Source organism: Bos indicus x Bos taurus, chromosome 11 (genome assembly GCF_003369695.1).
Source record: "Bos indicus x Bos taurus breed Angus x Brahman F1 hybrid chromosome 11, Bos_hybrid_MaternalHap_v2.0, whole genome shotgun sequence".
Taxonomy (NCBI): Eukaryota; Metazoa; Chordata; class Mammalia; order Artiodactyla; family Bovidae; genus Bos; species Bos indicus x Bos taurus.
In genome coordinates, this window is record NC_040086.1 from 13,332,878 (window position 1) to 13,474,407 (window position 141,530).

The 141,530-nt window shown below is 49.1% G+C and overlaps 5 protein-coding genes across 6 annotated transcripts in view; 1 reads left to right on the plus strand and 4 right to left on the minus strand.

Annotated features, from left to right (window-relative positions):
* The window catches only part of NAGK (N-acetylglucosamine kinase), a 10,278-nt gene extending 9,283 nt beyond the window's left edge, over nucleotides 1–995 (minus strand). For both annotated transcript variants that reach the window (XM_027554940.1, XM_027554939.1), the window contains exon 1: nucleotides 1–995. This exon is cut by the window's left edge and continues 180 nt beyond it. The gene's annotated coding sequence lies outside the window, so the exon portion shown is untranslated.
* Nucleotides 996–23,010: 22,015 nt separating this feature from the next.
* On the plus strand, nucleotides 23,011–30,965 carry TEX261 (testis expressed 261). Its single transcript, XM_027554941.1, has 6 exons — nucleotides 23,011–23,193; nucleotides 24,098–24,177; nucleotides 25,305–25,458; nucleotides 27,224–27,291; nucleotides 27,989–28,091; nucleotides 28,265–30,965. Exons 1-6 carry the CDS (start codon nucleotides 23,124–23,126, stop codon nucleotides 28,378–28,380), a joined length of 591 nt encoding a protein of 196 aa, XP_027410742.1. The 5' UTR covers nucleotides 23,011–23,123; the 3' UTR covers nucleotides 28,381–30,965.
* Nucleotides 29,704–37,163, minus strand: ANKRD53 (ankyrin repeat domain 53). Its single transcript, XM_027554942.1, has 5 exons — nucleotides 36,209–37,163; nucleotides 35,728–35,927; nucleotides 34,335–34,499; nucleotides 33,869–33,989; nucleotides 29,704–32,322 (listed from the first exon to the last, which is right to left on the minus strand). The coding sequence occupies exons 1-5, from the start codon at nucleotides 36,344–36,346 to the stop codon at nucleotides 31,603–31,605; spliced, it is 1,344 nt and encodes a 447-aa protein (XP_027410743.1). The 5' UTR covers nucleotides 36,347–37,163; the 3' UTR covers nucleotides 29,704–31,602.
* Nucleotides 37,164–49,026: 11,863 nt separating this feature from the next.
* Nucleotides 49,027–74,532, minus strand: ATP6V1B1 (ATPase H+ transporting V1 subunit B1). Its single transcript, XM_027554944.1, has 14 exons — nucleotides 74,245–74,532; nucleotides 67,469–67,524; nucleotides 55,997–56,095; nucleotides 55,697–55,790; nucleotides 55,043–55,120; nucleotides 54,364–54,503; nucleotides 53,335–53,436; nucleotides 52,769–52,866; nucleotides 51,608–51,731; nucleotides 51,297–51,447; nucleotides 50,971–51,053; nucleotides 49,924–50,028; nucleotides 49,585–49,714; nucleotides 49,027–49,490 (listed from the first exon to the last, which is right to left on the minus strand). Exons 1-14 carry the CDS (start codon nucleotides 74,360–74,362, stop codon nucleotides 49,327–49,329), a joined length of 1,542 nt encoding a protein of 513 aa, XP_027410745.1. The 5' UTR covers nucleotides 74,363–74,532; the 3' UTR covers nucleotides 49,027–49,326.
* A 1,784-nt stretch (nucleotides 74,533–76,316) lies between these two features.
* VAX2 (ventral anterior homeobox 2) lies at nucleotides 76,317–102,923 on the minus strand. Its single transcript, XM_027554945.1, has 3 exons — nucleotides 102,686–102,923; nucleotides 83,385–83,572; nucleotides 76,317–77,037 (listed from the first exon to the last, which is right to left on the minus strand). Exons 1-3 carry the CDS (start codon nucleotides 102,921–102,923, stop codon nucleotides 76,603–76,605), a joined length of 861 nt encoding a protein of 286 aa, XP_027410746.1. The 3' UTR covers nucleotides 76,317–76,602.
* Between the last annotated feature and the right edge of the window lie 38,607 nt (nucleotides 102,924–141,530).

Sequence of the window (141,530 nt, forward strand, 5' to 3'; positions counted from 1 at the left end):
GCCCGCCCCCAGCCCCGGAGCGGAAGGTCGGGCTGGTGCAGCCGGCGGGATAGTGGAGTCAGCGGCGGCTCCTGCAGGTTCCCTTCCCACCTCCTGGGCCCTGCTTCTGGAGACGGATACGGGATCCCAAGTGCAGGAGCCCGAAAGGAGTGTTCAGGCTAGATCTCCCCGCCCCAGACCCGTCACCGCCTTGCTTGCCCCTCACTGCCCGGAAGTTGGTGGCAGCTCCGCCTCGCGCATGCACAAAGCTTGGGAGCCACGTAGACTATAGTTGAAACGGATCTTGACGCAGGTCGGTGGCAGAGCCCCTTCGCGGTGTGGGATCGGGGCTCCTTGGAAGTCTTAAAGAATTATCGCACTGGTCAACCCAACACATGCCCGACGATGGCAGAGTCACACCATGCGCCCATGAGTACCCACGCAGACTTTACACTTCGCTTCTGTGAATATTCGTAACCAAGAGTAACTAGAAGCGGCCTGGAGAAGGGAGCGTTCAGCTTTTGCTGTCTTACAGAGAAAGTTGGGTTCTTTGTGGAGGCTATTTGGAGGCTGTAGTCTGCCAGGCAAACTAGCAGATTTGGTTTGTAAAATAAAACTCGTATTTTTTTGGCAAGAAAAATATAAACTTCCAAAGTTTTATCTGCCCTTTGGCCTCTCCCCCACCTGTGGTGCGTTGTGTATCTGCGTTAGGCATGGACCTAGCCTCCGTGAACCTCCCCTTCGGCAGAAAAACCTGCTTAACCAAGAAAAGCAAAATTCTGGCATCAGTAAGACGACTCCTTAAAGATAACACTTATTCTTGATGGGGGTCACATGGCACTTAGATCTGGATTCCGTAAACTGTCAATAATATGTCATTTAATGTACAGCTGTTTTTCAAAAAATTTGTATTACTGTGCTTCGACTTCTAACAGGTGAAACAATTCTTAGAGCTTTCTGAGATTCTCGAGTTATAATCGTCAAATTTGGCTCGAATAAAATTTTCCATTTCTTTCTTAGATCGACTGATTGTTTTTTGTTGTTGACAGGTTTTAGAAGCCTTATGTTACCTTCCAGCCACCACTGAGTTCTCATTCTTTATAGGGGTGGGGACAGGGAAAGGGAGATCGGAAGAGGACAATACTAGTCAGGTCTGGGAGTCAAGCCAGGGCACCTGCGCACCTCTGTGGGCATCTCCAGGCGGTTCTGGGCAGCAGCTTGGGCTAGGAGGGCAGTCAGCTGCCATTGGCATCTCTTCAGGAACATCAGTCTAGGGAGAGGGGCTTCGCATGGCAATTCTCAAGCTAGCCTGTCCCAATTCACCCTTATCTCCCGGACATGCCTGCCTATCTTATAAAAGAAGCCCAGCACTAGGCGCCTCTTCCCTGACAGCCAACTGGATCTGTTTGTGCTTTGAACATTTGGGGCATGTGTGCTTTTTAAACTAGAAAAGAGGATCCTGTCTTTTCATTTCTTACCTATTTGGGACTCTGAAATACTTCAGTTTCACCCCTAAGAGTACTTAAAAGTAGAGCCCTACATCATAGAGCGTATCTGAGAGACGGGTAGGATTTTTTTAAGCCCCCTGTATCATTTACATCCATAGTACTTCAGACCTGGAATGTGTTTATCCAAGGCACATTTTTAGAATAATGGAAGTAAAATATTCTGGTGAGATTAAACTGGCAGGATTTTTGACGAGGAAATTGTAGATAGATTTTCAAAGAACTGTTCCTTTTCATGCCAGGGCTGATCTCCTTTAGAATGGACTGGTTGGATCTGCTTGCAGTCCAAGGGACTCTCAAGAGTCTTCTCCAATGAGCCTTCGGATCTATGTATATGATAATATTAAAGTTTCCCTTTGTATTTCTTGTTAGAAAAGGAAGTACAAGAAATGTTTGAAGATAAGAATTGAGTTCACCATTTGCTAGTGGATGACCTTGAGCAAAGTACACAGAATTGCTGATGCTTTTCTTCTGTGAAATGGAGATGTTAAACAGCCACCTACTCCGACTTACACGGGATTTATATATCAAAAGGGTTGTGGAAATCATAAAGTATTACATAGATCTTAACTAATTTTTATTGGCATTGCTAATTAGTGTCTGCTGCCCAACAAAGTAGCCACAGGTGACTATTAAGCACTTGAAATATGGCTAGTCCAAATGAGATGCACTGTGAGTGTAAAATACAGGACGGCCAAGATTTAGTACCAAGACAGAATATAAAAGTATCTCCTGTAATTTTTACACAAGTGACATGTTGATATTATTTGGAGATAGTGAATTAAAATGATGTTATTAAATTTTGCCAGTCTGTTTTATCTTTTTTTAATATAGTTACTAGAAATTTTAAAAATTACACATGTGACTCACATTTCTACTGCATGTGCATGAATGTTAAGTTGCTTCAATCAATTCAATCATGAATGTTAAGTTGCTTCTTTGCAACCTGATGAACTGTAGCCCACCAGACTCCTCTGTCCATGGGATTCTCCAGGCAAGAATACTGGAGTGGGTTACCATGCCTTCCTCTAGGGGATCTTCCTGACCCAGGGATCGAACCCACATCTCTTACATCTCCTGCTTTGGCAGAAAGATTCTTTACCACTCAGTTCAGTTCAGTCGCTCAGTCGTGTCTGACTCTTTGCGATCCCATGAATTGCTCAGCATGCCAGGCCTCCCTATCCATCACCAACTCGGGAGTTTACTCAAACTCATGTCCACTGAATCGGTGGCCATCCAGCCATCTCATCCTCTGTCGTCCCCTTCTCCTCCTACCACCAATCCCTCGCAGCATCAGAGTCTTTACCAATGAGTCAACTTTTCACATGAGGTGGCCAAAGTATTGGAGTTTCAGCTTTAGCATCAGTCCTTCCAATGAGCACCCAGGGCTGATCTCCTTTAGAATGGACTAGTTGGATCTCCTTGCAGTCCAAGGGACTCTCAAGAGTCTTCTCCAACACCACAGTTCAAAAGCATCAATTCTTCAGTGCTCAGCTTTCTTCACAGGCCAACTCTCACATCCATACATGACCACTGGAAAAACCATAGCCTTGACTAGATGGACCTTTGTTGGCAAAGTAATGTCTCTGCCTTTCAATATGCTATCTAGGTTGGTCATAACTTTGCTTCCAAGGAGTAACCATCTTAATTTCATGGCTGCAATCACCATCTACAGTGATTTTGGAGCCCCAAAAAATAAAGTCAGCCACTGTTTCCAGTTTCCCCATCTATTTCCCATGAAGTGATGGGACTGGATGCCATGATCTTCATTTTCTGAATGTTGAGCTTTAAGCCAACTTTTTCACTCTCCACTTTCACTTTCATCAAGAGGCTTTTTAGTTCCTCTTCACTTTCTGCTATAAGGGTGGTGTCATCTGCATATCTGAGGTTATTGATATTTCTCTGGCAATCTTGATGCCAGCTTGTGCTTCTTCCAGCCCAGCGTTTCTCATGATGTACTCTGCATATAAGTTAAATAAGCAGGGTGACAATATACAGCCTTGACGTACTCCTTTTTCTATTTGGAACCGTCTGTTGTTCCATGTCCAGTTCTAACTGTTGCTTCCTGACCTGCATATAGGTTTCTCAAGAGACAGGTCAGGTGGTCTGGTATTCCCATCTCTTTCAGAATTTTCCACAGTTTATTGTGATCCACACAGTCAAAGGCTTTGGTATAGTCAAAGGCTTTAGCATAGTCTTTACCACTAGCATTGTGCTAGTCTATATCCTGTCTCCTAGCCATCTGGGCCAGAATATTTCAAAGTTTTTAAGTACCTATTTATGAAATAGGATTGATTAAAAGAAGAAAACTGTGTTGAATAAGTGACTATACATTTGTGTTGTACATTAAAGTTCTATAAAGTTATTTTATGTATCTTTATCTCATTTGATCATTCCAACAACCCCATGAAAATAGCAGATTTCTAACCACATATTACAAATGAGGAAACTGTGAAATCAAAGTAATTAGCTTAGGCTCACACAAATAAAAGATGTTGCTTAAAATGGGTGTGGGTTACTGTAATGGGAAGGAAATGAAGATGTTGCAATGCAGACAAGTGTTAACGGCTATATAGCTTTGCAAAGGTTTAGCGCCCCTTTGTACTGGCCTTGCAATGCCCCAGCAGCTGCTCCTGTGGTGCTCACAAGATTGGTAAAGTCCTCCAAGAATCTGCAAGCCAGTTTCATTCTCTGTCTTCTCTACTTAGTCCCCATGACTCCAGGGAGGCCATATTTCCTGAGGAGTGGGGGAGGGGTCGGGTAAAATAGATAGTGGAAAAATATCTTCCCTCCCAAATCCGCTTATGATTTTGGAGCAGGGGGGTCTGAGGATCCAAGATATTCAAAGGGTATGTTGGCTTGGTTCATGAAAGCACAACCACATCTGTTTTCACTCAGCACTGTATTTCCTGGGCTAACCTCAGTAAGCAGGCATATAATAGGAGGTCCATGAATGGTTTTAAGAGTACTTATAAACTATAAAGCACTGTACCACAAATATGAGAAGCAGTAAATATTACTGTGAACTAAAGACGGAAGCCAGCAGATTCTGCAGCAGAAATGTTTTGCAGAACAAACTGGGGAGAGGAAGATGTTTGGAGAAAATAGAAGTGAAATTGTGAACTGGGGAAGTTGGCACTGGACAAGTGGTCAGGGGGCCTCAGAGGGATCGAGCCCTAATGTGTCCTGCATTGGGAAGTTACCAGGGCACGTGTGACCTCAGCACTGTGCTCTAGGATAGTTAATCTGGCAGGTTCCTTATAGCAGGACAAATGGGAGGGAAGAGCCTGGAGCAGGAAGATACTCAGAAAGCTGGGGCAATGACTCAGGCAAGAGACGAACAAGGAAGTGATGAGGAGCAGGGCAGAAGTCATGGGGAGGGACTGAAGTTGGGTGGGGATCATGCTGACCTTGTCCTTCGTTGTTCTAGGATGAGAGCAGAGACAGGCTGGAGTTGGCTTCTTACAGGGAAAGAGAGAGGGGTGAGGGGCTGCCTTATTAAGTGCTGAGGTGGGACTCTGAGGCTGGTAGCTGGAAGGAAAGAGCTCTTCCACACCTATAGGTCCACCAGGAACAATCCAGAAGGGGTGAGGTGTCCAAAGAAGCAAGTGTGGATGATTGTACACAGTCTGCCCTTCAAGCCTCTCTGCCTTGATCTGAAGCGGTTCTGAAAGGGGGGCCTTAGGTCAAGCCAGCTATTCCAGAAAATCAGGTTGGTTTTCTCCCTCTTCCTAGGCATGAGGGTGTTTATATATGTGTTTATATGCATGTTTTGGCTTGTATTGATCTATATGTAGATATATATTTGTATTACTTATTTGTATATGTTCTAAGTGACTAAATTCATCTACAAGGGCATGTATTTGAGATTGTATCTTTATGCATGTTTCTGTATTAGTGTATGTACAGAATTAGCATTTCAGTTCTCTAAGGAACCTAAACAGTCCTGCATATCTAGGTAGCTCTGAGTGGCTGCATAGGTGTACAAGTGTAACTTTGCCTGTTGTGCTGGATCTGGCCCACACTAGATCACAAAGAGCTAATTGTGCATATTTTCCTAACTGTTCAGTGATACGGCATTGATAGCTCTAAATTACCACAGTGGGAGTATTTACAGCACAGAAATCAGCAACTGGTACCAATCACATTGCTGTTATTTTTATTTCCCAGAAAGCTGGTTGTTAGACCGTTAGCAGCACACACTGGATAGATGTTTGCCATGTGTGAGAGCAACAGTGGTCTCTGGTCTGTGTACCCCAGTTTAGAAGTACATACATGAAAGCATGTCCTGCGTAATGGGTCCATTATTTTAGACTACAGACTCGCGGGTTCAAAATGCACCTGTTCTCCTACAACTAAGCATAATTTCTGTCTCAACCCTCCACTCTTAATCAAGCCGCTTACAGGAGAACTCAGTGATTTCAGGTTTCGGTTTAGACTGACTGACCTCTCGTTCTTCCTCCTCTTGGTTTCCCATGCTTGTGTCTAAGGGCCAGGGGGGTGTGGGTAAGGGCAGCTCCAGGCATCTGCTGAGATCTGAGGTTTTCCCTTCAGGGTCTTTCCTCATTTGCATCCACTCTCCTAACAGCTCCTGAGATTCCCTCGGCCCATGAAGCATCCAGTTTCCCAGAGCACACTGCCATTTTTGAAACCTATCCTCTTGGCAGGTGTCAGGGCAGGCTCTTTCCTTTCTCCTGGGCACCTGGACTCTCCCTGCAGTCTGCTGCATACAGGAATCACAGGAAAAGAGAAGCAGCATCGCATCCCCTAACCACAAAGTCCCCGATAAGATAAATCTTACCAAGCCTGAAACTCCAGAGGTCAGGGGCCATGATTTGAACCAGTTTGAACCAGTTCTCTCTGACTCCAAAGCCTTTTCCATTCTCCATGGATTAGAAGTACTTGGTACATGCTTTCGGTCATGAAATGAAGTGAAGTGTTAGTCGCTCAGTCGTGTCTGACTCTGCGATGCCATGGATTGTAGCCTGCCAGGCTCCTCTGTCCATGGGATTTCCCAGGCAAGAATACTGGAGTGGGTTGCCATTCCATTCCCCAGGGAATCTTCCCAACCCAGGTATCGAACAACCTGGGTCATGATGCGTGCTCAAATAATTATAGAATTCCCAGTTTCATCATTCGACTTTGCAGCAGCTGGCACCTCTCCTGACACTATGGTACAAAAGGAACCCCAGAAATAAGTGTGTGTGGAGGGAGGGCTGTGAGCTGAACTTCTAGGAAATCTGTCACATGTAAAGCCAGTGGAAAACGTTTCACCAACTCCTATTTCCCAGTTTGTCCCACTCCTTTATTAGAGTTTAGTCTTTCTGAACATTCCTAGTTTTTACTTGTTCCTAATCTCTGCTGCTGCTGCTAAGTCGCTTCAGTCGTGTCCGACTCTGTGCGACCCCATAGACGGCAGCCCACCAGGCTCCCCTGTCCCTAGGATTCTCCAGGCAGGAGCACTGGAGTGGGTTGCCATTTCCTTCTGCAATGCATGAAAGTGAAAAGTCAAAGTGAAGTCTCTCAGTCATGTCTGACTCTTCACAACCCCGTGGACTGCAGCCTACCAGGCTCTTTCGTCCCCGGGATTTACCAGACAAGAGTACTGGAGTGGGGTGCCATTGCCTTCTCCACCCTAATCTCTAGTCTGTTAACTAAATTTTCTTTTCTCCCCCTAACTTTGAATGAACTACCTTTTGCACCTATTATCCTTTGACTCTATGCTAATCACATTCTGTATCTGGTGCTTACCTTTACAGCAGTCTCATCACAGACCACCACTTTTAGTTTTCCTCTTTTTGAATTATAAAGAGAAGGCTGCAGGGCCACCAGACTGCCAGACTCAATTACTGAGTTACTGACTCCAGCCTATGACTGTTTTGGAAACAATGCGATAGGAAGAATACAAGATCCTTACACCTTTGTTCCTCATCAGACCCCGGACTGCATGCCCTCATCTTATATAAAGCCCCTAGACTCCTTATGGAAAGGGGGCCCACAGTCCTTGAGGTATGAGCCTACTGTGGTCCCCTCCTCCACCGGCTGAGGATTAAAGGCACCTTTCTATTTCCTTCAAACTTTCTTTGTCTTTTTATTCAGCTTCCGTGGGCAGAGAAAGCCAAGATTTTGGTGGGCAACAGAAGCAGTGACAGATTTCATTGTTTTGGGCTCCAAAATCACTGCAGACAGTGACTGCAGCCGTGAAATTAAAAGATGCTTGCTCCTTGGAAGAAAAGCTATGACCAATCTAGACAGCATATTAAAATGCAGAGACATCACTTTGCTGATGAAGGTCCCTCTAGTTAAAGCTATGGTTTTTCCAGTAGTCATGTACAGATGTGAGAGTTGGACCATAAAGAAGGCTGAGCGCCAAAGAATTGTTGCTTTCAAACTGTGGTGCTGGAGAAGACTCTTGAGGCCCCCTTGGACACCAAGGAGATCAAATCAGTCAATCCTAAATGAAATTAACCCTGAATATTCATTGGAAGGACTGATGCTGAAGCTGAAGTTCCAATACTTTCGCCACATGATGCAAAGATCCAACTTATCGGAAAAGACCATGATGCTATGAAAGAGTCAAGGCAAAAGGAGAAGAGGGCAGCAGAGGATGAGATGGTTAGGTAGCACTACTGACTCAACTGACATGAATTTAAGCCAACTCCAGGAGACAGTGAAGGACAGGGGAGTCTGGTGTGCTGCAGTCCATGGGGTTTCAAAGAATCAGACACCACTGAGTGACCAAACCACAGCAATAACAAATCATCCCACTCATTAGCCTATGAAATCACCCAACCTATAAAAACTAGCCACCTCGTGTTTCCAGGCCTCTTTCATCTTCTGAGATGGCCCACATTCTGTTTACAGAATGTGTATCTCCCCCAAATAAACCTTCTTTCTCTTTACTATGGCTTGTTCTTGAATTCTTTCCTGTGCAAAGCTAAGAACCTAGTCCCAGGGACTCATCTGAGACCTGGGAAGTGACCATCCTCTCATGCCCCACACTCTTTCTTGCAAAGCTTAATCAGTTAAAACATCCCTTTCATGATGACCTGCCTGCCGATCTCAAAGGGCTTCAACTGGAGCCAATCCCTGCTATTTCAATAACTGTTAAGAAATTGGGAGACCAATGGTCTGGTTTGCTCAGAACTGAGGGACTTCATCTTATTTAAAAATAGGATGAGTTGGTCACTCTGAAAAAAAAAAATCACTCCTGGAGAGGAGTCCTAGGGCAGCTCTGTCAGTTGCCCCAATGACCCAAGACAGATTATATGGCTCAGGTGTCTTTAGGAGAAATGTTGAGTTTTCAGTTCAATAAAATTGTCTTCCAATAATTTAAGAGAGCAGGATTTACATGTCACTGCAAATAAGAGAATGAGGTATTGTTCCATAGATCAATTCAGCATTGTTTCCCAAATGATGTTTCCGTGAGAGATGTTCATTGGTACTTCCAGAACAGTGTTCCTGTGGTCCCTCAGAATACTGAGTCCTCTTTAGTCTTCCTGCCCCACCCTTATCCTGGGGAGTCCTGTTGCCCATCAATACATTAAGGCTCAGAAAAGCCCCAAAGGAAAACAACCAGTTTCATCCTGTTTAATGGCTCAATAAGCAAGGATACTTGTGCTGACTTAAAAAAAAAAAAGCACAACGTGAGAGTTACAAGTCTTTATTTCAGGCAAAATAAGGTCTTCAGTCCAGGAGATAGCAACTTAGTTAGAGCTGGGAAACTGCTCCAAAGAGGCAGGGGGTGGGGGGGAAAGTCAGTGTATACATGTGATTTTGGGCAAAGGTGGAATACATAACAATCAAGCATGTAATTTTCCAGAAGATTTCTGCTAGTCTCATGAAAGCCTTCACTAGCCATGAGGAACAGTGTCACCATGATGGATTTTAGAGCTTATCTAGATATGAGGAGACACAAAAGTTGGGCTCATAAAATCAGTCCTAAGAATATGTATCCAAAGATCTGCTCTGCCAGTTTTCCTGGAGAACAGAGTGCCTCATTTCAGCTCTCCACCATGAACTCCTTTCAGGGGGGTCTTAAAGGTCAGCAACAACACACGATTTAACCCTTATAGAGGTAGATGGCAAGCACCCATGGCAAGTGCCAATTTGTAGTTGACTCTTGTACCAAGGAAGTCTTATCTCACAAGAGGTGAGGTGCCTAATATCTCTGCCCCTCCAACACACACATGGACACACACACACACACACACAGACACACACATTTTCTTTTAATTCCAGTTTGAAAACTCTGGAAGAGAATATTGATCTACAGGGTCATCTATTTTATGGTTCTGGAGGCCTTTTCCAGCTCAGTGATCTCATAGGGTAATCCAGCTGGAAGTGTATTTTCTATTATTCACTTTCTTTCTTTTTCTCTCTGATCATCCACTGGCATTTAAAAGTTGGGCTTTTCAGCTCCCCAAGCCGCCTCACCCTAGAGTCCCAGGTGTACATTGTTTCCCTCTGGGTTGGAACCCCCAGCAGCCCTGCACCATTTCCCAGAGCCCGGTCATCTCTGCTGGAGGCCCAAGGCCTGGAGAAGATGGACAGGGCCATGGCCCAGCCAGGTGGGCCTTGCCCTCCTCCACGCCTTCCCTTCCTCTTACCTCCTTCTCTGAGGCAGCCCAGAATCTTTTCCCCAAATACTGGCTCAGGAAGACCTTGGCTGGCCCCAGCCTTTTCTGAGTCCTAAGGAGGAAGGGCAGTGTGGCCTTCAGCTCTCCAGACATAGGGCAAGGGCATGACCGGAGTAGGAAGTGTTGCCCTGAGCCTCTTTTGGTCCTGCCCCAATGTCTTGCCTCTCTCTGAGTGGTGGAATATATCAACGGAGGCCACTGGAGTGGATGACCAGATGGGATTTTGTTGTTGTTATTGTTGTTTGCAGTCATGAACCCCTGAGCTGGGGCACTGAGGGGTGAAAGGCGGGAGGGGCATGCTAGCACCCAAATATGCCCAGAGTTCTGCAATCCCCTGAGTAGGATAGATGGGGTAAGGATGTAGACAAAGGTTATAAGATCTGGCCAGAGTATCAGGAGGGTCCTTCCTGAAGGAGGCAGGATTTGGGGACGGATTACAGAGTGGGAGGTATTCTAATCCCAAACTGATGGGAGACTTTGGGTCCTGGTGAAAGTGTGAAGGGGTCCAAGATGGGCTCTGGAGGCATGAAAGGTGGGCATGAAGTAGGTATCCCTTTCAGGAGGCCAAGTCTTAAGCTTTCTCATGGCCTGGGCACTGCCCCAGTCTCCACCATCAAGCCTCATTGAGAGGAACATTGTAAACCAGCTCCCACTGAGGATTCCAGCCTTGGCTGAGGAAAAGCCACTTCATCTTCCCTAGAACCCTAATGCTGGGGATGGCAAGAAGCTGGGCAACTGCTTCTACTCAATCCCTGGAAAATCCCTAGAAAATCCCTGGAAATGGGGTGCCAGGGGCATCTGTATGAACCCTGACAGATGCATGTCAGCAGAGATCGACTGTAGTATTCCAGTTTGTGGGGTTTCCTCTCCCCACCCACTCCCATTAGAGGATGTGCACTTTAAGAGAAACCATAAGGAGAGCCTCACTGAGCACTGAAGAATTGATGCCTTTGAACTGTGGTGTTGGAGAAGACTCTTGAGAGTCCTTTGGACTGCAAGGAGATCCAACCAGTCCATTCTGAAGGAGATCAGTCCTGGGTGTTCATTGAAAGGACTGATGTTGAAGCTGAAACTCCAATACTTTGGCCACCTGATGCGAAGAATTGATTCATTTGGAAAGACCCTGATTCTGGGAAAGATTAAAGGTGGGAGGAGAGGGGATGACAGAGGATGAGATGGTTGGATGGTATCACCAACTCGATGGACATGAGTTTCAGCAAGCTCTGGGATTTGGTGATGGACAGGGAATCCTGTCATGATGCAGTCCATGGGGTCGCAAAGATTCGGACATGACTGAGCGACTGAACTGAACAGATGAGGGAGAGCAAAGATGGACCTAGAGATCTGTCCCTCTAACAATGGCTTTTCAGACACTGAACAGGTCATCCTTCATAGATATTTGGGCTTGGAGCCTTCCTTACACCCTTGTCATCACACCACATCCCCCCAGGCCAGTCCTGTGCACTGAGCCATCTCTGCACTCTCCCAGGAGTGCGAGGAGCAGGTGCCACCATCAGCAGGGCTCGCTGGCCCGGCCAGTCCCCCGTGGCCGGGCATGTGCGGTTCAGCGGCTGTCTGAGGCCTAAGCAGAGGGGACAGCAGCGCCTTTCCTGAGACAAGTGGGAAGAAGGTATCAGCCATGGCTGACCGAGCGGTGACCCAGGGCTCAACAGAGAGCCAATTAGCAGCCACCACAGTGGCAGTGGGCTTGCCGCGGCTTCCACGAGAAGCCCCATGTGCCACCGGCGTGTCAGCCTGAGTTAGCACCAGGAGGGCTGAGTGGAGTCTGGCTGGAGGCTGCCTGCACTGCGGAGTGTGGGTGATAACACTTCCCCTGGGCTCAGGGCAGCTGGGCCAAGTGAGACGCAGGCGTACGCGTGCCTCTGCCCGAGAGTTAGTGTGTCTGTGCACACACACGTGGTACCTGTGCACACATGTGTGGTGTGTGCACACACGTGCGGTACATGTGTACACATGTGTGGTGTACGCACACAGTGTGGTGCGTGTGTACATGTGTGTGGTGTGTGTACACACGTGTGGTACATGTGTGCGCACACGTGTGGTGCGTGTGTACACGTGTGTGGCGTGTGCGCACGTGTGCTGTGTGCATGCATGTATAGTGTGTATACACGTGTGTGGTGCGTGTTACCCGTTCATCATCCAGGACTTCCGTGTCAGTGTGCATGCACACACCAGCTCACGTCCCTTCAGCATGGTTAGTGCGTGCTTTGTGTGTTTGCTTCGTGAGAGTTGAGAATTCTAAGACTGAGCAGGCCAAAGTCCCTGCCCTCAAGGGACTTATGTTCTAGTGGGAGGCACCAAAATGAAACAAATGAATAACTACTCTGTGGCCGCAGTAGAGGAAAGTACTAAGAGGAAAGGCAAACAGGAAATGGGACAGGGGTTCCCGTTTGAGGTTGTGATCAGGGAGGGCCCCTCGGAGGAGGTGATCTTGATCTACAGGAGCAGGAGGCAGCTCATGACTATCCGGAGCAGAGGGCTGTAGACAGAGTGCAGAAACAGGGCCAGAGTGAAGGAGATAGGGTTCCACTGTGCGTGATGTGGATGGGAGGAAAGGGGAGACCCCACAGCTGGGGGGATATCTGACAGGCCAGACCTGGGAACAGCCCTCATTGAGAACCTACTTGTCCAACTCAGCTTGCTAAATCCACCCCCACTGTCCAGCACAGCCAGGCCTCCCCAGGTAGGCCCCTCAGCTCTGCCGATGTGTCCACGGGGTGGCCAGAAACCAGAGAAGCCACTGCCCATGGAGAGAGAAGAGGGCTCCGAACTGGCCTGGAAGCTGCATCCAAGAGGCCAGAGGCAAGGCTGCTTGTGGGTGCTCTGACGCAAGGAACCACTGGCAGATGGTGTGATGGGACTGCAAAGAGGCTGGAGGGGACAATGGATGCCCTGGACATGCTCTCTCAGCCCAGATTTGGGAGGCCTGGCAGGGCTGGGGCTGGGCAAAGCTGGAGGCCTCCCCGCTCTGCGCACCGCCTCCCTGCTCTGCGCACCGCCTCCCTGTGGGAAGGGCAGGCTCTAGACCCCAGCAAAGGTGCCAGAGCTGGCTTCAGACCTTGTCTTTCATTTCCCAAACCCAGAAGCCCTGGACAGGGAGCCTTGCAGGCCCAGGAGGGGAAGCTTAGCGGGCTCTGCCACAGGTGGCCTCTGGGGGAGGTTGGGTGGACGAAAGGCAAGGGAAGAGTTCTGGGAGCAAAACTGTCACCACACCAACCCAGCCAAAGGCTTGCTTCCGCTGGGACAGCCTGACTGGGGTGCCTCAGGGTGACGGCAGGCATGGGGCCTGTGTCTGTCTCCCCGTGAAGCTTTGTCTGCGGGTCTGTGTGAGTGCATATACTTGTGTGTATCCGGTGACTGTGTCAGCTTGGGTCCTTCCTGGTTGATTGTGTGTCTGTGGGCGAGGCCCCCGTGCCTGTATGTCTGCAGGTGGGTGCCTCTGTGGACCCCGCAGGTGCCAGCTGTGTGGGGGCCTCTCTGGGTACGTGCCTTTCTGGGTGTGAGTGCGTGAGGTTTCTTGTGGTTTATCGCCTGTTAGCCTCTGAAACGGTAACACCCTGTTCCCTAGCGTGACCCCGCGGCTCTCGGGGAGAAGCTGCCGCCTCCACTCTCGTCAGGGCGGTGGAGACAGCAGCTCTGGGGGCTGCGGGGCTGCGGGGCTGGCTGGCAGAGACCTGTACTTCAGCTCTGCCTTTGATGTTGCTATCAGTGTCACCTGCTGCAGCATGGCTGGCCAGACCGGCAGCCCCCAAACCAGGCCTACACTCATACTGGCCTCTCACTGACCTCTGGCTGTGGTCTCAGACTCCCGTCCTGGCTGCTGCCTACCCTGAAGGGGTGTGGAGTGTGGTGGTGGGGCAAGGAGGCGGGTTGGCTGGATGGCAGCTCAGCTGTGTGGGGGGTTCAGAGACTTAAATTTGGAGGAAATTAAGAAGTAATCTAGCCCTCTGCGCAGTGTATCCATCCCAGTGGCCACAGCTGCATCTTTGTGTGTTCCCATTGAACCTGACTCTCTCTGGACCCTCCTAAGAGTGGACCCTCACTGAAACTGGGAGTGGGGAGGGGAGAAGGTGGAGCTGGGAGGGGCAGCGAGGGCCCTGGATTCAGAACCTCTCTAAGTGCCTCGCCCAGGTTTTGACCATACTGGGTGAGGGCAAGGGGTCAGGGCGGGGGAGAGGCAGGCATGGGTTTCCAGACTGGCGGGGAGGGAAGGCATCGCCAGGAGGCAGTAAATGAGCCTGGTGAGGACCATAGACTCCAGGTGTGAACAGGAGGCCAGAGAAGATGGGAGCTAGAATGGGCTGGAGCACTCAGGAAGGCTTCCTGGAGGAGGAATATGAAATGGGTCTTGAAAGACTGGTAGAAACTGGATGGGCAGAGAGGAGGGGCAGGAAGAACACTGTGAGTTGAGAGAGGAGAGTCTGTGCAGGGCAGGGTGGGGGGAGGGGGGAGAAGTAGGGTCCAGGGCCATGACTCAGTGTCTTCTGTGGGAGTGGGAGTAGGGCCAAGAAAACTTCAGGGAGAAGCCCTTTGCTGAGTAGGAGCTGGAAGGAAGGGGAGGAAGAAGGAGGACTGGGTGGGCTCGCCTTACATGTAGGCCCCTCCTCAGCCAACACAGCCGCTGGACTACCTGAGCCGGGCAGGGCCTCAAGACTGCAGCGCCCTGTGCTCTCCTGGGCACCTCTCCCCACTGGGGCAGCGGTTCCCATCCTGGCTGCCCTGCGGAAGCCTTGTGCAAACAGTGGGGTCTCCTGCGCCATGGGAGCATTTCAGAAACTGCCGCAGCCTGGGCCCTGGCCCGGAGTCTAATTCCAGTGGTCTGAGAAGTTGTTAGGCTGTGCAAGTGAAATGGAGAAGCCCCCAACTCTCTGTTCAGAGAGAGTAACCCACCAGGGGGACGTGGACGCAGCTGCTGTTGGGAAGCTGGGGCCCTGGTAGCCTTTCCCCACCATACCCCAGGGGCAGTTAGGACTCTTGAAACTCTGTGTGCCTCCTACAACTAAACGGTGGGGGGGAAGCAGGGATGGGAAGGGTTCTGGGGTCTGGAAACACCAAGTCACGTCCTGCTGCCCATACCTCCCGTTTTATTTGAGAAGCAGGGCACATCGCTGCTCTAAGCAAAACAGAAGGTCTGTTAGGAAGGAAAAGGGGCGATTGGCAGCAGGCCCTCAGCCTCCAGATCTCCATTTCCTTGTACTGGAAGCACCTGACTCTGCCCATGGCAGGAGGTGACGACATGCAGACCACAAAAAGTGTGCAGAAGCGGAGGAGGCTGGCATGGGAGGTGAAAGTGTTCCACGTGGGAACGACAGAAAGGAGAGGGCTTGGTGGCGGTAGCGGGGCGTGTGTGTGTGTGTGTGTGTGTGTGTGTGTGTGAGAGAGAGAGAGAGAGAGAAATATCTGGAGAGTAGGTATCCAGAAGCAGTGTATCTGGTGGCAAAGGCAGTCTCTTGTACAGTCTTTCTACCCTCACTGGGCTGGAGAACAGGCCTTGGGCCCAGAACATTTCCTCCCCAAGAGATTAAAAAGCCCATGCAGCCTATGCCGAGCTTATCGCCTCGTGTGGGAACATCTTTTCTCATTTGCAGCTCAGTTTGTGCTCCTTTTTTCTGCTTTTATTTACATCCTTGGCCCTCCTACAAACCCCAAGCTTTCATTATTTCAAACTCCAGGAAGGAGGGGCTGGGGTCCTTCTGCTTCCACACAAGAGGGGTACACAGAGGCCAACTGGCCTGCATCGGCTGCACCATCCTGAGGGCCACCTGCGGCCCGTGAGGGGCCAAGGCCCACTGCTGAAGCTGCCCTTGCTCTTTCTCCACCTGAGTAAAGGCCACTCAGGGCTCGACTGTGTCGTGATTTCCTTGGCGACTCCAGCACCAAGATTCAGGGGACAGAAGTGTTTGGACTTCTGTTCTGGTGGCTGATGCTGTGATGATCTTTGCTATCCTCCTCTTAATTGGAGTTCCCCCTGGCACTAGCTGGGCTTCCCTAGTGGCTCACACAGTAAAAGAATCTGTCTGCAATGCAAGGAGACCCAGGTTCGATCCCTGGGTGGGGAAGATGCCCCGGAGAAGAGAATGGCAACCCACTCCAGTATTCTTGCCTAGAGAATCCCATGGACAGAGGAGCCATGGTGTCGCAAAGAGTCAGACTCGACTAAGTGACTAACACTTTCACTTTTCCTGCACTGGTTACCACTGCAGGATGTTCTGTGGTGAATCGTGTGGTGCCAGGAAGACTAGGGAGACCAGCTCAGCCCAGTTTGCCTGTGACTGGGAGGGGAGGAGAGCTGGCTCATCAGAGAGCTGGCCCTTTTCTTCTAGTCAGGACTCTCTGTCATGGGAGACCACTTGGAGCTGCTTGAGTCACAAGAGGAAGACACTCTGCCTGCAACTCCAGGGCTTTGTGATGAGTAAGGGCCAAGCGAGCGTGAATGGCTGTCTGCTGTCTGGGCTCATGGGGCTGCCTCCTCTCCTTGGAGAGAGCTCCCAGCCCTGACTGGACCTCCATCAGCCAGCTGCTTCCCCACAACCCTGCTCAGGAGCTCGTGTGTGTGTGTGTGTCTGTGTGTGTGTGTGTGTCTGTGTGTGACAGAGAGAGACAGAGACATCCACAAGGGTATCAGGTGATGTTTGCCAAGTTAGAGTGCTTCCCTCTCCCTGACTTGTTCTTTCCTGTCATTCCCCAGCCTCACACCCTTACACATCTCCCTCCCTCAGCCCGGACCAGGCCCTCTCAGTTCTGGTAGCTTAGCTGAAGACAAGGCTGAGGCAATTAATAGAGCCTATTTAAGACTTGTCACTAGAAAGCTCCTTAACTCAGCCACCTGAGTTGGGGCCCCAGGCATGTGACAGGGATGGGGGAGGAGTTCCAGGAACACCAGGGCAGCTGCTTGGGTGGGGAAAGGGTTGGGGTGCAGCGGTGGGGTGGGGGATGGGGCAGACGCATAGCAGGGAAACAGGGTCAGGAGGCCTAGATTATATGAGCCTGTAGATTATGCGGACATGGGAGTGGCCATTGTTTTCCACTGTTTGTGGTTTCTCTCTTCCTAGAATTTTGCTCTGGCTGATCTGCTGCAGAACCAAGGCCTGAGAGATAAGGTGCCAAAGAATAAACCTCCTGACTACATGGACCATCCCAGGAAAAGTTTTCCTCTTGGGTGTGGGCACCTTAAAGAGGGGCCATCACGTGGAGACCCCGTAATGTAACACATCAAGTGGGATGGGGTAGCACACGCTCTTAAGTCGTTCCATCCCTGACTCTGTGCTTCTCTGGGGCGGGGGAACTGGCCAGGAGAGAGACAAGAGCCCACAGCAGGACGAGAGGACGAGGAGGGAAGAGGGGCCTGGGTCTCCAGCCTGTCCCTGCCTGTCCCTGCCTATCTCTGACTTCATAGTGTCCCTCACACAACAACCATTGTAGCCAAGCCAGGCAGGGGCAGCAGAGGCCCGGATGCTGATGTAGACCCTGTCTCCAATTGTGTGTAGTGTGAGGGTGTGTAGTGTGTTTGTGAACTGCCTCTCAGATTGAACTAGCCCCGGCTTTGCCCCGCTTCAGCTCCTCTGTCTGCCACTAGAGGGCGGCAGTGAACACAGCCAGGCCAGGGGAACTCGAGCTGCACTCCCCAGCCTTTTCACCCCGCGTTTCCTTGCCCTTCCCAGCGCGGAGGGATGACCAGGTCCCAGCCACACAACCACTCGGACCACAGAACCCACTAAAGGCAGTCCCTTGCCCTGGGTGCGGTGAAGGGGTAATGGTATGAGAGTGTGAGGTTAGTTAGTGAAGACGCTGGAGGGGACCAGAGGTGAGCAGAGGTGGTCAAAGTCAGAACCCCGTTTTGTATTCATTACCTCCTATAAGGATAAAGGTAGAGCGACGAGAGGCAGAGCCAGGGGACCAGGCAGCCTGCGGGGAGACAGGCAGGGCCCAGCCCACGACCAGGCAGGCAGAATCACCCCGACAGCAAAGGCAGGTTACTGTAAGAGACCAGAGCAAACCACGTGGCTCCGGAGCCAGACTGTCCAGATTCAAACACCAGCTCCTCAAGTACTAGCCGTTGAGGCGTTAGGTGAGGCACTGAACCTCCCTCGGTTTCTCATCTGTAAAAAGCAGATGGCAACAGCATTACGTCCTATGCCAGACGTCAGTGTTAAATGGGTTAAAACATACAAATCACCTAGAACAGTGTCTGGCACAGAGTAAGAACACTATATATGCACTAGAGTGCATTTACAGAAACTACAAAAAGAAACAAAAAGCAGCGATGGTTTTCTGAGAATAGATCCACCTGACGTCTAGTTTCCCTAGGACATCCTCATGAGATATATGGGAATGGAGTCCCATACTCCCAGGCATCGAATAGTAACATATGAGTTAGTGAATCAGTAGAAGTTAAAGGAGTATGTGTAACATTGGTAAAAATGTATGGAGTTACCAAGGTCTGTCAATATGTAAATTGATAAACATTTCACTCTACAAATCTTTTCACTCTCGGGTTCCTTGAATTAAGCATGAGAGCCCTTCTGCTTTTTCCCATTCCTACTTCAAGAGGCTGTGTTTTTTTGAGGAAATGTGAGTCCTCAACCTTGGTTCCTAGGGCAAGTTTTGGCTTTAAGACTGTGGGGAAGTAAAAATGCCCAGCTGTGGAATAACAGTCCTGGATCAGTCATCTGAATGCCCTTAACCTTGTCCAGCCTCATGTTTCCCTTATCTACAATTCTGGGGAGGAATGGGGGGATATTTTTATTATATTTTCCTCCTTCCTTGGGAGGATAATGCTCAGGAAAATAAAAACTACGATCAATTGAGATTTTATTGTACTTCTACTCACTGATACTTCTTTGTCTCAAATACGAAGTATCCAACAGAAAAAACTTGACCAGGAAGTTCCCCTACTGGGCCCATCAGGAGGCCAGATCACGTGATCCAAGGCTAGCTGACTGACTTGTAAGGCACCATATGCTTTTCTCACAAAGAGACTGAGTAAGGACAGACAATTTGAGGCATCCTAGGAGAAGGAAATGGCAACCCACTCCAGTGTTCTTGCCTGGAGAATCCCAGGGACGGGGGAGCTTGGTGGGCTGCCATCTATGGGGTTGCACAGAGTCGGACACGACTGAAGTGACTTAGCAGCAGCAGCAGGTCCAGCATACTACAAACATTTACATTTTAAATTTAATTTATAAATAGGTGATACATTTACATATATTTACATAGTTCAGTACTTTAAGGATATACAAAACATGCGGTAAATGCCCTCTCTTACTCTTGACTCCAGCTTCTCTCTTTCTGTCTAGGAAGCAAGCAAAGTGACCATTTTCAAGTGGACTCTTCCAGAGATAGCCCATATAAAGAAATATCTATGCAGATTCTTTCTCCTTATTCTTTGGCTTTTTTCAAAAGGGGATCCTCCCATATGGGTACATAGAGAACAGTCTCAACTGTCTCTATGGCTGTGCTTTAGAATGTACCAAAACGTACTTGTCCAGTTTCCTATTAATGAACATTTAGGTTGTTCTCGGTCTTTCCCAGTGCTGTTGTGAAGAGCCTTGTAAATAAGCACGCAGTCATTTAAGGTCACATTTCTTATACACAGCCCTCAGAAATTCTTAACCAGGGGTGTGGGGACGCCTTAGAAGTCAGCATATATAAAATTCAGGGAGACAAAACTGAAGGACTCTAGAAACCTGGAAGGGAAAAAACTTCCTTTATTTACACTAAGGTCTAACAGAAATTTAACATGCCCTTCCATTATGAATGCAGCCAACACACTCAAAATAATTGGCAGTATCTGTGACTTTCTCATCTCACATGGTTGAAGGTATTTTGAAAATATTTACACTCATCCCTTCTTTGTCATTGTGGTAGTGGAGGAAAATGGTTTCTTTACGCACCACACTCTGACACTAAATGTGTGGGTTTTTTCCACACATCAACTTTGTGACTCTCTGGACACAGACTGGGTGCCCTACAATTGTGTTCATTTCTGAGACTATCTGCCTGGAGTTATTGTCAGACTCCACAGCTTTAAGACCTTGGTCCCACAGCACTTCCTTCAGTTCAGATTCAGCCACAGCCATGGGTCCCTGTGGTACCACACTTCTGTTCCACTTGGCTGCAAAACTAAGGGTCCCACATACCACCTCAGATTGGATAATTTACTACAATGGCTCACCAAACCCAGAAACATTTACTTATGCTTACCAGTTTATCATAAAGGACATTATACAGGACAGAGATGAACAGCCATACGAAGAGGTGAGGTCTGAAGGGACTGAGTCCAGGAACTTCTGTCCTCAGGGAGTTGGGGTGCACCCCCCTCCCCTCAGGTGGATGTGTTCACCGTTCTGAACCCTATACTTTAGAGATTTTTATGGAGGCTTCCTCATGATTTTTAACTCAATCTCCAGCCCCTCTCCCCTTCCTGCCAGACAGAGGATAGGATTCAAAGTTCCAAGCTTCTAGGGAATTCCCTGGAGGTCTGAGCTCTCACTGCGGAGGACCCTGGCTTGATCCTTTTAGTTGGGGAACTAAAATCCCACCAAGTCAAGCAGCGTGGTCAAAAAAAGAAAGAAAGTTCCAAACTTCCAATCTGGTGACCAGCCCCCATCCTGAAGCTAACCAGGAGCTCACCAAGAGTCCCTCATTAGAACAAAAGATGTTTCTATCACTCAGGAAATTCCAAGGAACCTAGGAGTTCTGTGTCAGGAACTGTGGGCAGAGACTAAAAAAAAAAATATATATATATATATATATGTATATATTTCTTATTATGTTGCAGGCAGGTAGTTACTAGACTTTCTGTTATAATGGGTTATGTTATTCATTCATAAAGAAGCACATGTGTGTGTATGTGCTGTGTGCTAAGTCACTTCAGTTGTGTCTGACTCTTTGTGACCCTATAAACTGTAACCCACCAGGCTCCTCTGTCCATGGGATTCTCTAGGCAAGAATACTGGAGTGGCTACCATTCCCTTCTCCAGGGATCTTCCTAACCCAGGGATCAAACCTGCATCTCCTGTGGCTCCTGCATTACAGACAGATTCTTTACCACTGAGCCATCAGGGAAGTCATATATATATGACTATATCATGCAGTTATCGAAAAATTTTTTGATATCTGTATTTCAGTGAATTTTTTTTTGCTTTGTAAGCTTATGTATTTTTTTATTCATGGCAAACTATACATAACACAAAATTTACCACGTGAACCATGTTAAGTGTACAGATCAGTGGCATTAGGTGTATTCACAATGTTACGCAAGCATCACTACAAGTCATTTCCAGATCTTCTTCATCTTCCCAAACAGAAGTTCTGTACCATCAAACAGTAACTCCCTATCACCCACTGTCCCTTCCCCCTCCAACCAACCACCATTCTATTTTCTGTCTCTATGAATTTGATTACTTTAGACACCTCAGATAAGTGGAATCGTACAATATTTGTCCTTTTGTGGCTGGCTTATTTCACTTAGCATAAGGTCCTCAAGATTCACTCATACTGTAGTATGTGTCAGAATTCCCTGTTTCTTAAGGCTGAGTGATACTCCATTGTATGCATGTACCATTTTGGTTATCCATTCATCTGTTGAATTGTTTTCTTTCCATCTTTCGACTAGAGTGAATAACGTTGTTATGAACATGAGTGTGCAAATATTCCTTTGGATCTCTACCTTGAATCAGTTCAGTTCAGTTCAGTCGCTCAGTCGTGTCTGATTCTTTGTGACCTCATGGACTGCAGCATGCCAGGATTTCCTGTTAATCACCAACTCCCAGAGTTTGCTCAAACTCATGTCCATTGAGTTGGTGATGCCATCCAACCATCTCATCCTCTGTCGTCCCCTTCTCCTCCTGCCTTCAATCTTTCCTAGCATCAGGGGCTTTTCTAAGAAGTCAGTTCTTTGCATCAGGCGGTCAAAGTATTGGAGCTTCAGCTTCAGTGTCAGTCCTCCCAATGAATATTCAGGACTGGTTTCCTTTAGGATGGACTGGTTTGATCTCCTCGTAGTCCCAGGGACTCTCAAGAGTACTTTCAATACTTCTGGGTATATACCCTGGAGTGAAATTTCTTGATAACATGGTAATTGTGTTCAATTTTTTGAGGAATATGTATTTATTTTTATGCATGAAAAATGTTCTGAGATAAGAAACATACCAGAGGCCCCTTATACATTCCTTATCTTTGCATGCCTGTCTCCGCCACCAGACGGGGAACTTCTTGATGGGGTGTCCTGCTCTTTGCGGCCGCTCAGTTGGCCCTTCCAGAGGTGGAGTAAATTCAGCACCTAATGAATTAGGTGCATTCAGCACCTAATGGACGAAGTCAACAGAGAGGGAGAGTTAGGCTTCAGGATGGCTAATCAAAGATGCCCCAGTTTCTACCTGTGCCACTTGTAGAGGTACAACCTGAGGCAAGTAACTTTCCTGGGATCGGATTAATTTCCATCCTGAACCTACAGCCTAGCCTTTAGCACATTGCCTGGCACTCGAGAATTTTGTTTCTTTTACCTCCAGGAGCAAAAGAAAGCCCTGGGCAACCTGCCTGGAGCCTTCTGGTCCGAGGCTGCTGGGGAGGGGTTGGGAGGCGAGGGATCACGCTCCAGACTGAACCAAGAGTGCACAGGGAGGGGCCGGAGGTGACCTTTCAAGCTCCGGTACTAGCGCCGCGTTCCGGCCCCTCAGGACCGGCTGTCCCGCCTCCCCGGGTTGCGTTGCGTATCGTCTTCTGGGTGCAGCCGGGGGAGCCCGGCGATCCGCCGGCACACGCCGCTGGGGCAGCAGCTGTTGGCCCTCCGCGCCGGTAGGCGGCGCTAGTCTTGACCCGGCCGAGGGCGGCTCTCGGGCCGGGCTGCTCTCGGCGGCGGCGCACGACCGTCCGCGGGGCGGGGACGCGGCGAAGGTGGCGGCGGCTCCTTGTCGCCCGAACCGGAGCGCGCAGGCCCGTCCCGGGAGTCGGGGGCGGGCGGGCGGGTGGGGGCGCCATGTGGTTCATGTACGTGCTGAGCTGGCTGTCGCTCTTCATCCAGGTGGCCTTCATCACGCTGGCCGTCGGTGAGAGTGCGCGACCCGGCCCCGCGCGGGCTCCCGCTCTGGCATCTGTGCCCGCCGGGGGTCGCATCACGAGGGCGCCGGGGCGACCGGCGAGACCCCCGCCCGGCCCTCCCGCCTTCGCAGCCCCCCTCCTGTCCCGCCTGGTCCTGCTTCTCCTCCTGGCCCCAGCAGCCTAGCTGACCGCGGGTCCTTCCAGGAGTCACAAAGTCCACCCCAGCGGTGCCCGGGAGAGGCTGCCTCAGATGCCCCTTGCCCGCGCACCGGCAACCAATGTCGCGCCCGTCCTCGCAGAGCCGGCCGCGCAGAACTTTTCCCGACCCCTACCGCCGGCCTTTCGCCTCTGGCCCTTCGTGCTTCCTGCTCTCTGACACGCTTTCCCCTCCTTCCTACTGTTGATCCCAGCTGAGGTCTCAGCTCCTCCGAGAAGCCCTCCTTATGAGGTTTGATGGTCCAGCCGCGCCCTGTTCTTCCCCTAAAGTAGCACCTGTCACACTGGGATCGTCTGACTCCATTACTGCTCAACCTCTCCCCCCGGCCCCCCCTCACAGTTGGGTCAGGGAGGGGACTTTGTCTGTCTTGTAGTGTGCCCAGCTCTCAGCCCAGCCTCTGGCATATTTATTGGATGAGTGAAAGAAATTCCCTTTTATGGGCCAGAGGTTAGGTTTGTTTTGAGGCATCAAATACAGGTTTCCATTCACTTTTATGAAATCTCTCCTTAGTTGCCTTGACAAAGTTTTACTTGTGACTTGGGAGGGTAACACCCGGGTTGTTTGGTTTGTTCCGTACCTCATGGACTCATGAAAGGTTGGGTGGGACCCAGCTGCAGATAGAGGGCTGATCAGGGTGGTGGGAGTGACCCTGGCTAATGTTCTCCCTGTTCGCCTTGCTCTCCTCCCCCCTCCAGCCGCCGGACTTTATTACCTGGCCGAATTGATAGAAGAATACACAGTTGCAACCAGCAGGATCATAAAATACATGATCTGGGTAAGTGACAGCTTTCCCCAGGATCCCCCTCACTCTTGACCTCCCTCAAAAGGAGGAAGTGGGGAAAGTTTGGCCTGGGTGATGAGACCCCTGATCTTGCTGTTTCCTGAGGGTACCATCCCCCACCTCCCTGCCCTGTACCTGGTCCCCTGGGTCTGCTCTCCTGGGCCTAGGTCTTCCGGAGCTTCCTTCCCCAGTGGCATTGCTTCACTGCAGGCCTTGTTCTCGGTTCCTTAAGGTGAGAGCCAAGTGCCTGTTCTGTGTTGACAGGACCATGGCTTTGCCTTTGATTGTCTTCAGTGGTCTTAGCCCCTTGCTCTGTTCACAGCATTTAGAACTGAGAGGAACCTTAAGGACAGTTTTGAGTACTTGTTGAACCAAGTGACTTGTTCTAAGAGGGAGACACCGTCCGTGGCACAGGCCCTGCCCTGCTCAGGGCTCATGGAAGGCTTCTCTTCCTGATGATACAATCCTTGCCATCCGTGTCAAAGCCACAGGAGAGACTGCTGGTGGTTTCTGCAGCTGCAGGAGAGGCTGGGGAGGGGCTGGAGGCACATTTGAACAGGAGGAGTCCACTGCCTCTCAAATCACCTGCTGTCAGAGCCACTTTCTCTCTGGCATGACCTGGGGTAGGGAGTCAGTTGTGGAAACAAGACCATAGCTCTCAGCCCTGGGTTCAGGGACCAGCTCATAGGTGTTGATACAGGAGTTAGTCCTTCATTCAGCTAACTGCCTGCCATTTGTTACGCGCTGACAACTGTAAGTCCTTCAGAATGGTGGTTTTCAAACTGCAGGTGTGATTCATTGTTGGGTTGTGTAATCAATTTAGTAGGTCATTATCAGCATTAAAAAGGGGGGGATGGAAAAGACTAGATTGAAATCTGAACTTTGATCACATCTATGTATGTGTGCTGGGGTCACAGTGTAAGCTGTGGGGTGCTGTCAGACAACCTCTGGGGTTAAAAAGTGCTGCCCTTTGGGAGCCGAGAGGCTAGTTGGGGAGGTCAGAACTGTGGGTGTGAAACAAGGAAAGACTGAAGCATGTTGCCCTGAGTAGGCTAGGGGTTAGTGAGTCCAGGAAGGCTGCCTGGAAGCAGCTCCCTGCACTGTGCGCCTCCGCTGTTCAGTTCTCCACAGCTGTGCTGATTGGCCTCTACGTTTTTGAGCGCTTTCCCACCTACATGATTGGCGTTGGCCTCTTCACCAACCTTGTCTACTTTGGCCTCCTCCAGACCTTCCCCTTCATCATGCTGACCTCGCCTAACTTCATCCTGTCGTGCGGTGAGAGGGGACGGAGTGGGAGGGACAGCTGAGGTGGGATGTGCCCAGCTCCGTCTATGGCACCGAAGAGGGAGGCAAACCACTGAGGTCCTCCAGGAGGTCAGGCTGGTTGGCGGTTGGGGCTCTCACATGTGAGGAACCGAGAGCCCACACTGGCTCTAGTGACTAGAATTTGGAGGGCTGGGATGCTCAGAGAGGGATGGCTTTCCTGGGGCAGGTGGGGTTTGAAAGATTCGAGAAGGAAAAAGAAGTGGGTCGGCTGAGTAGTTACAGCCCTTAAGAAACCACTTGGCCAGGAAAAGCCCAAAGCCTTCCCCCGGCCTGCAGGCAGCGCTCATCCAGTCGTCTGGCCGTAGGCCATGATTAAGGTGAGCTTCGTGGGGCTGCGGGTCTCCTGCAGACAGCTGCCTTGGGGTAGACAAACGTGTTTGGAGGGCCCTGGCCTTCCTGCCTTTGCTCTGCCGCCAGTTTCTGACCTTAGCGTCTCCATCTGTTTAGTGATATTTGGGAAAGTCATTCGGCACATAGATGCTCTAGTTATTTCTGGAAAAGGTTCTAGACAGAATCTGGTTACCAGGATTGCCTTTTCTCCCTTCAGTTGTTACTGGTCATCATAGCCTTTTGTCAAGATGTCAGATGGAATTGGGGTTTCTTAGAGCTACTTTTCTATTTCTGTGAGAGAACCTGGAAAGAAACTGTCATTCACAGGAGGGCATGGTGTTCAAGCCAGGACTGAGTGCCTTGGTTTGATTCCACTGAAAGATTTGTGGGGGTTGGTGTGAGGTGTCCTTCCTTGGACACTATGCCCCTCTTGCTTCTTCCTAGGTGGGAGGGTGCTCTCCACCCTCCACCCCCCACCTACAATGGCATGCTCCCTTGGCTTCCCGTTGTCACTCCTCAACTTGCCCTCTGGATGCCTGGGAGAGTTGTTCTGAAGGTCTGTGGGTGTAGGGCACCATCCTGTCTTTCGGCAAGCCCTTGCCCTAGAGCATGGCTAGGCCTGGCAGAGCTGTTGTCTCTGCTGTAGAAGGGGAGTGGCAAGAGGAGAAAAGAGGAAGGGCCCGTGCTGCTGCCAGCAAGGCGTATTTGAGGGGTGTTGGGTTTGAGGGGTGTCTGCCTTTCACTTCACCACAACAGGAACGCCTGTGTCTGAGCAGCGGGTCCCCAGGATCTCCCTCTGTCTGAATTTGGCTGCACATGAAGGAGGTGTGTGGGGATGCAGAACATACCAGTTCAGATCAGCCAGCCTTACCCTGGGGCAGGATAAGGAGAGACCCGCGTCCCCGGAACTTTGAGGAGCCCTGAGACTGCACTGCAAAACGTCCAGCAGATGGTGCCCTTTATTCCTGAGGAGTGAGCGCCTCTGTGGAGGGGACGCAGGAGCGAGTGCTCGGCGTGACTTCCTCCTCCCCCACCGCCCATGCAGAGCTCTCTTCAGGACTTAGGGCCGCTCTAGACCAAGTCATTTGGCACGGTGCTTTGGGCTGTGTAGCACTGAAGTCTCATTTTTATAACATTCAAGGAGTTTTTTATCTACTTCTGATTTAACTCATACACTCGGCAGTGGGCAGATGGGGGCTCGTTCTTTTGTTTTAACAGACGGGAACCTGAGTGCTGGAGAGTAGCGTGCTTGGCCCACGTTGCACTCTGGGTCGTGTGTAAAGTCAGGACCAAGACTTGGCTTCTGACCTCCGGGGCCTTGTGAAGGCTAAAAGTCTGTTTTATGTCATCCCTGAGACTGACTGACTCTTCATTCCCTCAACAGGGCTAGTGGTGGTGAATCATTACCTAGCATTTCAGTTTTTTGCAGAGGAATATTATCCTTTCTCAGAGGTAAGAAGTCTTCAGTATGTCTTCAGACTACTAACAGAGACAGCAGGGGTAAAGGGGATTTGTGTGATTTCTTTGTGTATTTGGCTGTGATTTAAACAGACTATTCAGGGATAACACATTAAGAAAAAATAATATAGATGATTTTAGAAAGTTGTGAGTATGAGGAGCAGCGACCCTTTGGCTGAGGAAGAAGGCCACTGCTGTCTCCCAGTGAGTCCTTTGGGTCTCTCAGGACCCAGCCTGACATCCTAAGGTCAGGAAGGGGCGTGGGGTGACCTGGTCTGATGCACACCTCACAGGGCATGGCTGGGCCACAACCTTGAACCCTGCTGCTCTAGTTTGAACCCTGGAGAAGAACAAGGTCACTTCTCCAGGAGATACGGGTCGGTCATGGTTTTGCCTTCCATCTATATCCTTCGGTTCAGAGGAGTTGCTTGTCCTGGTGACCAGGATTCAGGGATTTTGGCCTGAATCGTGGTCATCTTCAGTCTCCACCTTTCCCCACTGAATCTTCTCCTGGGGCTGTCCTGTCTCTGGGGCTGTCCTGTCTCTGCTTCCTGGGCCCTGGTCCCCTTCAGAGATCCCATGTGGGGTCGTCAGTGTGCACGTGACCAGCTTTCTAAGAATCACAGTGACTGCTCCTGGACCGGCCTTGGCACCTCCGGGAGCATCATCTTCTCAGTGTCTCTGTTGCCAGGTCCTGGCCTATTTCACTTTCTGTCTGTGGATAATCCCGTTTGCGTTCTTCGTGTCGCTCTCGGCTGGGGAGAACGTCCTGCCCTCCACCATGCAGCCAGGAGGTGAGAAGAGGGTGGGAGGGTCATGGTGGGAGGGCACCAGCAAGGCCTGAGCTGCTGGGGAGCCAGAGCCCCCCTGTGATAGAGACCCTTGAATTCTGGGTGGGCAGCGCTGTGTTCACACACACACAAGCACACACGTACACACACTCATCTCCCTGCCTGTGTCTCCACAGATGACGTGGTCTCCAATTACTTCACCAAAGGCAAGCGGGGCAAACGCTTAGGGATCCTGGTTGTCTTCTCATTCATCAAAGAGGCCATCCTACCCAGTCGGCAGAAGATATACTGACCCCCTGGGGAGGGGATGCTGGCGCAGGAGCCAGAGAGTCAGGCCCCTGGGCCTCCGCACTGGGTGGGGGCCGGGAGTTGGTCGGCACCTTCCCCCAGCCCTGGCCCTCCTTCCCTCCACTCCCCTGGAAGCCCTCATCCCCACCCTCCTCAGGAGGCTCAGCTCAGGTCAGATCTGATACTGCTGGAGGCTGAGACCTCAGAGGCTGCCAGGGAGGAGTCAGGGCCTGCTTAGGCAGGAGGCTACCACCCACCTGGGTGCACAGAAGCCGAGCCCCTGTGGCCCTCCTGCTTCCTCCTGTGATCGGTCAGGAGTTCTGGCTCAGCCCGGGCAGGTAGGGCCAGGGCCATGAAGCTGAAGAGCAGACAGTGATAACTGCCAGTGGGCAGATGGCCACGGGAGGGGCTGTGACTTAGCACTTGCAAGTTTTTGCTGTTGAACTGTGAATTCTGTCCAAGTGCTGATTCCCATTTGAATAAAGATTCTAGGTGGCACTGTTTGCCTTAATACCCTGAAAGTTCATCTTCCTTTCTTCCTGCAGACCTCCCACCCGGACTGGCTTTGCTGCACCAGGGCTCTTTTTCCATGTTTGGGTCTTGCCCTTCCGAAGGGACCGTTCTTGTGGCCCATAGTGGGAAGGGGACGGAGATGAGGAGCCGAACCTGGTGGGGGGATGGGGAGTGGAAGTGGAGGCAACCTTTCTTAATCCCCTTCTCCCTTCTTCCGTCTCTTCTTTCCCCTGGGGCTCTGTGACTGCCAGGCTGGAGGCAGAGAGGGGATAGTGTGAGACTGGGTTAGATTTTTCAGGAGAACATGTATAATATCCTATTTGTAAGTCTTGTCGTAGGGAAGAGGAGTGGTTTCTGACTGATTTCTGTCTTGGGCTTGAGGAGAAACAATAAAAATTGGCTTCCAGGCAGCCTGGATTACAGCCTGTTGTGTAAGAAACTGGTGGTGGGAGAAGCTGTCTGTTACTCTAAGAGCACACAGGGCCGGCCCTCTCTTCTGAGTGGTCATGGCTCCTAGGAGGTGAGTGTCTTCTAAGAAGACAGGCCAGGTCCTGGGCATAGGGCAGCATTTGTCGACCTTGCACTCCAACTCTAGTGCCTTCCAAGTCCTCAGCAGTGTGTGTGGGAATGAAGTCCCGTGGGAGCCATTACCGGCATGTCCTGTACCTCAGAGCAAAGCAGGCAGGTGCAGAGACGGACAGCACGCCTATGGTACCGTTCAGCCACTGGGAGACCTCTGTGCTTGAAAACCTTGTTTCTACCTCCTGCCTCCAGTCCCACCATAGCCCTTCATTTCCTTGGCTTTAGTATTGGCTTTCTCTTAAAAATAATCAGCCTTCCCCTTTCCTGGGGAGGAGCAGCCATTTTGGCCTCCTCTCAGTGGTGCTTAAATGGCCAGGCCCTTCTGTCCTATGCAGACAAGGCAGGACAAGGTCAAGGAGGCTGGAGGCCAGTGTCCTGACTGCTGGCCAGCAGCTGGCCTTGCTGTCCCTTGCTGTCTCTTTCTCACCAGTGGCAGCTTTGCCCCTCCATTCACTCCACTGCTGGTGTTCCAGGGGTTGCCAGCAGCCTTGTGCTAAAAGTCCAGTGGACCCTTTTCACATCTCTTTCTGCATCTCTGCAGCGTTGGGCAGGTTTCATCACTGCCAGCTTCCCAAGCCCTTTTGTGGCTGTTTCTCCCTCTCTGCTCCCTTCCAGGCCAGTGCAGGCTCCTCCCCTCGCCCTGTGCACAGAGTTCTATCTTGGGTTCCCTGGAGGAGCCTGTCCCTGCTCACGGCTTCAAGGAATTCAGAGCTGACCTCCAACCCCAGCATCCCTTTTGGTCCTCTGAACCACAGTTCTGCTGCCTTTGGGCACGCAGACAAATCTTGTAGCCCAGATAGCACTTGTTGCTGTCTTCTGCATACCTGCCTTTTTTGGGTACCTGCTTTGGCCCGAAGATCACTCAGGAGCCCAACCAAACACCTGGTTTCTCTTTCTGCCCAGACATCTAACAACTGTCAAGTTTACCTTCTTAACCTCTCTTCATTTGGGCCACTCCCACGGTCATCAGCTTTCACCTGGATTGTTGTGACAGCCTCCTTTGGCTTCTCTATCCCACAGCTGGAGTTGTCTTTCTAATGCATAGTTGATCCAGTCACTCTCTGGCTTACAACCTTCCATGGCTCTCCGCTGCCCTCAGGATAAAATCCAGACCCCTTAGCATGGCTCGTGAGACTCGTGGAGTCTTGGTTCCTGCTTGCCTCTCTGGCCTCTTCACGGGCCACTTTGCACTCTGAATTTCAGCCTCCTGTATCCAGAAATGCCCCGTTGCTTCTCCTTCATTTTACTCACCTGGGTACCTTCTCTGTCAGTTCTCAACTTAGACTTCACTTCCTCCAAGGAACTCTGAATGTCCCGTCTCCCTCCAGCACACCACACAGATGACTCTGGTCTTACTTGCCTGCTGACTGCTCTGTCTCCCCACTAGACTGTAAGCTCCTTGAGGGCAGGGACTGTCCAGTTTTTGTATCAACAGCGCCTAGCTTGGCACCTGGCACATAGAAAGTACTCAATAAATGTTTGTTTAATGAGTGATTTGCAGTGACGTGTACAGGGGCTAGCAGGGGATCCAGGGGAGCTTCCTGGAGGAAATATAGGTGCTTTCAGTCTCCACTTGAAGCCACAGGACCTCCCTCCGTCCTCCATATAGAAACTGCCTCTGCTTCTCTGAACTGCAGAGACCCCAGTGGCAACTGGGATGAAGGAAGACCAGCGTGGCAGGAAAGCCAATGGCAGGGTGACACTCTAGCCTTCCTCCTTCCTGTTCTGGATCTGGAAATGCAGAATGAGGCTTAGAACCTGCAGCAGGAAGGACTTAATATGAACAAGAGGCAGAATTTCAAAGTGGTCCCTCCTCCTGGAATCTTCACCCCTGGTGAGCTGTTTGGGGTGGGAGGGGGAGATGGGGACGCCAAGGTGTCACTTTTCCAATGCCAGGGCCCAGAACAGAGGGATCCCCACTCTGAGCCTTGGGATACGGCCCTAACTTGGATCTCCTGGGGGAGATTCCTTTGTGGAGAGAAGGGGATCTGGGGTCTGTGGGGGAGGAGGCTGCCAGCCTTGAGCTTGAGGGTGGGCAGCCTGTGGGCACTCCCCCTTCCTCCCCATCCACACAGAATCACCACACTGCCTTCACTGCGCAGTCTCCAGTGGAGAGGCTACCAAAGTAAGTTTAAGGGAGGGGTGGTTTAGGGGAAGGCAGAGCGGGGAGTCCTTGATGGGCTCGCACAGCCGCCAGGAAGGCCTCGTCGAATGTCTCTCGCAGGTTCATGCTCAGCGTGTCGGTCCAGAAGCTGCTGTCACCCAAGTGCCGCTTCCGGGGCACATCTTCCATAGCGACAGAGCAGAAGTCCTGGGGCACCTTCATTCTGTAGGGCCGCACCGAAGGGTGCAGCTCGCGGATTACCACTTCGAAAGGCAGCCGGGGCACAGGCGCCACCTGGCGGCCGGCCACCGTGCGCAGGTGCGCGCCACCGTGCCCGTCGGACCTCACCTCCACGAAGCAGCGGAAGTCACGCTCTGGCCTGGGGTCGGGATGCACGCCCAGGCGGACGCCCTGTGGGTAGCCGATCTGGGCGGTGGGGGACCTGGTGGGATTGCTGCTAAGATTCCACACCTTGGGCCGCCTGATCGTGGGCGGCTTGTAGGTGGGCACAGACATCACCAAGGGCAGATTGGGCTGCTGTATCTGTTGCAGGCGTGCCTCCGGGGAGGGGTGGAAGCTCGTGGGAGGCCACAGTACCCCGTCCTTGCAGGTCTTGGAGAGGGCAGTGGCCCGGGGTGGAGCACGGGGCTCTCGCTGAACACTGGGTATTAGGGACTGGTCTTGGAGTAGCAACTTGTGATGGAGCCACTTCTTGAAGTCAGCTTCTCTCAGAATTTGGTGCTCCTTCTGCAACATCAGAAGGCACAAGATACTTCTGGACAGCTGCTCCCCCTGTGTTTCTGTGAAAGCAGGCCCTGTGGCTGTAGCCCTGGAAACCTCAGGTCTAATTGAGCAGATACCTTGCTGCCTTTTGCGAGCCCAGAGTCTGATGAGAGAAACCCCTGCCTTGTGGGAGCCCTTGTTCTGATGAGGAAAATACTGCCTGGAGGGGCCCCTGGCTCATGCGACAGAGAGCCTTTCCCACAGGGGAGACCTCCAATCAGATGGAGACTCGGCCTCTGCCCTAGGTGAGGTCTCTAGCTTGAGTGGGGAGGCCCAATCCCTGCCCTATGGAAATGCTTGAGACTCCTGCATCCCCCATAAAGGTGTTCCCAGCCTGCCTTAAAAGTTTCTGGTTTGGTGGGGGGCAAAGGCAAATGAGTGGTACAAACTTATCCTTGACCCTGGAAGGAAAGAGCAGAAAAGTCTGGAAGGCCAGCAACTGGATGGAGCACATCTGAGCAGGCTTCTTGGAAGTGGAGGCCTTGAGCAGTCAGGGTAGGGAGAGAGACAGTTGGCTGGTGCTCCAGACTGGATGGCGATGCTCTCTGTCCCTCCTTCAACTAGAGCTGAACCTTCAGCTTGTCACAGAACCACCCCTTCATCCCTCCCTGTCTCAGTTCCCAGACTGTTGCTAAGCAGTCAGGTGGTTTGGAGACTGACCCAGCTCCAGAGGTAGGCCCCCCGATTAGGCTAAGCCAATCATCATAATTCCATCAGCCTTGCCCCAGACTTCAGTCAGTCAGCACATGGCTTTCCTTGAGCTCTAGGGATTGGAACAAGAATGCACAGGTGATCCAGTTGAGGCCAACAAGAGATAAGGAGAAATCTTCAAGGGGCTTCGGGGAAATTTTAGAGACACAGGAACAGATGGGCTTTGCCTCCTCTGGATACACACGTGGCTGTGAGAACTGGGTGAACCAACAGAGGGTATGACAGGGAAAACGAGAGGAATGCAGCTGGAACAGAGCTGAAATACCAGACTTTGGCACCCCCAAAGCCCTCCCCACCCCTGGATCCACTTAAGAGTCCCAGCATCTTCTTTTGGAGTTTCCTGGTTCTTGCATTCTGTGTACCTATACCTAGCATTAAAATCCTTTACTCTCCTTTTCTGCCCCAGTCAAGGTCTGACATTGATCTGGGCCCCTGCCAAGTTTCTAGCTTATCAGCCTCCAGCTCACATCTGATTCCTCGTCTATTCTGAATTTGCACTTCCTGACGTATACCATACTCTCATGGGCTCCCTTGCCCCTCCATAGGGCTGTCTGTTCCTTCTACCAGGTCAGCTCTTCCCTGACTGTTCATATAGCCAACCGCCACCAACCTATATAGACTCCTCAGCATTATCCCTCTGGCACGCACCCTCCTGGAGCTCCCTCCTCAGAGGAGGGGGGAGGCTCTTTCTGGATGGGACCACTTCTAGCCACTCTTCTAACTAACCACACATGGGAGTCATGCTCACACACCTGGGTCACAGCTGATGCCCAGTGCCCCTGCCCACCCTACCCCTTACTTGATACTCAGTCAGGTAGTCCTCCTCCATGAGGGCCAGCTGGTCCTTGAGCCTCTTCAGTTTCCTCATCTCATGGGCAAAGTCCTCCTTGTCCCGTTTCCACATGGCATCTTTCAAGAACCTGGTGCCAAGGCAGGGGTGTGTCATTCCTTCAGCTTCACCCTGGGCTGGGAAGACTGGCTGCTGCTGAGGGCCTGGGTGAGGGTAGGGGGAGCCACCAGAGATGAGGTGAGCAAGATGGACCATTCCCCGTCTGGCTAACTACTTCCCTGGCGGTGAGAAAGGAAAGTGATCACCACCTTTCGGCTGAAGGGCTAGGACCTCGAGGTAATGCTAAACTCCAGGGGTGAGACCCTGTGGAGAGCCCCAGGAATAACATCCTGGAGAGGGTTCTCCTCCGCAGACTCATCCTTGGGTGAGGGCCCTGGGGAAGGGTGGCAGATGGGGGTAGTTCTCACACCCTCACCGGGCACAGACTCGGTGGTTCCATATTTTGCAGTAGTCAATGGGCTTGCAGCCTGTGGCATCTTGTGTGTGGACGTTGGCACCTTTCTGCACCAGGACTTTGACACAGCTCAGCAGGCCTTCGCGGGCTGCCAGATGCAGAGGTGTGGAGCCATTGCACGTCTGACTGGAGGGCCCGCCAGGGAGAAGAGGGGAGAAAGGAAGGATGAAGGGCATCAGATGGGCAAACCAGCTCCTAGGTCTGCTGTGCCACTAGTCCACTGGGTAACCCTGGCACGTCCTTTCTCTCTGTACCTCAGTTTCAACTGTTGAAGGAGGGTTTGGATTGAGTGAACAGCTAAAGTCTGATTATGGAGTATGTAACCATGAGGACCTACCAAAAGGAGAGCTGGGTTGGCTGGAGTGCAGAGACCATGAACCTCATCTCCTCTTTAACCACCCCGGCCTCCTCCCCCTTCCCCACGCCTGGCCTTGGCCCACAAGGCCTGTGTGACCAGGGCCCTCTTCCTCCCCAACTTCGTCTTCTGACCTTGCTCCATTCTCTCCCAACATGGCCTTTGCACCTCTGCCTGGAATAATTTTCCCTGGCTCTTCACCTGGCCAGCTCCTCTCAGTCCTCTCCTTAGAGGTAACTGCCCATTCCCAAATAGGTCTTCTTGTCCCCTTTACTCACAGCTCCATCACTCTTCATAACTGCTTACCACACTCTGTCATTTTGTTCATTTGTTTGCTAGTTGACTGGCCATGCCTACATTAGTATGTCACCTTTAGGAGGGCAGGGACCATGGCTGTTACATTCACCGTATTCCTCAATTCTGGCCCAGTGCTCAGCACGTTAGATGCTGGATAAATATTTTGAATGAATGCGGTCTCCTCTAAGCCATGCATTCACTTTCTCAATTATTACAGTAGTCTCATGTGATAGGCATTGTCATCTACCCAAATTTCAGTTGAAGACACTGAGGCAGTAGTTCCTAAACTCTGCTGCCAAAACAGAAACAGCTGGGGCTCTTGTGCACTTTCAAAGCCCGGGCCACATCCCAGGCCAATTAAATGACAGACTCCTTTGGATTGAAACACAGGCATTGGTATTTTTGAAGCTCCCCAGGTGATTCCAGTGTACAGACAGGTTTGGGAACCAGAGCACTGAGACTTAGCCTTGAGTGATTTGCCTGAGGTTTTTCTGTCTGCTGGCGGGTAGCAAAACTGGGACATGAAGTAGGTCTGCCCTCTTTCAAAGCCTCTCAGCCACTACCACGTGACTGCTTCATGTGGGAACAAGTTCCTGGTATCCCACAGCTCCTCTCCCTCTCCTCCTTGAATCTTCCTGCCTGGAAGTGGGGTTCTTATCTGCCCAGCCTGCCAGTCCCTCTCCCCACACAGGCTGGACTCACGTGTTGAGGGCCGCCCCTTGCTTAATCAGATAGTGAATGCAGGCGAGGGCCACGGTCTTGTTGTCACCATGGATGACAAGGTGCAGAGGTGTCTGGCCATTGTTGGTGGGCAGGTTTACGGGAAACTTGTACTCCTCCACCAAGACCTGCAGGCATGCAAGCTTGCCACTCTGGGCTGCAAAGTGGATGGCAGTGAAACCCTGCAGGGGCCAGAGGAGACAGGAAGTGGTTGAGCAGGACTGGGCCGGGGGTCCCACAACCTAACCTAGAGAGGATTTCTTGGGATTACCCTCGCCTCTTCTCTGTGCTCCCGGGAATCCCACGGTCCCCTTCCCACTCCCTTATCTCGCTTCCCCAAAATTGCCCTCCAGACGGTAGGAAGGTGAATTAGAGTCACTCCTTGCCAGGTAACCACTGTGTGCGGAGCTCTTTGTAGGGTGGAGAAGACTTCGGTTGCTGCCCCTGCACTCCAAGGCCTTACCTTGTCATCGGCCAGGATTTCGCCACGATGCCGGTTTAAACAGAACCGCAACCATTCCAGGTTGCCCAATGAGGCCGCGAACAGTTGGTAGTAGCTTCCTCCCATCGCCCTCTGGTCCCACTCCTCGGCTAGACTCATGGAACTGGAGCCGGAGTGGGGAGGATGGTGGGCGTGAGCCTAGAAGCCGGCCCAGGGCGCGCCGGGCGGCAGGGCGATGGGGAAGTGACAGTCGTCGGGGGCCCCGGGCACCTCTTGGGAGGTCAGTCCGGCCCGGCCTGAGCCCTCCCCTCCCCGCCCCGACGCCCGCACATCACGCCCGCGCCCACCTGCGCCGCCGGACCGCCGACTCTTTGCGGGTGGTTGAGCCCTTCTTTGCCAGTTGCAGGTGTACGTCCCCGGAGAGGTACCGCCGCCTGATGGGTGCCGCCGCCGCCGCCCACCTGACGAAGTGCCAGCTGGCGCTACGGGCGGAGGCCGGCAGGCACTCCCGGACTAGGGGCGTGGTGGAGGGGCGGGAACGGCGCGCCTCCCTGGCCAGGTCACCGACCAGTTGGTTACCCCACCCCACGGCCCACGCGTCCTGGAGACTCGGCATCTCAACACCCCACACGGAAAGACGAGTAGCTTTTGTTTCTGATTATAAAACTAATAAGTGCTGATTGTAACAAAACAAAACAGAAGGGCAATGAAGATATTAAAAATCACAACCCCATTACCCACAGAAATCATGATCTATTTCGCTATGTGTATGCATATTCCTGCCTCTTTTCATTCAGCCTTATACCATGAACTAGCTTCCGTTGTCAGTCCACATACTAAACGTGAATTATGACGCAACCATAGCCCGGCATCATAATGGATGCGCTGCCATTTCACTTGTGATATCCGGGGCTTTCGGGTGGCCCAGTGGTAAAGAATCTGCCAGCAATGCAGGAGACTTAAGAGACGCAAGTTCGATCCCTGGGTCAGGAAGATCCCCTGGAGGAGGGCATGGAAGCCCTCTCCAGTATTCTTGCCTGAAGAATTCCATGGACAGAGGAGCCTGGTAGGCTACAGCGCAAGGTCTCAAAGAGTAGGACATGACAGAAGCGACTTAGCACGCACCCTCGGAGAAGGCGATGGCAACCCACTCCAGTACTCTTGCCTGGGAAATCCCATGGACGGAGGAGCCTGGTAGGCTACAGTCCACCGGGTCGCTAAGAGTCGGACACGACTGAGCGACTTCACTTTCACTTTTCACTTTCATGCACTGGAGAAGGAAATGGCAACCCACTCCAGTATTCTTGCCTGGAGAATCCCAGGGATGGGAACCTGGTGGTCTGCCGTCTATGGGGTCACACAGAGTCAGAAACGACTGATGTGACTTAGCAGCAGCAGCAGCACGCACCCTGGGTATCCAGTTGTAGCTGTGGGGGTAAACACTGCCATCAAAGGGAGAAAGGAAGCCTGAAAGACACACCCTCAGGAGGTAGGAGAGAGAATGCCTGCGTCTTGAGACCAGATTTAGAGAAAAGCAGGAATCTGAGTGCCTATCACATTGTGGGGGTGGAGATGAGTCTGTGCCAGACAGGAACTCCAGAGAGCAGGTCATGTCTTTTCACCAGATTTCCAAGTTGTGTGCCCATTGTCTTATCTGTTCTCCCAAGTACTCTCAGGGAATGGGCCAAATTTGAATGAATCCTTTGCTTCAGTTCAAAGCAGTTCCAAAGGATCAGCAGACTGTAGCTGATCTGGTGTTCTCACCTATCCACTGCATGTCTCAGAGACTGGAAGTTACATGAAGCTTTCAGTACCAGGGAGATGGTTTAATCAGGCTAGCACCTGAGTATCCTGCTTAATTTTAATGATCCCATAAGGGAGCTAAAATGTAATTCCAATGTCTCTTGAACTGCCGAGAGCTGGAGTGAGTTTATCTTAAATCCCTATGCCTGGCTTTCACTTCTGGAATGGGGCACTCTGTTGACCCATTGTCCTACTATAATCGGTGAAGATTATTTTACAAACCAATTGTCAAAGTCTCTGACATTTTCCTAAGGGCATACAGCAAATAAAGAAATTTATTCAAGAAAATCTACTCAATCTCAGCCAGAACAGTGAGAGTCTGTAGCACTTAAGCAGCAACCTGCTCCTTCCCTCTTCTCTACCCATCTCAAAGCAATGCTTGAAGCTCTGATCCAGGTGGGTATGGCCAAGAGAATGGGTCTCTTTTTCCTCTCAGCTCCCAGTCGAGATATAGGATATCTCACTGAAAGAAGCATGCTTCCAGCATCTCACCAGTGCCTCCTTTCTCTGCTCCAAGTGGTAGAGGCTAAATTCCTGGTGAGTGTAGCCAAGATTGAGGCTCCCTTCCTTCACCCAGCTCTTACTGATGGGACAAAGGCTTGACTTCAGGCATGGCAGGCTAAGAATATCGATCTCTTTGTCCCAGCCTGCATGCTCATGGGGCAGATGTTCTGTGTTGGGAGAGAATTGCAGGTAACCTAAATGTCCATGGACATAATGAAAGGCTACCATCACTGCCCAGAACCCTGCACACGAAGCCAGATGTTATTCTAGGAGATGAACCACTTTCCTTGCCCTCAGTTCTACAACAGAGACTCAGAGATTATGCCCAATCCACAAAAACTGAGAACTCTGAAGCTCTTCCCTAACTCACTGACTTCAGGGAATTCCCTGGCTGTCCAGTGGTTAGGGCTCCATGCTTCCACAGCAGGGGGCATGAGTTCCATCTCTGGTTGGAACTAAGATCTGGCAAGCATCACACTGCAGCCAAAAAAAAAAAAAATCACGAACTTTATTTGAAACAGAACATGGGGACATTCAAACTTAAGAGTGCTCTGAAAGCAATGGAGATTTGGGTGATAAGCAATTTAAAACAAGCTGTAGGCCAGCTAGTTTACCAGAGAGAATGAGGGAAAAGGAAAGCCTAGAAGAGCCCTCATGGGGTCAGAACAAACCTCAAAGACTGGCTTTAAAAACTACCTTCACAAAGGCACCCAAGTTTAATTGAATCAGACCCTAGAGTAATGTATGCCCTAGAGCAACGAACAGAGCAATAAGCTGACAATTAGTGGAGCCTAAAAGTTGGGTATGATGCCAGTAGAGGCAGCCAGTTTAACAGAGAGCTCAGGGAAAGAGACAGGCTCAGAGAGTTCTGCTATAACTACTGCCATCCTAGAGTTACTGTGCATATATCCAGGGCTGCATCCTCTGAGCAGCATATCAGAGGCTTCAAAAGAGGGGGAAAATACCAAAATAATCCACCCAAGTCACTAAAGGAATAAGCAAGCAAACAGCAACAAACAAACCTTGGGGAGTAAGTGAGTGAGTGAGTGAAAGTCGCTCAGTCGGGTCTGATTCTTTGTGACCCCCATGGACTGTGGCTTGCCAGGCTCCTCTGTCTGTGGAATTCTCCAGGCAAGAATACTGGAGTGGGTAGCCGTTCCCTTCTCCAGGGGATCTTCCTGACCCAGGGATCAAACCTGGGTCTCCTGCACTGCAGGCAGATTCTTTACCATCTGAGCCACCAGGGAAGGGGCGAGAAAATCAGTATCCAGAATTGCTACAATATATTACTTTAGAAGTCCAGTTCCAACAAAAAATTATGAGACATACAAATAAACAAAAAGTAGGGGGAAAAAGCATACAACAGAAATTGTCTGTGAAAGGACACAGATATCAGATATAACAAACCAAGATTTCAAAGCAGTTATCAGTATCTTCAAAGAACTAAAGGAAGCCATACTAAAAAGTAAAAGTAAGTATGCTAACGTCTCATCAAAAAAGGAATATCAGAAAAGAGAAATTATTTAAAAAAATGAAAATCCTGAAATTGAACAATACAATAACTGAAATGAAAAATTTACTAGAAATTCTCAAGAGTAGATCTGAACTCACAGAAGAAATAATCAGCAAACCTGAAGATAAGCAGTAGAGATTATGCAATTCCAAGAACAGAGATAAAAGAGAGTGAAGAAAAATCCTCAAAAAAAAAAATATATATATATATATGGGACATCATTATGCACACCAACATACACATAATGGGAGTACCAGGAAGAAAAGTGAGAGGAGCAGAAAAAATACTTGAAGAAGTAATGGTTGAAAAAGATTAATCTACACATTTAAGAAGCTCAATAAATTGAAAGTAGGAAAACATAAAGAGATTCGCCCAGGCAATCATACTAAAAATTCTGAAGACATGAAGAAAATTTTGAAAGCAACAAAGAGAAAAGTGACTCGCCACATACAAGGGGATCCCACAAAGATAAGCAACTCAATTCCCACCCGAAATAATAAGGCCAAAACACAGTGAGATGACATATGCAAATACTGCAAGAGAAAAACTATCAACCAAGAATCTTATATCCAGCAAAACCATCTTTAAAAATGATGACAAAACAAAGACATTGCTTACCCTGCTTGTTGCAACTAGAGAAAGGCTAGTGCAGCAACAAAGACCCAGTCCAGCCAAAGATAAATAAATAAATATTTTTTAAAAAGGAACATGTATACCTGTGGTGGATTCATTTTGATATTTGGCAAAACTAATACAATACTGTAAAGTTTAAAAATAAAACTAAAAAAAAAGGAATTGTATAAAACAATATATAATTGTATTGTTGGGCCTATAACATATAGAACAATAACAATAATAACAACACAAAGTAGGTAGATGGGAACAAAGCTGTATGGAGTAAGAAAATAAGTAAGATTTTTAACTTGAATCCACAGAGATTCTAGAGAATATTGAATGAAGAGAACCAGAAATGGTAAATTAGAAAACAAGTATAACAAAATCTGTAAACATATACTGTTCTCAGCTTCTTTAAAGGACATAAAATTACATAATGCAATAATACAATGCATATATAATATATATACAAATTGTAATATGTATAATAATATTACAAGGAAGTGGGAGAAAAATAGAGATATACAGGATATACAGGATATAGGGGATATCCAGTATCTCCTTGAAATTAAATTAATATAAGTCTTAGATTCTGCTAAGACGAGATGTATATGATAAGTCCCAGAGAAAACACTAAGAAAATAAAAAACGAAAGTTTAAAATATCAACAGAATTTAAAATGCTATGCTACAAAAAATTCACTTATTGTAAAAAGAAACATTAAAGGAGGACTAGGGAAACAGTAATAACAAAAAAGACTTGACATACAAAAGTAAAATGGCAAATGTACATCCTAACATGTCAGAAATAATATTCAATGTGAAAGGATTTAATACTCCAATCAAAAGACAGAAATGATCAAATGGAATAAACATCAAGATCCAACTGCCTACAGGAAGTATACTTTGGATTCAAAGATACAAATAGGTGGAATGTAAAAGAAAAGGAAAGAAAAAGTTGTATTTTGCAAGCAGCAACCATAAGAAAGCTGGAGTGGTTCTACTAGTATCAGACAAAATAGACTTTAACACAAAAAACTAGCGCTAAAGAGGGACAATTCATAATGATAACAGGGTCAGTCCGTCAGAAAGATATACCAGGTATGCAGATGTGCAATTAACAACACAGCCCCCAAAATACGAAGCAACACTGGCAGAACTGAAAGAAGAAATGTATAGTGTAATAGTAGTAGTTGGGTGGAGAAGGTAATGGCACCCCACTCCAATACTCTTGCCTGGAAAATCCCATGGATGGAGGAGCCTGGTGGGCTGCAGTCCATGGGGTCGCTAAGGGTCGGACACGACTGAGCGACTTCACTTTCACTTTTCACCTTCATGCATTGGAGAAGGAAATGGCAACACACTCTGGTGTTCTTGCCGGGAGAATCCCAGGGACGGGGGAGCCTGGTGGGCTGCCGTCTATGGGGTCGCACAGAGTCGGACATGACTGAAGCGACTTAGCAGCAGCAGCAGTAGTTGGGAGCTTCAACACCCCGCTTTCAATAATGGAGAGAACAAGGAGACAAGAGTGCAACCGGGAAGCAAGACTTGAACAACACTGTAAATCCAGGGCTCAACAGACATCTATAGCATCTCCATCCCAAAACAGCAGAATATACATTCCTCTCATGCACATGGAACATAAGCCTCAATAAACTTAAATAAATTTAAATTATACAACTGTGTGTTCTCTGACACACAGGAATGAAATTAGCCATCAATAACAGAAAGTTAAGAAATTCACAAATATATGAAAATTAAGAAACAAACTTCCAAATAACAAATGAGTCAAAGAATAAGCCAGAAGGGAAATTACTTTGAATGAATAAAAACAAAGGCACAGCATACCAAAACTTACTGGATGCATCTAAAGCAGTGCTAACTGGACTTTTTATAGTTGTAAATGCCTAGGTTAAAAAAGGAGAAAGATCTCAGATAAATCTAAAATTCCACCTTAACAATGGAAAAAAAAAAAGAGCAAACCAAAGCCAGAGCAAGTAGAGAAAAGAAAGATTAGAGTAGAAATTAATAGAATAGAGAATGGAAAACAATAGATAAAATAAAAACAACTAAAAGATGATTCTTTGAAAAGATCAATAAGACTGGCAAATCTTTACTAGACTGACCAAGAGAAAAAGAGGGAAGAATTAAATTACTAAAACAGGAATTAAAGAGGGTCATTATTACAATCCTAACAGAAATGAAAAGGATTACAAGGGAATACTATGACCAGTCATTTTCCAACAATTTATATAGCTTAGATGAAATGGGCAAATTCTTCTTTGTAAAAGATTTTTTTAATTAAAAAAATAAATTTCTTCTTGGCTGCACCATGCAGCTTGTGGGATCTTAGTTCCCTGACCAGAGACTGAACCCTGGCCCTTTGCAGTGAGAGCATGTAGTCCTAACCACTGGACTGCCAGGAAATTCCATGAAGTGGACAGTTTCTTAGGACAAAAAGTACCAAAATGGACTCAGGAAGAAATGAAAAATATAAATAGAACTATAACAAGTAAAGCGATTCAGTTGGGAATAACAAACTTTAAAAAACTTTAAAAAAAACCTTAAAAAGAAAATTCCTAGTTTAGACTTTGGGTGAATCTACCAAACATTTATAGATGAATTATTACCAATTACTTATAAACTCTTCCAAAAGTAAAAAATAAAAGATCAAGGAATTCCAACTCATTCTATGAAGTTGTGTGTGTGTGTGTGTGCATTTGGTCACTTAATTGTGTCTAATTCTGTCGTCCTCATGGACTATAGACAATAGGCTCCTCTGACCATGGGACTTCCTAGACAAGAATACTGAAGTGGGTTGCCATTTCCTACTCCAGGGGATCTTCCTGACCCAGGGATCAAATCTGAGTCTCTTGCATCACCTGCGTTGGTAGGAGGATTCTTTACTCCTGCACCATGAGGTTAGTATTACCCTTATACCAAAATCAGACAAAACATCACAAGGAGAAAAAAATCCTACAGACCAATAACTCTTGTGCATAGGCAAAAATTCTCTACAAAACACTACCAAACAGAATCTCAGTTCAGTTCAGTTCAGTCACTCAGTTGTGTCTGACTCTTTGTGACCCCATGAATTGCAGCACGCCAGGCTTCCCTGTCCATCACCAACTCCTGGAGTCTACCCAAACCCATGTCCATTGAGTCAGTGATGCCATCCAGCCATCTCATCCTCTGTTGTCCCCTTCTCCTCCTGCCCCCAATCCCTCCCAGCATCAGGGTCTTTTCCAATGAGTCAACTATTAACATGAGGTGGCCAAAGTATTGGAGTTTCAGCTTCAGCATCAGTCCTTCCAATGAACATCCAGGACTGATCTCCTAGTAATATGTAAAAAAGACTATACACCTTAACAAAGTGGAATTTATCCTAGGAAAGCAACTTTGGTTTAACATCTGAAAATCAATTAATGTAATTTATCATATCAATCGAATAAAAGACAAAATCCATGATCATCTCAACAGACCAGAAAGAACATTTAACACTGCTTCCCCGGTGGTCCAGTGATTAAGAATCTGCCTGTCAGTGGGTAAGGGACAAAGGTTCAATCCTTGGTCTGAGAAGATCCAACATGCTTTGGGGCGACTAGGCTAACTTCTGAGCCTGCACCCTGGAGCCTGTGAACCACAACGAAGGAGGCCAGCGTGCCTAGAGTCCGTTCTCCACAGCAACAGGAACTACCACAGTGAGAAACCTGTGCACTGCAACTAGAGAAAGCCCACACGCAGCGACCAAGACCCAGCCTAGCCATAATAAACAGATAAGCCTTTAAAGAGTGTAACAAACTGTTAACAAAATTCCACACCTCTTCTAGATAAAGTACCCAACAAACTTGAAGCAGAAAGAAATTCCCCAACCTGATAGAGTATCTGTGTAAAATCCACAGCTAACATTATACTTAATGGTGAAAGATTGATTTCTCTTTAAGATCTGGAACAAGACAGTGATGTCTGCTCTTGCCTCTTCTAGTCAACATTGTATTGAAGTATTATAGCCAGGGAAATGAGGCAAGGAAGTGAAATAAAAGACATCCATTCAAAAGAAAGAAGTAAAACTATCTCTATTAAAATGATATGATCTTGCATATTGAAAATCTTAAGGAACTTGGTCCTGGCAAAAGGATGGACATACAGATCTATGGGATAGATCTGGAATCCAGGGGAGAAAAAACCCTCACATTGTCGGTTGATTTTTTAAGAAAGTGCCAAGATAATTCAATGGAGGCGAGAAAAGTCTTTTCAAGCAGTGGTGCTGGGGCAACTGAATATCCACATGCAAAAGAGTATAACTTGACCCCTGGTACCCTCTTTGTACCATGACAAAAACTAACTTAAAGTGAAGGAAGATATAAATGGAAGAGCTAAAACCACAAAGCTTAAGGGCATAAGCTTTGTGCCCTTAGATTAGACAACAGGTTCTTAGATATGACATCAAAAGAAACAAACAATCTGGATATTATAAATTAAAATCCTCTGTGCTTCAAAAGATGCCATCAAAAAAGTGAAAGACAATCTACAGAACGAGAGAAAATATTTACAAATTACTGATTAAAGACTTGTGTCCAGAAAATATAAAAAACTCTTAGAATTCAACAATAAAAAGACAAAAAACAGGAACCCTCATTTTTAAATGGGCAAAACATCTGAACACACATTTCTCCTGAGAAAATATACAAATGGGCAACAGCACACGAAAATAGAATATGCTCAGTATCATTGGCCATCAGGGAAATGCAAATCAAAATAAAAAATGAGATGTCATTTCACGCCCACTAGGATGGCTATTGTGTCAAAAAGACACAATAACTGCACAGCTACATACAAAAGAATCAAACTGGACTCACACCATATAAAAAAATAAACTTTAGGCGGGTTAAAGACTTAAATGTAAGACCTGAAACTATTAAACTCCTGGAAGAAAACATAGGCAGTATGCTCTAGGACATCAATTTTAGCAATATTCTCCTCGGGCAAGGGACACAAAATCAAAAATAAACAAACTGGGTCTGCATGAATCTAAAGAGCTTAACACAAAAGATTGCTTTGAATGAGAGAAAATATTTGAAAATGATAAATCTGATAAGGAGTTAATATGCAAAATATACAAAAACTCATACAACTCAACATTAAAAAAAAAGACATTTTTCCCTGATTAAAAAATGCTGTGTAGAGGACCTGAATAGACATTTTCCCAAAGATGACAGATGGCCAACGGACACATGAAAAGATGTTCACATCACTAGATACCAGAGAAATGTAAATCAAATCCACAGTGAGAACTCACCTACAGCTGTCAGAATAACTAATTTCAAAAAGACTAAAAATAACAAGTATTGGTGAGGATGTGGAGAGAAGGGAACCCTCATGTGTATTGGTGGGAATGTAAATTGGTGCAGTCAGTATGAGAAACGGTTCAGAGATTCTTCTGAACATTAAAAACAGAACTACCATACAATCCAACAATTCTACTTCTGGGTATTTTTCTGAAGACGACAAAAAACACTAACTCAAAAAGATATGTGCAACCTTATGTTCATTATTTACAGTTGCCAAGATATGAAAGTAACCTAAGTGTCCATTGATAGATGGATACAGGGATGGTATATACATATGTAGACACAATGGAATGTTACTCAGCTATAAAAAAATAAATCTTGCCACAACATGGATGGATCTAGAAGGTATTACACTAAGTGAACTGTCAGAGAAAGACAAACAGTGCGTGATTTCCCTTATATATGAAATCTGAAAAAACAAACAAGAAAACAGAAACAGACTAACAGATACAGAAAACAAACTGGTGGTTGCCAGGGGGGAGTAGGGGAAGATGAGCAAAATAAATGAGGAGATTGAGAGGTACAAGCTTCCAGATGAAATAAACAAGTCACAGAGATGCAATGCACAGCATAGGAAATATAGTCAATACTATTGTCATAACTGTATATGATGACAGATGGTAGCTACACCTTCATGGTGATTATTTGGTAATGTATAAAAAATCGAGTCATTAGATTGTACAACTGAACCTAATATAATATTCAAAGTTAATCATACTTCAATTTAAAAAAGAGAAAAAAAATAACTGTTGAGGACTTCCCTGGTGGTCCAGTGGGTAAGAACCCACCTGCCAATGCACGAGGATGTGGGTTCAGTCCCCAGTCTGGGAAGATCCCACATGCTGTGGTGCAATTAAGCCTGTGCACTGCAACTGCTGAGCCCACACTCCGGAGCCCGCAAGCTGCAACTACACAAGCCCTCAAACCTAGAGCCTGTGCTCCGCTACAAGAGAAGTGAAGTGCAAGTCACTTAGTCATGTCCAAGTCTTTGTGACCCCAAGGACTGTAGCCTGCAGGCTCCTCTGTCCGTGGGTTCACCAGGCCAGAATACTGGAGTGGGTAACCATTCCCTTCTCCAGGGGATCTTCCCAATCCAGGGATCAAACCCAGGTCTCCCACACTGCAGGCGGATTCTTTATCATCTGGCTGCCAGGGAAGCCCACACAAGAGAAGCCACCCCAATGAGAAGCATGAGCAGTGCAATGAAGAGTAGCCCCCATTTGCTCCAACTAGAGAAAGCCCACACAAAGCAATGAAGACGCAGCGTAGCCAGAAATAATAAATAAATAAATAAATAATTTTTAAAAATTTCTAAAAAAAAAAAACTTGAGGATGTAAAGAAATTGGAACCCTTTTACATTGCTGGGGGATGTACCATGGTGCAGCCACTTTTGGAAGTAGCTTTGCAATCTGGTACTTCCACAAATGGAGAAGGCAGTGGCACCCCACTCCAGTACTCTTGCCTGGAAGATCACATGGACGGAGGAGCCTGGTAGGCTGCAGTCCATGGGGTCGCGAAGAGTCAGACACGACTGAGCGACTTCACTTTCACTTTTCACTTTCACGCATTGGAGAAGGAAATGGCAACCCACTCCAGTGTTCTTGCCTGGAGAATCCCAGGGATGGGGGAGCCTGGTGGGCTGCCGTCTATGGGGTCGCACAGAGTTGGACACGACTGAAGCGACTTAGCAGCAGCAGCAGCAGTTCCACAAATGGTTACACAGAGTCACTATCTGATACCCACTTATAAAAACATATGTCCACACAAAAACTTGTACATGATTGTTCAGAGCAACATCATTTATGATAGTGAAAAAGTGGAAGCAACCATATGTCCATATACGGATAAACAGATAAAAGGTATATCCATACTGTGGAATATTACTTAGCAATAAAAAGGAATGAAGTACTGACACATACTACTACATGAACCTTGAAAATATTATGCTAAGAGAAATCAGCCAGACACAAAAGACCACATATCGTATGATTCCATTTATATGAGTTGACTGGCATAGGCAAAGCTACAGAAATAGAAAGATTAATGATTACCTTGGACTGGGGAAGGGGTAGAAGAGGGGTTTGAGGAGTGATAACTCAGGTTACAGGGTTTCTACTTGAGGTGATGAAGGTGTTCTAAAAGTGGTTGTCGTGATGATTACTCAGCTCTCTGAATACACTAAAAGTTGCTGAATTGTACAATTATAAATAGGTAAATTGTATGGTATGTGAATCATATCTCAATAAAGCTATTAGTAAGTAAAAACAACCCTGTGCCCTGTGGACACCCAAAAGCTTTCCCTAAAATGGCTATAAATTGTCCTGGGGATGGCAATTTTATTCTCAGGGCCTCCTTTGGTGTCAGCTCTTTTTTTTTGATGTGGATCATTTTTAAAGTCTTTTTTGAATTTGTTATGATATTGCTTCTGTTTTTTTTTTTTTTTTTTTTTGGTGGAAAGGCATGCAGGATCTCAGCTTCATCCCCTGCATTGGAAGCCGAAGTCCTAAGCACTGGACTGCCAGGGAAGTCCCTGGTGTCAGCTCTTGATCCATGAATTCCGGCCTGGTTCCATAACACACTGACCCAGAAATGGGACACAGTCTTTTGCTGAAGATCTACCTTCCCAGCCTTCCCTGCCTTTTAGGAAGCATTCATGACTTCACCGTAGATGGGACAGAGGAGGCAGGAAGGGAGGGCATTACAGAAGAGTGGGCGGTTTTCAAAGGAACATCAGTATCCTGGTTTTTAGGATGCTCTTCACCCATTTCTTAACCGGGGGCACTTTTCTTCAGGCTATCTCCCCAGCAACTCCCCTACAGTAAACCAAATTCCTTTCTGGCATATCTTAGGCAGCCATCTTTTGTGGCCTTGAGACTGTGCTTTCTATGGCCCTTGACCTCACATTCCTAAGATACCTATTAAGATACTTTTTAAGGAAGATAACTATTTCCCTAAGAAGAATTATGCTGTTATTGGTTAAGACACTAATGTGTTTTTTCTTTTTAAGGTAGAGAGAATAGTTTAATGAACCTCACGAATCCATCACCCTCAGCTCCAACAATCATCAATGTTTTACCAATCTTATTTTTACATGAGATGAATTCTTATGGGATGGGGGCTACTTTTAATATACAAATGCTCCTATCAGAACAAGACAGAGAATACAGGCTTAACCACCTTCTGGTTCTCAATTCGGGGAATCCAGGGAAAGGACTGGAATGTAGAAGTGGCCTCCTCTCTCCTCATAGCCCGTGGCGGGCTGAGGGTGGGCACGGAGTTGGTTAAAGTGTGTGGACCGTGAGGATGGGACGGACGAAGGCGGTCCCTGGACCCTGCTCCTGGGGCGGGCGGGGCTACAGCGCAGTGTCGGCTTCAGTGTCCTGTGGCGCCCCCTCGCGGGAAAAGAATTCATCGATGATGTTCTGCGGGATGCGCTTCAGCATTTCCTTGGGGAAGGTGCGCAGCAGCTTCCAGCCCAGGTCCAAAGACTCGAACACCGAGCGTTTCTCGTAGGGACCTACGGACAGAGCAGGAGTGTCAAGGGTGTGTGTGTGTGTGTGTGTGTGTCGGAGTAAGGCGGTTGCTGCCTGAATGCCCCCAACGCGCCTCACCCTGGTTGATGAACTTCTTCTCAAACTTCTGCAGGAATTCCAGGTAGAGCAGATCCTCGGAAGTGAGCGCCTCCTCTCCCACCACTGCCTTCATGGCCTGCACATCCTTCCCGATGGCGTAGCAGGCATACTGGGTGAAGGGGGCGGGGCGGGGGTGAGGGGATCAGCAGTCATGGCAGGCTTACCGCAGGAGTCCCGTGTTCCCCCATCTGACTGTGCGTCCGGGGACCCCAAAAGGGGAGGGATTGTTTGCCAGAAGAAAAGCTCGTGATCCAACTAAGGCTCCAGCCTCCAGCTTCTGAAACTAGCTTCCCTCCAGCCCTTGGGCTCACTCCTTACCAGCTGGTTGGAGACATCTCCATGGTCCTTTCTGGTCATCCCCTCCCCAATGGCGGACTTCATCAGCCGCGACAGGGAAGGGAGGACGTTGATGGGCGGGTAGATCTGGGGGGAGCCGAAACAGGGAGTGGCAGAAGGCAGGGTCCGAACTTTCCCCTCCTTCTCACCTCTATTTGTCTTCCCTCCCTCTGTGGTTCTCCTGAGACTGGTCCTTATTCATCCCACAGAAAGATGGGCTGGTCACACCCCTCCCCCTTTATCTCCCACAAATCCTGGGGCTTGGGTATACAGGCGTCTAGATGTGTGTGCCTAGATAGAATGGAAGGGGGAGTTCATGAAAGTCTAACTATTTCAAAACTTTTGATTATTATTGAGATGAAAACGAGTTGAAACTTAATAGCTCTTAGCTGCAAGGGAAGAAGCTGCCAAAGAGGAAACAGTCCTCTTTGGGACAGGCATATTGTTCACCACCTACTTGTCTCAGTTACCTATCGTTTTTGTTCAGTAAAGCAAACTACTGGAAAGAAAAGAGAATTGGCATTTATTTTGTATCTATGATCTGCTAGATGCTTTCTATATCTATGTATACTTTTATACTGTATACTTTTTTGTTTTGGATTTTTGGTTGGGGGGCTGTATTAGGTGACATGTAACCAGGTATTGAAGCTGTGCCCCCTAGCAATGGAAGCATGCAGTCCTAACCACTGGACCACCAGGAAATTCCCACCAATTTATTTTGTTCTCCACAATGCAACTGTGTGATACGTATTATCATTCCCATTTTACAGATGTGGAAACTGAGGATTAGAGAGATGAAATGATTTTCTAAAGATCCCACAGCCAAGGAGGCTGGACTCCACCCAGACTTGTCTTCTTTCTGGGGACCAAACTGTCTTCGTGGGGATTAGCTCCTGTTTGGGGTTAGCCTTGCCTGGCCCCTCCTCATTCACTAGAGGTAAAGTGCAGTGGGAAGCGGTATACTGGTTACTAGTCATTGTCTTTGGAGATGGTAGAGAGACTTGGAAGTGGGTAGAGAGGGGATGCTACCTGTCTGTTATGAAGCTGTCTGTCCACATAGATCTGTCCCTCTGTGATGAAGCCCGTCAGGTCTGGGATTGGGTGGGTGATATCTGCAAGGAGAAGCACTGGTGTCAGTAAAGATGGTGTTCAGGTCTCCACCCACGCAGGGCCATGTAGGTTCTATTCCCTCACAGGAGTGGGTGACAGGTGGAGGCAAGGAAGGGACAGTGCCTACCCTGCTGGAGGAGTGGAGCTACTGTGCATCCATGGAAAGAAGCATGGGTCCTGTCAGAGTCTGGGTGGGACGGGAGGGCAGGGGACTGCAGGGGGCAGTGGGCAGGGAGGTGGCTCACCGTCATTGGGCATGGTGAGGATGGGGATCTGAGTGATGGATCCGCCCCGGCCCTCCACGCGGCCCGCCCGCTCGTAGATGGTGGCCAAGTCAGTGTACATGTACCCAGGGAAGCCTCGGCGCCCAGGCACTTCCTCTCTGGCAGCTGAGACCTGAAATACCCGTGGGCCTTGGGGTAAGGGGATGATACAAAGAAGGGGCATGGGGGGTTCAGTGACCACGAGGAATGGGATGGGGGTGGGCCTGCGTGGGCCAGCTCTGGGCTCATGACTAGGGGGCGCTGAGCCTGACTCTCCTCGCCAGCCAACTCACTTCCCGCAAGGCCTCCGCATAGGAACTCATGTCCGTCAGTATGACCAGCACGTGCTTCTCACACTGGTAGGCGAGGAACTCTGCCGTGGTCAGTGCCAGGCGCGGGGTGATGATCCGCTCGATCCTGCAGGTATGGCCAATGGTTAGAGCACCTGGAGGCCAGGCCTGTGCTCCCTTTAGCCCCCGTGCTGCATGGAGAGTGAACTTGGAAGCTGGTACAGTGCACAGCAGCAGAGGACTGGGGAAGATGAGCCCTAGCCCCGGCCCCCAGGTCCAGGCCATGGTTCCTGGGAGACTGGGCCCTCAACCACATCCTGCTGTTCAAGGTGGGAACAGGGACAGAGGCTGGGACAGGCAGGCAGGGAGCTGGGTGAGAGGGCCAGGGAGGGCCCGGAGGGCAGATGGCATGTCAGAGCTCAGCAGCTGGCGCTCTGCATATCCCTCCCCAAGGGCACCTGGGCTTGGGTCAGCCAGAAGGCTCCCACTCTCTGTGTCCTCAGGGTTCCCTCCTTCCTGTTCCCCTCTCCTTTCCTGAGCACACGTGCGGGCCATATACTTGCCTGCCTTGCAGCGCCTTCCACAGTGAGTGCTCCGGGGCCCTTCCTCCCGCTCCAGTCACTCAGACCCCAGGCCCTGTGCCCATGGCACTTTTCTTTAGGATACCATCTGGGCCTCCTGAGCTCTGCTCCCTAGTTTCTGGAGTACCTTCAGCTCCCAGGACAGTTTTTGGTTATTGGTTAGGTTATTAGTATTAGGTTATTATTAGTATTAGGTTTTTGGTTTTTGGTTTTCATCACCTGACCTACAGATTTAAATTCACATTTTCTCAACTTTTAAAATGGCAGTTTTTCTAAGCAAATGGTTTAGGGAAATACCTCTTTAGTGGTGACCTTGCGGAAGCAAGTCTAAGATGAGGAGCCCTGACTTAGGGCAGTGGCTAGATGCAGGTTGTAGGGAGGGTGGATGGGCTTCAAACGGCCAGCAGGCGGTGGTCTGGCTCTCGCTATCTCCTCCTGCACTGTCCCCACCTCTTCCCCAGCCTCAGTTTCCCCATCTGCACAATGAGGGGTTACTCTCCCAGCTCTGGCGAAGCCTGAGACCTGGGCTCCGGGTCTTGGAAGGGGGCAGGGCCTGCTGCCTACAGGTAGCGTGGGTGCTCACGTGGGGTCGTTGGCCAAGTTCAGGAAGAGGCAGACGTTGCCCATGGTGCCATTCTGCTCGAAGTCAGACTTGAAGAACCTGGCTGTCTCCATGTTCACCTGGACACACGGCAGGGAGGGCTGGAGGTGGGGCCAGGCCCCTCCCATCTCTTCCAGCAAAGCCTATTACTATAGTATAGTATAGCTATTACCAGCTATCAGTCAGTGGGGTCTCATCAGAACCCCAGAGAGAGGTTCAGACGTCAGGCTGAGCTGCTCAGTGTCACCCTGCTCCTCACCTGACCTGCTAAACCTCTTGTTCCTCTGAGCGCCCCTGGGCTCTCTGTCCTGAAGCCATCTTTTCTCCCCTAATTTCCTCCTTTCCCAGCTGCCCCAGAATCCTCTTGGGGCTGCTGTGGGGGACACACTGCCCAGCCCTCATTCACACTCTTGCCTCTCCCAACAGACAGGCCAGGTTCTTGGCTAGAAGGATTACGTCTCCCCCCTTAGATGGGGTATGCCTGGGGCCAAGGGGCCAAGGGCCCGCCCGCCACCTACAGAACTTGTCATCTGCCCAACCTCTCTTACCCCCATGGCTGCAAAGACGATGGCAAAGTTGTCATCATGATAGTCCAGCACGGCCTTGGACTTCTTCACCAGCCCAGCCTGGCGGCAGATCTGGGCGGCGATCTGGGGACAGAAGAAGGACATCAGAACTGGAGCCTGAGCTGGCGCCTCTGGGCACCACTGAGAAGTGTGGGCAGGGCGATGCTCTGTCCATCCTCCCGCTGAGGCCTTAGGTGGGAGGGACCCAAGGTCACACATGGAAGGGCTCCCCTGGGTCCTATCGCCGCTCCCAGGGGAAGGGCCGCCCCAGCCCAGGGTGCCTGTCGTGAAGAGCAGGGTGGAAAACCAGTTCCAAAGAACAACTACCCACCTCGAGTCTGGGGCAACTAGGTCCTTCAGAACCCCGTCCCCCGCCCCATGCTGGGGTGTCTCTGGGGCCGGTGGTGTGTGGGATTACCAGATCCAGGATGAGATGTGTGTAGGCAGGAGTCAGGGACACTTAGACCATCCAATCACTCCGGGCATTTTGAAGGTGAGCTGGGGTGCATCCAGGAGTCGTGGGGGTGGGTGGTCAGTGGGGACCATCTAGAAACCTTGTCACCCCAGCTGCTCTGGGAAGAACTGGGCTGTTTGCTCTTGGTGGTGGGGGTAGGGTAGGAAACTTTCCCAGAGAAGTTCCACACAGTTGTGGGGCTGGCATGAGGTGGGGTTTGCTCAGTGCAGGCAAGTAAAGAGCACCATGAGGACCAGCGGGTAGAGCTGTCTTCTCAGCTGAGCAGGACTTTCAACACTGAGGTTATGTGTGGGCTCTCTCGTGAGCCAGTGGGGGCCCCACTCACTCAGGAAGGAGGCTTGCAGATCTGTCTGGGGACACCACCGGGGGCCTGTGCAGCCCTGAGGCCCGGAGCTGCCACAAGACAGCTGCCGGTGGCCCTAGCTCCGCTGGCCCCTGCCCACTCGGCACAGGAGGCACCCTTGCTGGCCCACAGCTCTGGCCCCTGCTCCTTCCCTTCCCCTTGGTCGTGCCTGCAGGCCCCACACAGTCCTCACCTCATTGTGGGGGAGCCCAGCTGCTGAGAAGATGGGGATCTTCTGACCACGGGCAATGCTGTTCATGACGTCGATGGGCGAGATGCCTGTCTCGATCATCTCCTCGGGGTAGATGCGGTCGTGGGGGTTGATGGGCTGGCCTGGGAGATGGCAGTCACAGGCCCTGCAGGAGGGTTCAGGCCCTTCCCCGTGTACCGCCCCCAGCCCTGCCCCAGGAGCACTACAGGACAGAATTTTCTTCGATGATGGAGACGTGCTCTAACTGCGCTGCTCAGGATGCAGGCCTGGCCACCTGTAGCTACTGAGCACGTGCAGTGGGGTTGTGACATGAAATTTTATTTCATTTGAATTAGTTTGTATTTAAATAAAAACCACAGCCCATTGCTCTGTTCGATGGTACCATCTAGGCACATTAGAAGTCTTGGGCATGTGGGGAATTTGCATAATGATGATGGCATTTTATAGGAATGGGACGTGAAGTGCTGCTGGCCCCGGACAGGGAGGCCTTTGCTGCTGTGGTATCTCACCTGATCCACCTGTTGGTCTGACCAGTCCTGGGGGTGAACCCTGGGCAATGTCTGAGGCAGAACTTCCGAGTGTGAGGTGACACAGGCTGTGACTGGGGTGGGGAAAGGTGGTTGGAAGCTGGGTCCTGGGAGCTGTCCAAAGCCTCACTTACCGTTGATATCCAGGAAGTCCTCTGCCATGACCACTGGCCCCTTGTCAATGGGTTTGCCTGAGCCGTTGAAAACCCGACCTGGGGGTGGGTGAGGGGGCTTGGAGAATGCTCAGGACCAGCCCCGGGTCTCTCACTGCTGCTCACCCTCCACACCACCACCAGCTCCCACCTGTCCCTCCTGTCCCAAACGCCCCATGTCCCCCTGCCCTCAGCCCTCAGTGATCCCCAGGGGGCTGGCTACAGTGACTTTCCCCTTGGGGGCCTTCCCTCCTCTCCTGGAAACCTTTATAGGCAAGACCTTGGCCAGGACAATGACTCAAATAAGGGCTTTTTAGAGCTGGAGAGAGGAGAGAGCCAGGGATGGCAGATCTTGGGAGAGAACTAGGGGATGTGCAGTTCACTCCAGCTTGACACCAAACGTCCTCGTCCTCTAGTTTACTGAAGTTGCCTTCTTCATGTACTGAACACCTGCTGTATGTCAGGCCCTGAGCGCAGGTTGGGGGTCAAAAGAAGGCACAACCTCTGACCTCAGAGGGCTCCCAAGGGAGGCAGACAGCTGGGGAGGCAACAACAGCATGGTCTGTTAAGCACTTGGTCAGGGATGCTGGACTGGACGGAGAGAGGGGCGCTCCACCCCCCAACCCTACCCCTCACCCAGCATGTCCTCTGACACTGGGGTCCGTAGGATGTCCCCCGTGAATTCGCAGGTGGTCTTCTGGGCATCAATCCCAGAGGTCCCTTCAAACACCTACAGGATAAGAGGTTAGTTACTTTAACAGGGGGTTTGCTGGGGAGAATGGGGCCTCCCATTCTAGGCTCCCTTTGTGTCCAGCTCTGGGCAAGGTGCTTTCAGGGAAAACAGGCCATTTTCTGCCTTTGGAGTTTATGAGAGTGTGGACACTTTGTGGGTTCATTCATTTATTCAACCAGAAACATCTTAGTGACACCACTTACCTGCACAATTGCCTTGGTCCCAGACACCTCGAGCACTTGCCCACTCCGCTGAGTCCCGTTGGGGAGGGTAAAGTTGACAATCTCAGCATACTGGGCAAACTGGTAGGAGGGGAGAGCAGCCCAGAGTGACAGTGAGGACAGACAGTGAGACAGAGAGACAGAGAGACACTCCTCCCTGTCTCCTCCCCAGCCTTCCCCGGTCTCAAGCTCCTTTCTCCCATCCTGTGCCCAGACACTCTTGGAAATGAACTTGAGAGACTGGTTAAGTGGAAAGTTTGAATTCTGTTTGCAAGGCAGTATACTTGGGTGGGTAGGATCACTGACTTTAGAGTTGGAAGACCAGGGTTAGAACTGAAACTCTGACACTTAGAAGCTGTGTGACCTTGTGGAAGTTACATGATGTCTCTGAGCCTTACTTTCCTCATCTTTAAAGTGGGTATAATACTAACCCCTATTTCATAGGGCTGCTGTGAGAAGGAATATATACTATATGGTAAGTCATTATCTGGGGCTGGGACCTTGTAACAGCTCAATAAAATGTAGTCGTTATTATGGCTGTGTAGGTCTCCTGACCATTGTTTCTGCCCCTGTGGATTAATGATGAACACACTGGCAAAGTGCTGTCCTTGGCTCCCACGTGTCCCCATCTACCAGTGGCAATCTTTCCCTGGTCACGGGGCTGGGATCAATTCATGTGTAGTCCTCACAGTCTTCAGGAATAAAAAGAATCAGGCAATCACTTCTCTTTTGGTTAAGATCAAGGGAGGTATTCATTCTTAGTGTTAGAATCAGGCCGATATCTGGAATATATAAAGAAATCTTACAACTCAACAGTAAAAAGACAAATACTGGACTTCCCTGGTGGTCCAGTGGTTAAGAATCCGCCTGCCAATGCAGGGGACACAGCTTTGATCCTTGGCCCAGGAGGATCTGCAAGCCATGGGGCAACTAAGCCCGTGAGCCACAACTCCTGAAGCCCGCGCACTACAGCCCGTGTTCTGCAACAAAGAAGCCAGCGCAACGGGAAGCCAGAGTACCGCAACCAGAAACGAGCCCCTGTTCACCAAAACTGGAGACAGCCCGTGTGCAGCAAGACCCAGGGTGGCCAAAAGCTAATTTGTTAATTAAAAAAGATGAACGTGCTATTTTAAACTGGCAAAGGATCTAAATAAACATTTCTCCAAAGAAGATATACACATGCCCAACTAATTAATTATTGAGCTCCCCTGGTATCTCAGCTGGTAAAGAATCTGCCTGCTATGCAGGAGACCTGGGTTCGATCCCTGGGGTGGGAAGATCCCCTGGAGGAGGGAATGGCAACCCACTCCAGTGTTCTTGCCTGGACACTCGCCATGGACAGACAAGCCTGGCTGGCTACAGTCCCTGGGGTCACAAAGAGCTGGACATGACTGAGCCACTAAGTAAATAGCACAAACTAATTAGTCATTAAAGAAATGGAAACACACAGTGAAATAGCACTTCACACTCATGACTCTAATAAAGACAGAGAATAACACGTGTTAAGGTTGTGGAGGAACTGGAACGCTCAGACACTGATGGCGGGAAGGTAAAATTGTGTGGCCACTTTGGAAAATAGTCTAGCAGTTTCTGAAAAGGTTAAACATAGAGTTACAATGTGACCCAACAATTCCATTCCCAGGTGTATACCCAAGAGAAATGGGAACACATAGCCACATAAAAACTTGCATGTGAAGGTTCACAGCAGCATTATTTATAATAGGCAAAAAGTGAAACTAACCCCAAAGTCCACAAACTGATAACTGGATAAACAAAGGTGGGATATCCATGTAGTAGAATACAAGTCAGCTTTAAAAAGGCATGAAGTGCTGATACAGGCTACAACACGGATGAACCTTGAAAACATCATGCTACGTGAAAGAATCCAGACACAGCAAGCCACAGAGGACGTGGTCCCATTGATACGGAATGTCCAGACGGTCCAATCCACAAAGCAAAAAGATCAGTGATTGCTGGGGACTGGCGGAGAAACTAACAGGTGCAGGGCTTCTCGCAGGTGATGAGAATGTTCTGGAATCAAGTACTGCTGACAGTTGCACAAGTCTGTGTATAGACTAAAACTCACTGAACTATACACTTGAAAAGAGCAATGTTTATAGTGTATAAATTATAACTCAATTTAAAAAAACGATCAGTCTTTCCCTCCAGGATCACAGATGCGCAGGTGGAGGGCCGCCCAGTGGGAATCCCCAAGCTCTGCTGTCTGTGTGTGCTTCAGGAGCCGAGTTCTAGAGCAGGCTACGAGCTGAGCCACAGAAGCTGGGCTGAGGGGCAGCCCCTCCCGTCTAACCCTGGTCCTCAGCTCTGGTCAGCACCAGGAGAGCTAAGTCCTCCGCCTGCGCCTTCTTCCAGGGGAGGTACTGAAGAGAGTACAGAGCATTGCCCGGCATCCCTCAGCTTGCTGCCCATCTGTCTCGCTTCCTTGATTCACTTCAGGGAATAAGTCATAATCATAATCCAATAAAAATAAATGATGAAAAGATGGCGTCGCTTCATGCAGTGTTTCTAATATTCTGGGAAATTAAAGCACTCCTTTAAATTACTCCTTGGATATTAGAGGACATCAAAAGTAAAATGACAGGAGAAACAAAAAATAATAAAAAGGACAGCACTTCATGCCACAGCTGATAGCCAGCTGTACAATGTTTCCTGACCATAAGCAAAGTAAGGTAGAAGCCAGTAACAAAAAGACAGTGAGAAAAAACTTCTTATGTTTGGAAACTTTGAAACATTCTACATATCAGGTTAGAAAACATTTAGCACTAAACAAAAATGAAAAACTGTTTTTCAACGTATATGTGACACATTTAAAGTTTTAACAGCTTATATTAGAAAAGAGAAAAGGCGGAGGTAGTTTTGAACATATGCAACATTAAAAGTCAGAAAAAAGAACACCATTAACATTCCAAACAAAGTTGAAGAAATAATAAAAGGGCAGAGATCACTGAACAAGACACAGATACATAATAGTGAAGATCATCAAAGCCAAACTGGTTCTTTGAAAGCTTAATAAAACAGACAAATCTCTGGCACTGCTAAGAAAAAAGACATGAGTAAATAATTGTTGCAATAAAAAGTCAAAATTAGCTGTACTAATACTATTAAAAATAATTTTAAACTTAGGACTAACTTCATGCAGCATTTCAGATCTTAAATTAAATGAATACATTTCTTGAAGAATACAAATCAAATCCAATTAAAAACAAAATAGAAAGCCAGGATACACCTATAATCTTCAAGATAGCAGATAAATAACTTAAAATATTTCCATGAAGAAAACACTAGTCCCAGATAATTAGTGAGTTCTAACAATCAAGAAACAAATAATTTGAAACTTACTTAAGCTCTTCAAAACACTGAAAGAAAAACTCAAGTCTTAATTCATTTTATGAGTCAAGGATAATCTTGATACAAAATAAGATATTAATGGGAAAATTATAGGCAATCTCAACCATGAACATAGATGCAAAACTACTCAGCAGATATTAGCGAATGAAATCCAGCAACGTACCAAAAATACCATGTTACAAACAAACCAAGGAAACAAAGAAAAAATTTTTAAAAACAAAAAATGAAGATAAATGCACACTCACACAAAGAAAAATAAAAAAGACTAAGCTAGGATTAATCCAGGAACTCAAAGTTAGTCTAATATTAGAAAATCTACTAATATGTTTACCTTATTAATGAATTACAAGATCAAAAAACACAGTATTTCAACGAGTTTTAGAAAAAGTTAAAACTACCCACGATTTCAAACAAAAACAAAAAGAACAGAATAAAAGGGGAATTCCTTAACCTTAAAAAGTAGCCTCAGAAAACCTGTAGAAAATAGTATAATGTTCAAAACATTCTCTTTAAAAATAGAAGCAGAACAACACTGCCTGCTATCATCGTTCCATTCAGCTTTATTGGAAGAACTAACCAAAGTAATAAGATGGAGAGAAGATAGAGATTAGAAGAAAGCAAAACTGTAAAATGAAAAACTCCCAAACCCCAAATCTAATGGATAGTATCCCCGAAGAAACTACAGACTAATTTCTCTTATAAACATAGAGGCAGAAATTATAAATAAACTATTGGTCAGTCAAATCAAATAGTATACTAAATAAATAAGCAAGTATGACCAAGTAGGGTTTATTCCAGCCACGCCAGCTTAGATCACCAACCTTTGGGAATCAGTCAACACCTCACAACATGGTTCATAATAATACGGAGTTTGTGAACCTAAAGGAAAAATCGCACGGGGTTATGTAAATAGAAGCCAAAAGGCTTTCGATATAATCCAGCAGTCATTTTCTAATATAGTTCTATGTAAAACAGGAATGGACGGGAACTCCTTGCATACTAGACTATTTACCAAAGCCAGCATCAATATCCTTATAAATGGTAAAATGCTAAACCCATTTCATTTCCAGTAAAATCAGTAATGCACAGAGAGAGATGCTTATATCACCACTGTTACATAATATTGCTTTGGAAATTTTAGTTTAATAGTAAGACAAAAAAAAAGTTGAAAAGTATACTAAACATAAATAATGTTCTGTTTTGTTTTTTTTTTAATTTCTTTTTTTAAAAAAATATTTATTTTTTAATTGAAGGATAATTGCTTTACATTTTTACTGTTTTCTGCCAAATAGCAACATGAATCAGCCAAAGACTGTTTTTTGAAAGGTTCAGAAATATTGAAGGCGGGCTGTGGAAACATTCCAGATTATAGAAGGCTAAACAGACATGATGATTAAATGTGATAGTCAGCCCTAGACTGAATCCTATTCCAGAGGGAGAAAAATGCTATAAAAGACTTAGTAGGTCATCTTATAAACTGGAATATGGATTGTAGATTAGATAAAAGTATCAGTGTCAATTTCATGTTGAAAGATACTGTGGTTATGTAAGAGTACATCCTTATTCTTCAGAAGTACACACTAGAGTTTTGGACATAAATTACCCTCAAAAGCTCTAAAGAAAATAAAAAGAAGAATACACACACACACACATTCACTCAGAGCAAATGCTAGAACAAATAGGTATATGGATGTTCCTTGTACTATTTTTATTTTTGCAACTTTTTATAAATTTGAAATTGTTTTAATGAGAACTAAAATTAAAGTATGCCAATGGAAAAAGAGACAGGATTCCCTTTGTTTGCAGGTGGTATTGTATACCTAAAAAAACCTTCAGAGGAGCTAGTTAAAAATGAAACCAAATAAAAACAACCCCACCCAGAATTAATAAGAAAACTTGGCTATATATAAGATAAATATATAACAATCAATCTCAAATTATTTTCCATTATATGTTATTATAAGATTTGAATATAGTTCCCTGTTATACAGTAATCTTTGTTGCTTAGCTATTTTAATTAGCTTGTACCTGTTAATCCCATTCTCATAATTTATCTCATAATCTGAAAAATAAAATAAAATGGAGTCACTCTTGGTTTGTGTTCTCTTCATTAAGTTTTATAGTCATGACTTTTCTTCTGTGTGTGTTTGCTATACCTCAATTAAACTTAAAACAAAACAAAACTGAATCACTTTGCTGTACATCCGAAACTAACACAATATTGTAAATCAACTATTCTTCAATTTAAAAAGAGTGTGTTTCTCCCCAAAAGAATCACAGAATGTTAAAAGGGATCATTCAACAAAATTTATGCAAAAAGCGAAAAAATCAATCTCTCTCTTTTCTATTCCAGCAATAAACAGAAGAGGAAATGGAGAGAAATATTTCATTCACAATAGGGTCAAAACCCATAAGATATCTGGAAATAAATTAAACAAGAAAAGTACAAGAAAATAATAAAATCTTACTAAAGGACAGAAAACAAGCCCTGAACAAATGGACAGCAATAGTGTTTTCCAAAACAGTATGACTTACTATCATAAAAATTCAAATCCTTTTCAAATGGATAGAAATTCAATGCTTCCCCAATGGATTGTTTCTCCTGGAACTTAAAAATGATCTTAAAATCATTTAAATGTCTGAGAATATCCAAAAGCAGTTATGGAAAAGATTAGGAGTGGAGGACTTGCCTTGTCAGATATTAAAACATGCTCTAAAGCTACTGAGGTCAAGTGGTCAGTGTTGGTGTGAGGAAAACAGAGATGGGGAAGGCTACAGTTCAGAAACAAAGCCCAGATTTTAGGAGATTATTAGAGAGCAAACGTGGCAGATGAGTTCACAGGAGAAAAGAATCTGTTGTACGAATGGTTCTAAGATAGCTGGGTATCTACTCCCATCATAAACACAAAACAGACTCCAGGCATATAAAATTTTAAATATAAAACTAAAACAAAACACCAGAAGAACTTTTCTTCTTTCTCTTCTTATGGAATAATCTAGCTAAAAGCTGGATAAGAGAGACATCTTTAAGCAAGATAAGAAATCCAGAAGCCACCAACAAAAAATAGAAATCTTTGATAACACAAACATGTGAAATTTCTGGATGACAAAGATACCATCAACAAAGGTGAACAATAAACAAAGCAAAATGTACAACTCAATACATTGGAAGAGTTCACAGAGAAGGAAGTGAGACGTCAACAGAGAAAGATACTCAACTCCCCCTAGTCATCAGCGAAACCCAACTAGAAGCAAGACAGAACTAGTCTTAGCTATTAGGCAAAATTACAGGTGACCACATATTCAGGGATGAAAAGATGCTAGGAAGTGGGTCCTCTCATGTATCACTGCCTTGCTGGACAAGCAATTTTGCTCCAAGTTGTCAATATCTATATAAAAAGAAATATACACTTTGAACCAGCAGTTCTATTTTGGGACAGTCTATCCTGCAGCAATAAAGGCATCCTACTATTTGTAACAGCAAAACCTGGAAACAGGCTGAATGTCTGTCAAAAAGGAAGTACATCACAGTACATTCACATTTACACAGTAAATCCAAACCACAGTCACTATCAAAAGGATAACTAAAATCTACCACATGGAGGAAATACTCCACACATTTTAAGAGACTAACAAACACCAACATTAATATCTGGCATGCTCATATTTGCCCACATATAGCAGGATCTTTACTTGGTTATCAAGAGGTTGGGAATAAAGAGGTCAGGAGCAAATGGTTAACTTTGTGTTTTTAATTTCACTAGTTGCAAAAAGCATGTTTTGTGTGTGCACGTAATTAAAATGTAAAAAAAAAAAGTTGGGGGGACTTCCCTTCATTGCAGGAGGTGGGGGTTCCATCTCTAGCCGGGGAACTAAGATGTGGGAGGTGCCCCGTGAGGACAAAAAAAAGGAAACATATTCAAGCACAGTGATGTGGCTGTCACCATCATTACCATCGTTATACTCCCTGCTGTCCACAATCCAGTGACCTTAAGGGCCAGGGAAGAGGGGTGGACGGCTCAGTTCCCCAAAGGGGTGTGAGCAAGACGGGGTCCTCTTTCCCAGGGCACCCCTGCTGGGGTGGAACCTGAGACCGGAGGCTTCCCAGCTCTGACAATAGCTCTGGCTCGGGCCCCTCTTTGTCCTGTAAAGAGTATGCCAGGAAGGCGATTTTGTTCTCCCCTCAAGCACCCTCAGATCCCGCGGAGTGGGGACCCTGAGAGAGGGAGCTCGCTGCAAGAGGAGTGCTCTGAGGTCCGCTGAAGGGACCGGTTTTGGCTTCGCAACCACAAGAGGGAGCCCGAGAGCAAGGACTAGCCGGGTTGGGGCCGGGAAACCGGTGAAGTGCGAGTCCTGGCTCCTTCCCCTCTTCCTGCTCTCCGAGGGCCTGCGTGTCTCTCTCGGAAACGGCCACTGGCCTCGTTGTCTGTGGCGCAGATGGGGGGCTGCTGACCTCAGGAGGAAGATACTGGACAGAGCCCCGGCCCGAGTGGGCCCAAGAGAAGACAGGCAGCTGAGTGACAAAACCGATCTTTGTGTGTGTGTTGGGGGCGGGGGCGGGGGTTGGGGGTGAGGGAGAGGGGAGAGGAGCTGGCGCGCGGAGTGTCCCTGAAGGATTTGAAACGTCAGAGACAATGCACTTTAAACAACAGGAAGGTTACAGCCAGACAGAAGGAAGAACTGTCAGAAGCATGGGGCAGGCATGGAGAGTACTGTCCAGAATCCTTTAGGAAGAGAATGCGTTATTTATTTGCGGGGAGGGGTGGGCTTAGCCACTTCGAGCAGGGTGTGCAGCGAGAGAATTCCAGTGTGCAGCGATGAGCTTGGATTTCTACCCTGTTCCCCAGCCACAGGCCTGATTCTCTCAGTTCGTTACTAAGAGGATTGCAGGGAGTGTGGACAGTTCAGTGCAACCCTCCTCCTTCGCTGCAGATTCAACCCCGATCCCAGCCAGCCAGGGGGCCGACACAGGGGCCTGGAAAGTTCTTAGCAAGTCCAGCAGGATGTGTACAGGGTGTGCTGCCTCCCAGACCTCTGCCCCTGACAACACCCAGAGCAGTCTGGGGACTCCTCCTTGGAGACTGTTGTCTGAGTTGATACACACAAGCTTTTCCCCTGAAGTTTGGGAGCTACCACAGACATCTGGAAACAAGTCTGGTAGATAAGGTGAGTCTCAAATAAGGCAGTTGGAAACACAGAATATAGGCGCCAAAGATCCTCCAGAGCAGCGGTTCTGTGTGGTCTGGCCCTCCAGGCAGCAGTAGCCACTGGGAGCGTCTCAGGAATGCACATTCTTGGGTCTCAACCCAGGCTGCTGACTCAGAAACCACTGCTCTAGTGAAATCTCTCTAAAGTATTCCAGGCAGGTGGACGTGAGATATCCAGACTCCTGTTTAATGCTTGCAGAACCTGTGCACTTGTGTGTGAGGGTACGTGTGTGAGTGTATGAGTGTGCTTTTGTGAGATCAGGTCTTGGAGTGTGGCTATTCAAGAATCTAGAAGAATCCATTTTATACTTGACAAAGCAGAGATGTAGCATTTTCTGGGTCACAGACCCTAGAAAATCAGATTAAACTGTGGAAATTATGCCCCTCCCCTTCAGTGCACAGGCATATGACTACTTCCTTAAAAGGTTTGCATACAATCTCCAAGCCCTTAGTATCTGGCTAAGAACTTCACATTTATTTTTTGCCAAGTGGATTCTTAGTTCCCTGACCAAGGATCGAACCTGGATCCCTGCTGTGAAAGCACTGTATCCTAACCGCTGGACCACCAGGGAATTCCTAAGAACTTCTGACCTACACAATTCTTCCCACCAGCTATTTTTCCTTTTGAGGCAGATGGAAGCAGAAAGCGTTATTGCCTGTGTGATTCAATTTGGGCAGAAGGTGGCGCTATAGAGACAGAATTATGGCATTTTTGCCCAAGCGACTCTAGAACAAGGGATGTGAGACAGTGGAGAGAGATGCATAAAGGTGCCTTCTCCAACTCCTGCACTTATGAGGCTATCAACTGCTGGTTCCTTTCCTTCCCTCTGCAAGCCCGGGGTTCTCTGAGTCTCTCCATCACGCAGTTACTATGCAAGAGTTACAGATGCGCCCCGGAATCTCAGGAGCATAGCCTGGGATCTATCTCCAGTTTCACAGTCCAGCACCAATTTACAGTTGACAACTGGATGTCTGTATGGACACTGACTCTCCTTACCACGCAGCGTCATGTAGAGACTGACAGGTAGGGAGTGTGATGGAGGTGGGCAAGGGAGCAGGAGATTCACTGACTATTTAATCAGGCATATCAGCATATCCTAGCTCTTCTTGAGGAGGACTAATAACAATACATTCATCTGATTTGATCCCCACAACAGCCCTATTGTCAGTTAATAGATGAGGAAACGGGTTTACAATCCTAGACAGATGGTTCTCAAACTTCGGGGAACATCAGATCACCTGGATGGCAATGAAAAAAAGCTTCTGGGCCCCACCCTGAGTTTCTGTCAGTCTGGGGTAGGGCCCTAGAATCCGTATTTCTAACAAGGTCCCAGGTGGTGCTTATGCTGCTGATCTAGAATTGACAGGTAGTTAATAGAAAGGGTGGAATGATCTGGGATTAAAATTGAAGAAGTCTGAGTCACACTGTCTGACTCCATCACACTTCTTTCCAGGACATCCCCGACACTAATGGGCCCAACTGTGATGTCCATATGAGCTCGGAATCTGTTTTCCCGAAATGAGTGGGTCTGATCTTTTTAAGAGGGCCAGATTTTGACAGGCCCATAATCAGTCACACTCTTAAATTCATTCATTCATTCACTCACCCTTCCTTTGAACAAACTGAGCAAGCATGATGGGCTGGGTGTTCAGTAAAAGGGCAGTGTGCGGCTCTGGGAGCCTGGGGTTCATAAACATCATCCAGGTCCAATTGTGGGGGTTAGGGAGAAGATTTGGTCACTACATGTGACCAGTTGCTGACCAAATGCCTTGATGGACGCTGCTGGCAAGACAGCACACAAAGTCAAGAGCAGGGACAAGCTCACTGTCCAGAAGGCTAAGAGAGGCTTCCAGGAGAAGGTGAGTCAGAAGAAGCGATGAGGAAAAGGTCATTGGGAAGGCAGAGTATGTGCAAAGGCCTGGAGACATCAATGGGAGCTCCACACAGAGACAGTGTGGGTTTCTAGGTGGGGAAGGGAGAGTGATGGGACGTGGAGAGGTGTGCAGGACCCCACCAGATGGAGGGTCTGTGTGGGGAAGGCATGGGGAGCCCTGGTGAATTAGGAGGAGGGGAGGGAAGGGGTTGGGACTGCATGGCAGAGGATGAGAGGGCGCCAGGCTGGGGACCCAGAAGCCATGGCCCTGAGAAGGGAGCAGTGGGTGGGAGAATGCTGACAGAGCATGAGTGCTGACAGACGGGGGCCCAGGAAGGGAGGAATCAAGGATGGCACCCAGGTCCAGTTAGGGTGTGGGTGGTGTGGGGCGGGAGACAGGAGTGGAACCAACAGTGGCGGGACGCAGAGTGACCTGGGAGCTTTGCAGGGCTCTTTGTGTCTCGAGAATCCCCAGCCTCGAACTCAGAATACTCCCAGTGTCTGCCATGGTCCTGCAGTTCCCAGGGACACCAAGTCGCCCACACCCTCCGCTATGAGGCATTCTTCACTTCCCACTCCAGCTGCTGGCTCCCAGGCTGAGGTATTCCGAAGACCTTTGAAAACCTCCAGGTCTGGAGAAAAGTTAGCTGCTATCCCTCTGCCTGCCACCTCCTCCTCTTCCCTTTAAAAAACATCCCTGAGCGACTGGTGGGAGATTCCTGCCCTGGGAGAAGTTAGATACAGCCATTCTACTGATGAAGAAAGAGGCGTGATAGCCCAGTAGGCCCTGCTGATGGCTGGTAGGAGCAGGTCTCTTAAAGGCCAGGGTGGGGTCCACAGAAAAGGTGGGAGGAGGAAACCCTGGGTGACTGAGGGTGGGAGGGTTAGGAAGAATGAGGTGGGCGCCTGGGAGACCCCTAAGGGCAGGGCAATTTAGAAGAAATCAGCACAGGGGCAGTGAGCACTGAGATTTAATTGTCCCTGGGAAGAGGTGGAAATCTTACCTTGACCTGATCCAGCACCACCAGGGGCCCATTGACGCTGCACACGGTCCTGTAGGCTGGGGGAAGGGTGGAGGCGGGTGAGGGTCTCATACTGACAGACAGACAGACAGACTCACACACACACAGAATCATCCTCTGCCCTCCCTCCCTCTAAGCACCACCCCCACCCCTCTTGGGACCCAGGCCATCAGGATCATTAGCTGTGACAGGGCCAGCCACCATTGCTGTAAGGGTCATGCCCCTGTCCGCAGGGCCCCCGCTGTCTCGGACACCTGCAGGAGGCTGGGGGAGGGCCAGGGCCAGGGCAGAGGCCTCCTCTCCCCTCCGCAGTCAGCCAGAGGTCTTTTTTATCCCTGAGGCCGCTCTGGCCTCAGCCCCCACTCACCCACTCCCTCCTCTCTGACCCACAGCATTTCCAAAAGCTGGAGATTCGATAAGAGCTGCCCTCTCTACCCCTCACCCCACCCCTGGCAGGACCACACTCCTCTCCATCACCCACACTGACTGGGCAGTCTGTGTGTGAGTGGGGTGGGGGTCCAGGCATCAGGGAGAAAGGCCAGCAGGGCCCTGCTCCTCCATGAAGCTGGGTTCATCGGGTGCCTGTGGGGGAGGGGAGAGAGTCGAGCGTGGACTGGCAGGCAGGAAGCTTGCTTGGTTCTGTGAGGGGCTAGCTGAGGGCCCCTGAGCCCCTCCCTTGCCTGTAACCTGGAGACATGGTATCCCTTCCCCAGGCTCCTTTCAAAGTGCCAACGAGACAACCGGGAGGAAGGAGGCTGGCAGGGCGGATGGTTGGGGGTGTCTTCGAGGTCGCTAGGTCACTTCCAGGCTGGAAGGGCCTCAGGTGGGAGAGGGGTCCAGCCCTTTTCTCAACAGGCCAGAAGGATGGGGCCCAGAGGAGTGGAAGCCTACCCAGGGTCACAGACTTTTGTGGCAGAGCAGGGGCTGGGGCCCCCCTACCTCGTGCTTCCCATCAGACCATATGGCTCCCAGCTACCTGCTCTCATGGTTCCAGCAAGCTGGCTGCCCAGCTGCCCAGCCAGGTGAAGCTAAATGCCCCAGCCCATGCCCTCCCTGGTCTAAGGCTCAGTGGTCAACCCCTTATTTTTGTGAGATCTAAGTTCCTTTCCCAGGGACTTGGGCTTGGAAGACCAAGCGTGCCAGGGGATCTTTGCACAGATGTTTGCCTAGTTATCCTGAGCAATTAGGAAAACTCAAGAAAGAGAAGTTCTTCTTGGACTTGGGCCCTGAGCCAGGGCCCTCCCTCACCTTCCTGCCCTCAAACCACCACCCACCTGAACCATCCTCTTCTCCTTTTCCCATCTTCCGTCTTAGCCAGGCCCACCCCGGTGGCACCGGGAACCAGGCTCTAGAGAGGGCTGCACCCTGGGGTCCCCAGCCAGCGCTCCCTCTCTCTATGGCCTTCCCATCAAGGAAGCTCTGGTATCTTCCCTCTTAAAACCATGCCCTCCGCCCCAATCCTTGTCCAGCAGCGATGATCACAGCCCAGCCTCCCACAAGCCTGGCTCCATTGCCCTCTCTTCCTGCCATCAGGAGGACGAATGGGGTGTGGCTTCGTGGAGGCACGAAGGAGGCTCCAGGTGGAGCCACACCTCACGCTCCAGTGTGGCTCTGCCCTGGGAAGGGATGACAGCCTGGACGTGTTCCCCTCTGCAGCTCCCTGAAGGCCCTGCCCTAATCGCCCCCCTCAGACCTCCTCGGACCCCCTCCAGCTACTCCTTCATACCTTTGGATGCTGAGACCTCAAGATGGTTACCTGGCTCCGACCTCTCACATCTGCCCTCCAAGCTCCGCTTCCCTCCCTCTCTCCCTTCAAGCCTGACCATTAGAGGCCTTCTCAGTACCAGGCTATGCAAATAAAGGAGGCAAATAAAACATGGAGCCTACAATTTAAAAGGGGCTAAAGTGGCTCAGATGGTAAAGAATCCCCCTGCAATACAGAAAACCTGAGTTCGATCCCTGAGTTGGGGGTCTTCCCCAAGTGGGTATGGCAACCCACTCCAGTGTTCTTGCCTGGAGAATCCCATGGACAGAGGAGCCTGACGGGCTAGAGTCCATGGAGTTGCAAAGAGTCCGACATGACTCAGAACTAAGCACAACACAAAGAGGAAATAATTGCCAATAATTGCTGCAGATGGAAAGAGCAGGGTGGGTGGGAATGGGCTGAAGGAGGCAGCTTGCAGGAAGAGCCATTTGAGCTGAGGCTCCAAGGTCAAATGGGGTCATCCAGGCAGCCCCCAGAGAGCTGGACGAAGGGCACGGCTGGCCCAGGTGAGGAGGTCCTGAGGCCTGGAGAAGGGCATCATGGCTGCCGGGCACAGGCTCACTTTCCCTGTGAAAGAGGGTGTGCCTGCCAAGGCACAGGAAGGCCCGGCCTCTGGAGGGGGAGGACAGAGGCTGTGGCATCAGCCTCCCCACCAAGAAAATCACCCAACAGCCACACATGCCCTTCCTGGCCAGGTGGCATTTTGCCCACATCCTCTGAATTACCAGGACTGTGTGGAGTGGAGAGGGCTGAGGAGTCCAGCAGAGGGAAGGTGGGGGACTGCGAGGACAGGGGATGGAGCATGGGGCAGGGAGACCCTGCATTTCCAGGGAAGTGCTGGCATCTTACCCGCCTGTGGAGAAAATACCAAGACCAGCCTGAAGAAAGATCAAGTGGGGGTGCGGCGTGCAGGGAGGTGGGGGTGCAGGAGAGGAAGAGTGCCCCCCACCAGATCCAGAAATCCCCAGGGAAACATTTCTAACTCCACCGGGGGGTGACGAGTCTTTCAACTTCCTCCCTTTGTTCACAGCTGGCTCCCCCCAGTTTCACATCTTGGTGATACCCAACAACTCTACCTGCGGAGGGGAGGAGTGGTGATGGTCACAAAGAAGGGAGTGATCTGGGTGTGGGTCTGGGGGAGCCAGGAAACGTGTTTGCCTGCAGTGGAGCTGGGAGCTCCATCCGCACTTCTCAATTTCACACAGTTATGTCTCGAAGTTCCAGCTCATCATAGCCCATTCCCAGGCTTCTGGCAGGCCTGGAGCTGGGCTCTCATTGCTGACTGAATACAGCACTGGGGGCATCCCTAGTAGCTCAGCTAGTAAAGAATTTGCTTGCAATGCAGGAGACCCTGGTTCAATTCCTGGGTCGGGAAGAGCCCCTGGAGAAGGGATAGGCTACGCACTCCAGTATTCTTGGGCTTCCCTGGTAGCTCAGTTGGTAAAGAATCTGCTTGCAATGTGGGAGACCTGGGTTCGATTCCTGGGTTGGGAAGATCCCCTGGAGAAGGGAACAGCTACCTACTCCAGCATTCTGGCCTGGAGAATTCCATGGGGGTCACAAAGAGTCAGACAGGACTGAGTGACTTTCATATGGCATAGCCTGGACTATTCATTGCAGATAATCCAGTTATATGGCCATTTCCATCCAGCCTCTGGTGACTGGCTGCCTTCAAGGCCTCGCCCTTGACTTACCAGGTCCTTTCCCTCTGAAACCCCACAGCTGGTACCCAGGAGAGAGTCCTGCTTTCCAATTTGTCTGTTACTCAAGGCAGATTGTGTCTCTCCCCTCAAACTAGGGGTGTCTCCTCTGTCGGACTAGACAGTGTTTTTTCTTAGAGCCTTTCTGGTTTGGACACAGCCAAGGTAGTGGCTGTGCAACAAAGGTGTCCTTGATCGGAAGCCAGGCCTTTTGTCTGCACCCACGCCCAACTCCGACTGTGTCCATCGCATGCAGTGGCAAACCGAGGCCCAGGAAGTCAGCTGACTTCTCCGAGGGCCCACCACAAATCAAGACAGTGTCTGGTGATGCTCAGGCCTTAGAGCCCCTACCCCAGCCCCGGGGCATGCCCCTGACCCCGGAGATGCTGCTGGAGGCAGGGCTTGAACCAGAAGACCCCTGAGGGGCACAGGCCTCCAGAGACTTTGCAGACACTCCCTTCAGCTGCTCTGCCTACCCCCTCTCCATTGTCCTAGCTGACACTTTGGGTTGTTCTCTGGACTGCGGGCCCCTGCCTGCCCCCACCTCCCCACCGCCTTCCCCGTCAAAGGCTCAGCGGGGCTCCGCTAATTAGGGCCGGCCCGCCACACCTGCAGCGTCCTGGGAGCGGACTCAGGCAGGCGCCCATGCGTGAGGCCAAGGGGGGGGCAAGCCCGGGGCAGCAGGTCCTGCACCTCCTCCCTGATCCCTGCTGGAGGGATTAGGGGAGGGCGGGCAGGGGTTAGGAGGGTTTTTAGAATCAACCCAAGACCCTGAATGGTGGAACTCTCTCCGTCACCTCCCCAGCCCTTGGTCGAGGAAACCAAGGCGGCCAGTGGTTTGGCACTCAAGTCCCTAGGCGATCTGACCTGGCTCCAGCCCTCCTGCCAGCCGGTTCGTCCTAACCTTTGCCCTGGTTGTGTGCCCCGACCTGTCACCCTACTATCTTCTGCCCCACACAGTCAGCTAAAGCCCCAGGTCACCTCCTCTTGGTGCAGAACAGCTCTAGCTCCGAGGAAGGCAAAGTGGTCCTTTCCTTCCCAGGGTGGATACTGCCGAGTCACTCCCCATCCTGATTCCACCCCACTCTCCTTTCTGACCCAGTCCCCTCCCTCAGCCACTGCAGAGAAATCACTTTTGATGCCTCAGGCCTGTTTAGTCCACCTCCTCCTTCAGGAAGTCTTCCCCTGGACTCATCATCCCCACCCATGGCCAAGTGAGCTGGGGGGGCAGGGAACCAGCTGCCCCACCCCCGTCCCCTGGCTCTCTGGTCCCTCAGCTCTCCTCCTGGGCTCTTTCTGCCTCTACATGAAGTTCTCTTGCCTGGAAGTGCTTAGAGTCCCTGGTAGCGAGAGGAGGGCAGAGAGAGACACAGGAGTCCAAACCCCCAGGGAGAAATAAACCCTCCAGGCTTCCGAGGAGGAGGGGGAGTTGGAGGAAACTCCAGAAGCAAGCTGAGGAATCCAGCCTCCCTCAGGTGGGCTGCTGGCCGGCCCGGGCCCCTGGGTGGGTGCTGGGAGGACACTGGTGTGCGGCAGAGGCACAGGAGTGGCCTTTGTCATCGCAATAACATCTTTAACGCAGGCGTGGAGCGAGGGGCTCACCCCGCGCTGACCCGTGACTCTGGGTCGGCTGTTGGGTGTGAACACAGTCACCTGGGTAGGGGCCCCATGGGGTGGACCAGGGGGACACTGCTTCCCGGGCTTCCAGACCCGGGTCAAACCTCCTGGGTGTTGCACGTTGTGCCAGGGCTTGTCGACTATAAATAAGCCTGCTGGGAGGGGACTGGCGGGAGGGGATCCTGGGGTAAGGTTGCACCCTGGGAGGGCACATTCCAGGAAGGAGGAAAGGGAGCCAGACCTCAGACCCAGCCCTATTCAGCACCCAGGCAGCTCTCCCACTCTCACAGGGGGAGGGGGAGGCCATCACAGGGCCTGGACAAAGGTCAACCAACTCTGCTCAGGTCTCCAGGTCTGGGCTCGGACTCAAGGGGGGCCCAGTCACTGCACATTTCTGGGCCTTGGTGACCCCAGCTTTGCCCTAGGGGAGAGTCTGGACCTTCATCTTCCCCGGTCCCCATGGCACCTCCGTGATAAATCTGACCCCACTCAGCTTCTCCTTGGCTGGGGTTTTCCACGCCCCTCAGTGCCCCCACCCAGAGCTGCTCCCTGAGCCCTGGGCCTGGTCATTCTGCTCCGCTCTCCGCTCTCCATGGTGTGGGCGTGCTGCACCCCAAACCCTCAGCTGCCCCCGTGGGGCTGGCCGGCTGCAGACGGAGGGGTGGCTGTGTTAGGCCAGAGTCCCCCCATACGCACCCTCTTGGGAGCCTCTGGCTCTGCTTAGCTGGTGCCGGCCAGGCCAGTTTACTCCAGTGAGCTGGGTGTCTGAGAATCCAGTAATTTGCCATACCAGACCAGGGAATGTGACCTTGGACAAGGAGAGATGATGGGCGGGGGTAGTACAGGCTTTGGCCCTGGGGCCTTACCAGGTTTTTGGCCCCAGACATCTGGACTTGGCCCACGCCTGCAGGACAGGCACTCGAGCAACCCCCAACGCCCCTTAGAAGCTCACAAGGGTCTATCCAGCCCCTACAGCCCGCACACCTGACACCTGGGTGCCAGGCACTTGCCCTTCTCCCAGCTGCTCACACACAGACGTGTGACGCCATCTGACCACAGTCATCCATGTTCTCCCTGTGAGCCCACATGCTGGCACACACACCCCCTCACCCAAGTGTACAAGCATGCACACAGTCTCACATATTTCCTTTCTGATGGTACACACTCTCAAGTTGTCACAATCGTATTCACACACATATATATCATCACCCAAGTGGAGATGGGAGCACACACACCCCCCAGGCACAGCCCTTCCCCAGAATGCACACACCACGAGAGGTCACACAAGGGGTCACACGTTCCCCTCCCTGAGAATGCACACAACTCCTCATGCTGAGTATCCTGGGGTGCATATGAACACACCCCAAACACATCCACACAGGGGCACACACACACACACACACGCATGCTCTTGGGGGCAGTTGGGAGCTCTCTGTGGACTCGGGGTCTCAGTGCAGGGTCACTGATCACAGGAAGGTTCCTGCAGCTACTCCGCTGCCGCTCCTCTGGGGTACCCTGGGCTGGGGACCTCTGTCCCCCCCGTCTTGGCCACTCCGCAGCGCGGAAGGCCCCTAAGGTTTCCCCAGGTCTGGGTCCTCCTCTGACCCTGAGGCTGAGGAGCAGGGCCTGAGGACGCAGCAGTCCACCCGACCACACCGGCTGGGGGTCATACTCACTGATGCGGGGGTGGGTGATGTAGTTTCGGGTGACCGCCTGCACGTGTTCTCGGGCGGCGCCCAAGCTCGCGCCTCCGCCGGGGAGACCCCTGGGCCTACTGTCTACTTCCGCGGCCATGGCGTGTCGGGCTGGGAGCGGGTTCCTGAGCCTCCCACAACTCAGCCGAGCTGGAGCTGGAGAGAGCCGGCCGGCCTCCTCGGGCAACCACCCCTCCTTCCACCCTCCTCTCCTCTCCCAGGGTTGACTGTAAACACGGAAACATGGCCCTTTGGCTCGGAGCCCTTCCAGATCTGGGAGGTGCCCTGGGCCACCTGGGAGTGGGAGGCTGGGGGAGGGGCAGGGGCGGGCTTCTCCCACCTCTGTCTGTCGGTTCCAAGCTCCTGACCCAGCCCTGCAGCTGGTTTGAACTCAACCCCTTCCCCTGGAACCTCAGGCGCTGCTACAGCCTAAGCCCCTCACATCTCCTCCTGGGCTCACCCCCACCCCGGCCCCCACCCTCCAGAGCCCATTTCCAGCAGCCTGCCATCTCCTCAGGTCTTCTGTCTTCCCAAAATGCCCTCTCCCCGCCCCATGCCCCCTTGCCCTGACTATTTCTGGGTACCTCTTCCTCCTGCAAAATTCCATGATCATCTTTGAACATCTATAGAGGATCATTCTTGGGCCAGCTTCAGGGCCACCTCCTACAGGAAGCCTTCCCTGGATCCCCCAGCACCGTGGATTCACCACACATCTGATCTCTTTCCTCTGTCATGCCGTTTTGAGGAGTTGTCTCATTGCCACCTGGGGCTGTGAGCCCCTAGGAGCTCAGCCTGTGTTGCTCATCAGACTTGTGTCCTCATAAGCCTTTCTGTCTCATAATACTGAGGGGTTCCCTGAGGACCAGCTCACCTCTCCCTCTGATCGCACTGTCTCACCTTATATTTCACCTCCAGGGCCCCAGGCAGCAGGTCTGCCCTGACTTTTTCAGCCCAAGGCAGAAAGTACAAATGAAAGGTCCCTCTTCATGCCTGCTGGCTAAAGAAATTCTCCCCTGGGATGGGAAGTGGTGGGGAATGAGCACAGGTCTGCTGGGCAAGGCAGCACTGGCACTAGGGGGAGGCTGCTCCAGTGACCCTCACGTCTCCTTCCAGACTCAGGATTTCCTGGCATCTCTAAGCACCTTCCCAAACTACACTGCCCCGCCGAGGGAATGGGGAAGCAGAGCTAGGGCTCCTGTCTCCCAGCATCCCTCTCTGGGTGACTCAGGGCAGTCAGCCTGAAACCAAATACACTTCCCAGAGAGACTGGAGCTGACCGCGCTTGCCTTTTCTTCCTCAGAGGCAAAATCTCACCCTGCATCCTAGGACTGGAGAACCCACTGCAGGTTCCTGGTCCCTCTCACAATTCCTAGATTTTCAAAGAACTCTCGGTTGGGGTGGGGAGTGGGTGTGACTTTGACAGGCAGCACTGGGGTGGATCTCTGAGGTGGTCAACAGCTCTGTATCATATTTGTGGTGGTAGTTTCATGAATCTTACACGGATGATAAAGTGACATGGAACTACACGCACACACACACAATCAATGCCAATTTCCCAGTTTTGATACTAAACTGCAGTAATGGAAGATGGAACCATTGGGAGAAACTGGCTGTAGGGTAAGTAGACTTCTCTGGACTATCTTTGCAACTCCCTGTAAGTCTACAATTACTGCAAAATTTAAAAGGTTAAACAAAAGTGTCTTATTTAACCAAGAAAAAATTTTTGAAGTACTTCAAGTTGGGATGTTTGTGATGGGCAGGTCCTTTAAAGCATGTGGGATCCTGCCTGGGTTTACCTGTGATGCCCTCTCTCTGGCTTTCTGGATCCTCGTCTCATCTTTCATTGGTCACCCTCTCCAAGGACTTGACATTCCGCCTCTAGAGTACACGTGTGAAAGAGAAGCTTGCAAAGGGCAACACTTACCAACAGAAGCATGGATGGTGCTACCATGGGAGTTGAAACACCTGGGTGGGAGCTTGAATTGGGAGCAGGAGTCAGTGGGCATCAGATTCCCCAGCTGTGAACAGGGCCCCAGCTCCTGCCTCTCCCATCAGGGAGACCAGTAGCCTGATTACCTCCCCTGGAGGAGCAAGAGGGGATTGAGGCAGTGGCGTGCTGTGGGGACTCCATTTCCCTTCTTGTCATCGTTTTCCTTTTATTTCAGTGAGAGGCACACACACACACACACTGCACTCACACACACGCAACGCTGTCCACTGGAGAGTCTCTGAGCTGGGGGGGGATGGGGCAGGGCGTGTGGCTGCCCCTTCTGTCTCTGGGCCCAGGAGGCAGGGGCGGTGCTGTGCCTGGGGACTCAGTGTCACGCAGGGGATGGAGACTTAAGCGCTGGCCTTCTTGCTACTGCCGCCGGGGCTGCCCACTCTCCGATCCAGCCGGCTATAGGGCTCGAAGGCCGAGGAGCCCAGTTCGTAGCCAGCAGGCAGGTCCAGGAGTGGGGCGGTGGAAAAGCAGAGCGCCGGCGGAGGGGGCGGCAGTGGGGGCGATGCCGAGGTCAGCGGGTTGAGGTGTGGGGAGGAGTTCCTGGGGTCACCCAAGGAGGTGCCCCTGTGGCCGGCAGGCAGGCCTGGTGGGCCGGGGGTCAGCGCCAGGAGGCTGGGGGCCCTGGGCACGGACAGCAGCCGGCCGTGCTCCAGCAGCCGCAGGATGTTGGAGGTGGCGAAGGCCTTGGACGCCGAGGAGGATGCCCGCTTCTCCAGGTCTCTGCTCTGGTCTTTCTTCTGCTTGGTGCGGCGGTTCTGGAACCAGACCTTCACCTTGGGGCGGAGCGAGGCGAGGGGAGTCCGCGAGGGAGGGGGACAGGCGAGCAAAGTGGGGACAGGGAGTGGGGGGAGCAGGGGTGCAGTGAGAGAGGGAAGAAGAGCAGTCAGGTTGTCGCCAGCATCTTCCCGCCATCAGCCTGGCTAGGGAGCAAGAGACCCTGGCCCCCCAAATCATGGGCACCCCTCCACGGCTAGCCACCCTGACCCCTGGATGGAGGGAGGGTGCAGGTGAGGTTCGCCTCTTGGCCCACATGCCTTTCAGTCTTAGCCACCCCCACTTCCTCCTGTCTCACCTGCCCCCCACCCCTAGCCCACCTCTGAAGGGAGCTCCCTAGCCCATCTGGCCATCCCGGCAGCCCCTCCCACCCCATCACCTATAAGCACCTCTCAACATAACACCAAGTATAAGAGGACATGTCAGGATGGTGAGGGACACTTCCAATGGCCACACTCCCCAAACCGGGGACAGAGCAGTGCCAAGTACCCCACATCCTAAATGGAGCCACCAAAGAGCAGAGACCTTTCTCAAGGCTGATGAGAGGAGAACTTGCCCTCTGCCAGCACCAGGCACCTGGCACGTAGCACTCCAACCCCCTCCTCATCTGCAGAAGGAAAGGAAGGCTGGGGGGCAGGCGAGCTCAGTGGTCAGTTCTGCGGGCCCCTCACGGTGATGGGACTTTTCTCTCCTCTCTGGGGAAGGACAGGGTGCTCCCCTAAGGAGGCAGGTTGGGAGTCCTGAGGAGGAGGGACCGACAGTTACTCCCCAGTTGGCAAGCCTGGGGAGTACCCAGATCCATGTCCCCAGGAGCAGAGAGGCTCCCTTGCTCCTGGCTGGGAGGTTCCGGAAGGCTGGCAGTTGGCTGGGCAGTGTGCCAGCAGGGGACCATGGAATGGGGGGCTGGGAAGGAGAGGCATGGAGAGACCCGCTGGTGTCCTCCAGCCTGGGAGGACAGACGGGATGCTGTAACTTGAAGGAGAGGTGGCGGGAGAGGAGCAGGGCCGGGAGGCTGGCCCGGCACAGGATTAGGGCAGAGCTGAGGCTGCTTGGGACGATGCCTACCAGGCCCCTGTGGGAGCAACCGACCCTCCAGACAAGGCCTCTGGCCATAAGGCTCCTCAGGCCCTAAGCGGCCACCCTCCCTGCCCTCCTGGCCCCAGTGGGGGAGGGGTAGCACACTCCCCCCTCCCTTCTACAGACTTTCTAGAGGGCTCTTCCCCTGCACGTCCCTCCAGCAGTGGGTCATGCCTGCTCTGAGTGGAGGAATGGGGAGAAGAAAAGATCTGAAATACATATGAGTTGGATGTTTTCAACAGGATTGGACTGCTTTTCGATAAACGAAAGTGACCAGGGAGCTAGGGGATCTACCTGAGGTTGATTCCTGCATTCACTCACTCACTCATGCATTCAGCAGATGTGGACTGAGCATCCAATCCCTGGGTTGGAAAGAGTCCCTGGAGGAGGGCATGGCAACCCACTCCAGTGTTCTTGCCTGGAGAATTCCATGGACACAGAAGCCTGGTGGACTACAGTCCATGGGGTTGCAAAGAGTCGGACACGACTGAAGCTACTTAGCGCGCACAGCACATGTGCCAGGCACTGTTCTAGGCTGCAGGATCCTTGCTATGTAGGGTGGGCAGGGTCGAGGGGGAGACAGATGATAAAAAACAAATACAAGCAAACAGGTGTGGCTGTCGGTGGCAGTGAGTGCTTTGAGCAGCATCTCAAATGATTCGTGGTGCGGAGTCACTTTTTAATGTTTCCAATGTGTTGTGGACGAATACTTTCGTAAAATACAATTAAAGTGAGTCATCAGAAAAACTGCTCTGTATGTTTCTAAACACGTACGCTCCATTTCTGCATTAACTTGGTATGCACAGACAACAGCTGTGGATTGGCACTTTGGCCACTCCAATGGAGAGAAAGGGGGCACCATAAAGAGAGGAGAGGCGGGGAGGCAGTGTGTTATCAGTGGGGTGGCAAACACGGCCCCTCTAAAGAGGTGACATTTGAAGCTGATATCAATGAAGGGCAGTCAAGGAAATAGGACGACTCGGCCAAGTCTGGCTGAAGGATGTGACTGTTGGTCACACTGGAATTTGACTGCTCCAGAAAGAGGTCCTGCCAGATTCTTGGGGACGTGGCTCTGTGTGTCACTGTAATCCTTTCCCCTGCTGGGAAGTCTTCTGGGTTCTCAGCCAGGCACCACCTCCAGGGACCCTTGAGTTTCAGTTCTCATCTTTAAGATAAGGACAAAAATACCTGGGTTGTGGCAGAGATCAAACATGAAATCCCTGGGGCCCACACTCGTGTGAGGTGTACTGCTCACCTTCCCTGTTCCTACCTCTGACCTGGAGGGGGAGGACAGACTCAGAGGCCATGGTTCCTTCCCTCGGGACCCTGAAGATGCAGCAGGAGAGAGATTGACCACTCTCCGCAAACACAGGGCAAGTAGGCACGAAGGGAGCGGCAGCAACAGGGCGTCAGCCACCACGGGGAGCTTTCACAGGGGCTCCTGTCCTATCCTGTCCTGGGTGTAACAGGCAGGGGAGGGCCTGCCTAGAACAGCACCTGGTACGCAGCAGGCAGGCAGTGATATATTTGCCCAAAAGTATCCACCTGCCAATGCAAGAGACCTAGGAGACTCGGCTTTGAGGCCTGGTTGGGAAGATCCCCTGGAGGAGGAAGTGGCAACCTGCTCCAGTATTCTTGCCAGGAAAATCCCATGGGCAGAGGAACCTGGCGGGCTACAGTCCATGGGGGCACAAACAGTTGGAAACGGCTGAGTGACTGAGCATGCACGCACATGCATGGGAGAACATGCTGAGAATTCCAGCCATATAAACCTGGTAAGTTAATTAGTCTCTCTGAGTTCAACTTTCTGAAATGGGAATAATACTACTCATAAAGTCATCTTTTTTTTTTTTTTTAGTGTTTTGACTGCGTCGTGTGGCCTATGGGAACTTAGTTCCCTAAGCAAGGATCAAACCCACGCCCCCTACAGTGGAAGCCTGGAGTCTTAACCATTGGACCACCAGGGAAGTCCTGAAATTCAGCTAACTTTTTATTAAAATTAGATGAATTAATGAATATGCCTGCTTTACATTTTGAGCATGTAATTTAATTTCTGTGTGCCTCCATTTCCTTCTCTTTAATATAAAAATAATAAAGAGCCATTCTGTTGTACTAAAAAAAAAGTACACTTAGTTTTTGTCCCTGGTTCTTGGTCCAGAGCCTTTTGAGGTTCATAACCAGCCCTCTCTGAGTGCACCTGAGTTTATGCTAATGAGGTGACTCAGGGTGGACCCCTCGTTTTAGAATGGGGGTTGGTCGCAGAAAGACAAGACCTGTAATCAGAGGGTTGGAACTTTCATTCCCTTCCCTCCAGAAAGCACAGTGAGGCTGGAGACTGGGTCGTAAAGACTCTTGAACGATGACGTTTCCTCCATGTATTCTCCCCTTTATACCTGGTTCTACGCATCTCTTCTGTATGCCTATTTCTGAGTTGTATCCTTTATGATGGGGTTTCCCTGATGGCTCAGTGGGTAAAGAATCCACCTAGCCAATGCAGGAGATGCAAGAGACGTGGGTTCTTCCCATGGAGCAGGAAATGGCAATCCACTCTAGTACTCTTGCCTGAAAAATCCCAATGGACAGAAAAGCCTGTTGGGCTCTAGTCCAAAGTGGTCACAGGGAGTCGGAGATGACCTAGCACAGCATATATGCATGCATCCTTTGTAATAAATACCTGTGTAGAAGTAAATAGAGTGTAAAGAGTTTTCCTGAGTTCTGTGAGTCATTCTAGCAATTTATCAAATCTAAGGAGAGGGTGTGGGAACCCGCGTTGTATAGCTGGTCATAACCTATAGCGTGGGTGTTAACCTCCAGGAGTTAAGGTCAGACCTGAATTGAGTTGTATTGTCGGACTCCCAGCTGGTATTGGAGAACTGGCTGCTGTTGGTGTGGGAACATACCACATAGTGTCAGAAGTGGTGTCAGAAGAAAAACCTCACACCTGTTCTACGAGCTTATGGTGAGGACTAAACGAGTTAGAACACATCGAGCACTTAGAACAATGCCTGGCACACAGGAAACTCTCAGTGTTAGTAATACTGTACATTGTCTGCCGAACTCCAGGACCAGGGGAAGAGGCAGGAGGCTGGTGAGGACAATCAGCTGGTTGAGGGTTCTCTGCGGGTCCACGGTGTGCCCAGTTGTGTGCTGGGCTCCCCAAGGAGGCCTGAGGAGCAGACATGCCCTTCAAATACATTCTTGTTTTGGGGAAATGCATACAGGTAGGTGCCCACCACACCACACCACACTACACCACACACACACACACACACACACACACACACACACACCACACTTTACAGGTCAAGCCATGTAGAACAGGTCTTGCAGTGATGTCAAGAAGCCTGAGGAAGGCTTCCTGGAAGAGAAGGGACTTGGCTTTGACCTTAAAGAACAGATAAAGGTGGCCTGTACTGGCAGGGCAGGGAAGGATGAGGACTGAGGAGGAGTTGCTGGCCTGGCATCTGAGGTGCCCTTGCGAAGAAAGTTTCAGAGGGGGAGTTGGGGGGTAAACTACGTGAGGCAAAGGGAAAGTAGGCTAAACAGGAGGAGGACCCCATGCCTACACCTCAGACCCTGGTCTGGGGGGTCTCCTTGACTTCCTCTACGAGCTCTGTCCCGCCTGGCCACTGCAGGCCTCCTGGACAAAGCCTGGCTGTCCAGCCCAGCTGAGCTCAGCTGGAGGGAGGGCCCAGCCGCCCCAGGCCACCTGCTGGGCCATTTGGGACTCTACAGGGGCGGCTTTCAAGACAGCAGCCCTCCCAGCCGCAATCCTGACCTCACTGCCGGGTGGGGTGGGGGTGCCAAGGCCAGGGCAGCAGCGGGCAGTGTGAGGAGAGCCTCCCCCATCCTCCCCAGACCCATCTGCTTCCTTCTCCTCTCCTTCCTCTCCTCTTCCCTTCGTGTGCCCTGGTTTGGCCCTTTTGATACATTTATTGGTACTTCAAGCTCTTTACCTGTAGCTAGACTTAGAGTCTCTGAGTCTTTTTTTGACAAGCTCCAGCATGGTTGCCCAGTATACAGGCAGCATAAAGGGGCCAGATTGCTTGTCCTAATCCTAGTTCTGGAACTTATTCATTGTATGACCTTGGGCATAATAACCTCTCCTGGGTAAAATGGGATATTCCTGGTTGCTACAATCACAGGGTTGTAGGGGTTAGCAAACTAACATAACTAACTTGGAACAATGCCTTGGCACAATAAGTACTGGGGAAGTCTTATTATTATTACTACCACTTTTTTGTACCACCAGCACTGCACTGCACACCCTTACAGGATTTTAATTCCCAGACCAGGGATTGAACCCAGGTCACGGCAATGAAAGTATGGAGTCCTAACCACTGACCCCCAGGGAATTTCCCACTACTACTATCATCATTATTTAGATCTATTAGTTTGAATAATACCACTCCAATACTTTGGCCACCTGATGCAAAGAGTCGACTCACTGGAAAAGACCCTGATGCTGGGGAAGATTGAGGGCAGGAGAAGGGGGTGACAGAAGATGAGATGGTTAAAGAGCATCGCTGACTCGATGGATGTGAGTCTGAGCAAACTCTGGGAGACAGCGGAGGACAGGGAAGCCTGGCATGCTGTAGTGCATAGGGTCACAAAGAGTCAGACACAACTGAGTGACTGAACAACCACCACCACCAGTCTGAAATGCCTCCATTCACACAGAGTAGGTGCTCAGTTTACAAAAGTCTTTCCTTTGGGTTGGGCAGACCACTGCTAAGTGCTAAGCCCTACCTGGGTGAAGGGGGAGTTCAGACCTTTTCTCTCCAACAGGAGGTTCTAAGGCTCACTGGGATGAAGGGAGGATGGGAAAAGGCCCAGAATGTGGAAACAAGAGGTCCCCAACCCCCATTTGTAATGCCTCATCTCTTTCCTGAACCTGTGCTCCCAGCAAGCCAGCCCTGCCCCATGCCTTTCTGCAGGCTCCCTCCTGCACTGGCAAACACCCTCTTAAGCCACTCCCTGCATCTTGAATGTCTCTCTGTCCTATCTCTCTGGCCTTTCCCTAAATTCCATCCAAAGGGCCTGATGGATCCAGAAGTGCCCCACTACCCCACCCCCACTGGCAAATGCCAACTTTCTCTTGTCAGCACTGTGTTTATTTGCTCTGGTTTACCAGTAACTTTAAACCTTTCCCTAATAGATGTCTGAACTCCAAAGCTGGGTTTCCGGGCAGCAGCCCATGGGCCTCATACCCCAGGGCGCTCCTGGACTGCCAGGGTAGCGGTGGAGCAAGCTGGCCCTGCCCTTTTACCTGGGTCTCGGAGAGGTTCAGCTGGCGGGCCAGCTCAGTGCGCTCACGGCCCACCACGTACTGGCAGCGCTGGAACTCCATCTCCAGGCGGTAGAGCTGCTCGGCCGTGAAGGATGTGCGGGTCCGTTTGGGCCGGTCCAGGTCCAGGCCCTTGGGCAGGACAATTTCTCGGATGGTTCCTTTGGCATCTGCAGGGGTCATGAAAGGAGGCAAATTAGTTCACTAGTTAAGGATGTAACCCACCAATGAACATCTTAATTAGAGGCTGTGTGGGACTTCCCTGGTGGTGCAGTGGTTAAGAATCTGCCTGCCAATGTGGGGGACACAGATTTGATCCCTGGTTCACAAAGATTCCATATGCCTCAGAGCAACTAAACCTGTGGGCCACAGCTACTGAAGCCTGGGCACCCTAGAGCCTGTGCCCCACAACACGAGAAGCCATCACAATGAGAGCCTGAGCATTGCTACTAGAGAGCAGCCTCCTGCACATAGCAACAAAGACCCAGTGCAGCCAAAATACAATAAATAAATAAATTAAAAAGAGGTAGCATGATCAGATGGGAAGCTCCTCAGTTCTGGGCCGGGCCGTGTGACCTCTGACAAGTTGCTTACCCTCTCTGGGGCTAGCCTCCTCAATCACCCAATGCAGTACGTTGTATCTAATGGGTATATGTATGTGAATGGGCCTCAGTACAAACGTCAGGTTTATTATCCAGCCTGGGCAGAAGGGACTCACTCTGTCTCAGCCAGGGTTCTCTTCCTTGGCAGAATAAGAAACAAATGTAAAGAGAAAATACCAAGTGCTCAAGAGCAGAGGAAAGGATGGTTTAGAATTGGATATGATCAATCAGATAAGGCTTACTGGAGGAGATGTCCAGAGCCAGGTCTTAAGCCCTGTGGGTGTGTGTGTGGTATGGATGGGTGCTCTCTCTATCCACAGACTCTCCTAGGGTCCCTGAAGAGGCTCGCTGTTGTAGGGTGGAGCTGGGATCCCCAGGAGGAGCCTGAGGACCACTGCCACCACATCAAGCTGCTGGGGTGCCTTCCAGAGGGGGAGTTTCTGCCATCCCCTGTGTGCTGAGTCCTGAACAGCAGGGCCACCATCCTGGTCCCTGGACCAATGTCATCCATGCATGGCATCTCCAATATTTTGAAGCCTATTTAAGAGGTTGAAAACATGCAGCTAACATTTGCCAGATAGTTCCACTTAAAAAAACTCAGCTAAAGCAAAATTTCCTGGAGGTGGGAGGGAGGATTTTAAATATATATATCAGCCTTAAGTACAGAGGCAAAGATGATCCATGTTTGAATCACACACACTGATGGCTTCAAATCTAGTTATTAGAAAAGTTTATGTCAAAAATTAGAGTGTGGAAATATGCACCATCAAATTCCACATGTGTGCTCACGTCCGACTCTTTGCAACCACATGGACCAAAGCCCACCAGATTCCTCTCTCCATGGGATTCTCCAGGAAAGAACACCGGAGTTGGGTGTCATTTCCTACTCCAGGAGATCTTCCCAACCCAGGGATCCAACCCGCATCTCCTGTGTTTCCTGCCTTGGCAGGCGGATTTTTTTTTACCACTGTGCCACCTGGGATTTACCAAACCCGTCCCCCGCCCCCACGCATGCTGTTGATAATAATAAAGCTAAACTCACAGTAATTTGCCATTACAAAGGAAGATCAGGCACAGGTAACAGGGTTGTAGGAACTCCACCCCTCTCCAGAGGGCATACACAGTGAGAGTTTGCAATATGGTCAGAAGCTTTAGCAGCCTTGGCCGCTCATAGTAATAGCTGACGCCTCTGCAATGCATGCTCTGGGCCAGGCACCGTTTTAAGTGCTTAAAGCTTCCCCATGTCTCAGTGAAGTTGGAATTGTGATTATCCCCATTTTAGAGATGGGGAAATGGAGGTACACATTTTAAGTATCTACCTAAGATCATACTGAGTGTTTAAAAAACTCTAGAAACACCTTCATTTTACTTGATGAATACCCTCTTTTAGTAATTCTTAGTGATTCAATTAATAGGTTATAGTGAAGAGATAGGTTATAGACGTCATGGGTAGAAAATGGAATCCTCTGACTGGCTCATCATTGCCCTGGAAGATGTAGGAAAGGAATTGCATTTGGCAGGTGCTGTCATGAGGCTCCTTGTGAGCCATAAGACTGCAGAACCTAGTTTTAGAATCCCTGTTCTAAAGGGTGAAACTGAGATCTCTCCCTCCAAGTCCTGTAGTATATTTTATGAGACTGGTTCTGCCTACCTCCTACTAGGGCCAGTTAATGTTCCCTCCTCCAGGATGTACTTTATTTGGTTGCATTGGGTCTTAGCTGTGGTGTGTGGGATCTTAGTTCCCCGACCAGGGACTGAACCCGAGTCTCCTTCATTGCAGGGTGAGTTTTTATGCACTGGATCACACAGGGCAGTCCCACTCCAGGGCGCACTTTGGCTCTTCATAGGCTCCTGGCTCGGCTCACAGGTCATACCCCCGATCTCAGAGGTTCAAACACCTTCGTGTTCTCAGTCAACCATCAGGGAGAAGGTGAGCCTGGGGATGCAGTCATGGCCCAGAGGCTGTCCTCCCCCAGCACTGGGCTGGCCTTTCCAGGGCACTGGGCAGGACGCAGCACAGGGATGGGAGCCTTGCTCTCGGCGGGTTGGTAGAATCCAGCTCTTTGGGACAACTCAAGCTTCCCCCCTCCAATCCTTTCTACATTCAAAATGGGGGGTTAATATTTGTGGCCCCATTGTGACTGGGTCCCCTTTGCTCAGGTTCTAGTGTTTCCAATTGTGAGATCAGGCTCAGAACTTTCCTCACAACACCCAATGAACCCATCTCCAAAGGCACTGATTTTTATTACAAGTATCTTGGGGGGTGTGAAGAGGAGAAAGGGTGATGGATGTCATATATGGTGCTGGAAGCTTCACATCCTCTTCCGGGTGAGCCTCTTGGAGCCCACCTGAAGCCCTGAGCTTGCTCCTGACCACTGATGTCAAACCATACAGCCCTTCTCCTCATTTCCTCCTTGTAGGGGAGCTAAAAGGGGCATTCCTGCCTCAGGAAGCAGCCGAGGGCAGCCCTCCTCCACAGGGCCAGGACAGGCAGCAGCATGGAATAAGCACCTTAGACTTGTCCCCAGATATCCCCAAAGTGAAAGTCGCTCAGTCATGTCCGACTCTTTGCGACCCCTTGGACTGTAGCCCGCCAGGCTCCTCTGTCCATGGAATTCTCCAGGCCACATACGGGAGTGGGTAGCAGTTTCCTTCTCCAGAGGATCTTCCTAACCCAGGGATCAAACCCAGGTCTCCCGCATTGTGGACAGATTCTTTACCTTCTGAGCCACCAGGGAAGCCCAAAGGGCCGTACAAATGAGCACGTGAAGAGAGGTTCAACACCACTCGCCAGCAGGAGAAAACAAATGAAAACCAGGAGAAAAATGATTAGAGGAACGAAAATGAAAGAGTGAGAGTGCCAAAGGCTGGTGAGGATGCCAAGAAACTAGATGCCGCGTTCATCGCTGCTGGGAATGGAACATGGTGCAGCCACTCTGGAAACTGACTTTTAGGAAAGTTTCCTAAAAGGGTAAACCTATATTAACCATGGAACCCCGTAATCTCATTCCTGGGCATTTAACTCAGAGAGATGAAATCTTAGGTTCACATCACACCTACAGGGGGATATTCACAGCAGCTTTACTTGTAAGAGCTCCCAAATGGGAACAATCCAGGTGTTCCTCAATCGGTGAATGGATAAACAAACCGTGGTACAGCAATGCCTATAGACAGACACAACAATTTGGATACATCTTCAATTAAATTACACTGAGTGAAAAAACCCAAGGCAGCGCTTCAGATTATGTACGGTATGATTCCATTTATATTACATTATCAAAATGACAAAGTTGTAGAGGTGGCTAACAGATGTGCTGCCAGGGGTTAGGGAAGGGAGACTGTGACCACAAAGGATGATGTTTCTTGGTGGCGTCAAAACAGTTCTGAATCTTGATTGCCGTGGTGGTTATATGGATCTGTAAGTGTAATAAAATGTCACAGTACTATATATAAAGAAAAACGTGTATGCAAAAAATGGGTGAAATCTGAGGAAGGTCATGAACCTGGTTAATTATATTGAATTAATGTCAATTTCTGGATGTTGATCATGTATTATAGTTAAATAAGATGTCACCATTGTGAGAAGCTAGGTTGTGTTGCAGGTATATAGGGCTTTTCTACCATTTTTGCAACTTCTTGTGATTCTCTTACTATTTCAAAATAAGACATTAACAACAACAACAACAACAAAACATGCCCAGAGGTTAGAATGATGTTTCGTCACAGAAACTGACAAATCTGTTTGTGAAAAGAATACAATAGCAGCTCCTCAAGTGCCTCTGCATTTCACTCATAGTTTGTAAGATGATTTAGAATGATACATAAACAAATCTTTGTCATTTCAAAAGTTATGCAGTTATTTTAGTGTTTACTAGAACAAATTTAAATCTACGATTTTACATACTGAGCATGAAGCCAAAAGTAGACATTTCATTTGAAAATATAAAATATTCTTTCCACAAACAGATTTGTCAGTTTCTGTGACAAAACATCATTCTAACCTCTTGGCATGTTTTGTTGTTGTTGTTTGCTAAAATATTAAATAAATGAAACATGCATATAATAGAAATGGTAATGGTGGGATTCAAATTACTGAATATTGGGAAAAAATGAAATAAGGAGTATACAACTAGAGCCATGTATACAGAGTGACAGAGTTTATGATAAAGGGAACGTTCTATATGTCTAGTCTCTCAATGCATTTAACTAGATTGAGGACCATAAATTATCCATTTGGAATAAAATTAGGTTAAATTCGTGTCTCACACCATAAAGAACAATGTTTCAAATGGAATAGAGAGCAAATTGTAGACTATAAAATGATGAAGGCATTACAAGAAAATATAAAAAGCAGTTTTTTAATCCTAAGCTTGGGAAGAGTTTTCCAAGCAAGATGCAAACTGGGACTGTAAAGGAAAAACAAAGGATGTTATTCAACTATATTAAATCTAAAACCTTTATACGATAAAAGCATCAAAACCAAGATAAAATACAAAATACACAATTGAAAATCTTTTTTAAAAGGCAAACAAATAATATTCAGAATATATAAAATACAATTAAAAGTAATTATTTTTAAAAGGGCAATAGTCTAATAGAAAAAATGGTCAAGTAATTTTTGTGAGCTATTCACAGAAAAGATATCCAAATGGCCAATAAATATGTGAAAAGATGAACATAGCTTCACAGTAATCAGGATAATGCAAGTCCAAGCAACAATGGATAATTTTTTATCTCCCATAAGATCGGAGAGACATTAATAGAAGATTAATAAAGCAAAGATGCACTGTTGGTGATTCTACACTCCTGTGAACTGCTGGTAGGACCATAAATTGTCACAATCTTTCAAGGCTGCAATTGTCAAGTTTATAGAAGCACATAACTATTGCCCCAGCAATTTTATTTTAAGCATAGATTCATGTGCTCCAAGGTATACATCAGGATATTTGCTGCGGCATTGTTCAAAATGTTGAAAATCTGAAAGCATCCTGAGTGTTCCCCGTAAGGGATACAGATGAACACATGATGATACATTCATGCCATTCATATTTTATAAAATACCATGTAGCTAAAAGAATGAGACAGTATCCATATAAACTGACATTAAGTGAAAGAAAGTAAGTAGTACTATCCCATTTCTGTAAATAAAACAACTATGTATATTCAACCACTCAACATAAATGTAAAAAATGTTAGTTGCTCAGTCGGTCCGACTCTGCAACCGCATGGACTGTAGCCTGCCAGGCTCCTCTGTCCGTGGGATCCTCCAGGCAAGAATACTGGAGTGGGTTGCCATTCCCTTCTCCAGGGGATCTTCCTGACCCAGGGATTAAACCTGGGTCTCTTGCATTGCAGATAGATTATTTACTGTCTGAATCACCAGGAAAGCTGTAATAAATGCCTACTATGTGCCAAATAGTATTCTTGTGTTTGAGGATATAGAAATGAGCAAATTTGACAAGGTCCCTGTTCCTGTAGACCTTGTACTGGGGAGAGAGACAGATAATAAATTAAAAAATGAATATGTAGAGACTTCCCTGGTGGTCCAGTGGCTAAGAATCCTGCCTTCCTGTGCAGGGGATGTGGGTTGGATCCCTGGTCGGGGAACTAAGATCTCATGTGCCGAATAGCAACTAAGCCTGAGTACTGCAACTACAGAAGCCCACACACCCCAAGGAAGACCCAGTGCAGATAAAACCAAACCAAAACAAAACCAAAAAATCTAATACGTAACGTAATGATAAATACTGTGAAGAAAATAAAACAACGGGATGTTTCTGACCTTCTCCAAATAGCTAACATCCAATAGTCAGTGTTTCTGTGCTTGCTGTTTTAGCTAGGACCAGCAGAGGAGACCGCTCATCAAAGTCAAGCTAATGGATAAACCAAGGATGCTGCTTGCCAGTGTTTCCAGTTCTTTCCAAGCACACGGTAGGATTGCATTTATTTTCTGCCCTTTGAAATCAGATATGGCCACACGATTTGTTTTAGTCAAGAGGAAGGGATGCAGTCACTTTCAGGGAACATGTCAAAAGCCAGGTCTTGATGTCCCACCTCCCCTTCTCTCTACTGGGATGGTCACAGAGGCAGAAGCCAAGCTGGAGCTTCATCAGCCTGGGTTTCTGAGTACCAAGACAAGCCCCTGCCCACTTGTGATGGACTTATCAAGTGACTTAGAAATATATTTCTTTGTTAAACCTCTGAGATTTGAGGTTGTCCGTTCAGCAAAATCTAGTCCCTCCTACTGACAGAGCCCTCTTCCCTGAATTGTTGCTTTTCTAGGTGGAGTTGTGTGTGTTGGGGGCACCAGGAAGGAGGGACAGCTTAATTCCAGGGCCTCTAGGTGGGTAGGGTCTTGTTAGGGTGAAATGCATGAGTCTAAGCGGAATGAAGGCTGAGTTTTGCTCTCCTTCAGGTCTCCTCAAAGAGGGGTGAGCCTCAGGGGTACCAGGGAGAGTGAATTCCACCCAAAGATCCTTTGCCATGGGAGAGGTGGTGACTCCTGCCTGATTACAGATAGCTAATGCTCTTGACCTCCAGCACTAAAAATGACCCTCTCCCACTACCTTTCCCAGTAAACCCCCTCAAAGTCCTACCCAGACTTCATCCAGGTAGCACCCAGGTAGTTCCTTTACATGATAAGCTGTTAACACATTGATTTTTAAATGTAAAAATGTCCTTTCTGCCTTAATCTACAAATGAAATCTAATCACTATGAAAATTCCTTATAAAAAAACCTCATTCTCCAGTTTACTGGAAACATTGAAATGGAAGAAGAGGTGAGGAAAAACGTGCAAGAATAAGGATAGAATTCTTGCATTACTGTCACTGCAACATATATTATAAATCTACAGCAACTAAACTGGTGATGCTGGCACATGAGTTATGAAGCAAATCCACACCTATATGAGGAACTGCGATATTATCAAGATGAAATTTCAGATTAGCTGGAGGAAAGACAAGATTACTCAAGACCTGGCTTTTGGACAGTTAGTGCATCATCTGGAATAAAGACATTTATCTCACACTGCATGCAAAAATATATATAAGATGGATTAGAACTTTAGATTTAATAAATAAATCTCTGAAAGTGGAATAAAAACACTGACGAGTTTTAAAAAATAAATAACAGATTTGAGTACCTAGAGAAAGAAACTGCGGCAGGATGAGAGACAGTTAAAACAAAAGTAACAGATTGGGAGAATATTAATAATACATGCAAAACAGCCTAATGTCTAGTTCACACACAGCCTTTATGGTCTAACGAATAAAGTCAAGCAGTCCAGTAGGAAACTGAACAAATTATATGAAAGGGTTACTAAGAGAAGAAGAAATCCTAGTGGCTAATAAATATGGAAAAATACGCTCAGAGGGACTTAGAGAAAATGAAAGTTAGAATAGAAAAGAGATAAATTTTTTTTCAGATACTTTATCAGACTGGGAAAATTGTACTGGCAAAGGTGAACGAAAATAGGTTTTCTCAAGCTCCATTGGTGAGAATACAGGTTAATAGAGGAAAAGTTTTTCTTGAAGGACAATTTCACAATGCCTAGCTAAATTTAAAAATGTATAGTTCTTTTGTTTCAGAAAATTTACAGAGGTTTCTAGGCCAGAGAAATATTGTGTATTTCATAAAGAGCCACTGTTCGTAGCAGTTTGTAGGAAGGGGTGGGAGAGAGGAAAAGCTGAGTGTTTATCAATAGCAACGCTGCTGATGAAGCCACAGTAGAGGCATGCCTTTGGCTGTTATGTAGGCATGAACAAGAATGAGGTGCATCTTCATATACTGACCTGAATGGGTGTCCATCATATACTGCTACGTGAAAACACGTTCGTGTGTACAAGCCCAGTGCTATAAAGAACAAAGGTAAAAGCTAACTGTGTGTGTGTGCATACGTGCTTATACCTATACAGAATTAAACCTGGCAGGATGGACACCTCTCTCTTCTGTTTACTCTGTGGAGTGGAAGCTGGTCAGGAAGCAAAGAGTTCCCCCATCTTACTTCATGTACTTCTTTATTATTTGGTTTTGCAAAGACTGTCACAGTCTCTGCAGACTATTTTAGCAGTGTGCAAAAAATCCCACTTTCGTAATATATAACTTACATATTTATGTTTTCAATTACTAAAGTAAGTCTAGGAGGTTATATCTTGGGAGTGAAGTACCTTGGGTGGGGTAAATGAAGAGTTTTCAACTTTCACTTCATTTCAGCCTGAATTGGTTTTATAATTAAAAGAATATTTTATACTTCAGAAATAAAAAGACATGAGAACAAAAAATAAAAGACAAATTATAAACTCAAAAATTGTAACATACACTGAATTTTTGTAACATAAAATTAAAGAGTATTCTAAATATACATAACATGTAATATATGTAATATTGTTACCTTTGGTTGGAGAAGAACTTCCTAGTTGAGACCTAAAACATACAAGCCCAAAAAATTTGAGTCAAAAAAAAAAAAAAAACCCAATTCACAGCAAGGTTAAAAAAAGAAAAAGAAGAAAAAAGAATGAAAAAGATCTGGGGATGTTTGCAACACATGTCACAGAAAAAGGGATCATTTTCTTTCTATATACTAAAATATGTGTATATTTGTATGTTTACATATGTTACATATATGTTATATATTTATGTAGTCTATAAATAGTTGACAACTATAAAAAACAATGAGTAAGTCAGTAGAGAAATGGCTAAGCATATGAATGAAAAATTCACAGAAGAGGAAATAAACATGAAAAATAAGTATATAAAAATACACTTAACCTGACTAGTAATCAAAAACACCAATAAAACAAGATTTTTTTTCACTTAAAAGATTTTGCTCTAAAAGACTAAGTACATCCTGGGTTGGGAGGATATGGGGGAGAAATGGTATGTTTATACACAATCTCCAGGAATATAAATTAGTACATTTTGGTGTTTAGAAATATCAATCACAATTTTAAGTGTATATACTTGGATTTTAAAATTTCACTTCTAGGAACTTACCCTGTAATTATATGCATACCAGATATATGTGGAATGATGTTTATTATTTTAAAATTTTTATCATAAGAAATTTCAAACATACAAAATAAGAGAGAAAAGAGAAAAAGAGAGAGAGAGAAAGTATAATGAATTGTGATATGCCTATCCTCCAGCTTCAACAATTATAAACTCAGTAACAATCCTAGCTCTTCTATCTCCCTATAATCTTAAGCAAATCCCAGTCACCATATCTAGAAACATTTTTATCCAGAAAGATTTTTATAAATGTTTTTAATAAATCCTTTTATAAGTATCTTTAGAAAACAATCCCAATACTACTGTCACAATTAGAAACATTAACAACCATTCCTTAATATAATAAAATGTCTCACTTATTTTCATATTTTTCGTATTGTCTCATGAGACTTTTTAATAAATCTGTTCAAATTAGGATACAAAGCATTGAAGCATTGTTTGTAATTGTGAAAAAGTAGAACCATCCTAAATACCCATCACCAAGGGACTGGTTAAATAAATATTATTGTATCTGCATAATATAGTATTATGCAACTGTTAAAAATAATAAGGCAGTTCTAGATTGAAAGGTATCTATTAAATGAAGAAAAGAAGTTTGCAAAAAAACCGTCTTGCAATCTATAACTTATTTATGTTTTTCAATGTCTAGGGAAAGTTTGGGAGATTGCATCTTGGGAGTAGAAGTGTATTATGTGGGGGAAATGAAGAACTTGCAACTTTTACATGATATAGCAAAATGGCACGGATTGATTTTGTAATTAGAAAGAGATTTTATAGTTCAGAAAACAAAAGACATCAGAAAAAAATTAAAGGACAATTTATAACCCCCCAAATTGCAACATATATTGAAAGCAATGAACCACTGTCCACAATACAGAATTTCTACAAATCAATAAGAAAAGGAATATTTGAAAATTAAAATGGTCACATGAAATGAATTAATAGATAGCAGAAGAAATGCAACTGGCCAATAAACATGAAAAGATGCTCAACTTCACTGATAATCAAAAAAATAAAAATTAAAATGCCACTGAGGAACTTCTGAGCAAAGATGTGTAAGATATATAATCTCTAATATGGGGAGAGGACAAAGGTGGGGGTCTAAATTGCTAAACTTTTCTTCCCCTGAAAGAACAATTTAACATCTATCAAGATAAAAAGTGTGAACTGTGAAAGCAAGACTTGGGGATACAAGCACTTTCAGGCATTGCTAAGGGGAGTAGGTACCATCTTATTGAGGACCGTTGGGCATTATCTTGCAAATTACAAACACAGGTACTCTTTGACCCAATAACCTATTTTCAGGAACTTCTCTGACAGGTAAGACCCACACATGTGGAAATGACCAAGGAACAAGCATATTTAATGTAGCATTGTATATAATAACAGAAGATAAGAGAAAAGCTAAATGTCTACCATTAAGGCACAGGTAGTATAACATACATTCTGGTCTACCCAGTCTCTAGAAATGGAATACTATGCATTTGTAAAAAACTAACAGAAGTTCTTTATACCCTAAGATACATTGGTAAGTGAAATTAGCAAGGTGCAGGAAAATATATATAGATACCACCATATGCATAACAAGCAAAAGGAAAAAAAAATAATGTACTGGCTTACAGAAGCATAGACATGATTTGGAATAACATATTGGAAGGCAGTAAATAATGGCTGCCTTTGAGCCCAGTGGGAATTGGAGGATGGGGAAGAAGGATGGGAAAGAGATTTCTCATGTGTACTTAAAACAACTTTTTGATGTTTGAATCAAATGAATCACTATTTTAAAATTAAAGGAAACACATTGAAAATTTGTAGAGTGTACCTCTTTTTTTCCACATGAGTTTTCAATCAAGCTTTTAATGAAAAGATCATAAAATAACAATATCTCATCACTGTACATTAAGACTGCAGGCTCTGAATGGAGAGATCAGTGACCAACTTTACTATGACACTGGAGGGCTGTCCACCTGCAGCTCTGACCTGAAGCAGCAATTCCACTTCTAGGAATTTATCTTTAGGAAACACTCAAGGGCTCAAGACGTGGGCATTGGGAGTTCATTTCTCAAGCTCTCAAACTTTCCCCAGTAACTGAAAAAAATTAATATGTAAGTTACATATTACAAAAGTAAGATTTTCTGCAAATTGCTGTTTTTCATTTGATAAAATTTATTCAATAAATATCTTTCCATCTAGAAGTGCTTCATTATTTTTAACAACTGCATTATGCAGCTATAATTATGCAGCTATAATAAAATTTTATTTAACCAGTCCCTTGTTGTTGGATATTTAGATTGGTTTTACTTTTTCACAATTACAAAGCTTCGATGTACCAGAGGAGAACAACAGGAACATCCTTCTAGAGGATACGAAAATCTGCTTTCCTCCTCCAGAGGAGTACTGAGCAGAAAGGGAACAGTGTGAAATGGCTGAGCGGAAAAGATGACCTGGGGGTGGGGGTTGAAATTTTTTTTTTTTAATGGTAAGTTGCAAGACAGCTTATGTAATGTGTATATAAGAGGGGAGAAATCTACTGAAGCACACCTGAAACTAGGAATGGTGGCTATTTCCGGGAGGTTTCTGCCGCCCCCACTTTTTTTAAACCTGGAGACCGTATTCCTTTTTTTTTTTCTTAATTTTTTTTTTCCATGTGGACCATTTTAAAAGTCTGTTGAATTTGTTACAATAATATTTCTGTAAACGTTTTGGTTTGTTTTTTTCGCAGGCCACCAGGCATGTGAGATCTTAGCTACTCCACCAGGGATGGAACCCGTATCCCCCCCTGCATTAACCACTGGACCACCAGGGAAGTCCCCATACTGCTTTTTGAATTTAAATGCTCTACCTGTTTTGTTCCCATCTATTTTGTGAGCGTGGTCTTATGTTCTTCGCTGGGTGTCTTTCACCCGTCGAGCCCTGGCTGCCAGCGCTCTGCGGTGGGCGGTGGGGCAAACAGAACATAACAAACCTAACTTTAATTACCCCGTTGTTTCAAGCTCCAACCAAGGAATTGGGGCCTGTGAATTGGGCGGGGAGAAGGGGCGAAGATTTACCTAGTTATTAATATTTCCCTGGTTGGCTCTGCAGCGGAACCTCCCCCAAGCAGCTGAGGAGAACCGGGAGGCTCACTACCGCCCTCCGGGCCCTGCTCTTGCCCGGCCTCCTCGTCCAGACGCTGCCTGCCTCCAGACTGCCTCCGCGGCCCTGGGGACCCAAAGAACGAGTAAAAAGAAGAACGAGTAAAAAGAACCACATTTGAGCTTTTTCGGGTTTTATATTTCCGTGGCCCCCGAAGTTGACGATTGCACAAAATTCCAAAAATAGGGCGCCGTCAACTTTCTATTTTAACAATTATTCTGTGCTCTGGCATCATCACCATTTCATGTAAGGAACGCCTTTGTAACGTCCAAGAATGAGGTCGCTGCAGCCCAGACGTTCTTCCCCGGGAGGGGCGTTGCGGCCTCCTACCTAGTGAAACACGAGGTTGGTTTTGCTTCCTCTAATTCATTCGGCAGATATTTACTGAGTGCCTACTGTATGCACACGGAATCGTCTGGAGAGATCGCTAGGGTTTGGCGGGTGCGGTGTCTACCTCCTACGTGGTGCCTGCGCGGCGTCTAGGGGACCCGGCTCCAGTACCCTCCTTCCTTGAGTTATTCGCCTACGTCGCTCCCTCGCCACTCAGGCCCTGCCGCCACCCCGGCGGGCCAGGAACCTCGCATGTCCCCGCTTTCCAAATGGTCTCTCGGTTGGCTGTCAGCGCCAGCAGCCCTACCATGTTGGTCTGGCACGTAGTTGCTCAATCGCTCAGTCGTGTCCGACTCTCTGTGGCCCACCAGGCTCCTCTGTCCATGGGGTTTTCCAGATAAGAATGCTGGAGTGGGGTGCCATTTCCTACTCCATTGGCACATAGTAGGTACTCGTTAATGTTTGTGGAATCAATCAACTAGCAAGCGAAGGGCAAGATGATGGGAAAACGTGGGTGAGTTGGGTCAGGGGATTGTACTGGGGTTGGGGGTGGCAGTAGCGTCTCACAGTCGCGCCCCCTCCCCGCCCCATCCTTGACCCGCCGCGCTCGCAGCCCTGGCTTTTCCAGGTTCGCCCACTCTTCGGCTTTGTAGGCCAGATTGCGTCCTGGCGCCACCTCTTCACTGCCACCTTGGCACCCCTAGCTGAGACCCTCCAACCTCCCCCCTCCTGGAAGCAGACGGAGCGGGGCAAAACAGGCGCGCAGACCACCCGGGTCCCGGGGATCCTGGGTCGGCCCACTCGCCCCGGCGTCTTCTGTCAGAGGTTTTCACACTGGGGTACGCAACTCCGCGGGCTGAACTGCCGGGAACCGCTACCCACTTTCCGAGGAGGGTCAGGCCGATCTTTAGTTTATACTAAGCAAACAGGAAATAAAGACAAAATTCATATGCTTCCTATACCGTGTCCCACTTCGCCGTCCATTTAAAATACAAATCAAAGAGCGAACTGAGAGGGAGCTTGGGTTGGTTACTTTGGCCCCAGACTTGAGTCGGGGTAATTGAGGAAATGGCGTCGAGCCAACGCGAGCCTTAGAAGCCCTGTCTCGCTACGGGGGTGCGCAGTTTGTGTGGAGACTCAACGTATTTGGTGCGGCCGAACAAAAGTCCAGGGATGCATGCTGCAGCAGTCCGCTCCCTCCTCTCCAGATCCCAGTACCCACCCACTGTCCCAGCCTCCCTGCCCCGCTGGGTCACCCGGGGGCCACCGAGAAGCTCTGACCTTTCAGGCGCGCGCACGCGCGCTCGTGTGTCTGCTGCGCGCGGGATGCTGGCCACGGGTCCACAGGCGCCCGAGTTCAAGAGACCACCCCGGGCGGCAGCACTGGCTGAGAACCCGAGGAGCCCCGGAAGGCCCTTCACAGATCCCAGAAAATGAAAGTGTGCCCGCAAGACACACCAACAAGACAACGAATTTGTCTGCAGGTCTGCTTCTGCGTGTGTGTGTGTGTGTGTGTGTGTGTGTGTGGGCCGGGGGGGGGGGGGGGTGGGGTGGGAGCATGAATAACAAGTAAAAAGTAAAGACCCAAAATGATAGGGTCCACAGACCGGCCTTGAGAATGTGCGTCCTTCGGCCAAAAACAAAGCAAAATGAAAAACATGACAAACATAAAACGAAAACAATCCTAGGAAAATAAAAAAGAAACCTAATACTCCCCACAAGCTCCCAAAATAAAACTAAAACCAAAACCCCCAAAGCACAATCTCCTGCGTGAATCATTTAAAGCTTTCAACCACTGCCTGGGAGGAATGGTCCCAGTTTTCTCTTAACAGACTTAGGTTGAGGCTCCAGTCCCAAGGTCTGGTGCCCGGAGGGCCCAGACACAGGAACTTGCCATCCAGCGGCTCCTTCCAATAAACACTCTGGGTCACCGACTCCATTGCCAAGACACCCCATCTGGGGGTGGGGGGATGGGGTGGCAGGTGTGCCCTCGTGGAGCTGCCATGCCTTGGGTGGGGGGTGAGGACGCTTGGTCCAGGTCGAGTCATCCTGGGTCCAGGGACTGCTGTAAATCCAACTGGAAAGCAGGTGATTCTGGTCAACGCTGAGCCCAGACCTGGCTGCAGAAGGGGTTTGTCTGTTCCCTGGGTTGCTACTAGCTCAAGCCCCCAAAAGGCTTGGCCCCTTGCCCAGCATTTTCAAACATGTCCGCAGCGTCCACGGCTCTGCCTGGTGTATGCCATTGTGCTATTTCCACCAATACATTTCTGCAGCACGGGTCCAGTACTGCCCTCAATTCTCAGGGGGCTAGACACCGCTAAATTCAATCACCCCTTGCACCAAACTCACACCCACAGAGGGAATTGTTCAGCCACAGCCAGAGGCCCTGGGCACATCCATCAGGATCCCAGGTGAAAACATTTCTGCTAGTGGGTATTGGTGCTGCAGGGGTGAGGGGGGTAGTCATTCACTCAGTCCGAGGATTCCCACAGCTTTCCTGTCCGCCTGTTACCAGAGGAGGGGTGCTGAGTCAGGCCCAGGGTGTCACAGGTCTCAAGGTGCAGGACTGTACTGGGGGCACCTCTGAACTCTGCCTGACTCAGGCCTAGGTGGCAGTGCAGAGTTGAGGAGGCCCGACTGGGGTTTTGAGACTGGCAGGTCAGAGGGACGCTTTGGGTGAGCTGAGACCAGCGCTAGGCATTGTTCATAACATCTGCTGGGTGGGTGAGGCTGGTGGATGGCCATTCCGGGATCTGTCCAGAAGCGTTGCTGAATTGACTCCGGGTCCATGTGAGAATCATCTAAGTGCATGTGAGTGTGCAGATATGAGCATGGATTGTGAGGTTTGGGAGTTTGGGGTGAGACGTGTCCCCGCTGTTTTGATTGCAGGGATCCCGGCTCAACCGAAAAGGCAGTACCACTCAGGCTGCAGCGAACTTGGAGCTGCGGCTCTCTTTCTACCTGCTTCCTCCCCGTGGCTTGTCTTTTCCAAATGTTAATATAAAACAAAAGGGTTTCCCACCCCTTTCCCTCACTAGTCAACGGGCTGTGCATGCAGAGGTATGGGGCAGCCAAAGTGGCTTTAGGGCCCCTGTGGACGCCTAGCTGTGTCCTCAGTGGAGTGTCTGGTGTGCCTGTTGTGCACACCCCTGTTATCTCGGTGCCTTGCTTGTGCCCGTGTGTGGCATGAAGCGGCCTCCATTTTGAGGCAGGGGATGTAGCAGGTCGGCCTCCCTGGCTCCCTGACCCACATTTTGCAGAGGCAGGGAAACTTCGGTGATTGGTTGTGTGAGGGTTCCTCGAAGGGGATTGGGGAAGGCCGTACTGTGTGGTCTGCAAGGTGGCACTGGGCCTCCTTTCGTCAGCCAGTCCTCGTCCCCTTGGCTGCTCACCTCTGAATGCTTTACACAGCCTTTGGGGCCAGGGGTTGCGGTGGGGGAGGCCTCTGAGGAACAAGGCCCACGGCCTGAAGCAGTTTTAGTCTCCTTGGAGCTCCCACCCCTCTCATTCCACAGAATATTTATGGAGATCCCGCTGCTTGTTTGGAGTTTTATAGACAACATCTCTGACCCTGAGCACGGCACTCAAGGGAAGAGCTACGCTTTCTTCGTACAGATGAGGAAACTGGGTCACAGAGAGGCAAAGAAACTAGTTCAAGTTCAAAGGGCTGTAAGACTTGTATTCCAAATCAACTTCACGTAATTCCAGCACCAAGCCTTTCTCTTATTCCTCTGCATCTTGGGACTCCCTCAACAGGTCTGTTACTTTGGGGTGGAGCCCTCAAGGGAGCAAGGGCAGAGTGGGAAGGAGGCAGAAAAAAAGACTCAGAGAAAGAAGGGCTGTTTCTCAGAATCTTCACCCAGCCAGCAACTTAACAATGGACATGCTAACTGCCTACTCTCCCCCATTTTATGGTTTCCTCCACGGGTACTTTGGGAGGATAGATCCTCGGAGGTCAAGGGCAAAATGTACTGTCTGTTTAGAGCACACTGGAGGGACATTCAGCGAGGGACCAGGGTGCCCTGAACTTCCTTTCGCCAGTGCAGGGCCTTTCATCTGACAGAGCCTCCGCCCTGGGCCCAGTGGGGCCCGGAGTGACGCAGGTGACTCTGGCTAGGAGGGATTAGCGGTAAAATGACGTCCCTGATATCTGAGGCCTGTAATAACCTCCTTGTCGTTAAATGGAAAAGGACAGAGAGATTTATGTAGGCCCTGCATTTACCTTTTATTTCTTTTAAGAGAATAAGTACCTCCTCTGTGCTCTCTTTTCATTATGTTGTCTCAGTATAACGGTGCTGCAGTATTGCCCACATGAATTTGGAAAACTGCAGATAACAGTGCACACTAGCTGCCCTGCATCCAGCAGGGGGTCCATGGATTGCTCCTGGAGTGGGTGGGCTCTTGGAGGGTATCATTTTTGATCCTACCTTCTATGACTCAACATCTGGGAGTTATCTGTCATCGCATGCAGACACAAAATCTATTCCATCTGCCTGGAGTTAGAGCAGAAGGAATGGTAGGTGGGCACAGAACCACAACTGTTCAGGCAGAAGGAAATGAAAAACCCACAGATGGAGTGTGAGGTGGTGAGTGTCCTTAACCTGGGAATGTGGGTTTAGGAGGCTGATTTTTCTGTTTCTGGAAGTCTTGCAGATTTCCTTAAGGGAACTCCAAACTGGCTGCTAATGCCTTGTACACAGGACACCCCACAGTCTATGGAATGGATCTAATTTAATCCCAAGTGCCCAAGAGGGCCACACACCTGTTGGAATCCCTGTTGGTTGGGGACCACCTCCCCATGCTCTGTCCTTTGACCCCCAGAGCCTGACCCAGAACGGCACTGAGTGACTATACCTGGCCTGGAGCTTCCTGTGTTTCCTGAAGACCAGGGTCCCCAAGTCTGTGTCCAGGATGGCCACCAGGCAACTTCACACTGGGCTGCCTCCATGCTGTGCCTTTAGCCCCCATTCCCAGAGTCACCCAGACTCAGCAGCTGTGGGGAAGCTGTGAGCGACCAGGCCAAGATGTTTCTGTCTGTGTGTGGGTAGCTCACACACAGCCCAGTCCAGATCAAACTCGGGGGTCTTAGTGCTGGTTTCCCTTCCCTAGGCGGTGGCCGAGGAAATCAGCTCCGACTGATTTCTTTCTAGGCCTTCAAGCTCGAAAGAGAAGCGATCAAAAAGAAAGGGCAAGAAAAAGGCAGCGGGATTAACCGGGGGCAGCTGTTACCCTCGAATGGCCTCTTTCCGCTGGGTCTCCCAGTCCGGGACTCTGGGACGGTGGGGGAAACAGACCTCCGGTTTCGCCGCGGCCTAGGGACAGGCTTAAGGCAAGACCTCGGAATCCCCTTTCTTCTCCTATCTCGCTGGGCGAGGCCCGGATCCGGCGAAAGGCGAGCTGGGCGTCAGGCTGGCTTTAGGGGCCGGGGAAGCCGCAGCCTCGCAGCGAGGAAGCCAGGAAGAGCCGGGCACTCGGATTCTTGCAGGAAGGGAAGGAGGGGAAGGCGAGCTCGGCGGAGGGAAATGGCCGGGAAAGAAGAGAGGAGGGCGAAGGGCGAGGGAGAATCGGTGAGACGCGAGAAGCCAGGCCGTGAGAAGGCCGCGCCGAGAGCCGGCTGGGCCCAGGCGCCGCGAGGAAGTGGGAACCGCGAGAGCGAAGCCCCGGCGGGCGAGCGCGGCGCACGCCGCCCTCTGCGTTCCGGTGCCGTCTCCCGGGAGCAGCCCATGCGCCTGCGAGGCCGGGACCGGGAAGCGGGGCTGGGAGGCGCCCGGCAGCTGAGCGGAGCCGGGCCTTCTCCTCCCGCGGTTCCGGGCGCTGGTCCCTCCTCGCCCTGACCCCGCGGAGCGCTCGTGACGCTTTTCTCCGCACCCGCCGCGAGGGTCGCGGGGCGGGGACTCGGCTCTCCGTATCCCGCACTCGCATCGCGGCCCCCGCCACGGTAACCCGCCCGGGTGAGACTGGAGAGCTGAGCATCTCAAGGCAGTGAAACGGGGATCTCTTCCGTACCGCTCGCCGCTTTGTCCCCTGCACTCAGCTCAATGTCCAGCACACAATGGACGCTCAAAATAATGTTTGCTGAATGAATGACTGGACGACGATCGTCTGAATGAATATAGGACTTGGGAGGTGGAGGCTGCAGGGAGCTCGGAGGCCCCGGTGAGGGAAGGGAGGGGAGTCCAGTGGACCAGGGCTTCGAGCCGTCCCCTTACCTCGCACCAGGATGCGGCGGCAGTGGTCTGCCTCGCCGAGCCCCGGCTGCCCGTCGCGGTCGGCGCCGCTCTCCCTGGAGCCCGCAGGGCTGGAGTCGGAGGTCCCGGCAATCTCCCTGGGGCTGCGGCCGCCCGCATCAGCGGTCGAGTCTTCTGCTCCGCCGCCGTCCCCGCCGCGCCCGCTCTGCGACTCCCGGCGTGCGGGGCCGCGGTCGCGCTCGGTGCCCCCATCGCCCATGCCGGCCGCCACCGCCGCCTCCGGCACCGCCTGGCCAGCCTGGGCTGGCCAAGCCCGCGCCTCCCCGCCCCTCGCGCCCCCCGCGCCCCCCGCTCCCCCCTCCCGACTCCTCGCTCCCCGGCCCCGCCCCCGCCCGGCCGCCCCACCCCTCCCTGCTGATTGGGCCCGAGTCGGGGTTCTCCGACTCCCAGCGGCGCTAGGGAGCTGCGCTGAGGGTGGGGGGTCGTCGGGCCTCCTCTTCCACCCCTAGTCTAGCCGCACGCCGAGCCTGGCAGAGGGAGGCCGAGGAGGCCCTAGGGTACCGAGGAACGCCCTGCATCCCTCCTAAAGTTTATCAACTCCCTCCCGTAACCGCCAGCCTGCTCTCCTCCCCACTCCCTTCGTCCCCTGGGAAGCGCAGTCTTCGCACTCCGGCTCTTTCAGCGGAATCAATAACCAAAGTGTTCCAGGAAGGCGACCCCGGCGAGACCGAGCAGAAAACAGGAGGTTGGCCTTGCTCGAGTACTTGGCGGGGTAGGGGGCTGGGGCTGGGGGCTGAGACCTGGGATTCAGTGGCCCCCACCCCCCAGATTCACCCACACTCAGGAACATAGCCCCTCCCGGCGCTCCTGGCGGAGCAAGACCAAGAGTGTGGTAAAAGAACCCGAGACAGCGAAGCCAGGGGACAAGGGGACGGTCTGCACTCTCCGGGGAGAAAAGACTGATTGCAGACCCATAGCCGGGTTCAGGAGCCGGGAGAGTCGAGTGAGGCTGAGAGTGAGGGTTGAGTGAGGTAGGCTGCAAAGGCCCGGGGCCCCTGCGGCTCAGAGGCCTTCAGAAGCGGGATCGCACCCCTAGACTGGGACAGAAGGTGAAAAATCTCCCTAGCCCTCCATTACCCCACTCTCGGCCCCGCGGAGGTCTCCCCTCCTCAGTCCCGAGTCCTGGCCTGTCTCGCCAGGCCGGGGAGAGGGGAAAAGAGGAGGTGAGCGCGGCTGGAAGCCGGGCTGGGCTTCAGGCGGAGCAGTGGGGTCCTTGGACCTTCCGAGTCCCAATCGCTTTGTGAGATTCCCAGGTTTCTCCTGAGTCCATCTTCTCTTTTGACAGCGCCAGGAGAGGCCAGGCCGGATTTCCCTTCCTTTGACTCAGAAAGGGGCTTGAAAGAAAGATTGAGAGACCGCAGCGAAGATATGTGTGCAAAAGTGTGTGTGCGCGGGGGAGGGCCCTGACCCCCTCCCCTAAAACGCTAGAACAGTAGCCGGCTTCCCCTTTGTGCGCCGCGTGCAACTGTGAGCAAGGGTGCGTCGGTGTCTCCGGGGGTCCGATCAAGAGCGTCTGGGGGCAGCGCCCGTGGATGTGCCTGGTGCCAGTGGTTGTGGGGCGGCCGAGTGCGTTGCTCGCGCAGCCTGCAGGACTCCCGGAGCCGGAGGAGCGGGTGAATGAGTGAGCGTGTGAGTTAGTGCCTTAGTGGATGTCGAGTGTGCATGTGAGCGGTTGAGTGTGTGTCTGTGTCCAATCTCCAAAGTCCCCAACGGAAAGCGAAGTGGGCGGGCGCACCAATTATTTAATTGGGTGACTAATGGCGCTTCCCGGCAGGGTTTGGGACAGGAAAAAAGGAGGTTTGTAAAGGGGGCGGGCAGGGGAAAAGGCCTGCTGCTCCTTACTAACGGAAAGGAGGGACGGAAGGAAGGAAGGAAATTCTGCTACAAGGTAGTTTGGGTGGGGGAGGGGAGCTGCGGCTGGAGCCCAGGGTGTAGGGCAGGGTGGGCAGAGCGAGAGCAGCACGCACCCGCTGCTAGGCCGAGAATTTGTGGTGCCCTGACTCTCAGAGTGGGAGAAAGGAGGATTAGAGTTACAGAAGCGCTCTGGGGAGTGTAACCCAGCGGCACCCAAACCCGCTGGAAGGACGCACGCCGCGTGGTACCGGGAGCCCTGCACGTGCATTTGGTCCCCTGGAGCCTGGTGTCTATGGGAGATGCCAAGCTCCCCTCCCCTCCCGTCCCCACGATGGGCCAGGGCGCCTCCCTCCCCAGCTCCGGATCACGCTGGTCGCTTGATCCGGTCCGTCATCTTCACTCTGCACGTCAGTCTTTCTCCTCCGTGATTCCCTCGTTTATTTTTATTATTCAAGTAAGATGTGTCCGGTGTAGAAAAATTCTAAGCAGAAAGCAAACATTCGGTGGGAATTTTCCCGGCCCCCAAATCCCTTCTGTTCCCTCGGGCCTCATGGGAAGAGGCCCGGGTTTCTGTTGTAAGAAAAATGGGACAGCCACCTGCTGAACCCTGCGGGTTTTGTCTGTCTTCACTCCTCTAAATTGCATTTCATGAATGGTGGCTTTCTGTGCCAGTAATTCGGGTCTCCGTTCCGGTGTCCTCTTCCAAAGTCTGTAGATGGGTTTTCGGGAGTGCGCTCACTCACGGGGGAGCCGGGTCCTTCTCCCGCAGATGCCGGTGGCTTCCCGAAGGGTCCCATGGACCGTGTCCAGGGAAGTCGGGCCGCCTCCCCTTTCCTGTCTGCGGGGAGAGCCCGGCAAGGAGCATGGGAGGGGGCTACAGGCCAGCTCCAGTCGACTCTTGGGAGTTCGCAGTCTTCCCCTCCCGCTCTTTCTTCTTTCTTCTCCTTCCCTCTTGGCAGTCTGAGGTCTGGCGTCCCGGAGGAGTCCCGGCCCTCTCTACCCTGCAGGCCTTGGAAGTGGGGTCCTGGCCTCCGTGATTATGTGCGCGGGGATCCAGAGAGGAACGTAGAGTTTTGCGCGCTGAGGCACAGTTTGTGTTGTGTGTGTGTGTGTGTGTGTGTCGGGGCGGGGTGGGGGTGGGGTGGGTGTGGGGTGAGGGTGGACTGGATCTCCTCACCAGCCCCCTCTCCAGACCAACAGAGACCTTGGCCGAGCCCAGCCGGGAGCCTGGGCGGCCCTTAAACCCAGGCTCTTGAACCGGGGGCTACCTAGCGCCTCCAGCTGCCCGCCCAGAAAGCGAGTCCTGCGGGGCCACCGGGCTCCTACCCGTGCCCTGCCGGACTGCCTGCCTCGAATCCCAGCGGAAGAAGGCTGGGAGCTCCAGTGCTCCGCATGGGAGATGTGGACCACGAAGTAGGATCCTATACAGGAAGATCGGCCTTGCTGGGTGTGTGTGTATATGTGTATGTGTGTGCACAGGCACATGCCTGCAGGCAGGTTGAAACACTGGCTCTGCTGGGACCCTCCTGCAGGCTAAATGGGATGCAGAGCTCCAAAAGTTCTGAGTCCGCCTTGTGGGAATTTTCAAGGATCCCGGATTCCTCACCTGACAAAGGGGACCAGGGGGGGCATTGTCCTGTGCCTGCTGCCTTCACCCTCACCGCTAGTTTCCAGCCACCCTCTGAACATTTCGTCCTGGCCAAGACACTAGGAACCCTGAGAATTTCCTCCGCCTCTCTGCCCCAACCTCCACCCTTTTTGTAAAGTGATCAGAGAACCTTAGCTTGGGAGACGTGGGATGAGCTCAGAAGATAGAGGGCAGGGCGATGACCTAAACTGCTTTTTCAAGAGCTCTGGTCCCGCCATGGCTGAACGCAGACAAACCCCAGGTACTGATCCAGCCCTTCCTGAGATCTAAAAGGCCCCCACAGCTCAAGGCCCAGCTCAGTTCACGCTGTCAGTCTCCCCTCGGCCTCAGCAGGTCTGGGGAATTAGTGACCTCGGGTGTTAGGGGATGTGCAGGTCTGGGCACAAACTGCTGAATCCTGGGCTGGAGACAGGAGACACTTTGCCACTGGGAGTTCCTGGAGAAGGTGGTGGTTCAGGTTCTCCACTCACAGATGAAGGAGTGTGGAGAGGATCCTCAGGAAGGGGCCACCAACCCTAGCTCCCCTCAGATACTCTTTAGGACTAGGTTTTCAGAAAGTTTCTTCAAGGAACCCCCTGTGTTGGGAAAAGAACCCCCTTGCCTGGCTCAGTACCACAAGTCTCCAGTTCCTTCCCACTCCTCACTCTGTGTCAGGGAGTGAGCCCGTTCTACTCTTTCTCTAGGAACATTTCAGTCCCTCCCCATCCATCTTCTCCTTGCCTTTTGGTGTCTCAGTGGGTGAGACTGACTTCCGGAGCCTCTGTGCTGAGAGAGCTGGGGCCCAGTCACCTGTGGGTAAATAGCGGCTTTCCCACCAGCAGCTAAAGAATCTACCTGCAATGCAGGAGACACAGGAGATGCAGATTTGATCCCTGGTCAGGAAGATCCCTGGAGAAGGAAAATGGCAACTCACTTCAGTATTCTTGCCTGAAAAACCCCATGGCTAGAGGAGCCGGGTGGACTACAGTCCAAGGGGTCTCAAAAAGTCAGACACCACTGAGTGACTATGTACACATGCATGCACCCACGCTCAGCATCAAGCCTTTCTAGATCAGAAGTAGGGTTCTAGGGGAGACAAGACGTGTATGTAGGTGGGTGGGAGTCGGCGCTTGGGTTCCCCCAGGAGCACCTATACCTATCTGCCCATGTCCCTGGTCCTCCAATGCCAGTTGGCCTGCAGCTCTGGTCTCTGGCAGGAGCATTCAACATCCTCTTCTGGTGCTCAGAGCCTGGAACCTCACAGGTTTGGTCCTGAGTCTGGTTGTTCCTCCATCTTTCATATCCCTTGTGTGCTCTGGCAGCTGTACAGGCCAGGTCTCCAGGCCTGAACCTCTGGTCCCAGCTCATCCCACTCCCTATGGCCTTGCCCTTGCTGAGGCTGGGGTCAGGCCACTCCCCCAGGACTGCTGGGGAGCCTCGGTTGAGCTTGCAGCCAATTCACGTGACTTCCCCAGCTGGCTTTCTTTCCCATCTCTACCAAGCCACTTCCCTCTCTCAGCCTGTGCATCCCTCCAGCACATTCCCCAGTGCCTATAGGCTCAAGGGGTCTGGCTTCCTCTGCCCTGTCTGGATCTCCTGTCCACCTACCTCCTGGTTTTGGGACCCTACCCAAAGGTCTGTGGGAGATCCTGGGCAGCACTTGCTCTGCCCCTAGGGAATCCAGTCACCCAGGTGATCGAATCTACTCAGCCATCACTGCTGGAACAGGGGTTCCCCTATAGCTGAAGGGCACTGGGGATCTGAGGTGAACAGGGAGGAGCATTTTGCTTGCACATTCAGCTGGGGAGCACAAGACCCAGCTTGTAGAAAAAACCCATTTGTCGCTTCCTTCCCTGAACCCACCTGTACCCCACCCTACATACCTGGGAGCCAGACCTCTACCCCTGCACATGAAGGAGGGACTCACTGTCCACCCTCAGGTAGGAAGGGATTGACATTTTAAAACGAGAGAGATGGGATATTCTTGTTTGTTTTTTTTAATAATGAGATTATTATTTTTGTAACACAATCAAGTGTATCTTTTCTGAGATCAGCAGTGCTCAAACCCAAGGAGGGCAGTTCTAATGATAAGATGCTGGGACAGAATCCCACTGCTGGGCATACACACTGAGGAAACCAGAATTGAAAGAGACATGTGTACCCCAATGTTCATCACAGCACTGTTTATAATAGTCAGGGCATGGAAGCAACCTAGATGTCCATCAGCAAATGAATGGAAAAGAAAGCTGTGGTACATATATACAATGGAGTATTACTCAGCCATTAAAAAGAATACACTTGAATCAGTTCTAATGAGGTGGATGAAACTGGAGCCTATTATACAGAGTGAAGTAAGCCTGAAAGAAAAACACCAATACAGTATACTAATGCATATATATGGAATTTAGAAAGATGTTAACGATAACCCTGTATGTGAGACAGCAAAAGAGACACAGATGTATAGAACAGTCTTTTGGACTCTGTGGGAGAGGGCAAGGGTGGGATGATTTGGGAGGATGGCATTGAAACATGTATAATATCATATGTGAAACGAATCGCCAGTCCAGATTCAATGCATGATACAGGATGCTCGGGGCTGGTGCACTGAGATGACCCAGAGGGATGGTATGGGGAGGAGGTGGGAGGGGGATTCAGGATGGGGAACACGTGTACACCTGTGGCGGATTCATGTTGATGTATGGCAAAACCAATACAATATTGTAAAGTAATTAGCCTCCAATTAAAATAAATAAATTTATATTAAAAAAAAGATGCTGGGACAGGCACTGGGGGCAAAGCGAGGCTCTTCATATTCCAGTGCTTAGGCCCCTTGTAGATCAGTAGACACCTGCAGGCTCAGTCACTGCAGTGTCATTGACTTATTCCAGGCAATGCAAGATGACTGAGGCTTGTCTGCGCTAGATGCACTCTGAGTACTGTGCAGGGAGCAGGACCCTCAGGGTGCTAGAGGCGCCCTTCGAGGGGTGGAGGCCACCCGGTATGGAGAAGAGGGACCCCAGTGGGCTGGGCCGGGGCTGAAGCCCAGGCGGGTGGGGGAGACACCCACTGCTGTACCACCTCTGGGGGCGCCTGTCCAGCCAACTGGCACTTTTCTCCCTGGCACCACGTTGTTGCCAGGTCCAGGCCACTGGCTGCTGAATCCTTTTCCCCACCCCTGCCTCATCCAGTTTGGGGTCCTGGGGTATGGCCTGGACTCCTGAAAGCACTTCCTAGGCACAGCCTGGACACTCCGCGCGCCGCCCCCAACAAGACAGCACTCTCCTACTCTGCTCTGTCCTCTCCTCTGCTCGGGCAGGGATCCCAGCCAGGCTGCTGAGCTCCAGGGCCATCAAGATCTTCCACCCACCCCAGTCCTGGTATATCTCACTGATGCCCTTCCCAAGCCTATGAGTCCAGGGTTCTATCTGGGAGAGCTGCTTAAGGGGAGCTGTGGGTTTGGCCAGAATGGCCCCCTGGAGTGACCCTCATCAGATACCTACCACAAAGGGCAGTTTGGTGCCAGCAGGGAGCTCCTCCCTTGAAGAAGGCCTTGGCCTAGGGACAAGGAAGCTTAGGGGAGAAGGCAGAGGAGTTCTAAACATCTGCCCTGTATTAAATTACCTGGAAAACTTAGGCAAACTTGTGCTTGGCCACAGATCACATGGCTTAAAATCTGGTTCCTTGAGGGCTCCCTATATTTGAAAGTCTTCGAGGTGAAGCCTTCTTGTAAACCACTGAACTGGGCCAAGAGTGGGGGAAGCAGGTGTTACCCGGCTGAGAGAAAGGCAGGAGGAAAGGTCTGGATTGGTCTTTATGTTGCAGATCTGTGCCATGCTTAGTCGCTCAGTTGCGTCTGACCCCCATGGTCGCAAAGGCTCTTCTGTCCATGGGGATTCTCCAGGCAAGAATACTGGAGTGGGTTGCCATGCCCTCCTCCAGGGGATCTTCCTGACCCCGTGATCGAACCCAGGTCTCCCGCGTTGCAGGCGGATTCTTTACCATCTGAGCCAATGGGTAAGCCCTAGTAGCAGGTCAGGGAATAGAACTGTTTTTTCTGCCAAGACCTCTGGTGAAGTTGGGGGAGGGGAGTTAGCAGTGCTGGGCAGTTTTGTGGAGGGGATCAGAGAGGGTGAACAGGCCTGGACAGGACACAACTGGACCCAGCCTGAAGTGTCCAACTTGATCTGAAAACTCCCCCACCAGTTCAGACCCAGGATTCTTTCGGGTAAGGCCACCCAGGGGTGAGGGAGGGGGCTTGGTAGGACTGGATGGGTGTCTCGAGGTTCTAGGATAGGAAATTGGACTTGGGATTCGAGGGTCTTCTCTTCCCATCTGCTTTCTTCTGGACAGATTCCACCAAGAATGGTTACTTGACGTCCTGCATCTCTTCCCCAGGTAGTTCTCTGTGACTCTTCCTTGCTCTCCGCCCCCCACCTGAAGGTTTTGCAGCCTTTTCCTTCTTCATTTGCTTCTTTTCTCCTTCAGGTTCTCCAGCATTCTTCCCTCTCTGGGTCATCACTCCTTGCACTGCTCTCCTCCCCACCAGGCCAGCCTCTGGACCACAGCAGTCTCCCTCCATCCCCTCTTCATCCTCCAGCCCACCTGCTCTCCCTCTCCAGAGCCCTTATGTTCCCTCTTCTCTTCAGTCCCCCCCCCCCTGCTGCAGGGGGAGCACCCTCTTCTACTTGTCTGTTTTTGGAAATTAGGATCCTGACATGCTCTCGGAGTTAAAATCAATGAAAAGACACCAGAGACTTGAGAGAGTCTTTAAAAAAAAAAAAAACACACAAAAACCAAACTCCTTTCCTAAAAAATCCCTTCACTCCCTCTACTGCATCCTGATTTTATATGGGTCATCCCCTAAGACGAGCACCTTTATTGGTTTTGCAGCAAGGGGCATGTGGCTAGCCTTCTGAAGGTGTGCTAGGTTCATACTTTCATGAAATAGTCACAACTCGTAGCGTGGTGACTCGGATGCTCCATTTTGAAGAGAAGGAAACGGAGACCAGGATCAAACAGTGGATTCAAACCTGGGTGCTGGATCTTGGGGCTCTTCCAAAGCAAAAATCTCTTCTCTTCACTCTTACTTCACACTGAGAACCGGGCTCCCCTCTAAACATAGATAAGTACTCTCTGGGCCAGAGTTTCAAGGTTTCCGTCCCCAGCACAGCAGCTGCGGAGGCGCTTTTGGATTTCGAGGCAAAGCACCCTCGCAGGAAGCCTTAGCCTCTGTGGAGACTGGAGGAAATCTAGACTTGGAGGATGCAGGCTTTGGAAGAGCAGAGCCTCAACTGATGTGGACAGTGGACTTACCGCCCAGAACCCTGTATATGTTATTTTGTTTTTGCTGTTTCTATAATCAATATATCATCAATACATTTACAATTCAATGGTTTTTGTATATTCACAGGTATACCAAAATACATAGGTTAGGCACAGCTATACAATGTAGCCATCATCACAGTAGATTTTAGAATATTTTTACCAACTCAGAAAGGAACTTGCTGGTGATTATAATTAATAATGTACTTAGTTGTGTCCGACTGTTTGCAACCCTGTGGACTATGGATTGTAGCCTGCCAGGTTCCTCTGTCCGTGGGATTTCCTGGCAAGAATACTGGAGTGGATTGCCATTTCCTCCTCCAGCGGATCTTAGCAACTTTCAAATATACAATACAGTTTTATTAATTATATATAAGGGCTTCCCTGGTGGCTCAGTGGTAAAGAATCTGCCTGTGATGCAGGAGATGCATTCTGTCCCTGGATTGGGAGGCTAGAATTCTCCATCACCTGATTCAGGGCCAGGACATCTGAAGGGAAGGGCAAGGAACTGCCTGGCAGGGGGTGTTGGACTTTTGGAGCTCTGGGGGGAATGCTGGCAATGTCCTGACTACTCGCTAAGATCCTCTCGTGATCCGGTGATTGTCCCTTAGGGAGGAGCCTGTTCCTCTACTCCCAGATGTCAGGAATTTATACTTACTAAGAACAGTTTCCCAGGAGCTGTTGTCACACTCTTTGGAGTATCTTTCATTCAACAACTATTTACTGAGCTACTACTATATGCTGGTATGGTGCAAGGTATTGGCGGACAGTTGTGACGCAAACAGAGCCAAGTCCCTGAACTCAAGGCAGGGGACCTTGGAGTTTGATCTTGCAGGGCCAGCCCACCTGGTGGTTCCCAGAGATGGGTATGCCAGCGGGCGACTAAGCACAGATTTGTTTTCCTGGCTAGAGAACCGTCTCTGAAAATAACTCTCCTTAAAGAGACTCCTTAGCGCAGCCTCAGCAGCCCAACTACAATAAACGAAGGGCCAAAAAGGGAACGCATTGCCCCCTGTTAGGTTCAGTTGGCTGACAAAACAAAACCAACAAGCAAGCAAACAAAAACCCCCAAACATGCGGACCACACCTTGGTGTAGTGCCTGTGGGCTTGTGTTTGTAAACACATACGATGTGCACTAATTTCATTAACTCTCTAAACAATTAGTTTTATATTTTTTTCTCCAAAAAGGGAAACATGAATCTAGGGGAAAAAATTCAAAACAGCACAAAAGATTATAAAGTGACAAGCAGGTGTCTTCCAGACCCTACCGTTCGAAGCCCCAAGTTGTAGCCCGGTATCGGACAAATATCAACCCTTCCTTCCTTCCCCTTAAAATAGGAATGAAGTCACTCTGTCCTCTCTTCTAGGTCCTGCCTTTTCTGCTTTCTCCCATGCCTTGGCGCTGACTCCTGGCAGCCTGGTCCGCCTTACGCTTTCCGTGTCCTCGCTGCTTGCCAGCTTCCTGTGCAAGTGCCGGCTTCCCCACAGCGTCGCCAGTATGGGGTGTTACCTGAGATTTTGATTCTTGTGGGTCTGATAGATTTCTTTTAAAAACGAATTAATTTAAGAGGAGACAAGGGAAAGCAAGAGAAGGAAAAAATATGCTCGCGACACCGGGCCGTGGCGTTCAGAGGACGCGTAAGCGTGGGTGCCAGCGATGCGGGGCGGTGGTGGCTCGCGCATTACCGCCCCAGACGACCCAAGGCGCGCAGCCCTTGGCGCGCTTCAAAGCCGGGCGAACAGAGAGTGACGGCTGGGCGGCTGGGTCAGCGGGAATTAGCGCGTCGGGGCCGGGGCGAGGGATCGCCGCTGGGCGAGAGTTCAGGACAGGATTAACGGGTTCAAAAGCAGGTCAGAGAGAGCTAAGTGAGGCGACGAGGTCCGTGGGAGGTCAAGGTCCTCGGCAGAGGCGCGCTCCGGGCCGGGCGCGGGAACTGCGCACGCGGGCCGACTAGACCGGGAAGCTGAGGTCGGAGCGCGGAGAGGCTGGACAGCCTTCCGCGGACTGGCCTCGTCTTAGGGCGGCCGCTGGACTAGCACCCCACCCCCACCCCCACCCCCAACCCCGAGTGTGCTGCCGGCCCTCGGGGAATGGGCGGGCGGAGAGGTGAAGGCGGGGAGGTGAACCCAGACACCCGCCAGAGACAATGTCAATGACCACAGAGCAAATGTATCAGAGCTCTCTATGCGCGCCGTGTCTGCGGAACAGGATTAGCCTACTTTTATCTTAGATCAGTTCTTTTAAATTTTAATCCCATTTCTTTCCCTTAATTTTTTCAAAAAAAATATTTATTTATTTTTGGCTGTGCTGGGTCTTCCTTGCTGCTCAGGCTTTTCTCTAGTAGCAGGGAGTGGGGGCTACTCTCTAGCTGTGGTGCTCGGGCTTCTGCTCGCGGTGACTTCTCTTGTTGGGGGAGCACAGGCTTTAGGGAACACAAGCTTCACTTGTGACAGGTGGGCTCGGTAGTTGCGGCTCCAGGGCTCTAGAGCACTAGTTGTTGTTGCACACGGACTTAGTTGCTCTACGGCATGTGGGGTCTTCCGGGATCAGGGATCCAACCGGTGTCTTATGCATTGGCAGGCAGATTCTTTACAACTGAGCCACGGGGACGTCCTTTGCTTTAATTAAAAAAACAAAACAAAACAAAACAAAAACCTTTCTTTTTTCCCCCCTTTCTGGCAAGGGAAGAAAATCTCTTAAGCCAACAGTTCGACAAACTGTGCGGAACTGTGCTTAGAAATTTTTGCTGGTCTCTCTCCTTCCCCGCGGAAGATTTCCGTCGCCTCTGCTGCGAGACAATTGCGGAGTGTCATGCCAAGTGTGCAGAGATAGACACCACGTACAGCCCACACTTCTGTGAAGCCTGAAATGTATTAAGGGAGTACTGGAGGGACAGCGCTGTCCCGAAAGAAGTGAGTGTGGTGGGGGTGTGTGTCCTGTGAGCCTCTGACTTGAAGTGGTTTTTTTTGTGTTTTTTTTTTTTTTTTTTTTTTTAAGGAGGATGAGAATATGTTCATATACTACTTCGCTCTCCTGAAAGAGCTCCTCGATACTGATGGAGAATAAACGTGGGAATATCGCAAGGTGCGGAGTGGGTGCTCCACTCGGGAATTCTGGCGTTGGTAGATAAGCAGACCACGGATGGCTCTGAGTCACTTGGTGGAGGTGACCCCGCCCGGTAGCCATCTCCAGTGTCCCCATCCACGGTCACTCCTTCCCCAGGGTCCTGCTTTTCCCTTCCCCAGCCTCGGCCTTTCTTCTGCCCTCTCCCAAGGGCGAGGCAGACTCGGTCCGGAGCGCGGGAGCCAAGATGCTCAGGCGTCCGTCTTGATCTCCACGAAAGCAGCCAGCCTCTCTGGACTGGGCCCCGCTGCTTTTCCGCGGGGAACTCTCCTGAACAGTCCGCTTCTCGGGGCAAATTTGGCCAGTCCTTGGGGTGATGGTGGTGGTGAAGGTCGTGGTGGTCGTGGTGGAGGCGGGTCGGGGGGTCGTGGTGATGGGGGGCGGGGGGCAAGAGTGAAGGTGGCAGAAAGGCAAAGAGCAGAACGGGGACTGAACCGGTGGGAAGGGAGAGAAGAGGAGAAAACTGGGTTCGCGGAGCCCGGGAGCAGGAGCCGGAGTCGCGGAGAAGGGGAAGGGGCGGGGCCGGAAACCCGGAGGCCGCCCGAACAAAGCGCAGCCGGCTCTCGGCTGGCAGTGGTGCGGGTTTCCCTGGTTTCTCCTGAGTCTTTAGATCGGGTCGGCAGATCTGCTGGTCCAGGTGGGGCCGTGCAGGCTGGGGAAACCGGTCTAAAGGGACCGATCCCCGGAGAAGTCCCTGTCACTCGGCCAGCCGGCATTCAGCTCCGCCCAGGCGGGATCGGTGGGCAGCGGGCGAGGGGTCCCTTTCCCACTCCTCGGTCCAGGTTTCCTCGACGCCTCTGGCTTTGTTCCGAAAGACCCCGGGAGCCTCATCTCCCGCCCCCTGGCCCCTACTCAACCGTCGAGATGCAAAATACGTCCCTCCTGCTGAAAATACCTCTGGTTTGAAATCGTATAAACAATGCTGAGAGTCTTCTCAATGCGACTTCCAACCTCTGCACCCTGTTCAAAGGGTTAGAGCAACGATAATAAATTGAAAGAACGGAAAAAATATCCCAGTGCTCAAACCTAAAATCATCACCCTCGTTCCTTGCAAAAAGGGGAGAAAGTTTTTTTTTTCCACTGCACGTTTAATTTACATTTTAGTCATGGTGAATGAATGTGTAATTTTGTGTTCAGCCTTTGCTACTTCAGGTGTCTCCTACATTATTTGTCAGATGCTATAGTCCACATAATATGCTTTTCAATAGCCGAGTAATATTATGTTGTGTTACTGTGTAAAATAATCATTCAATTGCTAGCTATTTCAGCGTGCCTAGTTTTGTAGCATTAAAAAAATGCTCAAACCAGAACGACCAAATATATGGCTTCCTGTTTCCGGGAGGATTCTTTTTTCAGGATCCTTACTGGTTCAACCGGAGAAGGCAATGGCACCCCACTCCAGTATTCTTGCGTGGAAAATCCCATGGACCGAGGAGCCTGTTAGGCTGCAGTCCATGGGGTCGCTGGGAGTCGAACACGACTGAGCGACTTCACTTTCACTTTTCACTTTCATGCATTGGAGAAGGAAATGGCAACCCACTCCAGTGTTCTTGCCTGGAGAATCCCAGGGACTGGGGAGCCTGGTGGGCTGCTGTCTATGGGGTCACACAGAGTCGGACACGACTGAAGTGACTTAGCATAGCATAGCACTGGGTCAACAGGATAGGGACATTTTCATTGCTCTTAATATATTGCCGAATCGCTTTCCAAAGCAATTTGTACTGGCATTTATTTTCGGGTCATTATGGGCCGGGCGTGGTGCTGGCGGTCAGGCCTTAGATCTCCCCCCGCCCCCCGTGAGGAATGGGAGCGCTGGGTTAGGGAGAAGACCGCGGTTCCTTCCTTTGCCTGGAAGAAGCCAGATAAGGCCTCACAGTGGAGGTGAGGGCCGATAGTCTCAGATAGGGCTTACCAAGTAGAAATTGAGGGAAGGACAGAGTTTTACTGGGAGTGTCGAGCGTGGGTGGGAGAGTCCGGCAAGGTGCAACTCACTACCCCTCCAACGGAATCGGAAACCCTCATCGCTGGGCATTTGCACTATTTTAAAGGGTTGCCGTATTAAGAGAGGCATACTTACATAACCATTATATTTAGATATTGCCTGTTTTGAACGGAGTTCACATTTCCTTATTTTAAAATACCAATTATCCTTTAAGAAACAATTCCTTCTCTTAGCCACAGTAATATGTATCTTAAAAGCAATAAATATCTTACTTGACTTTTTCCATAATAAGAATATTACATGTATTACATGGTTAATTAAAAATAATAAGTTAACACAAAATTATTGTAAAATAAACAGATTGAAGTGTATACAAATTCCTCTCCTTAATCCTCCCTCAGAAGTAGTATGGCTGAGAGTTACAGTGTTGCATATGCAAACTGTAAGTTTTTTGTGGCAATATTCATATTATCCCTGCTACTCTACAAACTGCCCTTAAAAAGAATTATCAATAGGCCATGGCATTCTTATATGTCAGTGGACCTTAGCTCTATCTCATTTTTAATAGCTGTTCACCATTTTTCTCTGCTTAGAAACTTACATAAATAATACATGAATGTCTTTTATATCATAAAACAAATCAAACAATGCCAGGATATAAAGATAAAACAAGAAACAATGTGGCTTTTTTCTGATGTTTCCCTTCTTCATACTTGCCTATCCAACTCCATTCCTCAGAAGTGTAGAGTTTTTACATTATTTTCTAAAACTTTATTTTAAAATAATTTCAAATTTATGGAAAAGTTGCAAGAACAGTACAAAGAGCTTCAGCATACTCATTTCTTAGCTGCATTTGCTTTATTATTCTCTTTTCCTATGTACTTATAAAAATATTGTTGAAGCATCTGAGAATGTGACAGACACTATGCCTCTTTATTCCTAAACACTGCAGTATTTCCTAAGAAAGGAGACCTTCACCTACATAACCTCAGTATGATGATCAAAATCAGGAAATTTAACACTGATACAATGCTATTATATAATCTTCAGGTCTTATTCAAAATTTCCAGTTGTCCCAATAATGTTCCTTATGTTATTATTGTTTTCTGCTCCAAGATCTAATCCAATATCACTCATTACACTTAGGTTTCAAGTTCTGCTAGTGTCCTTTAGTTGGGAACAATTCATCAACTTTTCTTTGGCTTTTGTAACATAGATATTTTTGAAGAATGCAGACCAGTTATTTTATACACATTTTGGTTTCTTGTTTTATTTTAAACAGTCTGAAACTTACACAGAAGTTGTCAAGTATAAAGATCTTACTGCATCCAGGACCAATTTGAGAATAAATTTCTGACATATGCTTTATTTTGTATTTCCAATAAACAAGGGCATTCTCCCCAATAATCACAATACTATCATCAAAATCATAAAATTAACAGTATTGCCATCAACTGATGAGATCAATTAAGTTTATCAGTCTTCCTGAAAATAGCTCTATAGCAAAAGAATACAGTCGAGTTTGTTTGTTGCACTGAATTGTCACTGTCTCTTCAGTCTCTTTCAATCTGTAACAGACCGGTTTTGTCTTGACTTCCATGGCCAGTTATCATGTTGTAGAATGTCTGACAGTGTGGTTTTGTCTTATGTTTCCTCATGATTCAATTCAGATTATGCATCGTTGGCAAGAATATCACTGAAGTGATGCTGAATTCTTCTCATTGTATCTTAACCAAGTGGGGTATAATATTGATTAATCCCATTACTTTGATCAAACGAGTAAGGTAGTATCTGCTATGTTTCTCCCTGTAAAATTTTTTACCATTGTAATTAGTACATATTTTTCAGGGAGGAACTTTGAGACTATGTATATACTCTGGTCTTATAAAATTCTTTATTCTTTGTTAATGAAAAAATTCAATGGCATTTTATTGTATTAAATGAATTATAACTTGTTGCTATCATTATCTGCTTCATTATTTACTTACCTTGCAAAGTGTCCCAAATGCAATCGGCAGGAGTCCTTTCAAGCTGGCCTCTTCTTTTTTTTAAACAGTTTATTAAGATATAATTCATATACCATACAAGTCACCTACTTAAACTATACAATTCAGTGATTTTTAGTATAGTCACAGAGTTGTGCAATCATCCCTACAATCAGGTCTAGAACATTTTCATCACTCCCTAAAGAAAACTCATACCCTTTAGCTGTCTATTACTAATCTTCTCATGTCCCAAGGCCCCAGGCAACTGCATGTTAATTACTTTCTATCTCTATAAGCTTTGCCTATTCTGGAAATTTCATATAAATGGAATTGTGCAATATGCACAGTCTTTTGTGACTGGCTGTTTCATTTAGCATAGTGCTTTCAAAGTTTATGCATATTGTAGCATGAAGCACTATTTTAATTTTAGGAAGCCTCTCCCAAGTTGGAGTCCCATAGCTTTTATTTTATTTTGAAGTATAGTTGATTTAAAATATTATGTTAGTTTCAGGTATACAGCATAGTGATTCTTTTTCTTTTTTTTCAGATTGTATTCCATTATAGGTTAATACAAGATATTGGGTAAAAACTTCATTCACTTTTAGTGCTGAGAGATACTTCACTGGATGGACATACCACAGTTCATTTACTCATACATCAGTTGATGGACATTTGGGTTGCTTCTACTTTTTGGCTATTATGAGAATTGCTGTTATGAATATTTTAATAAAAGTTTTTGTCTATTCAATATCTTGTAATAAACTATAATGGGAAAGAATCTGAAAAAGAGCATATATGACTTTGCTGCACACCAAAAACTAACACAACATTGTAAGTCAACTGTATTTCAATTAAAAAAGAGGTTTTGTGTGAGTGTATGTTTTAATTTCTCTTGGGTGTATATCTAGGGTGGAACTGCTCTATCAAACAGTTGACTCTGTTTTAACTTTCTGAGCAAGTGCCACCCTATTTTCCAAAGTGGCCGCACCATTTTGCATTCCCACCAGCAGTGTATGAGGGTCCCAGTTTCTCACATCCTGACCAACACTTGTAATTACCTGTTTTTTTGTCTATAGCCGTATAGTCAGTGTTTATGGTGTCTCATTGAAGTTTTGATTTTCATTTCTCTGAAGACTAATGATGCTGACTATCTTTTCATGTGCTTATTGGGCATTCACATATCTTTGGGAAAATGTCTATTCAGATCCTTTGCCCATTTTTTAATTGGGTTATTTATCTTTGAATTGTAAATGTTTGTATAGTCTGGATGTAAGCCCATTATCAAATATTTTTTCTGGTTCAGTGGTCTGTCTTTTCACTTTTCTGAGAGTGTTCTTTGAAGCACAAAGGTGTTTACTTTTGCCAAAGTCCAATTTATCTATTTTTTTTCTTTTGCCACATAGACTTTTGGTAATGTAGCTAAGAAATCATTGCTAAATCAAAAGGCATGAAGATTTAGGCCTATAATTTTATCTCATATTTAAATCTCATTCACTTTGAGGCAATTTTTGTATGTGGTGTGAGGGGAGAATCCAGCTTCATTATTTTGCTTGTGGATATCCAGTTACTCCAGCACTATTTTTGGAAAAGACTGTTTTTTCTCCATTGAATTGTCTTGGCACTCTTGTCCAAAAATTCCTGTTTCTTTTTAACATGTCCTTATCTGAGCATGTCCTTACTTTCTAGCATAAAATGCTTCATTTTCACTTTGTACTTCTCCATGCTCTAGCTCTTGAGTCAGCTGTTTCCCCAAGGAGTTCTGATTCTTTTAGTGCAAATGTCATTTAGAAGCTGAGATCTGGGTTCTAGTCATGGCCATTGCTACTGGGGGGTTGTAGCTATATGACTCTATCAGTGGAGAGAACCAGGGGATATGTGAGCGTACCTGTAACACTTTGACACTTACGTTTATTGATAACTATATGTTCACATCAATAGCTCCAATTTCAACCCCACATCATGGGGCTGTCTCTGGTTTTCTTCTTTTCTTTATCTGTAGCTCCCCTCTCTGAAGTGACAAACCTGACCCCTAGTCCCCTCGGTCTGTTCATTTGATCACTTCCCTGGTGTAACCAGCTTCCTGTTGCCACCTTGCCTCTCCCCACCCCTGGCCAAATGCAGGGGCCATTCTCACCCTCTGGGGGCTCAGATACTCAGGACTGAACCACTGGGTCTCCCTACTTGGATCCCATCTCCCACTCTGGATCACTGTAGCCCACACTCTGCCTGTGGACATTTGTCTTTCTGGGCCCCATCTAATGGCTTTTGAGCAGAATTTTCAGGAAGGAAGCACAACATTATGGTTTTAGAGATCCATCTCTGTTGCTCTGTGCACACTCAGTCTGTCGCTTCAGACTGCTGCGTAACACTCCGTGGTGTGTGACCATCATGTTTTAGTCATCTACTCTTCCAGGGAAAGGCAGCAGGTGGCTCCAGCTCCCCTGCCACCTCAAATAATGCCACAGTGAACATCCTTGTGCAGTTTTCCTTAAGCATCAATGGAAAATACCCTTGGATACCAGTGAGTGAAATTTCTGGGTCATAAGATATGAAAACATCTTAACTTGCCTAAATACTGGCAGTTTGCTGTCTGGATGGCAGCTCCAGTCCACACCAATGAGGAGGGCACACAGGTTTCTGTATCCACATATCCCTTCCGCCTCTAACCTGGCATGTCTGAGTCTCTAGCTGCCAGTCTATGACACATAAGGGGATATTTTGTTTGTTTTGATGTTCATATCTCTGATTATCAGTAATCTTGAGCATGTCTCCAAGTGCTTCTTGGCCTTTTGACTTTCCTAGGTCTGTCTGTAAGCATTTAGCTATGTCGGTTCTCTTTTCCCTTAAGACCAAAATAGATCTGACTCTTCATATTATTCTCCAGCTTTCCTCCTTCACTTAAAATATCTTGAGAATCTTTTTATCAGCCGCATGAAGGTCTCCAGCTTGGGTGACCTATAAAGTGGTAAACCATTTCCTTATTAATGGGCATCTGGGCTCTTTCAGGAGTTTCCACAAATAAATGCTTCCATATCCATCCTTGAATACACATCTCTGCACTGTGGCAGAATTTCTTTAGATGACTTTCTAGAAATGTTGTCTTTAATTTAGAATGCATTTTTGAAGACAGCATATTTAGTGAAGGTTTCCTTGTGGCTCAGACAGTAAAGAATCTACCTGCCATGTAGGAGGCCTGGGTTTGACCCCTGGGTTGGAAAGATCCCCTGGAGAAGGGCATGGCAACCCACTCCAGTATTCTTGCCTGGAGAATCCCCATGGACAGAGGAGCCTGCTGGGCTACAGGCCATGGGGTCTCAAAGAGTCAGACACAACTGAGCAACATACACACAGCGGTGTCTTCAAGTCTGTAGTAGAAACTTGGGACTCAGTCAGACACAAGAGTTTGGGAAGAAAGAAGGCGTCACTGAGAAGTGCTCCTGGTTTTGGAAATGTGAAGGGACATTGAAGAGTTAGGTGGTGAGAACTGTCCCCAGGAAACAGACCTGAGCACAGAGCTGTAGTCAACCATCTTGGCCAGGGTATGCCAGGCAGTGGGGGAGGAGGTCCCCTGACAAGCTTCCTGAAACTGCCCAGTAGACTCCAGCAAGTCCAGAGTCAAAGTCTCTGGAGAGAGCCATGGGGAGTTGTGGGCCCACAGATGGAAGTGACAAATGTTATATTTTCACAGGAAGAGTGACTGTCTTCCCCATTTCCCTCTTCCCTTCATGGCTCCGGAGTGTGAAGGTAGAAAGTAGACATCTGCCTGATCACAGACATATTCACAGTCTGAATTTCTCCCCTCCATGGGGATTGGCAGGATGCAGTTTTCTGCCACACAGTGGGGTAGTTTGTCCACTGGACAAGGTTGCCTGGCCCAGAAAGTAAATGGGGACTGAAAACCAGTCTAAGCTCATTTTCACAGAGGTGCTGCATGGGTTAGAGGGGCACCTGCCTCTGAGCCAAGAGAGCCAGTGCCCAGGGCTCCATGGCCTCAGGCCAGGCACATGAAATTGTCCAGGGGAGGGTCCCAGGACCTCTCTCTCACCAGCTGTCTCTTCCTGAAGAGTGTGTCCCTTCCCAGCAGTCCCTAAGGGAGGGCAGCCCAGGTTCTCTGGGGGAGATCCCATCCCGTGGGGCCCGAGTAGGGCTGGGCAATGATGAGGAGAGGAGAATGTTCACAGGCTGCAGAAGGAGGCAGCTGGGTTAGGAGCTTTCATCTTGCTTTCTTTGGCAGAGCTGAGGAGGACTGATTATATATACCAACTTCTGGCACTTGAGTTAGAAATTAGAAAGAGATGATGCATGCTTCCTCTTCATCTTTTTGGAATCCACAGCCTGTGAGACACAAGCACAGGTAGCGTTAGGTGGAGCCAGAGACGGAAGTGTATGGAGACTCAGGTGCAGGCAGAGCCCTCTCAGGAGGACCACTCTCAGGAGGACCAAACAGCCAGTGTGGGCTAGATGGACCACTGGGGGCTGGGGGAAGAGACCATCCATCCTTTCACACAGCAGGGAGGCTAGGCTGCCTAAAGAGAGCAAAGCTCTGTGGGACTGGAGTGTCAGGGTCTGTCTCTCTGATTTGAACTGAGGTCTGGGCAGGACTCTGTAGGGCCCTAGGTGGAACCCCCATAACCTCATCCCAACTCAGTTGCTTGGCTTCTGATTAGCTTACTGAGTGGTTATTTTTACAAGGGCTGGTGCTGGGCCAGTACCAAGATGACTGACTCGTGTCATCTACCCAGGGGAACTCTCAGTGTGAGCCGCTGCGATGGGTCTAGTGAGGGGTGGAGGAAGAGACAGAAAGACAGGCAGTTATGATGCAATAAGAAAAGTGCTGATAAGGACTAACATTTATTAAGCATTCCTCATAGGCTTGTGAACTCCATAATGACCGAATGAGATGGACCCTACCGCTGGGATTTAATACACGGGGAAGCCAAGGCTCAGACAGGTTCGATAACTTGCCCAAAGTCACACGGTGAACAGTGAGACTGAAATTCTCTCTGTCTCAGGGGTGTTTTCTTCATCTCTGCACCGCAGGACCCCACGCCATACGTTAGTGACAGTGGTGCAAGCTTGTAACTAACTACTCCGGTCCATGTGTGATGAGGACGTGCGCCAAGCACGCACACTACCGCCCTGTCTCTGTCTTTACCGTCATTTTACCGTGAGGCGGGGCCCCCTTTCTCTCTTTCTCCCGCCGCCTCAGTCGGGTGGCAGCTGGTCCTGCAGCCGGAAGCCGCACGCCCTCGCCACCCCAGGGAAGCGGCCTCGTGTCGCCCCCTGCTGGCCGCGGACTTACAGCCACGACGGCACTTCCCCCGCGCCTGGTTCCCTGCGCCTGCGCTCTAGGTGGTGGGCGCCTGCTTCTCGGTTCCCCACGACTCCCCTCCTCGCTCAGGGTCCGCGGTAGCCGTGGCGGGGGAGGGGAGGTCACGGAGTGGGGCGGGGGGTTGGGGGGGGATGGCTCGGACAGGGGCCAGGCACGAGCAGCTGGTCGCCTGTCTCTGGTTTACTTGACTGTGCCCAGGGCCAGGGTCCACTCTCTCAGCCCCAGTCGCTCCCCAGGCTTGGGGCGGGACCAGGGGCCCCTTAGGACCCGGAGCCCAGAGGACTGTGGCCAGAGGACTGTGGCCCCGCAAGGAGCGTCATATATTCGTTCTGGGTATTGAGGGTCCAAGGATGAAGGAAACACCCACTGTGACATAGTGAACAATGGCAGCCCCCACCCCCGGCCTTCCCGTGGCTTGACGTCACCGCCCTCCTCCTCTCAGTGACTAGAGGCCATTCTGAGTGTCTAGGAGGGGAGTAGATGTCGGAGTAGGTGAGGCTGAGCGACATATAGGAGAATAATTCTGGGTGTAAAGTACAAGCCTGGTGCTAGGAGGGTCGGGGTCACCAAGAGGCTGCACCGGAGCAAAGCTCCGCAGCATCTATGGGAGCCCACCAGGTGGGCCTTCCCTATGCAGAAGGGCTGGGGAAAGAGAGATGGCGGGGAGCAGTTCTGACATCTGGGTCTGTCTGTTCCCAGCAGCAGCGACTGTTTCTTTCCAGAGCTTCGCGTCTTACGTCTTGGCACAGGGTGAGCAACTAGGTCCTTCAAGACCATGGGGTGACAGTTCTCTACTGTGCTTGCCGACTGAAGAGAATCATTACCTTCAACCGAAGAGATAAAACAGGACTGCAGGAATATGTCAGAGGAAGGCGGGTCCCCTTAAGGATCAGGAGGACAGGCTTTCTCAGACCCTTCTTCTGTCTTGTGGGAAGGACTTTTCCTGGCTGAGGGCTGTTGTCCAGAAGAATAGTCACAGAGGGGAGTCTGAGGCTGCTGCTGTCATCCCTCAATCTGGCCACCTCGGACTATTGGTTTCTGTGGCTCAATCTTGTTGCATGTATAGAATTGGAGGACGTGGCCCATGACTATTAATTCGTTGGTATATCAGAACGTGGAAGCCTGGCAGTCCTCGGGTCACTGGTCTGGGATGTGGTATGCTCCTGACCAGGACAGTGGCTACCAGGGGACATTGGTATGGCCAGATGTGTGGCTTGTGTGAGTGGGAATCATCTGAACGGAGCCTAGAGGATGCCACTGGGAATTCGTGGTGTTTTACATACAGGACCCATTTTAGCATCAAACGGAATGCTGTATTCCTCAGGGCCGAATGAATGACTGAGCAGGGCTATGACAGATGTACTGGTAATTAACAGGTAGTAGAAAGTGACCAGGACCTTTAAGACAGTTGTCCCCAAAGGGAGCTGAGAGTTCACAGGAGAAAGATAATCTTCTTGTGTTCGGAGAAGGCTGAATGAATGACATGGTGTTGTACTCATCGAGACATTAGTTGCAAGCTGGGCGATCCCTGGAACCTAAAGGTAAGACACTGTGTGTGTGCTTGAGCTATTTATTAACTTGAAAAGTCATCTTTTAAAATAAAAAATTACAAAAAAAGTTTAACAGCTTAAATGCTCTACCCGAGTCTTTAGTCATTCAGACACCCTCCTCAGAAGCATTCAGTGGTGTTACATTCTTGTGTAACCTTCCAGGAGTGTCTGGTACATATACAGGTCAATGCACATATACCTACGCATCCACTCTTTACACAAACAACATCCTCCCGCACTGTTTTGTACCCTGCTTGTTCACTTATATTTTGAAGATGGTTCAGTATCAGTACATGAAAAGCTGCCTTGAATGTAAGGAACACTGGAAGCATTCCTGCTGAAGCCAAAGACAGGGCTGTATGATTTTTGAAGTGAAACTGGAGCTACTCCTTCAAACCCTGGCATTAAGAACGTGCAAGGGAGTGGAGGTGTCGGTTTAACTTCGGCAGAATATTATTTTCATTGCCATTTGCTCTGCCCCCACCACGTTGCTTTGGGACACCACTGTTGTTCCTTTGGTCTGTGAAAACAGCCCATAAGTCTTGGCAGGTGTCCATGGAGGGGACTGTTAGGGCAGAACACAGGCCTTGCTGGAGTAATGGGGAAAATCATCGGCAACTGACTGGTCTCCTGCCTTTATCCTCTATTTCAGCTCAGGTAGAGATCTCCCTGCAATGCAGGAGACCCAGGTTCAATCCCTGGGTTGGGAAGATCCCCTGGAAAAGGGAATGGCAACCCACTCCAATACTCTTGCCTGGAGAATTCCATGGACAGAGGAGCCTGCTGGGCTACCGTCCATGGGATTGCAAGAAATTGGATACAACTGAGAGACTAATTTTCACTTTTCACTTTTTTCTTCCTCCTGCACACTGCCAAGTCTCAGGGGAGACCGCTTTTGCCCAGTGCTGCTTCTCCATGGGTCAGAGGTTCAAACTTGGACTTGAGAAGTTTCCTGGTGGGGTGATAGAAAACAGATGTGATTGCCTATGGTTCTCGTGCTCAGAACTCAGGGCCCGTCTGCCTCCTTTTTGTGCTCACAGGACTGACCGAAACTAGGGTCTGAGCTTCAGTTCTTCTTCCACACTCACTAGCAGATGGAGTAGTTATGTGTAGCAGATGGATGGTGTTATGTGGGCAAGATGAGCTCACACATCAAAGTTACTAGACACCCGAGGAGAACAGCTAAATCAAAAGAAAAGAACAAATTAGACAATACATCTTTTGAAAAATTAGAATAGATGGATAACCAATAATTTAAAATAAGCTTAGGGTTTCCCTGGTGGCTCAGTGGTAAAGAATCTGCCTGCCAATGCAGGAGACACAGATTTGATCCCTGGTCCAGGAAGATTCCATATGTCTTGAAGCAACTAAGCCCACGTGCCACAACTACTGAGCCTGCACTCTAGAGCCTGTGAACCACAGCTACTGTGCCCACGTGCCATGACTACTGAGCCTGCACTCTAGAGCCTGTGAACCACAGCTACTGTGCCCACGTGCCACCGTTACTGAGCCTGCACCCTAGAGCCTGTGAACCACAGCTACTCTGCCCACGTGCCATAGCTACTGAGCCTGCACCCTAGAGCCTGTGAACCACAGCTACTGTGCCCACGTGCCACCGTTACTGAGCCTGCACCCTAGAGCCTGTGAACCACAGCTACTGTGCCCACGTGCCACAGCTACTGAGCCTGCACCCTAGAGCCTGTGAACCACAGCTACTGTGCCCACGTGCCACCATTACTGAGCCTGCACCCTAGAGCCTGTGAACCACAGCTACTGTGCTCACGTGCCACGACTACTGAAGCTTAAGTCAAAGTACTAACCTCCCTTGGTGAACTTGGGAAAAATTAGCAACTTCTCTGGACCTTAGTGACTCCATTTTACATTAGCTAACGAATTTAACTAATTAATTATTTCCATAAATATTTGATTAGAGGATAATGGAAATAATACTAGCTAGTAGTATAGGGCTGTTATAAAGAGTAATGCGTTAAAGCAGGTAAAATACTGAAGACAGTCCGTGCTTACACTGGGCACGCAGTGTCTTATTTGTTACTGTGTTGTTACATCCAGCTCTGAGCCCAGTGCAGAGCCACATGGTGAACGTGATCAGTGACTGAGGGAGTTGCAGGTGGTACAGTGCCACCAGGGCCGTGCTGGGGGTGGCCTGGGAGATGGGAGAGCCCCAAGGGGAATCTGCCCTGATGAGGGTTAGAAATATCTAAGCAGAGGGATCCATGTCTAACCTGAGACGGGGATGATTCAGTGAGGTGGCGAAGTGGGGCAGTGAGATTAGCAGGGGCTAAGAGGCATTTCAGGCACAGGGAGCAGCATCTCCAGAGACCTGGGGCCCGGGCAATGTGTGCAGTGTGTGTGTGTGTGTCTGTGGTGTGTGTTGAAAGCTGTGAGGTGAGGAGCAGGACTTGACCTGTTATGGCTGCTGTGTAGGGAGTGGATAGAAAGCAGGGCTGGGGGCCTGGAGACTTGGACCAGATGCTATGACACAGGAAGTGGCGACCTGACCTTGTGGATGAATAGATGTGAGTGGGTCTATTGTGTGAAGCAAGTAGAATTAAGTTAGAGTGTGGGAGGAATGGAGGACTGGAGGAATATTAGTGAGTTGAATAATGTCCCTTCCAAATTCATGACCACCTTCAACCTCAGAATGTGACCTTCTTTGGAAATAAGATCTTTGCAGATGTAGTTAAGCCAAGGATCAAGACAAATCACCGTGAATTTAGGGTGGCCTTAAATCCAGTGAGAAAGATTGCCTGTAAGAGAAAACAACACAGAGAGACACAGGGAAGAAGGCCATGAGTCGAGAGACAGCAGAGGTTGAAGTGATGTTGCCACGAGCTGGGGAACATGTGGAGCCACAAGAAGCTGGAATAGGTAAGAAGGATCTTGCCCTCAGAGCCTTTGGAGGGTGGGGCCCTGCCAACATTTTGATTTCAGATTTCTGGCCTCCAGAACTGTGAAAGAAAAAGATTCTGTTGTTTTAAGGCACCCAGTTAGTGGTACTTAATTCTAGCAGCCCTGGGAAACTAATAGAGGAGTCAAGGGTGGTGCTCAGGTTTCTGGTTTAGGTGACGTGTGGGACATGAGGGCAGGGGCAGACTTGGTGGCTGGGGCGGGGACAGGAACCGCGGTAGACAGATGCTGAGGTTTGATTCAGGTTTTACTGCCTTCAGAGAGTCTGTGTGATAAGTAAGCGAAGGGAACCATGGTGGCTGGATTCAGGACTCTGGCTAACTGATTCAGATTTAGATAGAGTTAGGGAGTGAGGGGAGGAGAGAGGAAGTTTTCTCAGGGAGGATTTGTGTGGAGAGCAGGGAAGAGCATCAAGATTAGACCTACAGGGAAGACCCACATGAGGGAAAAGGTGAAGGAGAGAAGTCCTGAAGGTTTCTGAGTAGGAGCAGCCAGGGAAGCAGGAGAAAACCAGGAGTACTTGGCGCCACAAAGTCCGAGGGCACGGGGAGTTTAAAGCGGGTGGGGGCAGGGCGGGAGCAAAACGGAATGCTGCAAAGCGGCCTTTGTTCAGGTTACTGTAGCAGAAAACCACAGACTGGGCAGCTTGATCAGTAGACATTTATCTGAAGTCTGGGAGGCTGAGACCAGGGTACCAGCATGGTCAGGTTCTGCGGAGGCCCTCCTCCTGTTGACAGACAGCTGTTGTTTCTTTGTGCCCTCACATGGTGGAGAGGGGAATCATCTTGCCTGTTTCTTCTAATAAGGGCACTAATTCCATTCATGGGGGCTCCACCCCAATGACCCAATTGCCTCCCAAAGGGCCTACCTGCTAAGAACATAACACTGGGGCTTAGGATTTCAACATTTACATTTTGGGGGACATCAACATTCAGACCATAACAAAAACAAATGGATCAGTTTTTCACTGTGACCTTGGCAAGAACAGCTTCGGTGGAGCAAGGATGTGTGTAGTCCCATCGCCGCCTGACTCCCGTTTTTGGGGACATCCTCACAACAGGATGCCCTGGTGCTTTGTTTCCAGAGGTTCTGGATTCTCAGGACGGACCTTGCCAGGGCTTGGTGCTTTCAACAGTTGGTGGGAAAGAGGCCACCTCCATTCTGGCTAGGTCCCAAAAACCAAGACTGATCTTCTGTGTCTGCTCCTTGGGGATAAGGCCAGCAGCTATTTGTCTCCCATGAAGCCAGCATTTGTCTCTCTGTTCAAAGAATCTGGTAACCCTATCCTTTTACTGATGTCTTAATCCATTTACGCCCCTAGGAAGGGAGGGGAGGTTTGGGATTAATAGAATTACCGGCCACATTTATTGAGGGGGTCTGGAATCCCTGGAAAACCAGGATTTCATCATATCTATCACTCAGCCCCACAGAATTGCAAGGAGGACCAGATTCACACTTAAGTAAAGATATTACTCTAAACGGCAGACAATCCTGCTGTGCCCAGCCAAAGGTAACAGTGCCATCTATGGGTCACTGGAGGAGTGAGCCTGGGTATAATTGTAATAACACAAAGGGAGTATCAGTGGCAGGGCCCTCCGGAGCCTGATTCCATGCTCTTTCTGTTGATTAATGAGAAGTGAACTTTATAGAAATGTGATTTTTGTTTAATGACAAGATGTTTGAAAGAAGCACAAGAGATGGATGGACCAATACGTGAGCCCGAGTGTGCATTAGGGAGGGGAAAGATCAAGCTTGTGGATGTCTGTGCCCTGCAAAAGTAGAGCTAAAGTTTTTCTTTCCAGAATATGACCAAAAAAAAGTGATGGAGATGGAGTATGTAGTTGTGTGGGCAGAGGAGTGGATCACAGCTTGGGGAGAAGTCTAGGGCTGGATGCAATCAAATGCAGCCTGAGAAGTCAAGTATGTGTATCTCAGTGTACTTAGTAATACCTGATACTTGCTTACCAAGTGCCAGACATTATCAAAATGTGTATTAACCCTCACAACAACCCTGTGAGATTGATAATGTCTTAGCTCCCATTATATAGAAGGAGTTAAAGCACTGGGAGGTTAGGTAACTTGTCCAAGGACACGCAGCGTGAGGAAACCAAGACTGCAGCTCCAGCACTGTCCAGTGCCCTTGACGTCTGCACCAATGTCTGTTGTCGTTCAGTCACCCAGTCGTGTCCCACTCTTTGTGACCCCGTGGACTGCAGCATGCCAGGCCTCCCTGTCCCTCACCATCTCCCAGAGTTTTCCCAAGTTCATGTTCATTTCATTGGTGATGCTGTCCAGCCATCTCATCCTCTGACATCTTCTTCTCCTTCTGCCCTCAATCGTTCCCACCATCAGGGACTTTTCCAAAGAGTCATCTGCTGTACATCATTCTAAATGCATTGCCTGTTCCTTGCCTTTCAAACTGGAGCAGGAGGCGCATAAAGTAAGCATTTGTTGGTGGTTTTGATTAAAGTGTTTATCAGCCAGGACAGCACTAACACAGCACTGAGTTCAGGGTCCGCTGAGGGGCAGCCCACAGCCACAGGCCTTTTGGGGTTCTTGAGTCTATTTTTTGTAGACTTTACCCTATGACGGATGGAAAATTATGGGAGAATTTTAATCAGGGGAGTGCCATGGACTGATTTAGGTTTAAAAAATGAATTTAGGTCTTCTCCAAGGATGATGGACATGGAGACTTGTTAATGACTAGGAATCCAGGGTGGTCTCCTGGCCTGGCACCAGTTTGCGGGGGGTTTGTGAGTGAGGAGAAGCAGAACAGAAAGAACCCAGGTGAGCTGTAGTCAGATATCTTCTCTGTCCCTCTCTGTTCTCTGCCCCCACTGCCTCCTAAGGTGGCTGTTCTGCCAGCATGCTCTAGAAGACAGCGTCGCCTGGAGCCTTTGCTCCATCTGGTTTCGCTGGAAGAAGAACTAGGTGCTCGGTCAGTGGGTTGGGGGATCTGGTGATGTTCTGCTCAGTGGAGATGCACCATTCCACTTGTGCATCGCCCACGTGTGGCTGACTAGGGAAGCAGGGGATGGGGCGGGGCCTGCCCGATGGAGCATGTCCACCTGGCAATGGCTGCTGGGTATCCTAGTGAGTACCTTATCTCCTAGTCCTGTGGATACCCCACTCAGCCCTTCAGAGAGAGCAAATGATCCTATTGGTCTTTCTAATCTTGGAATGGGAACTAGGGTGGGGGACTCCTCAGAGCAGCCCAGTACAGGGTACAGCAGACCAGGAAGGGGCCACACTCAGAGGAGGAGTCTGGTCAGGTCTCCCTGCTCCTTCCTGAAAGTGCTCCCAAGGCATGTCCCTCCCTTTGGGACAGTTTTTCTCTCCAGCCTTTCTCTGCTTGGTATCTGTCTGCTCCCCTGCAGCTCTGGGGGAGCCCACTGGGGAAGATCTGGGTCTTTCGTTAAGCATCTTAGCAGCTGATGCCCTAGTGCTGGGTCCAGCTGGGGATGCAGAGGAAGAGGAAGGAAGGAGTGCTGAGAAGGAGAAGATCATGAGAGGAGGATGCTGCTGATCTCAAGAAGGATCTAGCAGCAGCTGGAGTGAATTTGGTGGAAAAGGTCTTTTGTAGGTTTTCCTGAGGCTCTTCTCCCCATCCAGGGTATAGATCCTAGTTGAGGGTGGGTGGCAACCCTCTGACTGAGCTTCCTGGTCAAGTGCTTGTGGCCTCCTGGGGAATGTGGACTCCATACACCTGGGTCTGCCTGCCCGGGCATAGCCACAGCATCTTGCTGGCCTGCAGGTAGAGAGCTAGGTGAGATGACTCATAGGTCCTTTCTGGAATGATCATCTTTCCTTTTTCTTTTTCTCATTTTGTCGCATGCAGCATGAATCCAAAACAAATGAGACCTTCAAGAAAAAGGAGGAGGTATCCTACTTTGGCAGAGAGATTTGAGTCACCAGCTTGGTGAGAAGCTCACAGCAACCTTCAGAGAAATTTCATGCCCTTGAAGGTTCCTGCAAGACCCATTTTACCCTTTTTCCTCCTTAACCTCCACTCTGCTAGACCTGGCCCATGGCGGTCATGAAAATGCGACTGTCAGATTTTCAACTCCAGGAGGGTGATTGATGGAGGTCCTCAGCTGCTGCACTCTGAATCCGTCACCTCCTTAGTGTTGAGGCCATGCTTCCCACCGTGGCTCCCAGTCAAAGGCAGAGTGCATTGGGGATACTAAGACAGGAGACCAAGGGGATGCCTGGGAGATGTGAGTCTCCTTTGATGGGTCAGTGGCTCCAGGATTGCCCATTGGCTTTGCCAAACACTCTTGGATGACCAGCATCCTGGGATAATTTCACCCCCGCCCTTCTCTACTTCACTGGGTTCTTACGGCTCCTCAGCCTCTTCCAGCTCCTTCAGATTTCTCCCCACAGGCATTTCCCCCAATAAATTTATTGCTTGTTTCATTTTGTTTTGACATCTACCTCTTGGAGGATTCATACTAACCTACTCCCCTTGCTCAAGAGTGGGAACCCCCCGGGGCTTCCCTGGTGGTCCAGGAGTTAAGAATCTGCCTTGGAATGCAGGGGACTTGGGTTCGATCCCTGGGTGGGGGACTAGGATCCCACATGCTGAGGAGCATCTAAGCCTGAGAGCTGCAACTGCTGAGCCTGCACACCACGACGAGCCAGTCCATGAACCGTGGTGAAAGATCCCTCACGATGCAACAAAGATCCAATGTGCTGCAACTAAGACTTGATGAAGCCAAGTAAATAAATAAAGATAAAAAAGAACGGGGACTCCCGTTTGGACTCTTCCTTTCTGAGTTGCCCACCATCACTGGGCTGCTGGCAGTGAGGGGTAACAGGGATCAGGGGAGGCCTTTGAGGTACTTGGTACCCCAGAACAGAGGCCTGCCCTCCACCTCCTTCAGTGGGACCTCTAAAGTCAGGAGATCCTCCGTTCTGTGAGACAGCTGGTCTGTGCTGGGCATGGCCCCAGATGGCATCAGCAGCGCATGAAGGACAGGGGTGTTCATTGGCTCACGCTGTCCACTGCCCTTCCCTCGTTCACTGCTTTTGGGATGTCAGTCATCCTCCCAAACTGCCTCATTTGGGGTGTATGAGAGATAGAGACCAGCTATCAACGGTGTCTGCACCTCTTCCTCAGCCTCTCCTTCCCCATGGTCAGCTTCCCTTTTGTGGCCTCACAGGAAAGATAGGACTCAAGTAGCCTCAATTTCTGGGAAAGCAGAGAACCGGGAAGGGCCGAAATTCTCCCACAAGAGGAAAGCCATGATGGGTAGCAGGGAGCCTTCACTAGCTTCGTTCATTCACTTATTTTAATTTTTAGCACATTCATTGAATGTCTATTGTGATAGACACTGCTAGTCATTTTTATAGTCTCCACAGTGAAGCTTTAAAGTCCAGGAGACAGGTACTATTGATTATTAATCCCACATGGCTGAGATGACTTGCTCTGATGTCACAAAGCTGGGAAATTGGAGCCAAGATCTGAACAAAACTTGTCTAACATTAGAGCTGCTTATTCATTTAACATATTTATTGGAATGAGCTTATAGAGCTCATTCCAATAAATATGTGAGCTTATAGAACCTGTGAGCTTATAGAACTTAGAGTTGAAGCCTTATTATGCTTCACCTACTGTCTTTGCCAGGAAAATCATGGATTTCAGACTCAGGCTGGGTTTGAACCTTTGCTCTGTCAAACATTATCTGTTATCCTGGGCAGACCACTGGGACTCTGCCTCAGTTTCCTTACTTGTTCAAGGGGACCTAAGTGGGTCCAGCTTTGAGAGGTTGTTTTGGATGGATAAAAGTGAAAGTGAAAGTTGCTTAGCCACGTCCAGCTCTTTGCGACCCCATGGACTATACCGTCCATGGGATTCTCCAGGCCAGAATACTGGAGCCTTTCCCTTCTCCAGGGGCTCCTCCCAACCCAGGGATCAAACTCATGTCTCCCGTACTGCAGGCAGATTCTTTACCAGCTGAGCCACAAGGGAAGCCCTTGGATGGATGAGGCCATGTAATAACGCGTGGTAGGCTGTCAGTGCAAATTGGACATGTCCTAAACGGTACGTAATACCGAAAGATGATTTTCATGGCAAAGTAACCTGGGGCACAAGGCTGGGCATGGTGGGTGGGGCTCATGTCACACAGTAAGTAGTGGTGAAAGCGCTGGCCGCACCAGGGGCCCAGCTGGCCAAACAGAATACTGCCTGCCACCTCTGCCTGGTGGTGGCCTGGCGGGCATGTCTCCACGGATACTGTCATCTCTTTCACTTCTCCCCAGGGCTTCCTCTGCTGTCCCGACAGGCATCTTGGAGGGATCTTCACCTTGGCTAAGATATATTTAAAACCCTTGATAATGTTGATCATGCTAATTTGAGCAATTTGATTCTGATGTGCCTTGGTGTAGCTTTCTTCATGTTTCTTATGCTTGGGGTTTGTTGAACTTAGACCCGTGGGTTATAGTTTTAAGTCTGGAAAGGTCTCAGCTAGATTTCTTCAAAATTTTTTCTGTTTCCACTCTCCTCAGGAAATCCAGTTGGCTGCTTAAAGTCTAATATCTACCAATGAATGTTCTTCTCATTTCTTGAAATTCTTTTTTCTCTCTACTTCATTTGGGATTCTGTTGCTATGCCTTCAGGTTTACTAATCTTTTCTTCTGCAATGTCCAGTCTTTGTAAATCCCATCTCATTTTTTTGTGTGTGTGTGCACGCTCATGTGTGTTTGTTTATTTAAATCTTTGACATTAGAGTTTTCATCTCTAGAAGTTTGATTTGGGTCTTTACTTCATGGTTTTTTTTTTTTTTTTGGTCAAGTCTTGTGGCTTACGGGATCTTAGTTCACCCATCAGGAATTAAACCCAAGCTGCCTGCAGTGAAGCATGGAATCCTAACCACTAGACACCAGGGAATTCCTTCTATTTCATTTTTTAAACATGGAATACAGTTACATGTCTGTTTTAATGTCTTCATCTGCTAATTATAAGGGCTATATCAATTCTGGGTTGATTTTAGTGGGTTGATTATTCTCCTCATTATGGGTTTGGTTTTTCTGCCTCTCTGCATGCCTAGTAGTCTTTGATTAGATTCTGGACATTGTGAATTTTTCCTTTGTGGACACTGGATATTTTTACATACTTGTGAGTCTTCTTTGATTTATTCTAGGGGTGGAGTAAAGTTATTGGGTAACAGACCCTTTCAGATTTATCTGTCGTGCTTTGTGAGGCAGGTCTAGAGACGTGTCCAGCCTTGGGCTGGGTATCCGCTACAGCTCAGACCACAACTTCCTGAGAACTCTCCCCAGGGCCCCATGAATTATGAGTTTTTCAGTCTGGCTGGCAGAAACAGACATTGTTACGGGTTTGGTGTGAGCACCACCCACTTTTCCTTCTAATCCTTTCTCGTGGGCTCTCCCTAGCCTCGTGGGCTTCTCTCACGTGTGCGTGATTAGTGCTCTGCTGGGTGCTGCAGGGGGTTGTTGGTCTGCGGGCCTTGGGAGCTCTGCGTCTGTGTAGCCCCCTCCTCTTGGGTGCTCTGTCCTTTGAACTCTGGTGGCCTCAGTCTCGCTGAACTCTCAGCCCTGTTTCCTCAACCCAGGGAGCCTGCCTGGCTCTGCCTGTTCTTCTTCCCTGTGCTGTGGAAACTCTCAAGACAGTAAATTGGGGCAATCTTCGGCTCAGTTCACGTGTTTCCTTCATCTTACAGATCACATCCTTCATTGCCTGATGCCCAGTGTTTTCAAGACTGGTGTTTCCTGAATATTCTCTTCCCACCCCCTAACCCTTGTCCTCAGGAGAGGGAACAGAGTAAACACGAGCTCTGTTACTCTGTCTTGACCAGCAGTAGAAGACTTCATTCAACCACTTTAGTCTTGAACGAGGCCTCGCCAAACTCCTGGATGGCTAAAGACACCACTAGAAGATCCTGGGCCACCTTGGTGGACCGGAGCCCAGCCCCTTGGAGGTCACACTGAAGGCATCATCCTCTGCACACCGGCTGGGTGCGGCTGGTATCACAGGCATGTGACACATCTGGTTCGTGGTCTCACAACGGAGACCGTAAGCATACACCCGGGGCCGACACTGGCAAGAAATAATCTCTCCACCTAATAATGGGGCATCTTCTCGGCCTTGGCGAGGGGTCCCCAGGACGTGGGCTTCTGTATAGAGCTGTTTCTTGTTCTCTGTGTCCTCCATCAAGACGTGTTTGCCCCAGGGCTCAGGCATCACTGTCAGAAGACAATAAACAGTTGACCCCAGGAGCTCCGGAGCACTTGTTGGCCCAGAAAATTCTTTAGTTCTGGCGGGGAGGGTTTAGGAGCAGCTTCAGGGGCGTGGAGCCCTGCAGGGAACACCTGCAGGCCAGGCTAGGCCACAGCCGATGCACACGTCCTGAGTTCTCGGTTCACTCACCTCTCAACATCCTCCCCACGAGGGGCTGTCAAGTTGCACTGACAGTATTTTTTTTAAAAAAGGAAAGCCATAACTTGAATCTAATCATGAGGAAACAATCTGCCACATCTAGAACTGGTGGTGTTCTATAAGCAAGTAGCCCGAACTTTCTACAATGTTAATGGCATGAATGATCAAAAGAGGTGTGTGAGTGATGGTAGAGGTGGTGAGGCTATTGTATGTTACAGGAAACTACAGAGACATGACAGTCAAACACGATGAACCAACCTTAACTGGATCCAAGAGTCAGGAAACTCCCCTGTACAAGGGACTTTTATTTTAGACATTCACGTACAGCTTAGATATCGCAGCCATGCCATATTCCTTGGTGTGGCAATGGTATTATGATTATAGAGAGATTGTATTTGTTTTTAGGAGATAAGTGCTGAAGTATTAAATAATAGTACAAGGCTGAAATTTACTTTCAGATGATGGTCCAGCAAGAGAAAATATGTGTAGATACATACTGGCTTTCCCAGGTGCTGCAGTGGCAAAGAATGTGCCTGCCAATGCAGGAAATGCAAGAGATGAGGGTTTGATCCCTGGGTTGGGAAGATCCCTTGGAGAAGGAAATGACAACCCACTTCAGTATTCCTGCCTGGAGAATCCCATAGACAGAAGAGCCTGGCGAATCACAGTCCAGGCGGTCGCAGAGTTGGACACAATTGAACACACACACACATGCATATTATGCACACATAGCAACATAACAATTCAAGTCCAAAAGGAAGAAACAGGTTTGACATGTTTCAAAACATAAAGAGGGCTGGGCGAAGGAATGGTGAGAGATGGGAGTGCAGAGACAGACAAGAGTCAGATCTTGAATGGTTCTGTTCAAGATGATAAAGATTTTTTATTTTCTTTTAAGGGTAATGGGCATCAAGGGAGAATCCCTTTGGAGCAGCAGACTTGGTCAGATTCATGTTTTAAAATCCCATTATGCATCTCATTTCTTCCCATTCACCTCAGAAATGTCCCCAGGCCTCTGAAGTTGCCACACCCACAGAAAGGGTTTTTGTTTCCTATAGTGCCCTCACCCATCTCTCTGGTGACCAAACATGGGGCCTTTGTGGTCCTCATGGTTCTTGTCCCTGGAACCAGGGGATTTCCTGGAGCCGGCACCCAGGAACCAGGGGATTTCCTTGTCAGGTCACCGTCTCTGGAGAAGGTGCCCAGACATCACCCCAAGGAAAGGGAGAAGCGCCCACATCAGGCAGTTGTGGTCAGGGTAGGGGGGCGTGCGGCCGGGAAAGAGAAACGTTTCTTCCTGGAATTTACAGGGAGAGCTTAAAACAAGCAATAGCACATTGTTAGTGGAAATTGGTATAAATGGACAAATAAATTCTAAGAATAGAGAATCTCCAGGAGGAATGGGGACTTGTTTGCTCTATTTTATACTGAGTCCTTGCATCTTTTACCCACTCTGTGTCTCCCTGATGACATTGGACAGTACCCCTGATGTTCTGTCAGACCTACATCTGAATCCCCTCTTTTCCTTCCTGGAAAGCAAGGTTAGAGAAAACCATGTAATTGGATAGATTGGGGCTGCAGTAAGAAAACACACTACTTGTCTCTTAGTGATGTGCTGGCTGCTGCTGCTGCTGCTAAGTCGCTTCAGTCGTGTCTGACTCTGTGCGACCCCATAGATGGCAGCCCGCCAGGCTCCCCCGTCCCTGGGATTCTCCAGGCAAGAACACTGGAGTGGGTTGCCATTTCCTTCTCCAGTGCATGAAAGTGAAAAGTGAAAGTGAAGTCGTGCAGTTGTGCCGGACTCTTAGCGACCCCATGGACTGCAGGCTACCAGGCTCCTCCGTCCATGGGATTTTCCAGGCAAGGGTACTGGAGTGGGTGGCCATCGCCTTCTCCGATATACTGGCACTGGACCTTATTGGCTCTCAAGAGCCTACTGTGTGCATATCTTCACAATTCTGCATTCAGTGACATCATGATGGTAACATGAAATTGGTTAAGGTAATGGTGTTTGTTGTTATTTTTCAGTCATTAAGTCTAGACTTAATGGCTTACACGTCTGACTCTTTGCAACCACATGGACTGTAGCCCGCCAATCTTCTCTGCCCTCCACTATCTCCTAGGGTTTGCTCAAATTCATGTCCATCGAGTCGATGCTGCTATCTAACCATCTCCTCCTCTGCCACCCCCTTCTCCTCCCACCTTCAATCTTTCCCAGCATCGGGGTCTTTTCCAATGAGTCAACTCGTCACATCAGGTGGCCAAAGTATTGGAGTTTCAGCTTCAGCAACAGTCCTTCCAATGAATATTCAGGGTTCATATCCTTTAGGATTGACTGGTTTGATCTCCTTGCAGTCCAACAACAATCTACACGAGTAACTGGCAAATATTATATAAGAGGGTTTCTCCTCTATAACCAGAGGATCAGTTGTTGAACATCTATGAGCACACCATTGTATATTCTCTTCATTTGAAATTCTCTTTGACCCTCTCCCCCTCAGTATTGAAGTTTCTTAGGACTTTCCTCTTCTCCTGGGCTAATGAACTTAACCTTGACGATAGGTTTAACTTTGAGCATGGTGCTCATAAAATAAAGGTCTTGGAAATTTAAGGAGACAATAGTCCCTCCTACAAAACTACAGGAAAGCAGACCTAGTTAAAGTGAGTCCTGATAAACAGGTGTATTGAGAATATTCACAAATAGCATTGGATTTATCCTCCTGCCAGTGAGAAGACTTGTTGAAAGCGTATAATGCTGTTTTCGTGTAACAAAGGAGTCTTTTAAGATGCTGGACTTCAGAGATTGTTATGTACTGTGAAGTGTAACCTTTAACTCTTTTTTAAAAAGTAATTCTATTTTTATTTCTTTATTTATTTTTGGCCGTGCTGGGTCTTGTTGCTATGCAGGCTTTTTCTCTAGTTGCGGTGGGCAGAGACCGCTCTTCAGGAGTGTTGCGCGGGCTTCTCATTGCGGGGCTTTCTCTTGTGGTGGAACATGGGCTCCAGGGCATGCGGGCTTCAGCAGTTGCTGCACGTGGGCTCTAGAACTCAGGCTCAGTTGTGGTATACTGGCTTAGTTGCTCTGAGGCGTGTGGGATCCTCCTGGGTCAGGGATCAAACCGTGTTTCCTGCAATGGCAAGAGGATTCTTTACCACTGAGCCACCAGGGAAGCCCTACCCTTTAACCCTTAAAAGTCCACTATTTTAATTGGTTGTCACTCAATAGTTTGATGCCCTGAAAACAATATTTACACTGATACATATATATATTTTTCTGAGTGTGTACTTGCAAGGATTTAGGTTAGTCCAGAGAAGGGGCTTTGGCATTTCCTTGCCTACCTCCATGTGTAAGTTCCTTATTCAAAGGATATGAGAGCATGTGCAATTTACAGAATCACTTTGGATCATAGGCTGCTATGAGTATGTGGTCTCACAGCTTCCTATTCCATTTCCTTGTCTTTGACGAATTTCCTCTTTTATTCTCCTCTGTTGTTCAATCGCTAAGTTGTGTCCAAATCTTTGCCATCCCATGGACTGCAGCACGCCAGGCTTCCCTGTCCTTCACTAACTCCCAGAGTTTGCTCAAACTCATGTCCATCGAGTTGGTAATGCTATCTAACCCATCTCATCCTCTGCCACCCTCTTTTCCTTTTGCTGTCAATCTTTCCCAGCATCAGGGTTTTTCTCCAATGAGTTGGCTCTTTGTGTCAGGTGGCCAAAGTATTGAAGCTTTAGCTTCAGCATGTCTTTCCAATGAGTATTTAGGGTTGGTTTCCTTTAGTATTGACTGGTTTGATCTCCTGGCTGTCCAAAGGACCCTCAAGAGTCTGCTCCAGCAGCACAATGAGAAAGCATCAACTCTGCAGTGCTCAGCCTTTTTTATAGTCCAACTCCCATTCTCTTCTATGATATCGTAAATACTCAACTGCCTTTAAGTTTTCTGTATTCAATTCCAAGCAGATGATCTTTCTTAGTTCCAGTAAATGATCTTTTCCTCCTAATTCATCTAACAACCAGAAAGGAGTGAGAGATAGTCACAAAGAAACTTATGGTTTTCTAGGAGCCGAATAGTTAACCAAACCCACTGTCACCCAACCAAAATGAAAAAAACAAATGAACGAAAGTAGCCTAAGGTCACACCAGCAGTGCTGAAAGTAGGAATGCCGGTGTTATCTGGAAGCAACAGTTTGGACTCTAAAATTGCAATGAGATTCTACAATCCAACATGATTCTCCTGGAGAGTGTTGGTAGGGCAAAAGCAGGCCATACAGCATTCTGAAAAATTTCATTAATCCTGCCACACTCTATACCAAACCCATTACCCAGCTCTGTTAATTCTGTTCCTAAATATATCTGGAATGCTGTCAATTCTACTGCATATCCATATTTTCAATGGGTTATTTTTGGTATACAGGAAAGTTATTCATGTAGACTATTTTTGTCCATGTGATTTTTAAACTCTCTTTTCAATTTAGATAACTATTCCAGATGCTTCTTTCAGATTTCATAGGTAAAAAAATGATGTCATGCAAATAATTCTTCTCTTAAAAGAAAGCTGGGACTTCCATTAAAACTGAAAAATGTTCACTGACAGATATAAAGAGAATAGAGAAACGTCATGTACATCTCAGTATGAAGATTATTTTTAAGGATACCAAATCTTCCTAAGTTATTTTACAGCATTACTAAAATTCCTGAATTTACTAAAATTCAGCTTTGCTTAAACTCTCAATAGGACTTTGT

Coding starts and splice junctions, on each gene's coding strand:
- TEX261 (XM_027554941.1), top strand. CDS start 23,124: ATGTGGTTCATGTACGTGCTGAGCTGGCTGTCGCTCTTCATCCAGGTG. Junction 24,178..25,304: donor TCATAAAATACATGATCTGG/GTAAGTGACAGC, acceptor TCCGCTGTTCAG/TTCTCCACAGCTGTGCTGAT. Junction 27,292..27,988: donor AATATTATCCTTTCTCAGAG/GTAAGAAGTCTT, acceptor CTCTGTTGCCAG/GTCCTGGCCTATTTCACTTT.
- ANKRD53 (XM_027554942.1), bottom strand. CDS start 36,346: ATGAGTCTAGCCGAGGAGTGGGACCAGAGGGCGATGGGAGGAAGCTAC. Junction 34,500..35,727: donor CAAGGGGCGGCCCTCAACAC/GTGAGTCCAGCC, acceptor CGGGCCCTCCAG/TCAGACGTGCAATGGCTCCA. Junction 32,323..33,868: donor ACTACCTGACTGAGTATCAA/GTAAGGGGTAGG, acceptor CTGATGTTGCAG/AAGGAGCACCAAATTCTGAG.
- ATP6V1B1 (XM_027554944.1), bottom strand. CDS start 74,362: ATGGCCGCGGAAGTAGACAGTAGGCCCAGGGGTCTCCCCGGCGGAGGC. Junction 51,054..51,296: donor CCTCACCATGCCCAATGACG/GTGAGCCACCTC, acceptor TTCTCCTTGCAG/ATATCACCCACCCAATCCCA. Junction 49,715..49,923: donor GAGATGTCTCCAACCAGCTG/GTAAGGAGTGAG, acceptor CCCTTCACCCAG/TATGCCTGCTACGCCATCGG.
- VAX2 (XM_027554945.1), bottom strand. CDS start 102,923: ATGGGCGATGGGGGCACCGAGCGCGACCGCGGCCCCGCACGCCGGGAG. Junction 83,573..102,685: donor CCGCCGCATCCTGGTGCGAG/GTAAGGGGACGG, acceptor TGACCCCTGCAG/ATGCCAAAGGAACCATCCGA. Junction 77,038..83,384: donor TGAACCTCTCCGAGACCCAG/GTAAAAGGGCAG, acceptor CTCCGCCCCAAG/GTGAAGGTCTGGTTCCAGAA.